This window comes from Narcine bancroftii, chromosome 2 (assembly GCF_036971445.1).
Source record: "Narcine bancroftii isolate sNarBan1 chromosome 2, sNarBan1.hap1, whole genome shotgun sequence".
Lineage (NCBI taxonomy): Eukaryota > Metazoa > Chordata > Chondrichthyes > Torpediniformes > Narcinidae > Narcine > Narcine bancroftii.
The window spans coordinates 363,756,839-363,901,017 of NC_091470.1; the positions used below are offsets into that span (position 1 = coordinate 363,756,839).

Consider the following 144,179-nt stretch of genomic DNA (forward strand, 5'->3'; position numbering starts at 1 on the left):
AATGATTGCACTGGAGAGGAGATTGGTCAGGGCGCTGCCTGAATTGAAGCATTTAAGTACTGAGGAGAGACTGGATGGTCTGAGTTTATTTCCCTTGGAGTGAAGGGAGCTGAGAATGAGGATTGTAGCGAGAAGATTCTGAGGGTGTTTGAGGAAGAATCGCTTGAATTGTTGAAGCATGGAATACACTGCCTGGAGGATGGCGTACAGCCACGCATGATGTTCATGAAGCATTGATACGAACATTCAACACGCCAAAGCGTGCGATGCTGCAGGCCGTGGTCAGGGATGAGCGGAGAGCACACTGGTGGTGGGCTGAATGGTCTGCCTCCATGCTGCAGGATTCTATGATTTGACGACTCAATTCTAGGGATGGAAAGGAGATTTCTTGCGCATTGGATGATATTGTTGTTGGCAACTTATTTCAAGCAATGACCTACATACAGGGTGGGATGTAGATCTTGGCAACCCACACACCGTTGATCTCAGTTTGTTCAGAATGTGTCCATTTAAAGAGGAGAATAAACAGAATGTATGAATAGAGATCTACAACAGCCTCCCCAAATCTTAACAGTCTACTGAAAATGCAGAGAGTGGAGGACAATAGATAGACTTTGCCTCAATGCCACCTGAACGCTTTATTGCAAGATGGCCCAGGTTCAAGTTTCTTGTAGCAATATACCTGGGACAAAGGTGCTGGAGAAACTCAGCAGATCATGCAATGTCTATCGGAGGCAAGGATATGCAATCTACCTTTCGGGCCTGAGCCCTTCATCAACGTATCAGCAAAAATCAGGCAGGCATCAGAATAAAAAGGTGAAGGGAGGAGAAAGGGGTGGGGAGAAGGGACAGGGGGAGGAGCACAGGCCAACAGCCAAGAGTGGATGTGGATAGGAGGGCAAGAGATAAAAGCCGAGAATTGATGGGGGGAGGGTGACTGTGGAACTGGAGGAAAGGAGACAGATGGGTGGGGAAAGAGAGAGAGAGAGAGAGAGGTGGAGACCTGAAAGAAAGGAGTCAGGGGGTGGGAAAAGAGAGAGAGAAAGAAAGAGGTGGACCTGAAGGAAATGAGACAGGGGGTGGGGAAAGAGAGAGAGAAAGAGAAGAGGTGGACCTGAAGGAAATGAGACAGGGGGTGGGGAAAGAGAGAGAGAGAGAGAAGACATGGAGATCTGAAGGAAAGGGTGTCTAACTGAGAAATTGATGTCAGTCATCAGACAAATTATGAGGTGCTGTTCCTGCAAATTTCAGGTGGTCTCGTCTGGCAGAGCATGAGACCATGGACAGGCATGTCAGCATGGGAATGGGGCGGGGAATTGAAATGGGTGGTCTCTGGGAGATCCCCAGTGTTACAGTGGACAGAGTGTAGGTGCTCAACAAAGCGATCTCCCAGTGAGAATGGTTCTTCTGCGAGCAGTCTGGCAAGTCACATGGCCATCCAAGATAGAAGAGCACAATTTCACAATGAATGCACAGCAAGGCCAGCCTGGAAGCCTCAAGAGAAAGGAGGGGAGGGTAGAGGTGAGGGGATGGGGGGGGAGCTGATGGTGTTTCAGTCATGTGCCATCAGTTTTTGGAAGAGAAACTTATTCATGAATGAAAATAAAAACACAATACTGGAGAAACTCAGCAGTCACACAGAGTACTTGATATAGCAAAGATAAAGACATAGTCAATGTTTCGGGCTTGAGTCTTTCATCAAGGTTTGGAAAAATGTCGGCAGGCATCCGAACAAAAAAGGTAAGGGCGGGAGAGGTGGAGGAGCACGGTCCCAAAGGCAGGAGGTATTAGGTGGGGAAGGGAAGGAGAGAGAGCTCAGTGAAATAAGAGGGAAGGAAGTGGAGGCCTGAGGGAAAGAAGACAGGGGGAAGGGAAGGGAGACGGAGAAAGGAGAGCAGGTTAGCAGATATTGGAGAGGTTGATATTAATGCCATTTGGCTGGAGAGGGCCCAAACTGAAAAATACGATGTTGTTCCCCCAATTTATGGGTGGTCTTGGTGGGATAGAACATGAGGCCATGGACAGACTTGTGAGTATGAGAGTGGGACGTAGAACTGAAAATGGTTGACTACTGGGAAGTCCCTGTCACTGATGCGGACAGAGTGAAGGGTGTTCAGTGAAGCAATCTCCCAGTCTGTGCCCAGATGTAGAGGAGGACACAAAGGGAGCACCAGATACAGTAGATCAGTCCCACGGATACACAGGTGAAATTTTGCCTCACTTCAAAGGCCTGTTTGGGGCCCCAGATCTTGGTGAGGGAGGAGGTATGGGTGCAAGTGTGGCACCTCCTGCGGGCACAGGTGAACATGTCGGGGGGGGGATGGGATTAGTGGGGAGGGAGGGGTGAGTACATGAGGGAGTCACGGAAGGAGCAGTCCCTAAGGAGGAGAGGAGAAGATTTGTGCGATAGTGGGGTTAGGAACATAGGAAGTAGGAACAGGAGTAGGCCAAAAATGGCCCATCGAGCCTGCTCCGCCATTCTATACGATCATGGCTGATCTAATTTATGATCTAACTCCACCTACCTGCCTTCTCCCCATATCCCCTAATTTCTCTATCATGTAAAAATTTATCTAACCGAATTTTAAATATGTTTAATGAAGCAGCCTCAACCACTTCCCTGGTCAGAGAATTCCAAACATTCTGTTGTAAATGCCGAAAATACCAGAGGATGACGCGGAGGCTGGTGGGGAGGTAGGTGAGGACAAGGGGAATTTTGTGTTTGTCGTGTCCAGGGGCAGATGAACAGGAAATGGAGGAGGTGCGATTATTGATAACAGGCCTAGCGAAGCCACTGGCTGATTTCTGAAGTGGAATGCACATGGATGGGAATGTAATGCAGAGGCAAAGGGAGGCCTGAACAGAATCGCTGAATGGTCGAAACAGTGAGTCAGGCCATTCACTCTACCCAGGATATAGTGCCCCATTAAAGATAAGCAATCCACTCCAGTCTTTTGTTTAAAAAAATGCCCTGCAAACAACCGGAGTTCAAATATCCCAATTTGGGACATTTGTGAAGTAATCTCTCACCGCTGAGCACTCGAGGCCAGTGAATTAATGCCGGTAACAAGTTTTGACGGCAGGCCCTGAGAAACCAATTTTTAGATGTTTAAAAATCGAGTCTCCAAATGCTTTGCAGGAAATGAGGATTCATCAGGTAACATGTTCAAATTAATATTCGTCTGCAGTTGGACCTGTCAGAGTTAACCACAGGAATGAGCTAATGGAAAAATCATCATGTATATCTGTAACAACACAACACTGGAGAAACTCAGCAGGTCAAATAGTGCCGTTTATGTAGCAAAGATAACGATACATCACCAGTTTTTAGGGTTTGAGCCCTTTGTCAAGGTATGGCTGTATATCTGCACACAGTCTGTCAGGCTTGGAGCTCATAATTGATGCTCCAGTGGATGGAGCTTGAGAATAGCTCTGAAAAAGGTGGCATTGACATGTTTGGCCTTATGGAGGGACATGTGACCCAACTGGCGGGAACCCAATCAGAAGCCACCTATTTGTCAATCAAGGCCAAGACCACCAACAGCAAGTACACGCCTTGCCATCGGAATACATACACCTCGCTACTGCCTCCTTTAGTCACCTGCCCTATAATTGGGCATACCTGAGCCAGCCCCCACTGGTACTTACTACAGGATCTCACCACCAGACACATTTTTCCTTCTCCTCTCAGCCTTCCATAGGATTGCTCCCTCCGTGTCTCCCTCGTGCACTCTTCCCTCCCCACCCATCGCCCCCCTCCCCCACCCCAACCCCAGCACCTTCCACTCTGGTCGTAGGAGGTATAATACCTGCACCCACACCTCCTCCCTCACCACGATCTGAGGTCCCAAACAGACCTTTCAGGTGAAGCAACATTTCACCTGTACCTCCAAAGAACTCATTTGCTGCATCCAGTGGCCTTCTCTACATCAGCGAGACCAGTCGCCAATTAGGAGATCGCTTCGCCAAGCACCTCCTCTCCGTCCGCAACAAAACCGACCTCCCCGTAGCCAATCATTTCAATTCTGAATCACACTCTCAACCTCATATGTCTGTCCATGGCCTTTCACACAATCCCCCCACCCCAACCACCCACAGACTGGAGGAACAACACCTCATTTTTCATCTGGGCACCACATCGAGTTCACTGCATTCCACTTATCATCTTGCTTTTTTCCCCCTTTAACTGGTTATTTCAGTTCCTACTTCCTTTCTCTCTCCACCTAGTCTAAATTCCCCCCCCCCCCAACCTACCATCTCCCACCCTCACCACCCCACTCCCTCCCCCTTGGGACATCTCTCATGTTCCCCCACACCTTGATAATGGGTTCCAGCCCAAAACGTTGGTTCTGAATCTTCACCTTTGCTACATAAAGGCACTGTTTGACCTGCTGAGTTTCTCCACCATTTGTGTGTTTCTTCACTTAACCACGGTGTCAACAGAATCCTTTGTTTTACCTCCACTCCATATTATAGTACGTCTCAAGGAGACCCCCTCTCATTCTCTTAATCTCTGAAGAATATGAGCCTATTGAGATCAGACTTTCCTATCAAATCAATCGTTATCCTATGATGCGGGAGTCTGTGACTAGAGGGCAATACAAAAACGTCCCTTTAGAGAGAGAGAAATGAGAAGGGATTTCTTTGCCCAGATGGTGATGAATATGTGGAATTCATTGCAGCGGATGGTTGGGTATATTTAAGATGGAGGTTGTTAGGTTCTTGATTAGGATGGGAATCTAGGGGAATAGGAAGAAGGCAGGGGAATGGAACTGAAAAGGATAGTAAATCAGCTATGATGGAATGGCCTCATTCTGTTCCTACATCTTCTGGTCTTATTTCAGGCATCACTGCTCAATTGGTCCATAATGTAATGTTGAAAACACAGAAGCCAATTTATACATGACGATGTCCTTTGAGAAGCTGGATGGGTGATCAAATAATATTTTTTTCTCTCAATGATGAGTGAATTAAGTATAATGAATGACACCAAAAAAGGGGCAGCACAGTGGGTAGAACTGCCTGCTCACAGCACCAGAGGCCTGGGTTCAATCCTGACCGCAGATGCTGGCCGTGTGGCGCCTGCACGCTCTCCCCGTGATCACGGGCGTTTCCGCAGGGAGCTCCGGTTTCCACCCCTCCCAAAGACAGTGGGCTGTTGGGCCCCTAGTGAGCAGGTGAAGGGTCCAGTCTGGGGTGAATCGACAATGGGATTATTGAAAGATTATTGTAACTGGACATTTGATGGTCAGCATGGTCTCAGTTGGTCGAAGGGCCTGTACTGCATCTCTCAAAAATTCCACAGCAAAGAATTCCTCCATCTCCAGAGAAAGTTCAGCATTGACAATGGAGAGCATGTAATATTATACAGAGAACCATAGAACCTTACTGTACAGAAACAGGCTCTTCAGCCCGTCCAGTCCATACTGAACTAAAGTTTGCCTTGCACATCAGTTTTAAACCTTCGACTCTTACCTCAAACCTATGCCCACTTGAATTCAACAGTTCCTCCATTGAACACTACAGCACAGAATCAGCCCCTACAGCCCCTCTAGTCTGTGCTAAATTAACATTCTACCTATTTCCATTGGCCTGCATCCAGTCCATAGTCCTCCATACCCCTCCCATCCATATACCTATCAAATTTTCTCTTAAATGGTGAAATCAAACCTGCATTCACCTAAGCTGGTTCATTCCACACTCCCACCACTCTCTGTGTGAAGTTCCCCCGGTTGTTCCCTTTAAACATTCCTCCTTTCACTCTTAACCCGTGTCCTCGAGTTCTTACTCACCAAACCTCAGTGGAAAAAGCCTGTTGTATTTACGCTATGTACACCTCTCATAATTTTATATGCCTCAAATCGCCCCTCATTCTCCAATGCTCCTTGGAATAAATTCCGAACCTATTTGATCTTTCCCTGTAACTCAGATCCTCAAAATACTTATACATTTTCTCTTAACTTTTTCAATCTTATTCATATCTTTCCTGTAGTTAAGTGATTAAAACTGCACATAATATTCCAAATTTTGCTTCATCAATGTCTTGCACAACTTCACTATGACATCCCAACTCCTGAAGCCAATACTTTTTTTATTAAGACCCGATCTACCTGTGTCAAAACATTCAGGGAATTATGTACCTATATTCCATCTCACACCATAGTTCCCTACCATTTACTGTGTATGTCCTATCTTGGTTTGACCTTCCAGTGCATGGAAGGTAATGTTTGATAAACCATAGGGATTTTTTTGAAGTGGTTACCAGGAAAATTTATGAGAGTAAAGTGGTGGAAATTATCTATATGGACTTCAGTAAAGCCTAACACGGAAAGTTAGTTGGAAAGGATCAATTGTTAGGTGTGAATATGGAAGTAGTAAAATGGATTCAAAAGTGGCTGGTTGGGAGATGCCAGAAAGTGGTGGTGGAGAACCGTTAGTTGGGTTGGAGGCCAGTAGCAAGTGGTGTGCCTCAAGGATCTGTTCTGGGTCCATTGTTGTTTGTAATATACATTAATGATCTAGATGATGGGATGGTAAATTGGATTAGTAAATTTGCAGATGATACTAAGATTGATGGTGTTGTGGATAGTGAGGAACGTTTTCAAAGTTTGCGGAGAGATTTGGGCAAGTTAGAAGAGTGGGCTGAAAGTTGGGAAATGGAGTTTAATTCTGACAAGTGTGAGGTGCTACATTTTGGTAGAACTTATCAAAATAGGACATACATGATGAATGGTGGGGCATTAAAGAATGTAATTGAACAGAGGGATCTAGGAATAATGGTGCACAGTTCCCTGAAGATGGAATCTCAGGTGGATGGGGTAGTGAAGAAGATCTTTGGAATTCTGGCCTTTGTAAATCAGAGCATAGAGTATAAGAGTTGGGAGGTAATGTTAAAATTGTACAAAGCAGCGGTGAGGCCCAATTTGGAATATTGTGTTCGGTTCTGGCCACCACATTATAGGAAGGATCTGAACACAATAGAGAGAGAACAGAGAAGATTCACCAGAACGAAACCTGGGTTTCAGCACCTAAATTATAGAAAAAGGTTAAACAAGTTAGGGCTTAAATCCTTGGAGCGTAGGAGGCTGAGGGAGGATTTAATAGAGGTCTTTAAAATGTTGAGGTGAAGAGATAGAGTAGATGTGGACAAACGTTTTTCCACTGATAGGGGAAATTCAAACTAGAGGACATGAACTGAGAGTTAGGGGGCAAAAGTTTAGGTGTAACACAAGGGGAAGCTTCTTTGCTCAGAGAGCAGGGTCTATGTGGAACAAGTTTCCGGTGGAGGCAGGTACAATATTATCTTTTAAGGAAAAATTGGATGGGTATAAAGAGTATGGAGGGTTATGGGCAAAATGCAGATCAGTGGGACTAGGAGAGTATAAATGTTTTGGCATAGACAAGAAGGGCTGAGATGGCCTGTTTCTATCCTGTAACTGTTATATGCTTATAAAGTGCAAAACCTCACAGCTGCCCTCATTAAATCCCTTCTGCTATTTTGCAGCCCACTTTTTCAGCTGATCCAGATCCCTCGGCAAGCTTTGAAAGCCTTCCTCACGGTCCACTCCACCCCCAATCGTAGAATCATCAACAGATCAAGTTGAACATGAAAAAGGAGCATGGTACCCCTACTCAATAAGCAGGGTCGAAAGGGTTCAAGCGATTTATTTTTGCGGCTATGCATTAATACAATCCTCAAGGAGTGGAGGGGAACAAGGACCCGGACATCACACTGCATTAGAACATGACTTACGTACAATTTCAATCACAGTGTTCAACACATTAGTGCAAGGATGCTTGAAATCTATCATTACATTTAAAAGAAGCAAGGAGTAGCATTGCTTAGTTCCATCTCCTCTGTAAAAACACTCTTCATGCAATATGCACAACTTCATCCCAGCTCCACAAGAGCTATTTAGATATGAAATGCAGGCTTCCTCTCACAGAGGTAAATCAATTATCAACCATCATCTTGCTACGCCTGGCCAGTCCCCTGTCTGTCTGTGATGAGACCTTTTAAATTCACATTTATATGCCATATTCTTTGTTAAACCAGTGGCCAGCGAGAGCTGTTCACGATGTCAGATTAGTCATGTCCGGCCTTGCCAATAAATACAGGAAAATCGCTGGTGAAATTATGCAGGATTTAAAAATACCAACCGGAAAAAACCATGAAATTGGATGGTTTGTCAGTCTGCAACCAATTTGAGACGCAGCTCTCAGAGTTCGGAATGGAACCTTTTGACCCATTAGAACCCCATTGGCGGTTCCCAACAGTCCCATCCCAATGTTTCTTTCCCATCACCCTGAAAATTATTTTCCTTCCATCCCTTCTCTGAAAAATGACTAATTCCTGGCAGCCACCCAAGCCAATCCCAATCCAGTCCAAATTGGACCTGTCACTGATGACAGGGGCTTTGCTTTGTTTTGTTTTTTTCATTTCTTTTGAACACATTCAGTCATAATGTCTGACAGCAGGAAAACTGGCCCTTCAGCCCATGCTGCCCATGCTAACCAAGATATCTACCTAAATGTTCCACTTGCCTGTTTCGTCCCCTGTCTCTCTAAACCTTCCCCATATATCTTTAAAATATTAGTACTGCCTCCACCAGGCATCCCACCTATCTAATTTAATGTTTAATTTAATTGAGACTAGTGGTTTTCAAACATTTTCTTTCCACCCACAAACCACTTTAAGTAATCCCTATGCCGTCAGTGCTCTGTAATTAGTAAGGGATTAAGGTGGGATGTGAGTGGGAAGAAAAGTTTGAAAACCACTGTTTTAATCGTACCTCATTGACTCGTTATGTGCAGGGTTTCAGAACTCCAAAGGAAATGGGCCAATGACAATTTTTCTCAAGCAAAATATTTCAGTAGCAATTGGGTCTGGAGCAACAGTAACAGGCCATTTCAGCCCAGGAGTCCGTGCCGCCCAATTTACACCCAATTAATCTAAACCCCTGGAACGTTTAAAATGGTGGGAGGAACCTGGAGCCCCTGGGGAAAATCCATGAGGACACGGAGAGAACGTACAAACAGACGGTGCAGGATTCAAACTCTGGTCCCGATAACTGGCGCTGAAGAGGCGTTGCGCTAACCACTACATCAACCGTGCTGCCCTATCTACATGAAAACAAAATATGTCAAGCCCCTTTAAAATCTTTGCTCTCTTAATTTTTTTCAACAATGCAAGAGGAGAAGGCCCCATGAAACCCATGCCGCCCAATTTCACCTAATTCACCTACAACCCTCAAACGTTTTGAAGGGTGGGAGGAAACCAGAGCACCTGCGCAGACGCCGGGAGAACGTACAAACTCCTTACAGACGGGGTCCGTATTGAACCTGGGTTACTGTTGGGTTCACCACTACCCTAACCGTGGCACTCTAGTTTTACCCTGTAAAATAGTCTGGGACTGTTCACTTTTTCTACTGAGTGAAGTAAGAATATCTGCAGATGCCAGGGTCGAGTTCAATATACAAACGTGCCGGAGAAATTCAGCAGGTCACACAACATCCTTAGGAAGTAAAGGGTAACCAACGTTTCGAGCCTAGGTCTTTCGTCACTTCCTACGGAGGCTATGTGTATCGTTTTGAGTTGTGTGTCAACGGTTTTACTCTCCTCACGAAGTTGCATATTCATTTAGTATAAAGAACTAGACGTGGTGAAATGAGCTACTCAACCATGTGGGAAAATGTTATTGATCAAGTACCAGGACAACACAGTCACAGCTCAGAAATCTGAAGCTGACTGCCGGGCTCCAAACACTTGCCTGTTAAGGCTCACGCTGGGTAGCTGGACTAACCTCGCAAAGAATTGCATTTCATAACCACTCACATTATACAAAAAAAAGCAATTTTCCCACTGGAACTTTTTCCCAATATTTTCAAACTGCAGATACTGATCCCTTAAATCATCCATTCACTGCAACAATATCCATTTTCACAGACTAAACTTTGTCAGAATCGATCAGAGCTTGGGCCCTGAAGGATCTTTAAAACTATTCAAACTTAATCTGGCACAGTATCCTTTAAAAGAGCAAAACAGCAAAAGGAATTTGGCCAGGTTGACAGAAATTTGCAGGAGAAAGCTCTGACGTCTAAAGGCTTGCATTCTTCTAGCCCCTTTCACAAACTCAATATCTTCCTAATGGCCCTTGCCACAAATGAGAGGTTTTTACCATCACAAAATGGGAAGGGTGGTAGCAATGGCACAGAGGGAGCGGGATCAGCTCAGATACAGCAGCCTGTGATGTGCTGAAGGGCCTGCCTCTGTACTATAGGACTCCATAAATCCAAAAACACCACAAAGTGACTCTGGGGGGAACTCTCTTTTGGTTCTCTTTCTCTGACTGTGCAAGACACTTTGCGTCATTGCGGCCGATGGTGAACCTGTCTACCTTACAGCAGGCAAAAGCTATTTTGTGCAATATTGGCATTGTTTTATTACAGGACAATAAATTGAATCTTGATTGATTGCAAAATGATTAAAGGGTGGGGCTAATGCCATGGGCTGAATACCCTATTTCTGCTTCCATGTCTCATGGTTTTATGGAGCCCTGTGTATCAGAATCACCCTGAGCCACACAGTGGAATGCAGAAGGGGAGCCTGCTGGAAAACTAGGAGCTTGTCCAATTCTTCATTCCAGTGCATTACCTCAACTCGAAATCAAACTCCAAGTTTAATCATTGAGTCGACAGCTCACTGACCTCTCCCACGAAGAACATTTGGCCAGGCCTTTCTGTAAAACAACACTGGTTAACCCAACATACCTTTTTCTCCCTGCAGCTCAGTGAATGGGGTGTGCAGCTATAGATATCTACCCATCAAGACAGACGCATCAGCAAGAAACACATAATGTTTTGGCATTGGAAAATGCCATTTGACCCTTTCTTTTATACTAGCTCCCTCAGTGAAACACAAAAGTCTGCAGACGCTGTGATTTAGTAAGAACACAGAAACACTGGAGGAACTCAGCCAGTCTCGCAGTGTCCATAGGAGGTAAAGATATATTACTGATGTTTCAGGCCTGAGCCCTCCTTTTGGCGGCATGCTTGGCATAACAGTTATTATAACGCTTTTACAGCACCGGCGATCAGAACCGGGATTCAAATCCCGCGCTGTCTGTAAGGCGTTTGTAGGTTCTCCCCAGTGTATGCATGGGTTTTCCATGGGGGTTCCGGTTTCCTCCCACCCTTCTAAACCGTTCTGGGGATATAGGTTAATTGGGTAAAAATTGGGCGGAATGGACTCATGAGTTGAGATGGCCTGTTACTGTGCTGTATGCAAAAATGATAATAAGCAAAAACAGAAATGTAACTGAAGACTGAAGACTGGCAGGGGAGGAGACCAAATCAAAAGGGAAGAGACAGAGAGAGAGAGAGAGAGAGAGAGAGAGAGAGAGAGAGAGAGAGAGCTGAGGAAATGCCCACAGGGGAAGAAGGTAGTTGGGGGTTGGGAGTTAACGGAAACCGGAGAAGTCTATGTAAATGGCATCGGTTGGAGGGTGCCCAGGAGGAAGATGAGATGTTATTCCTCCAATTTGCAGGCAGTCCCAGTCTGGCAGTGCATGGGGAATGGGGCAGGGAATTGGAATGGGTGGCCACTGGGAGTTCCACTAACTCCCTCACCACAGTTGCTTGCCTTGATCTCCATCCTACCCTCTGTCCTACCTGACATTATTCTCCTTCAAATTAGAGCGTATCAAGCAGAAATGTCAACCCACAACATCTCTGCCACCCATTATACCTCTCAATAGTAATCCCACTTACTATATCCCGCTATGCACTGCACGTTCAAATACCTCTCCAGCACTTCTCCTAAATGTTGTCACCGTTCCTGTCTCCACCACCTCCTCTGGCAGCTCCAGATACCAACTACTTTGCGTGTTAAACATTTACCCCTCAGATCCTACCTCTTACTTGTAGCCCATACCCTCTAGTCTTAGACACCCCTGACATGGGGAAGATACATGTTCGCTACCCTATCTAGCTTCTTCTCATTTTAGATATCTCTCGCCTGTCATCTGCGCACATCATTGTGTAAGTCGTGCCCTGATTTTACTTCGCAAAATACATCACTTTGCTCTTGTCAGGCTTAAATTTCACCTTCCATTCTCTTGCCCAATTTCCCATTGAAGTGAGAAAGTCTGGAGACGCTGTGCTTGTCTCAATTCTGTTCTGATGTTAGACAACCTTCTTCGCTGCCCATTGTACTACCAACATCGGTGCCACCTGCAACTTTCTGATCAAGCAACCAACATTCCCATCCAAATCATTCATTTCGATGACAAACAATAGAGGTAAAACACGGCAGTCCTCAGACACTGTGGTTGAAGTAAAAACACAATGCTGGAGAAACTCAGCTGGTTGAACAGTGTCCTTTATGTAGCAAAGGTAAAAAAAATACATAAGCAACGTTTCGGGCTTGAGTCCTTCCTTACCTTGCTGAAGGGCTCGAGCCCAAAATGTCGACCTGGCATTAATTCCCACCTTGAAGGTTAACAAGCTCAAACCTATTTGTGTGGGACATTCCTCCATAAAACCATTTACCGCACAGAAATAAGCCAGTTTGGCCCTACTGGTCCATGCTGAAGATCACTCCCACCTAGTCCCACTGACCCGCATTTGACCCATGATCCTCTACACCTCTCCCATCCCATCCATATACCTAACCTTGAATATTAACATTGATCTCGCTTCTCGCACCAGTGCCGGAAGTTCATTCCGTACCCCCACCACCCCTCCACATCTGTCATAATCAGCCAATAATTTTAAAGCCTAGTGTCCAGTGGGTGGGTTAAAATAGACAGGACAACACTCAGCAAGCATTGAGCTAGTTAACATTTCAACTTCTATCCCTTCATCAGAGCTGAGTAAGGGAGAAACAAGTTAGTATCAAAGGCAGATAAAAGTGGGGAGGTCAATGGAACAGAGGGTATTTTTCCGATGGGGTGAACTAATCAGACACCTAAGGGCTGTTGAACTCTGCTAATGTGTTACTAATGTACATGGTCAGAGTTAACAGTGCCTTAACTCTCCTATTAATTGACCTCATCAGAGAAATGTCCTCTGTTTCATCCTGCCACTGATCCCAACTTGTGCACAAGGACAGACTTGGGCTTGTCCCTCTCTAGAGAGCTAAAAGGAGCCTGACAGGGGTATTTAAAATTATGAAGGGATTTGCTCGACATGGAGCTGATTCCATTGCCGGATGATTTTGAATGCGGAGCTGCCGTAGGAAACATCCACAGGGAAGTTCAATGTTTTATTAAAATTTAGATATTCAGCATGATAACAGGCCCGTCTGGCCCACGTCACCCAAATACACCAATGAGCCTACAAGAAAGAAAGGAGGGAACCGGAACACCCGGAGGAAACCCACGCAGGTCACAGGGAGAACATAAAAAATTCCTTATGGAGAATGCCAGGTTCAAACCCGGGCCGCTGGCGCGGCAATAGTGTTGTGTTAACCATGAAGTCCTCATGCAGAGGTAGGTGAGATCACGAAGGATCACATAGGAAGAGACCTGTGTGGAAGCATAAATGGCCATGCTGGGCCCAATAGCCTGTTTCAATGCTGTAAATAATAGGAAATGATGGAAACACTCAGCAAGTTGGCCAGCCCCTTCTCAGACAGAAATGATGATTCAGGCCAATTAACTCATTTCTCTCTCCACAGATGCCGTGTTTATCACCTTTGGATCAGTTCAACTGTCCCGATGGAGACAACAGACTGAGTTGAAGGTGTCCGACAATGGACTCCCATTCCTTACCCCAACACAACTACACACCCCCAATTTTCAGAAGGCATGAGAAAGAGCAGCAAGGTCTGGCTATTTGGTCTCGTTCACTTCCCCACCATTTCCTCTCTGCTCCAAAATCAACACGAGATCTTGCTGTGACTCTGGTTAAATGTTTATTATCTTTAGTTTTGAATTGAAGTGAAGTGAATTGAATGGACTTGTTCATTGTCATGTGTGCCGAGATTCAATGGAAAACTTTGTTTCATGTGACATCCAGGTGAGTCAACCTCACCTTGAGCACAATATGTAATGCAAAATAAATCAAAAGTGCAGTGTGTCATGTTCTGGAGAAAAAAAGTATTCAGTTAAAATGTGCCTGGGCAGCATCGTTTTATAAATGGGTGGTTCATTCAATAGTCGGAAGGTGGAGAAGAATCTGTCCTTGATTCTGGTGGTTTGTGTTTCACATTCATGTAACTTCTACCCAATGGGACAGGGGGGAGAGTGGGACTAAGGCAGAGTTACCTCCTGCCTTTGGGTTGGTGTGCCCTCCCTCCCTTATCTACTTATTACCTCCTGTCTTTGGGACCGTGCTCAACCCCCTGCCCCTCCCACCTCCCCACCATTTTGTTCGGGTGCCTGCTGACATTTTTCATACCCTGATGAAGGGCTCAAGCCCAAACATTGTTATCCATCTTTAGCTTTGCTACGTAAAGTGCACTGTTTGACCTGCTGAGTTTCTCCTGGAGCGTAGAAGATTGAGGGATGATTTGATAGGAGTATTTAAAATTATGAGGGGGGCAGATAGAGTCAATGTGGACAGACTTTTTCCATTGGGAGTGGGGGAGATTCAAACAAGAGGACATGGATTGAGATTGAAGGGGGGAAAGTATAGGGGAAACATAAGGGGGAATTTCTTCACTCAGAGGGTGGCGGGAGTGTGGAATGAGCTCCCGGCCGAAATGGTAGAGGTGGCTTCAATCTACCATTAAGGAAAAGTTGGAAAGATGTATGGACAAGAGAGGTGTGGAGGGTTATGGGCTAGGTGTGGGTCATTGGGACTAGGTGGGAGAAGGTTTTCAGTTTTAATATTAATGGAAAAATTGGATAGGTCTATGGACAAGAGGGGTATGGAAGATTATGGGGTGCATGCGGGTCATTGGGACTAAGTGGAAGAATGTATTTGGCATGGATTAGAAGAGCAGAACTGGCCTGTTTCTGTGCTGTAATTGTTATTTGGTTATATTGTGCTTTGGTTATATTGTGCTGACCACCGCCAGTGGGCTGATATCGCCTCAAACCGTGCATCTTGGCACCTCACAGTTCGGCGGGCAGCAACCTCCTTGGAAGAAGACCGCAGAGCCCACCTCACTGACAAAAGACAAAGGAGGAAAAACCCAACACCCAACCCCAACCAACCAATTTTCCCTTGCAACCGCTGCAACCGTGTCTGCCTGCCCTGCATCGGACTTTTCAGCCACAAACGAGCTTGCAGCTGACGTGGACATTACCCCTCCATAAATCTTCGTCCGCGAAGCCAAGCCAAAGAAGAAGCCAAAGAAGGCAAAGAAGAGTCGGCAAACATTTGTATTTTACCTCTGGGGTGGGGTTGTGTCCTTTCATATGGATGCATTCTCAACTACCCGAGATCGACATTAAAATTACTGACCACCTTATTACAAAAGCCAAGCAGTGTAGAATCCCATGGGGGTGCAGCACCGAATGGAGCCATTCATCCCATCAGCTCTGTTCTCATAAGTAAAACATGGAAATCTGCAGATGCCGCGGTTGAAGTAAAGACACAAAATGCTGGAGAAGCTCAGCAGGTCACACAGTAGCAAAGGTCAAAATACAGAACCGACGTTTCGGGCCTGAGCCCTTCATCAAGGTATGAAAAAATGTTGGCAGGCATCCGAACAAAAGAGTTGGGGAGGGGAGGCAGGAGGTGATAAGTAGAGAAGGGAGGGAGGGCCACCAGTGATCAAGGGGAGGAGGGATGGATTGGTGAAAGGAGGGGGAAGAACTGGGAAGGGGGAGGGGGAAGAAGAGAGCAGGTTAGCAGAGACCGGAAAAGTCAATGTCCATCTGGCTGATGGAAAATCAGGTGTTGTTCCCCCAATGTGCAGGATAATGCAAAAGGCCATGGATAGATATTGATCACTGTTGTCCCCTCCCTCCCTTCTCCACCTAAACCCTCCTGCCTTTACGACCAAACCTCCCCCAACCCCAGTCTCTTGTTCAGAAACCTGCCGACATTTTCCCATACCTTGATGAAGTGATCAAGCCCAATCTGTTGGTTATGTATATTTACCTTTGCTATATAAAGGACACTGCTTGACCAGCTGAGTTCCTCCAGCTGTGTGTTTTTGCTTTAGATCTGTAGTCCTGTAAACTGGAAAACACAAGGAAAGCAACGGTTGATTTTGAAAAACTACAACTCTCGACTGTGCCGGAGAATGTTAATGTCCATCTTATAGTAATGGAGGGTAGGAACATCTTCTAAATTAAGAGAGCGCGGGCCATCAATCTCAGACTTTTATTCTGCTGTCTGGACGTTCAGATTGGGAGCATACCCGGAGCAATGGCCCCTGTAGCAGAAGCAGGCCCTTCAGTCCTTCTACTCTTCACCGTGGTGTTATTCTGCTTGTTCCCACCTACACCAGGACTATATCCCTCCAGTCCCCATCCAATCCAAATTTTCCATAAATATCAAAATTGAGTCTGCATTTACCAATTCAGCTGAACTCCCACCATTCTCTGCTAAAATAAGTTTTCCCTAATGTTCACTTTAAACTTTTCCCCTTTCCCTAGTTTTTATATCATTAACCTCAGTAGAAAAACCTGCTTGCATTCATTCTATCAACTCTCCTCATAACTTTGTTTCTCGATTAAATCTCATCTCATTCTTCTTCCCTCCAGGGAATAAAGTTCTAAGCTGTTCGACCTTTCCCTGCAACTCATTACCTCACATCCCGGCAACATCCTTGTAAATCTGCTCTGCACTCTTGCGATCTTTAAGACCTTAAATTTTCTCCCAAGTGTCCTGTAGGAACCGAGTCAAATCTAGAACATTCCCAAAGGATGGTTGATTTTCAGGTTCTAGAGTCAACATCATCAACTGAAACATGAGGTCTCAGATCTCCTTGTTATTACCAAGCACCACTGAAGGAAGTTGATTCACCACCACCCCCTCCCCCATCAAGACCAGCTCCCAGAGCACTCCCATTCTCCACTAACCTTTTCACCCCACATTCCCATCTATGTTACCCCACTCCTGTGCTGCAAATAGCCCACCAACCCACAGGTTTCTGGGATACGGGAGGAAACTGGAGCACCTGGGAGAAGCCCACGCAGTCACAGGGAGAACCAGCAAAGTTCACGCAGGCTACCCAGGAGGTCTCAGGATTGGGGAGCTAGACCTGTCATACAGTGGTTCTACTATGTACCAATATGAGAGACCCTACCCCTCCCCTCACCTGTACAAAGGCTGAGCTGTCCTGGAGAAATGCCAACAACTCCCCTCTCGATACTGACCACATCAGGTCGACAGTTTATTTGGTCAGCACAACGTTATTACAGTGCCAGTGACGCAGGTTCAAATCTGGCGCTCCCTTCAGGTGTTTGTACATTATCCCCATGTCTGAGTGGGTTTCATCCAGGCACTCTGGTTTCCACCCACATTTCAAAAACATCCTGCCGATTGTAGGTCAATTGGTGTATTGGGGGCATGAGCTCATGAACAAGAAGGGTCTGTATACAGTGCTGTACATCTTTTAAAAAATTCACCATCTCCTGAACCCTCAATAACTGGGGGAACAAGGGAAAATTTTAACAATTTTGCTCAGACATTTGGGAGTGGCCCAAAGTACCTTTGTAAATGATTTTCCCGCACAATGCAGTGGAAGCAGAGGGAGAATCAATTCTCAGCCAAGGAGCTCAAAGAAGGGCAAGCCATGCTGAATGTTAATGAACACTTTCCCAACCAGAACACTTGACTGGAGCAGTGTTGAAAGGCATGTTTATCTGACCAAAGTTTGGGCGAGACTGATAACATTGACAGGTGTCGTGACTCCGTTTGGAAATCACCATTTAGAGAATCCGAACATTTCCTGAAACAAAGGAACCAGCAGGAAATGGAGGAACATAAACCACTTTCAGGCGGATGGGAGGAGTTTAAATTGGCATGGGCAATGTAGGCCAAAATGTCTATGCCTGAGCTGCTCTATGATTGAGAATAAGACCTAGAGGATATCTCTTCATGATTTGTGGGGGTAGATCTACAACAGAGATGAGGAACAACTGCTTTTCCCGCAAAGAAATAAATCTGTTGAATTCTCTGCCCCTGGAATCAGTAGAGGGTGCTATTAAATGTAGTTGGGACACAGTTAGCGAGATTTTTGAGTAATATGGGAAATTAAGGGTTATGAGAGAAGACGGTAACCGCAGCGGTTAGATTATCCATGATCTTACTGCCGGCTCGACGAGCCAGGTGGCTCCAATTTTCTAATGTTCTTATGTTGTGTCTCTCCTTGTTATACCTTTGGAAATTCCACAGATTTTGATCCCAGCTGTTGACAGCTGAGACAGATGCTGTTTGTCAACCTGTACATCTTTGCCTCTTCAGAGAAGGCTGAGGGAGTCTTGCATTTGGGGGCAGGTTTAGCCCAACGGTGGCAATGGACCAACTACAAGCACACCATCCGCTGACAATTATGGCAGGAGCCTGAGGTGACACTTGCGTTTCTCCCATGCCTCCGGATCTAACCTGGGTGATCAATGCCGCAGGAGGGTCAGGTGACCATAGGATGAGTTGCATTTCCTCTTCAACCATCTTCCTCCCACAGGTTTGGCATCCGTCAAAAGATTCCCCATCACCCCTCTTCAATGTCCTTTACATGACAGGACCAGAGAAAACTACAGCATGAAAACAGGCCATTTGGACCATCTAATGACAATCCCATCAGTCTGCTTCCAGATCAAAGACTTCCACACCCCTCCCACCCATGTACCTATCCAAGATGCTCAAATCAAACCTGCATTCATCACCTCCGCTGGCAGCTCATTCCGCAGTCTCACCGCCCTCCGAGTGAAGAAGTCCCCTTTAAAACGATCCCCCTTACACCCTTAACCCATGTCCTCTAGTTTTTGTCTTATCTAATCTCAGTGGAAAAGGTCTGCTTGCATTTATACCCCTCATTATTTTTGTGTACCTCTATTAAATCACCCCTCATTCTCCATCACTCCAGGGAATTAGGTCCTAACTTGTTTAACCTTTCTCTTTCACTCAGGTCCCCAAGTCCTGGCAACATCTTTCAGTCTCATGGATATCTTTCCAGTAAGATCCTGAAAGATTCCTAGTGTTCATAATTTCAGAAATCGTACCTCACAGAGTGAAATTCATTTATTTTGCCCTAGTCTGTTCATATGGAACGTTGGAGAGTTTTAGTGAAGTGCTGAGGAACATTTCTTTGTGGCAGGGCATAGTCATTGAATAGAAAGGAATGGAATGGGCCTTGTGGGTCCTTTTGTCACCTCCATTCAAGAACGTCCAACCACCTGAGCACAACGTTAGGAGTTGGAGTTGGAAGTGAAGTGACTCTCCAGATTCTGTGTTCGTTTCCAAGTATCTCCTTCCACTTCCTGTGCAAACCCCTCAGTTCCCGGGTCCCCCCGAGCTCAGTCAACTTTCTCTCAAATCCACTGCTCCATTGTTGGATCTCCTGACCACTCAGCTTTCAACTGACAAACCTGGAGTATCCCAACTGGCTCATCACTGACCAGCAGATGTTCTCGACCATCCTGATGTCCTGCTGGGACATCCTGTCCCGCCAGACATGGAGGTTACTGGGCAAGACCTCGCCCTCGAATGGGAGGTGGTATAGGTTTGTGGAGGTGGCAAACAGGATCCGGTTCAGCACAGCGGGAGGCAGCGGGAAGCCGAGGAATGCGTAGACCTTCTCGGCCACTTCCCGGGGAAGAGTGACAATGTCTTCGAATTTCAGTAGCTTGTAATTGGCGGATGGCAGCTTCCTGTTGATCCTCATGGCCGCCTTGGTGTTGGCGAGCCAGAGGTGGGCCAAGAGGGCCACGGAGTTCTTGGGCAGGGAGGAGAACTGCCTCCGCAGAGCCTCGTACTCTGAGGCATAGGAGGAGGGGGAGCCGCAGCTCTTGGCAGCGTCCTGGTGGAAGAGGGCAGCTAAACGCTGAGGCACGTTCCTGAGGGAGTACAGGTTGGGTTTGCCGCTGTAGAGCAAGGTGTAGACCCAGGCCCGAGGGTCCCTCACAACAAACACCGTCCTCGTCGAAGCCCCCAGAACCCCCTGTACGAAGGGGAGCTTGAGGGTCCAGGTCCCGCTGCTCAGGTTGAGCACAACGCGGGCATTCGGGTGGGACGCCAGGTGCCTCCTCAGCCCCCTGATGTAGTCTGTGTTCTTCTCTGCGCTCTCCCAGTACTTCTGGTCGGTGAGTGGGGCCTTCCTCCTGGGCTTCCTCTTCCTTTCCTGCCTGGTGGCAGGCCTGTCCATGAGGAGGTCGCCCCCTGAGCCTGGGTGAAGGGGGACATTGAGGAGGTGCAGCTTGGTGCTGTGTACCAGGGACTGGAGCCACCCCTGGACCAGGCGGTGCTGTCCTTGGCGGGCGTCAGACTCCGTCCACTCGCAGGCATCGATGAAGGGATCCAGGTCGAATTCATCCCCCCCTGCCTCCTCGGAGGGCAGCCTGATGTACAGGAAGTCGGTGGTGTTGGCGAAGAGGTGCTTGAGGATCTCGGCCCCTGAGATGGGCAGCGAAGCCACCACCACTGGCGCCATCTTGCCTGAGGCCTGGTCCCAATGGCCGGATTGGTTGGCGGAGCCAGGCTCCCTGTCCCTCCAGCCCAGAGAGCACAGGGTTCTACCACACGTGCTCCAGAGGGCCGCCATCTCGACCAGCCACAAGGAAACAGCCGCCAGCATTGCCAGTCGCAGCAGCCTGCTGTACGAGAGGTGGATCCTGCAACGGGAGGCTGCCAGACCCAGACCCAGGCACAAACCGGCCACCCCCAGCGCCAGGCCGAAGCGGGAGAGAGGGGCGCTGGCCGACTGGCTCCCTGGCAGGGTGGTGACTCCCAAGCCAAACCGGGTGACCTGGTGACCCTCCTCCACCTTGGCATAGCCCCCAAAGCCAAGGTAGGAGTAACGGGCACTGGGATCGGTGTGGCGGGTGGCCACCCACGACACCACCCGGCTGCCATTGATGGTGAGTGCCACCTTCAGCCCTTTGCCACTGTCATCGAGGAAGGCACATTCGGATACGTGAACGTAGGGCCCATGGAAGAGGTAGGCCATCCGGGTGACCGGCCTGCTCAGGTCAAAGGTCACATTGACGAACTGGGTCCACCGCTTCTTAAACTCGGCCGCCTGCTCCGCCTCCTGGATGCGGGCCCGTGGGCTGTGTCCCCGGGGGTCAAACCACACCATCTTGTACTGGGCATCCCACACATCCATCATGGCCCCATTTAACCCACCAGGGGCCACGTAAGGCACGTACTTAAAGTCGATGTCCAGGTTGTGGAAGAAAGCACTGGCCGAGCCCAAGGGGGAGCCTTGCCACTTCTCAATGTGGTCCACCACCAGCAGGGTCTGGGGATTAAGCAGCAGGAGGGCCCGGTAGACACTCCGCAGGCCCATGGTGGCGGAGTAGGCCCCTGCTGCCTCGCCACTGGCGAACACCATGCCACCGTGCTGGCTGGCAGCCACTACCTCCCCCGCTGAGCTGCCTGCTTCGTCGGCCAGCCAGTTCAGCCACTGGCCGCACTCACCCAGCTGTCCTTCCCAGGGCTGGTTGCACTGGCTGCTGGGAGAAGGCCCGAAGACCAGGACGTTGTTGAGATAGCTGTACTTGGGCCCATACAGTGCCTCGGACACGAACACCTGACCCCCGGGGGCAAAGGTGAAGGAGTTTTGGTCCGGGTGCTCATGACCCGGGTTGAAGTTCTTCCAGCCATCGATCCAAGAGTATGGGCTCCCGTGGACGATCTCGTAGACTGCTCGGCCACCCAGCTTCCCCGACTTGAAGGAGACAAAGGTGTTGCCGGGCTGGTGGTCCAAGCCCCCCCCGTAGGTCACCACCCCCCAGTTGGAGAAGACATGCAGCCTCGGGGTGCCATGGAAGGCAGGGGGACGGGGCACAAGTTGGGGGTCGTACCAGATGAACTCGGTGTGCAGGGTGCACCACCTGTGGGCACTCGAGGGTTCCATGGGCCCGTCCTTGGGACGGTGCCTCCGGATCTGCTTGGCCAACCAATTTCCACTGCCGTCCCTTAGCACGAACCTGCAATAGATGGAACAGACACAGAGCTTTAGCCAGAGTGAACGTCAGCGGTACCATTCAATGAAACAAGAAAATCTATAGAAGCTGGGGTCAAGTGCAACGCAAAAACTTGCTGGAGAAACTCAGCATCACCTGAATAACATTTCAGGCCTGAGCCTGTCATTGGGAATCTGGAAAGACAAGAGCAGGAAAGAGGATCACTTGGGTATCCCTTCACCCCTCCCCCCCCCCACCTCCATTGATGTGACGCAAAGTCATTGAGGACCCCTTCCCCCACGCACACAGCAACTTTCAGCTGTTCCTGTCGGGGAAGTGATGCAGGAGGATCAGAGCCAGCCCCACCAGGCTGAGGAACTGCTCACATTGAGACCACTCATATTCACGTAACAATATTTATTTATTCATTTGTATATCTGAATACTTGCCTGCGTATGTGTTGTTTGTCCACAGGCAGGATATCAATAAGAATGAAACAGTGCAGAAGAGATTTACAAGCATGTTGCTGGGATTTGAGGAGTTGAATTACAAGGAAAGGTAAAACAGATTTATTCCCTGGAGCATACAATGAGTGCAGATTTACAAAACTATAATTTGTATGCCAGCAGGATTTTTCCACTGGGTGAAATAAAAATTAGAGGACATGGGTTAAGGGTATAGAAATTGCAGGGGCCCTGGCTGATATATTCAAAATATCCTTAGCCATGGGTGAGGTGAGTAGCTCATGTTGACCCGTTGCTTAAAAAAGACTCCAAAAATAAATCAGGTAAACCTGACGTGAGTAGTAGGTAAATTATTGGAAGGAGTTCTAAGAGATCAGATATATAGGTATTTGGACAGTCATGGGCCGTTAGACTGTGGGTGGTAGGCTATGGTGTGATGTAACTGGGTCCCTAGGAGATGTGCCACTGCTGTCCATAGGTCAGACGTGAACTGTGCCCCCCTGTCCGACGCAAGATTGGAAGGAAGGCCGAAACAGGCTACCCAGTAGGCGATGAGGGAGCAGGATTTCGTGGAAGTGTCTGAAACTGGGTCAGCTTCTGGCCATCTAGTGAACCTCTTCACCATCATGAACAGACACATGGCACCTCTGGACACAAGCAATAGCCCAATGATATCCACGTAAACATGGTCAAATAATCTGTGTGTCGGTGGGAAGGACTGAAGAGGGGCTTTCACGTGCCCCTGCACCTTGGGATGTCTGACAGTGCAGGCAAGTTCTGGCCCAGTGGCCAACTTGTTTATGCAGGCTAAGTCACATGAATCTGTCTGCGACCAGTCGAGTTGTTGCCCAGATGGATGGGTGGGCCAACCTGTTAAAGACAGTCAGCATAGCTTTTTGCGTGGTAGGTCATGTTTAATGAATATTGTAGAGTTCTTTGAGGAGGTTACAAAGGTAGATGAAGGAAAGGCTATGGATGTTGCCTACATGGACATTAATAAAGCTTTTCACAAGGTCCTACATGGGAGGTCAGTTCAGAAGGTTATGACACATAGGATTAATAATACTTAATTCTGTGCACAACATTGTTTAAAGTGGTACAATTTAAAGTGGTACATAGAAAACACATGTCCAAAGTTTGATGATCTCGTTTTTATCCTGATATTGATTCTTCATGTGACAAATGTAAAAATTATGAGCCCTCTCTAATTCATACATTCTGGATTGTCCAGAACTAGAAGAATATTGGGAACAATTCTTTAAAACTCAAACCATTTATTTTTACTGGTTTGTTTGATTATTCTCTAGAAGAGACGATTTCCTTGAATTCAACTCAAAAGAGAGTAGTAGCTTTTACTTCATTGACGGCCAGACCAGCAACTTGGATCAGATGGAATGACAGCAGAGCACCAACTTATACGCAATGGGTACAGGACGTTATGTCTTGCTTGCGTTTGGAGAAAATTAGATCATGTGGCCACTGGAATCACAGTGGACACAAGGAAATAACCACACAAGGCATTTCTAGAGTGAATCAAACGGAGTTACTCATCACCAACGCAACCTTTTAAAAGCCAGAATCACACGCTTGACACATGCTGACGCCATCACGCACTGATGTCACATGGTGGGTTCTATGCCTCCTGGGAGTTGTAGTGCCACCATAGCATTGCGACAATCTAACATTAAGGAGATCAAGTTTGAATTTGACAAGACATGGGGCCCATTCATGGACTATGATCATAATTTGATTACTTAGCCAGGGGTGCTCTGAGGGCTTTCGATCAGATGTCAGAGAGCCGATACTCGATTCTTTACAATTTATTTGCTGGTGACCGTATTTAGTGGAAGGGGTTAGATTAGTTAGTTTTTATTCTTCTTTTTTTCTTTTATCTTTTGTTGTTATTTTTGGGTTTTTTTAATAGCTAGAGAAAAAAAGAAGATTCAGACACTAGGTATCCATTGATGGGTTCTAAACTGGATTTGTAATTATCTGTGTGGGAGAAAACAGAGGATGGTAGTGGATGGTTGCTTCTCTGAGTGGAGGCCTGTGACTCAAGGTGTGCCTCAGGGATTGGTGTTGGGACCATTGTCGTTTGTTGTCTATATCAATGATCTGGATGATAATGTGGGAAATTGGATCAGTGAGTTTTCTGATGACACAAAGACAGGAGGCTTTGTGGACAGCGAGGAAAAATTTCAAAGCTTGCTGAGGGATCTGGACCAACTGGGAGAATGGTCCATAAAATGGCAGATGGAGTTTAATGTCGACAAGTGTGAAATGATGCATTTTGGAAGGGAAAACCACGGTAGGACATACACAGTCCGGAGTGCGGAGGAGCAGAGAGATCTGGGAAAACATTGTTCCCTGAAGGTGGTGTCACAGGTGGACACAGCTGTTAAGAAAGCTTTTGGCATCTTATCCTTTATAAATTAAAGTATTAAGTATAGGAGGTGGGATGTTATGTTCAAGTTGTTTAAGGCATTGGTGAGACCAAATTTGGAATATTGCCTGCAATTCTAGTGACCTAGCACCAGGAAAGATATCACTAAGATTGAAAGAGTACAGAGAAGTTGAGTTACAGGGAAAGGTTAAACAGATTAGGACCTTATTCCATGGAGCAAGGAAGAATGAGAGGAGATTTCACAGAGGTTTCCAAGATTATGAGAAGAATAGACAGAGTGGTTGTAAGTAGGTTTTTTCTTTTTTTTATTATTTTGAATGCTTTATTTATAAATTTGTAAACCACAATAATATTTACATTATATTCAGTTCTAAATTGTTTCAAAAGATATATATGTGATATATATCATCCAACCCCTCCCTCCCACAAACCACCCTCCCATCTCCCATACCACCCCACCCATAAAAGAAAAGAAAGAAAAAATAAAAATTGGAGAAAGCCAAGAAAATAAAACATTTATACATCAAAGTCTATTGGAAGTTACCAAGAAGTGAGGTCTTCGAAGAGTCAATTGTATATGCAGACCAGAATTTTGTAAATATAGATTCCATATTTTTGAAAAAAACATGATATTTATCTCATGAAGTAATTTTCACTAACATATACAACTGTGGTTCTGCAGGCCATCTTTCCATGCCTAAATTTATTTCTGATGATATTGCTATATATATTCCATGATATTGATATACATTACCTAGAAACTTCTAAAGAAATTAACACAAATTCAATTTGATAAATATTTAATTTTAATTTCAGCCTTTTAGCCTTAATATTAATCGATAAATAAAAAAAATGACCCAAGTAGTTCAATCAAAAAAATTACCTACTCCTAACCAAAATTGTCTATCGTTAGGACATTGCCAAGTTGAATGTAAAAATGTCCAATCTCAAATCTACACTTAAAACATAGATCTGATATGGTAGGATTTAATCTATTTAATTTTTATAGACTCAAATATAACTGATGTAAAAAAATGATATTGAACTAAACCAGTGGTTCTCAACCTTTTTCTTTCCACTCACATACCACTTTAAGTAATCCCTCTGCCATCGGTGCTCTGCGGTTAGTAAGGGATTGCTTAAAGTGGAATGTGAGTGGAAAGAAAAAAGGTTGAAAACCACTGTTTTAATCGTACCTCATTGACTCGTTATGTGCACGATTTCATAACTCCAAAGGAAATGGACCAATGACAATTTTTCTCAAACAAAATATATCAGTAACATCTGGGTCTAGAGCAGTGATTCTCAACCTTCCCTTCTCACTCACATTCCATCTTAAGGAATCCCTTACCAATCACAGAGCACTGATTGCATAGGGATTCCTTAAAGTGGTATGTGAGTGGAAAGAAAAAGGTTGAGAATGATTGAACTAACCTATATCTAACATTTATAAGTTTAATCATATTATTCTCACACACATCCATCCAGTCCTTTCACTTATTCAAGTATTTAAATATAGTTCCCATCTTAATCTTGATTTATGTACCCCAATTTTGGGGGCCTTAGTTTGAAGTAAGTTATACATTACTGAAATAAATTTGCTTACAGTAGTATTAAAAATCAATAATTCTAATTCACTTTGATTAGTTAACATCAAAGTAGAACCTATTTTGCCAGATAAAAAAAGATAATAACAAAATAAAGTATTATCAGGTACATTAAATTTTTCCCTCATTCTTTCAAATGTTATAAATCTCCCATCCTCAAAACAAACCTCTTCCTCTTAATACCCTTCCATCTACAAATCATCTTCCTCAATACCCTTCCATCTACAAATCCTCTTCCTCTTATTACCCTTCCATCTACAAATCCTCTTCCTCAATACCCTTCCATCTACAAATCTTCTTCCTCTTAATACCCTTCCATCTACAAATCCTCTTCTTCTTATTACCCTTCCATCTACAAATCCTATTCCTCAATACCCTTCCATCTTCAAATCCTCAAGAACTGGTTATCCATTCAAAAAGTATAAGCCTATTTTGACATAGAGGCATTTTCCTAGATATTAAAACTTTCATACCAACTTCATTATCAATATTGTTCCACAACTCAATCAAATGTTTTAAAATAGAAGATTCCCTACTTCCAAGTAACAATTTAGAATTCCATTTATAAATAAAATCCTGGGAATTCATATCCCCTATTAATTCAACAGAAGTGCAAACTGGAATATTATCTAAACTGAACAATACATTAATAAATTTCATTTGAGCTGCTTTATAATAATTCTTAAAATGAGGAAGATGTAAACCCCTTCTAATTCATAGTTCCAAGTCAGTTTTTACAAAAAGACCATTGGCATTTTATCTTTCCATAATAATTTCCAAACCACTGTATTTAAGTCCTTAAAAATTTTTTGAAGGAATTGGGATGGATAGGAAAAACATTCATTTTGACACAATTAACTCTGCCAACCAAAGTAATAGGTAAATTATTCCACTTTTTAAAATCTGCAACAATTCTATTAAGCAAAGATAAATAATTAAATTTATATAAATATTTCAAATCATTATTAATTCTAATGCCTAAATATTCACTACCTATGTCAGCCCACCTAAATTTTGTGATTATTTTACAATCTGTATAATTACCCATGGCTAAGGGCATAATCTCACTTTTTTTTCCCAGTTAAATTTATATCCAAAAATTTCCCCATATTCTTTCAATCTAATCTGTAATTGGGACAAAGAATTTATCAGTTAAATAAACCAAAACATCAACAACAAATAAATTAATTTTATATTCTTCTTGATTCACTTTAATTACCTTAATCTTAGAATCTTGTCTAATAATTTTAGCTAAAAGCTCAACTACTTATATAAATAAATCTGGGGACAAAGGATAATCTTGATCTAGTTAATGGAAAAGAAGCAGATATTTGTCCATTATAATAACTTTTGCCAAATGATTTTTTATATAAAGCTTTAACACAATTTATAAATGTAGAACCAATGCCAAACTTCTCCAGTACTTTAAACAAAAAATTTTATTCTAATCTATCAAAAGTTTTTTTGTGGATCCAAAGTTTCTGCTACTACAATTCCCTCTTTTTTTGAATTAAATTAATTAAACTAATTAATCTTGCTATATTTTCTACAGAATAGCACTTTTTAATAAATCCTGTTTGATCCATATGAATTAAACCAGGCAACGTTTAGGCTTTTTCCACTTCGATTGGGTGAGATAAATGCAAGAGTTCATCGTTTTAACCTCAAAGGGGAAAGGTTTAGGGGGAACATTAAGGAAAAGTTCTTCACTCAGAGAGTGGTGGGAGTGTGAAATGAGCTGCCATCTAGTGTGGTGAATGCGGGCTCAATCTTGAGTTCTAAGCATAAATTGGATAGGTACATGGATGGGAGATTTCTAGAGGGTTATGGAATGGGAGCAGGTCAATGGGTCTAGTGAAATAATAGTCGGCACAGACTAAAAGGGCCAAATGGCTTGTTTTCTGTTCTGTAGCAGTTTCTATGGTGAAAGGGGAAATGTTTAGGGAAAACATTAGAGGGTACTCCTTCACATAGAGTAGTGGCAAATGTTGGATAGGTACATGGATAGAAGAGGTATGGAGGGTTATGGACTGGGTGTAAATCAGTGGGATGAGGCAGAATAATAGTCTAGCACAGACTAGAAGGGTGGAAGGTCCTATTTCCATTATGTAGTGCTCCATGGTTCTATAGTGGTGTAAGGCAAGGATGAGGCCAAATTTGGAATATTGTGTGCAGTTTTGGTTGCCGAATTATAGGAAAGATAGAAACAGAATAGAGAGAGTGCAGAGGAGATTTACGAAAATGCAGCCTGGGTTTCAGGGTTTGAGTTACAGGGAAAGGTTGAGCAGGCTGGGACTTTATTCCCTGGAGCATAGAAGATTGAGGGGTGATTGATAGAAGTATTTATAATTATGAGGGAGACAGAAAGAGACAATGTGGACAGGCTTTTTCCACTGAGAGTGGGGGAGATTCAAACAAGAGGACATGGATTGAGATTGAAGGCAGAAAGTTTAGGGGAAACTTTCTTCACTCAGAAGGTGGCAGAAGGGTGGAATAAGCATCCAGCTGAAGTAATAGATGGAGGTTTAATTTTAATATTTAAGGAATAGTTGGATGGGTATATGGATGAGGAAGGTGTGGAGGATTATGGGCTGGGTGCTGGTCAATGGGACTAGGTGGGAGAAGGTGTTCAGCACGGACTTGAAGGGCTGAACTGGCCTGCTTCTGTGCTGTAATTGTTATATGGTTATATGGTTATAGTTCACAGACCTTGACAGCACAGGTCCATCACTCCTTGCAACATTCTAAACCTTGCTTAGTGAAAACACCATGCTGGAGAAACTCAGCAAGTCAAAGAGTGTAATTTATACAGCAAAAATAAATATACATAACCAACGTGTCACCCACATCACGATATGAGCAAAATGTAGGCAGGTCCCCGAAGGAAATGGTGAGAGGGATTTGGAGCAGGGAGAGGAGCAAAGTTCTACAGGCAAGAGGTCCCAGGTCGATAAGCACAGAAAATGGGAGTGGGGGATAGCTGTGGGAGTCACCTACTGTATCCAAAGCTCCCTCTACATCAGAAAGACTTTAGACAGACTGGGAGATCACTTCACTGAGCACTTTCGCTCTGCATCAATGATAAGGATCTCCCAGTGGACAAGCATTCAGTTCTGCGCCACCCTCCCACACTGACATGCCAAACTAAGGACATCCATAAATTGGAGGATATTCCGTCTGGGAACCCTCCAACTGGATGGTATTAATATCAACTGTTTCCGTCTCCCTTTCTTCCCCATCCCTCTGCCTTCCCCCTCCCGCTCTCCACCCCTTCGCTCTCTATTCACAGAGCCATCCCTCCTCTTCCTGCTTGCTCGTGTGCCCTCCAGCCCACAATTCCCTCACTAGAAATATATTTAACTCAATAACTTACTTTACTAAGAAATATATATTTTATAACTAATGATTTTAACACAAATGTGTTACATGTGTACCTGGCCAGTGGCGTCACTAGGGTTGGTGTCATCCGGAGGGTAACTCATGGTGTCACCCCTCACCCCACCCCCACCGCCATGGACTGAGTAACTGAGCGGAAGCCCTTTTTTGATTTTTCTCCTTTTTTTCCTTGAATTACGACTTCATTCTCAAAAAAGGTTATTGATTAAGGTTCGCAAATCCTAATTACCACAATATTTTACTAAAACACCAGAAAATACAACTGTAAAAACACCAGCAGCAACAAAAAAATCAGCGCGTGCTGGTAGCGCGGGCAGACGGAACAAACGTGATTCAAAGCGTTATTGTAAATGGGTAACAATGACAGCTCTGACTGGGGCACATTAGAAGGTTCAAAAAGTTAAGGAGCACAGAGTTTTAACCTTGTAGGTGTATTGATACATGTCAGCAGGGCTTACGAAAAATGTTAGAAATAACTACGGGGATACTTTTATAAAAATAATAAATTTCTGCTGGAACACTGCACAAAAATTTTATATTCAGCCCTTCTGGTGTCAACACCTCTGATGGCGTCACCCGGTACGGTCCGCACCCACTGAGAGATGCCGGTGTATGTGGCCATAACTTGAAAATTGTCTCCTTGCTAATTTGGTCAGCGTGGACAAGTTGGGTCGAAGGGCCTGTTCTGCACTGCATGACTCTATAGGTTAACAATACATGTTGTTATATTCCTTGTATATACATGTGCCCATCCCAGTGGTCCTCAACCTTTTTCATTCCACTCACATCCCACTTTAAGTAATTCCTACACCATCGGTGCTCTGAGATTAGTAAGGGATTGCTTAAGGTGGGATGTGGGTGGAAAGGGAAGGTTGAGAATCACTGTTCTAGACCCAGTTATTACTGATATATTTTGCTTGAGAAAAATTGTCATTGGCCCATTTCCTTTGGAGTTCTGAAACCATGCACATAACGAGTCAATGAGGGACGATTAAAACAGTGGTTTTCAACCTTTTTCTTCCCACTCACATCCCACCTTAAGCAATCCCTTACTAAGCAATCCCTATACGATGGCATAGGGAATACTTAAAGTGGTACGTGAATGGAAAGAAAACGGTTGAGAACCACTGCTCTACCCAGAAGCCCCTCAAGCACTAAATTTAAATTTTAAATTTAAATTAAATTTTAAATTTAGACATACAGGATGGTAACAGGCCCTTTCGGCCCTCAAGTCCGTGCTGCTCAATTAACCTACGTTCTGGGTACGTTTCGAACATTGGGAGAAAACCGGAGCCCAAGGAAAGACCCACACAGACATAGGGAGAACGTACAAACTCCTTACAGACAGCCCAGGATTCGAACCCCGGTTCTACGGCTGGTGCTGTAAAGGCATTATGCTAACCGTGACGTAAATCGTGCCACCCCTATCGTATCTGCTTCCTCCATGATTCTGAGCAGACTATGCCTGCAACCCATCACTCCCTGCACCACCTTGACCCCTACCCCAACCCCTCACCCCACCTCTAGCACGTGGCATTTTGTTGCTTTCTACTAACCTCTCTTTGTGCATTCTGAATGGTGCTGGACTTTCTGTGCACCACCTCTAAATATCTTCATGCACGTGGTCAGGAGAAATTCCAAATTCAGAGTTATCTTGAGGCCACTTTATTTAATTTGAACAGTGTTCCAAATTGGTGACCCGTCAGGAAATTTCTTTTTACCTAAAAGCATTCAGCTTGTGACTGTCTCCTGGATTGTGATGAGGGCTTCTGTCTGCATGCCTGTGTAAACTGTGAGTTTCAGACCCCCAACACTCTCTGAATGACAAAAAAAGAGTTTTCGTCTCCTTCTACTCCATTCACCAATAATACTAAACCCTACGCTTTTGTGTATCTGTTACACTCTCATTTGCATATATATCCATATAACCTCTACAGTCCGGAAACAGGCCCTCTCAGCCCCTCTAGTCCGCACTGATTTAAGAGAACTCCACTAGTTCCACCTACCTGCTCCCTGCCCATAACCCTCCAACCCCCTCACATCCATGCACTCATCCACCCTCCTCTTAAATGACAGGATTGACCCTGTTGCAACCACCTCTTCCGGAAGGTCATTCCACTCAGCCACCCCTCTCTGAGTGAAGAAGTTTCCCCTCATGTTACTTCTAAACTTTTTCCCCCTAACCCTTAACTTATGACCCCTCGTTCCAATCCCACCTACCCTCAAGGGGAAGAGCCTATTCACATCTAATCTATCTATTCCCCTCATAATTGTATATACCTCTATCAAATCCCCCCTCAACCTTCTATGCTCCAATGAATAAAGACCCCGTCTACTCAATCTTTCTCCGTATTCTAGATACTGCAATTCCGGCAACATTCTAGTAAATCCTCTCTGCACCCTCTCCACCTTATTGATCCCCTTATTCTTGCACTACCTAATGTCGATATGTAGACTGGCCTGACTGGATAGCACACAGAACCAAACTTTTCGCTGTATTGCTGTACACGTGACAATAAATAATTCAATTCACCACTCTCAGCCCTTGATTATCTGGTCTATGGTCAGAGAAAGAATTTCTTGTTAATGGCATAAGGTAGGAAACAACTTCAACTGGCCATGTTTATATCCGGTTTCATGTCTTATTGATGAATTGACACAATTCCTGGAGACCAGTATGACAATTGATAGGGATAAAAATGAACTCAGACATCATTTCACCTGAAGCATCAAAGGCTTTTGCATGATTTTTCCAAACAGGAGCCTGAGTGGAACTAAATGAGCAAGCCTTTCCTTGAAGAGAGTGTATAGTTTGGGCCCTGAGCACCTGGACTTTCGAGCCTGGGTGTGAACGACCCCTCTGGAATACTCCTGAAATGTTTTCAGCGTTAGACAAAATAGGGATTGGGGGTTTGCCTTCTGTCAGAGCCATACAGGATATTACATTTTTCAATTGATTTTAAAAAATCAAGATATTGGAGGATCTATGGGACAGGATTCTTAAACTGGTGAATACATCTTCAATATGTGCCTGGCATTCATTTATCCAATCCAAAGTGGAGCAACGTGTTCACATGTCCAAAGATAAGATGGCTTATATCTTTTCTAATATTAACCCTACTTGTGACAGATGCAAATCTGGTATTGCTATGTTGACACATGAATTTTGGTCTTGCCCATTCTTAGAAATCCATTGGAAAGAAATTTTTAATATCCTTTCAACTGTATTAGCTACAACCTAATCTAATAACTGCTCATTTCGGGGTTATTGACCCAGACATTGGGAATGTTTCTGTACCTGCACAACAGGTACATTGTTGGCGAAAGAGCCATCTTATTCAAATGGAAAGTCTCCATTTCCATAATGGATCTACAAGAGTGTTTCCATGGTTTAACCATATAACTATATAACAATTACAGTATGGAAACAAGCCATATCGGCCCTTCTAGTCTGCACCGATTTAAGTGAAACTCCACGAGTTCCACCTACCTGCTCCCTGTCCATAACCCTCCAACCCCCTCACATCCATGTACTCATCCAATCTCCTCTTAAATGACGGAATTGACCCTGCTGCAACTATCTCATCCGGAAGGTCATTCCACTCAGCCACCATTTTCTGAGTGAAGAAGCACCCTCTTATGTTACTTCTAAAGTTTTGCCCCCTGACCCTTAATTTCTGACCCCTCGTTCCAATCTCTCCTACCCTCATGGGGAAGAGCCTATTCACATCTAATCTATCTATTCCCCTCATAATTGTATATACCTCTATCAAATCCCCCCTCAACCTTCTATGCTCCAATGAATAAAGACCCCGTCTACTCAATCTTTCTCCGTATTCTAGATACTGCAATCCAGGCAACATTTTAGTAAATCTCTGCACTCTCTCTGCGTTATTGATAACCTTCCTATAATTTAGAGACCAGAACTGCACACATTATTCCAAATTTGGCCTCACCAATGCCTTGAATAGTCTCAACATCACCTCCCAGCTCCTATATTCTATGCTCTGATTTATAAAGGCCAGCATACCAAAAGCCTTCTTCACCACCCTGTCTACACGAGAATGCACTTTCAAAGAACGATGAACCATTATTCCAAGATCCCCCTGTTCCTCTGCATTCCTCAACGCCCTCCCCTTCACTGCATACGTCCTGTTTTGGTTATTCCTCGCAAAATGAAGCACCTCACACTTATCTACATTAAACTCCATCTGCCACCTTTCAGCCCACTCTTCTAAGCAGTCCAACTCCTTCTGCAGTCCACGAAAACCATCCTCACTATCCACAACTCCCCCTATTTTTGTATCATCCGCATATTTACTCATCCAATTTACCATTCCATCATTCAAATCATTAATGTAAATGACAAACAACAAGGGTCCCAACACCGATCCTTGAGGCACACCGCCCATCACTGGCCTCCATCCTGACAGACAGTTGTCCACCATGACTCTCTGGTGCCTATCTTCTAGCCACCGTTGAACCCATCTGACTACCTCAACATCTATCCCTAGTGAGTGAACCTTCCTCACCAACCTTCCATGTGGAACCTTATCCAAAGCCTAACTGAAATCGAAATAAACCACGTCTACTGCTCTACCTTTCCAGTCACTTCCTCAAAAAATTCAACAAGATTTGTCAAGCACGACTTGCCCCTCACAAACCCATGTTGGGTGTCCCTGATCAATCCCTGCCCTTCTAGATACTTATACATACTATCCCTAAGAATACTTTCCATTAGTTTATCCACCACCGAAATCAAACTTACTGGCCGATAATTGCTGGGCCTACACCTTGAGCCCTCTTTAAACAGCGGAACCACGTTTGCGACATGCCAATCCCGTGGATCCACTGTTGAAAAATCACTGTCAGAGCCTCTGCTATTTCCTCCCTGACTTCCCTTAAGGTCCTGGGGAAAATCCCATCGGGACCCGGAGACTTATCTACCTTTATGTACCTCAGAAGTTCTAACACAACTGCTTTCCTAATCCCTATCTTTTCCATAACTACCCCTTTTGCCTCATTTATCCTATACAATTCCATATCCTTTTCCCTAGTGAATACCGACGAGAAGAATTCATTCAATATCTCCCCCATCTCATATGGTTCCTCACACATTCTAAGTTCTTTAAAAAAATTAAATATCATATATTTGATTCACTGGTGAAATTAGAAGATACATGGTGACCTTTTATATCTTATTTTCATTTGATGCAAACGTTTTTTAACGTGATTGGATATAGTCGTACCTTTGTTTTTTGATTCATGAATCGAAAGCTACAAAATATATGTAACCCTCAGGATAAGTTGCTTTTTTTTTAACAGAGTAGGTTAAGTGGAGTTTTTTTAATATTAAAAAAAGATCAAAATCAAAGCACGTTCTGATTAAATGGATAACATTGGGGCAGCTCAGTTAGCCTAGCGGTTAGTGCAATGCTGTTACAGTGCCCATGGGGCTCCTCTGGGTGCTCCGTTGTTCTCCCCCACCCTCTAAAGATGTACGGGGTGACTATGGTTGCATGGGCGGAAAGAAGTAAAACATGAAAGACGCAGACGCCGCGGTTGAAGCAAAACACGACGCTGGAGAAACTCAGCAGGTCGCACAGTGCCATTATGCAGCAAAGATAAAAATACATCACCAACGTTTCGGACGAGTCCTTCATCAATCTTGATCGAAATAAAAATTAAATTTAATTGAATTCAAAGAGAATTAATACATAAAAAAGGTTGATTATAAATATTCACGATAATCCGAGAACAAAATAAAATAGTGCTAAACAGGAAAGTCTCTAGACACCGGGGCCGAGTGCAATATACAAATGCGCCGTAGATTCATCAGGCCACGCAGCAACCATTGGAAGTAAAGGATAACCAATGATTTGAACCTGGGCCCTTCGTCAGGAACGAGCAAAAAAATCTGTATAGAAAGGTGGGGGAAGGGTAGAGAAGAGAAGAGGAGGGAGGAAGGGGCAGAGGAAGGAACGCAGTGTCTAGGTAATATGTCATGTTTAGATATAGGTGGGAGGGCATAGGACATAGAGCATTACAGTACAGTACAAGCCCTTCAGCCCACGATGTGGTGCCGACCTATGCAAAACTACAACGACATAATCCTTCCCTTCCATAACCATATCCCTATATTTTCTTACATCCATGTGGCTATCTAAGAGCTGTTGGAGCTGCCCATATCCAACCTTCGGATTTTCCACGTGACTTCAGACTTTGGATCTGCAATCAGATGGAAGCCAAAAGAGTCTTCATGATGAGTAGTAATTTATTGAACGACAGAGCTGTGAACTGAATGGCCTACTCCGGATCGATTTCTTATACCAATACAGAGGACTCTTTTCCTATAAGGGGTTGGAGAAAATATGTGCAAAAATTCAGACTATTCCTGATCACCACTTTAACGTGACCAACTTCCTCTTCCAGAATTATGAAATTAACTGAATGCAAATTAAACATCTGCCTTTGTGAGTTTGAGGCCGTCACTCGATGACCGATCCAGATAACTGCTGTGGAATCCTCTGTCCAAGGAAGCAGTGGAGGGGGGGGGGGGGTGTCCTCATTTAAAACCTCAGACAGAGAAAGAGAGACAGAAGTTTGAACAATATGGGATTTTTTTTTGGCTGCCTTAGTTAAGGCACAGGCAGGGAAATGTTTGAATAACGGGAATTTAAAGGTAATGGAGAACAAGTGGATTAAGTGGAACTGAATCCATGGCCAGATCAGCCGTGATCTCATTGAATGGTGGAGCAGGCTTGACGGGTCGGATGGCCGACTCCTGCTCCTGTTCTTCATGTTCTTGTGCACCCTTGTGCCAACCATTTGTCCAAGGAATAGTTGGCATTTTCTATGCTCGCTTCATATCCTCCATTGACAATAGCAAACTTCTAAATATTGAAGCTTGCTCTGCAATAAGAAGGTGCAGGTGACAGAAACCCTTTTGAATAGTTCCATAGAATTATAAAACCAGCCCGTGGACCCATCTAGTCCACGCTGAACCATTATTCTGCAAGCCCCATTGATCTGCACCCGGACCACAACCCTCCCATCCAAATTTTTCTCAAATGTCAAAATTGAGCCCTCATTCACCACAATCATTCCAGGCTCTCACCACTCTCTGAATGAAGAAGTAATGATCTCTTCAAATATCTCACCTCTCACCCTGAACCTATGTCCTCTGGTTCCCGTCTCACCTAACATGGGTACGAAAAGCCTGCTTGCATGTACTCTAAGATACGGGTGATGGTGGAGGAGCTGTTAGTGTTGAGGAAACAGGGAGGATGCAGAAGGACTTAGATTAGGAGAAGGGGCAAATGAAATACAATGTTGGAAAAAATAAACAAGCAGTCTATTTTCTAAATGAGGAGAAAATTGAAAATACCCAGATGAAAAGAGACCTGGGAGTCTTCGTACAGGAATGCCTGAAGGTAAACTTGCAGGTGGAGTCAACAGTGAAGTAGGCAAATGCAATGCTGGCCTTCATTCTAAGAGGAATAGAAGAGCAGGGATGTGATGCTAAGGGTTTATAAGACCTCACTTGGAGTATTCATAGCAGGTTTGGACTCATCACGTAAGAAAGAATATGCTGACATTGGAGAGGAGGTTCATAAGGATGATTCCAAGAATGAAAGGGTTATTATATGAGGAGCGTTTGACAGATCTTGGCCTGTACTCACTGGAATTTTGGAGAATGAAGGGGATTCAAAGTGAATCATTTCAAACGTTGAAGGTGATGGACAGAGTAGATGTAGCAAGGTTGTTTCCCACAGTGAGAGAGTCGAGGAGAAGAGAGCAAAGTGTCCTCTTAGAACAGAGATGCAGAGAAATTTCTTTAGCCAGAGGATGGTAAATCTGGTGAATATTTTGCCACAGGCATTTGTGGAGGTCAGGTCATTGGATGTATTTAAGGCAGAGATTGGTAGGTTCTTGATTAATCAGGTCATCAAAGATTATGGGGAGAAGGCCGGGCAGTGGAGCTGAGTGAGAAAATGGATCAGCTCATGATTGAATGGGAGGGCAGACTCGATGGGCTGAATAGCCTATTTCTGCTTCAATGTCTTATGGTCTTATAACATTCATAATTTTGTATACCTCTATCGAATCTCCCCTCATTCTCCAAATCTCCATGGAATATAATCCTAACCTTACATGAATAAATAAAGCTCGCATTACAAAAGAGCGACACAGATTGGTTAACAATGTCTTTGCAGCACCAGCGATCGGGACTGGGGTTCGAATCTCATGCCGTCTGTAAGGCGTTTGTACATTCTCCCCGTGTCTGCATGGGTTTTCTCCAGGGGCTCCAGTTTCATCCCACCATTTGAAACATACAGGGGGTGTAGGTTAATGGGTACAGACTCGTGGGGTGAAATGGCCAGTTACAGTGCTGTAGGTCTAAATTTAAATTTAAATTCCAGTTAAGAAGCACGTCTGTCTGGGACACCTGATTTGCACTCATCATTATCAATGGTTTGGGATCCGTCTAACATTTTTCACGAAGCCTATTTGCTGTCACAGCCATATTAAACCATGGGTTAAGTAAAGACATCAGATATCCTGAGCCTTGCCTTCCTGTAACTGAGCAGGTGAATACTCAGGGCAGGTGTTAATGTAGAAAGATAACTGGAGAATGCCAAAGGGATCTGGAAGTAATTCCAGAATAGTCATGTAGCAATTTTGATTGGAGACTCACAAGGGATGAAAGATGCTGGAGTTTGGCCCAGAAAAAAAGGCAATCTGCTAGAGGAGCTGAACGGAAAAGTCTGCATATAGATCCCATGATTGCAAGTGTTGGTGAAACTCAGCAGGTCACGTAACATCACTAGGAAGCAAGGGCCTGAGCCTTTTGTCAAGGTATGAGTAAAAAGCAGGCAGGTTCCAGAATAAAAAGATGGGGGGGAAGAGAGGAGAGGAGGGAAGGAAGGCAGAGGGAAGAGGGCAGGCTAATAAGCAAGAGGCCATGGGTGGATATGAAGAGACTGTGATCCATCCCCCCCTCAGTGCACTGCTGGAGAGTAAAAGGGGGAAATTACTTACCAGTGTGAGAGAATATAGATATGTTTTTGGAAGATAAATTGGGAAGGTTTTTTTTAGTGTAGGTCACAAACAAACACTTTAAAACAGATCTTATTTGAAATACTGGAGCTCTGCTCATGCTAGACATGTCAGGGCCAACAGCCTTTACAAAAGCTCTGGAGACTGCCCCAGAGATGTCATTAATGGATTGTTGTTTACAAAAGGCAACAGATGAAAGAACTTTCAGAGCCGGAGATTGGTGGGGAACTTGCTGTTATAAGACGGTCATGTGGTTTTGCAGGCAGAGAGAGAGAGAGAGAGAGAGAGAGAGAGAGAGAGAGAGAGAGAGAGAGAGAGAGATCAGTTCTACAGTTTTAAAGTCTCCAGCAGCAGTTGGGACTGGAACAGGACAAGCTGGCAAACTTGTAAATAAAACTCATTTGGAAGGCAGATTGTGAGTGCTTAGTTCAGCCTGTTCAAAGCCCTTGTGGTTCATGCAAGAAGAGAGGGCTGGCTGTCTAATGTTTCACTAGAAATAAGTGAAACAAAAAGGAACTCTGTGGTAACCTGAAAGAACAAGGTCATCATCAGGAGGAACCTGAGGGGGAAAGTTTCTTCGGCAAGTAGCTGATTGAAAATAAATCAGTTGTGGGTGTCCAGCGTACAACAAATGTCTCTCTTAAAACTGACAAGGACCTTCCTGAGCGGTAACCATTTACCTTTCAAGCATCAAAGCCTGGTGAACTTTATAAATGTTAAATTCTGTGCACAGTAGAATTGCCTGCGACCGGTGAACTTGAGGCAATGAGAAGTGAGATTGGACTGTGAACCGAAGAACTCTTCTGAACTTACACACACTTTTCAAAGACATGTGCTAAGAATCAGAAGGGGCTTAAGTTAGGTTAGTTAAGTCAATAGTGATAAGTTAAAGTTTGATCCTGTTTTCATGTTTAAAGATAATTAAAAGCAACTTCTGTTGAAGTCACTATTTGTCTTGGTGAATATCTATTGCTGCTGGGTTTTGGGGTCCTCTGGGCTTGTAACACCAGCAAGTGTCCATGAGCACAGAGCACAGAGGGAAGGGACAAGAAAAGAGAGAGATAGTAATCAGGGGCTCCGTTATCAGAGGGTCTGTCTGAATTTTCTGAGAGCAAGGTTGAGATTCCCGGATGGTATGTGGCTTTCTGGGTGCCTGGATCAGGGACGTCTCAGATCCATCGAGTTCCGAAAGGACAGAGGAAGCAGCCAGATGTCATGGTACACATTGGGCCCTGTTATGGAGTAAAAAATAGGCAGGCATTTTCTGCCCTCAGGTCGCTGAACCTATCTACATAAATCCTCCAAGACACAAAATCCAATCCTTCCTCATACTGGTCACACAGGTGGAGAGGAGCATTACACCTCGCTCTATAAATGTACTACTGCTGTAAGCGGCTGGCTAGGGACAGACTCTCCCCCCCCACACCCCGACATATACACACGATATCATGTTGGCGGGCAGAGCCACGGAACCAGTCGCTCAGCCTCCATCAACTCCGGAGGATGCAACAAGGTGCCGCTCGACATGAAAGCCACGCTAGAAGAAGAATTTTCTCCGCCGATGAAACCGGCCTCAAAGCGGCACCCCCTCCATAAAAACACCCATTGACAGCAATGATGGAGAATGGGATGGGGGGCTTGTAAAATAAATAGAGCAAGATTTAAAAAAAGGTAGTAATAGCTGGATTATTACCAGCGCCACGTGGAAGTGGGAGTCTGAATCAGAGGATTTAACTCATGAACTTGTGGCTTAGCAGTTGGTGCCAGGTTGGGGATGGGGGGGGGGGGGGGTTTAGATTTATGACCAATTGGGTTTTTTTTCTGGGACAGTGATAATCTGTACTAGAGAGATGAGTTACACATGCATTGGAGGGGGAACCAATTTTCTGGAGAGGAATTTTGATAGGTTTACCTGGGTTTTAGGCTGGTCTGGCAGGGATCCAAGATGCATAGAAGGGGCCAAAATGGTTGAGTGACGATGGCAAAATAAGTGCATTGAGGCAGACCAGGATGGTGAAGCATCGAGGTTTGATGGGCAAACCTCAGGGTGTTAATGCAAGAAACCTGTTGGGGAACGTGGATGTGCTTAGGGCCTGGGTTGGTACAGCGCAATGGGATATTGTAGCCATGAAGGAGGACTATGTTCCTGGTTACCATGGATACCGGTGTGATAGAAACAGTGGGATGAGAAGTGGGTGGATGGCAATTTTAGCCAAAGAAGGCGTCACTACCGTGTTTAGAGAGGATATTGCTGGATATCTATTATGTGACGCAGAGTGAGTAGAAATCAGGAACTGCAGTAGTCACCTTGATGGATGCGTACTTTAGGCCACCAGTCACTGGGAGCAAGAGGAACACATATATAGAGAGATTTCTGAGGTCTGTAAAATTAACAAAGGTGTTTCAACTTCCCCAACACTGAGTGGGAATGCCAAATTGCTAACGAGTTGGATGGGTGCATTAAGTGTGTCCAGGAGAATGTTCTACAATAGATGGATAGGCCGACAAGGGAATTGGGCAACACTGGACTTCATACTGGGGAATGAAGCTGGTCAGGTAATTGCGGGAATTTTTTGAGACCAGTGATCACAGTTTTGTTGGCTTTAAGTTTGCTATGGAAATAACTAACACCGGATTGAATCCTGAATTAGGGCAAGACCAATGCTTTGGCAGGAGTTACCCGTCGTTGACTAGAAGTAAATGTTCAAAGGTCAAAGTACGACTGCCGAATGGGAGGGGTTTAGTGTAAGAAGGTCGGTCGGGGACAAACTTGTTTCCAGTCAAATGAAGGAAGGAATGGCAAGATAAAAGAACGCTGGCTAATAAGAGATATAGGGAGTGATTCTTAACCTTCCCTTCCCACTCACGTACCATCTTAAGCAATCCCTTACTAATCACAGAGCACCAATGGCATAGGGATTACATAAAACGGGATGTGAGTGGAAAGAAAAAGGTTGAGAACCACCGATATAGAGGCACAAATCAGAGAGAAAGTGGAGGCAGGGGAGACAAAGAAGATTTACGAGGATGTAGCCAGATCTGGGATCCTGAGCTCTAGGGAGAGGATGAGCAGACTGGGGCTTTATTCCTTGGAGCGCAGGAGGATGAGGGGGTGTACAAGATCGTGAGGGGAATAGATCAGGTGAACTCAAAGAGTAGAGGAATTGGTAACCAGAGGACAGAGGTTTAAGGTGGGGGTGGGGTGGGGAGAGATTGAACAAGAGCCTGACTGATAACCTTTTTATACAGGGAGTGGTGGATTTTTGGAACGGGCTGGAAGCAGAAGTGGTTGAGGCAGATACTATGGCAAATGTATAAGTAAAACATTGGACAGCTGCAAGATGGGTTGAGAGGGATGTGGCCCAAATGCAGGCATTTGGGATCAATGTGTGTGTGGGCAAGGTGAGCCGAAGAGCCTGTTTCCATGCTGTATGACTCCGTGAGACATAGATAGGGTGAAGAGTGAGTCTGTTTCCTCAAGGAGGAGAATCTTAGACAGAAAGACTTACCTTAACATGAAGGGGGTTAGACACTTAAAAGAGATGTGAGGGAACAGTTCTTCACTCAAGAGGTTGGTGGGCACCTGCAACAAGCAGCCATACAAAATAGTGGAGGTAGGCATGTTAGATTCCTTTCAGAAACTCTCAGGTAACTACATGGAAGGGCAGGTGGGACTACAGCAGGAGAGCACGTTGCTCGGCATGGAGCAGTTGGGCCTGTGGGCCTGTTTCTGTGCTGTGAAACTCTATGATGCCATGCTCCAGTTTTCTCCCACATCCCAAAGAGATGGTAATTTAATTGAACAGTGTAAATTGCTCCGAGTGTACGTGAGGGGTCAAACATGGAGAGATTGATCAGAAGGTGGGGAGAAGAGATCAGGGAGAGTACAGGTTCAAAGTTCAAAGTTCAGATTTATTGTCCGAGTACAACATGACATACAACCCTGAGATTCTTTTTTCCTACGGGCCAGGCAGAATTTCTACTGACGGATAGTGCAAAAAAAACTGCACGCAAGAAAAGATACTAAAAAGAGAGAAATGTAAACAAATTGGGCAATACAGAAAATAAATATTCCATAAAGGGCGGCTTGGTTGCCGTCGTGGTTAGCACAACACCTTTACAGAATCAATGATCAGGACCAAGGTTCAAATCCCATGCTGTCTGTAAGTTTGTACATTCTCCCCGTATCTGTGTAGGTTTTCTCCAGGTGCTCCAGATTCCTTTCACCCTTCAAAACGTACCGGGGGTGTAGGTTAATTGGGTATAATTAGGGCAGCATGGGCTTGTAGGCTGAAAGGGCCTGTTACCAGGCTGTATGTCTAAATTTTAAATGTAATAACTAAGGTGCAAAGTGTCCTTAAATGAGTCTTTGATTGAGGAGCCTGATGACGGAGGGGCAGCAACTGTTCCTGGACCACATGGTATGAGTCTTCTGGCACTAATACCAGTGTACCTTGGTATTTGAATGGTCTCACTGTTTCCGGGCCGGACAGCTCAATGACCATCAGAGAAGCGCTTGACTGAATCCTCAGATTAGTGGGAAAATGAGAGCGAGGCAAGGTTATGCCGGAGTTCCTCAGCAATGATACACTTGCCCCACCCCCTACCCACTTCTTGATTACAATCGATTAACATCACAGAACAAAACGCAGGTCTAATCACCACGGATTAATTCAAGATGTTTCACATGCATGGCTCCTCCTGATTTTGTTGAGCGCATTCTTGGTCTCAATGTTAATTGCCCTTAATGAACATCAATGCAACTTTGTTAAATTAAGCGTCAGATCAATAAGGAAGAAAAGACAAGATTAAAGATCTATTCCATCAACCCTTTCGTCTTAATTGGCTAGAACACTGATGCAAGTACATTCCTACTGCAAATGACTATTGATTATCCTGGGGTAATGGAAGAAAGCACTCCCATGGATAATGCAAAAGCAAAGACAATGCGAAGCACATTAAAATGGTATCAAACAAATGGCCTTATTATCCATTGCTTGTTGAAATAGTCAGAATGGTTTGTTTTGAGAGTTGTTTTACAGAAGCACCATTTCATCCAACTACCCAGATGCTGATTCTCTGTGGTTTCCATTCACAGGGACTGCAGGTCTATTTGCTGTGTCCCGAGGACATAGCCCTGCTGTGCAAGGAAGCGTCAAAGGGTGAATGAATTATTAATGTACAACAGTTAGTGCGTCCAGGACCTGCTTTATTCTCGCTGCTGTCATCAGGAAAGAGATAGAGGTGTCACAAGGTGGAAACTCTTGTGATATGGTAACAACCTGAGTCTCAACGTGGACAAGATGAAGGAGCTGATCGTGGCCTCCAGGAGCGACCACCCGCCACTGCACGTCAACAACTCTGTAGTGGAGAGCACCAAGCTGATTTGATTCCACTTCACTAGTGACCTGTTGTGGAGAATATCTCCCCACTTGTCAGGAAGGCGCAACAGAGACCGCATTTCTTGAGAAGAATGAAGCGGGCAAGGCAACCGGCCACCATCATGCCAACCTTCTACAGGAGCTCCATCAAGAGCATCCTGGCCAGCTGCATCACAGCGCGGTACGGTGGCTGCAGAGAAATGGATTGGAGATCAATCCACAAGATCATAACAGTGGCAGAGAGGATCACTGGAACCTCCTCCATCGACGTGATCTACTGGGATCGTCGTCTGAAGAGGGCACACAAAATCATTCCTTCCGCACACAGCATCTTTCGCCTTCTCCCATCAGGGAAGAGATACAGGAGGATCAGAGCCAGCACCTCCAGGCTGAGGAACAGCTTCTTCCCACGGGCAGTGAGAATGCCGAACGACCAAAGGATCTGCTCACACCAGCCATGTGAGACTCTCATATTCATGAAACAACATTTACTTATTTATTTGTATACGTGAATACTTCCCCTGCATATGTATTGTTTGTCTGTATTTGTGTTATATCTGGTTGTGTGTCTGCATGCTTTGCACCGAGTACCAGAGAACCCTGTTTCATCAGTTTGTATTTGTACAATCAGATGATGAATGAGCTTGTGTGGCGACCCACTTACCAGCAAGAAAGCCGGCTCCCAAAATGGCGGATGCACCACTACAAGTGCGGGAAAAGGTCCGCTCACAGGACAGGCTTTTGACCTTGCCGATGACGTCACTTCTGGCCCAAGTGATGGGACCAGAAGTGTATAAAAGTTCAGGGTAAAGGTCTGAATAAATCAGTATGGAACTCAACTCTACAACGTGAACATTGCTTTCTTTCAGAGCCCAGTGAGTAGTACTTCACTACATTGGTGACCCCAAAGGTCCTGACGACATTTGGGCCCGAGGATGGAGAAAGTTTTCTTCACTAAGACTGCCAACATTTTCAGGGGTGGTTTGATCAGGGGTGGGATGAGGAATTGTCGGCTATATTCGAGAATGCTAAAGATGCTTTGGCTAACGCCACACTGCTGGTCCACCAAAGAATGGACGTCCCGATGGCCCTAACAGTGGACGTATCCAATAGAGCGGTCGGGGGAGCACTTGAACAACACATAGAAGGGCATTGGAAGCAGTTGGCTTTCTTCATCAGGCACCTGAGGCCACATGAACTCAAGTACAGCGCGTTTGATCAGGAGTTGTTGGGCCTGTACCTCACCATCCAGCATTTCAGATACTTACTAGAAGGCAGGCATTTCACAGCCTTTACGGACCACAAACCACTAACATTTGCCAGTCGCCTCATCAATAGAGGCATCCGTCATATATTTTGGAAGTAACAACAGCCATTGAGCACACCTCGGGAAGACCAACATCATAGCAGATGCGCTCCCCTGTCCAGACATCCAGTCCATGCAGGCCCTATCCCAAGGGGTGGACTATGATGCACTGCAGGGGGAACAAGCGCAAGATTAAATCTCACGTTACAGGACGGCAGTCTCGGGACTGCATCTGGAAGACATCCCCATGGGCCCAGGGGAGCATAAGCTCCTGGGCAACATATCTACGGGTTGGCCTCGTCCAATCATGCCTGCGGCCTGGAGGCGGCATGTACTTGACACAGAACATGGGTTATATCGTCAATCAGGACGACCATCCAGATGGTGGCCAGCAGGTTCATGTGGGATGGCCTTTGGAAACAGGTCGGCAATTGGGCAAAGTCATGCACACATTGTCAGACGTCCAAGCTCCAACAGCACACAAATGCCCTGCTACAGTCTTTCAAGCCAGCATGTCGGAGGTTTGACCACATATTGGTGCATGTTTTAGGGCCCCTGCTGGTGTCACATGGGGCCCAGTTCCTGCTCACCATGGTGGATTGATTCACAAAGTGGCCAGAGGTGGTTCCGCACGCGGACATAAGTACGAAAACCTGTGCCTGGGCCCTGATTGCTACCTGAGTGGAGAGTTTTGGACTACTGGGACACATCACATCCAACAGGGGTGCTCAATTCACCTCAAGCCTATGCTCAACATTGGCCAGCCTGCTGGGAACCCAGCTACACCACGTGACTGCATACCACCCACAGTCCAACGGGCTGGTGGAAAAGTTCCACAGGCATATGAAGTTGGCCCTTATGGCACACCTGAAAGGACCAAACTGGGTGGACGAGCCGCTTTGGGTCCTGTTGGGAATTTGCACGGTGCCAAGGATGATTTAAATGCTTTCTTGGCGGAAATGGTCTATGGTGCGCCCCTTGTGGTACCAGAAGAATTTATGCCACCTCTACAGGGCCAGGAGGAGGCACCCACAGCAGTCCTAGGGAAACTCCTCAAGAGGCTTGGCATTTTGGCACCTGTGCCAACATCGCAACACAGTCAGACTAGGATCTACATACCCAGGGGCCTGCGAGACTGCAAATTGGTTTTGGTACTGAGGGGAGCGCACTGGCACCTTTGCAGCGACCGTACAAGGGACCTTTGAAAGTGATAAGGCACAGGGGTTCCACATGCATTTTAGACATTGGAGGGAGGGAGGAAGCTTTTACCATAGACTGACTCAAACTGGCCCACTAGGATTTGGATCAGCCAGTCGAGGTTCAGTCACTACAGCGCAGGGGCAGACCGCCCAGAGGCAGATACAGGCTTTGTCCGCCTGCAGCAGGATTACCGGTTCTGAGCTGGGGGGTGGGGGTCATAGGGCAACCCACTTACCAGCTCCCAAACTGGCCGACACACGGGAAAATCCCCACGCACAGGATGGGCTTTTTTCCTATCCGATGAAGTCATTTCCAGCCCGAGATGGGTATAAAAGCACAGGATAAAGGCCTGAGTAAATCAGTTTGGAACTCAGCTCTATAACATGTATGTCTCTTTCTGTCATAGCCCAGTGAGTAGTACTTCACTACACTTGGCTCGCACCACCAGGTTCAGAAACAGCTGCTACCCCTCCACTATCAAACTCAATCAGAGACTCATTTAAGGTCTCTTGCTTTGCACATTATTTATTACTGAATATTTATATTTTTCTCTATTTGCACAGTCAGTTTGTTTACATTTCTTTCTTTTACTTGAGTACAGTTTACACTGCCGATAACTGCCTGACCTGTAGGGTCGTATGTGATGTCAAGTGCTTATGTAAATAAATCTGAACTTGAACTGGAACAGTTACCTTTCTCCTTCTCTAATTAAGGTTAATGAACTGCATTGATTGAACTGTAAGTTTTTTACGCAGATGCCTGGAATACATTGCCAGGGGTGGTGGCAGAGGCTGGTACATTAGGCATGTGGGTGCAAGGAAAATAGAGGGTTATGGGTGTGAGGTAAAGAAAACATAGATTGTTGCCATGCACTGGCAGAGAGAGACCACCCGCAAATTGGAGGAACCACAATTCAAGTTCTGTCAGGGCACCCTCAACACCAACTTTTCTGCACTCCATTAATCAGCCTCCTCCCTTTCCCCTAGCCCTATTTCTCCTTTCCTCTCTCCTTTCCTTCAGCTCGGCATTCACATAGCTACACCCTCACCCCCGTCCTGATCAATTCTCGTCTCTCCTATCTCCTCTCATCCTGTCCATTTCCAATTGTCTGTTGGCCTGTACTCCCCACCACCGCCTCTTCTTTCCTTCTTCCTGATCCCTTAATTCAGGTACCTGCCTGCTTTTTAACTCATGCCTTGAAGAAGGGTTCAGGCCCGAAATGTCGGTGATCTATTTCTACCTCCTATGGACGCTGCGAGTTCCTCCGGCATTTCTGTGCTTTTAACCACAATCCCGGCGGCTCCAGACTCTCTTGGTTCACTCAAAGAAATTTTCTATCTCTGTTCTGAATGGCCAACCACTCATTTTAAGACTGTGACTCCTGGCCAGGAGAAACATCAGCCCCCACATGGACCTCTCCAGCCTCCGAAAAAATGCGCACATACCACTGACTTATCAATGGACAATCACAGAGACTGCTGGAATCTTGAACAAACAATAGGGTGCTGGAGGGACTGAGTAGGTCAGGCAGCACTGATGGGTAGTAAAGGTCAGTCAAACTTTCAGGCCGGGACCCTTTACTGAGACCTCGAAAAAGGGGCCCCATCTGAAACGAAGCCTGAACATTTCGACCCACGGATGCTGACCCATTGAGTCCCTCCAGCACCTCACTGTTTCCACTTTGCTTATCTTTGGAGCTTTAGACCAGACATTCTCAACAGGGGCCACAGCACATTTAAGTAAAACCCTTGTTATTTTGAGACATACAGCAGGCCGTTTTGACCCACGAGCTCGTGCTGCCCAATTAGCCTAATTCCCAGTACGTTTTGAAGGATAGGGGGAAACTGGAGTCCCTGGAGGAAACCCATGCAGGCACAGGGAGTACGTACAGACCGCGCAGGATTCGAACCTCGGTCCTGATCGTTGGCAATGTAAAGGCATTGCACTAACGGTTATGCCAACCGGGCCACCTTAACCATTCTTTTCATGTAACATAAATGCTTTTTACTTAGTTATTAGGAGAGAAGTACGGAAGAAACCAAAATGACTGCTTCCCAAGAGAGGACCATGAACTGAAGAAAGGTTGAGAATGGCTGCTTTAGGCCATTCAATAAAGAAACAGGAAAGAGGAGAGGAAAAAGAAAGTTTGAGCAACAAAGGATGAGAGGTGACCTAACAGAGTTAAGATTGGGAGGGGCTTGGATAGGTTGGACAGCCAGCACCCTTTACCTGGTTTGCCAATAGCAATGCCAGGTGTATTTGAATGGAAAAAAGTTTAGGGGATACATCAGAAATAAGTTTTATGCACAGAGTGGTAGGTGCCTGGAATTCATTGCTGGGGGGAGGGGGGGTGGTGTGATGGAGCAGGTTGGTACAATAGCGACATTATTCTTAGACAGACACGTGGATGCATAGGTCAGCACAGCATTGATGGGCCGAATGGCCTGCACTGTGGTGCAATGTTCCATGCTTTATGTTCTATATTCAATCAAGTATCCTGTACAGGCAAAATGGAATGACTGACCTGCTAAATGAACAGCCTATTAATGTGTCATTAATGTCTCATCGGGGTTATAAATTTTAGTGCAAACACAGCCTTAACTGTTAATTAATATCTTTCACCGCAGGGTATTTAAATGCTCTAAATACACAGTACAAATTGACGGCAATATTTCTAAATTCTGCTAATCCCCACTCTCGCATAATTTTATTTGCAAGTTGACAGACTAGATGCGACACAAAGCATGAGGCTTGACAGCCCTGTCTACCAGCATCAACTAATGGGTCAAATGGCCACCCTACATCATAATATAACCAGCATCCTAAAGGACCGCCAGTGCTCTGGCCACAAATCTCTACCGGCCTTTAGCTCGAAGGTACAGAAGCCTAAAGTCCGGAATCTCTTAGGCTTTTAAACCTCCCCTTGCCACCATATCCCTGACCATGGGCTCCTGCAGGACAGCCAAAACATTTTTTCGCACTTTTGAAACATCACCTTTCCTTTTACACTCACTCAGACTGGAAATATTTATTTATCGATCCTTTTATATTTAATCCCTCTTCCTGACATTTTGTCCCTTGGTGGCAATTTCATTTGTTCTCTTGTAGTTGGTGCAGCTGTGAGCCTGCAGTAAGTGAGAACTTTGGCATAGCTGCACATTGTACTTATCTACCTGATGGCGGACTCAGACTCCAAAAGTTGGATGTATATATTTGCCTCCTCTAGACGCTGTGCAATCTGCAGAGTTTCTCCAGCATGTTTGTGGACTACTTGCCTGGCCATAATCACTCATTACTCAAGATTTAGGGTGAATGATGCCGATTTTTGTACAGAGGTCGATTATCCTTCCATTTCCTGCCGAGCTCTTCCGCCCAGCCCTCTCGGAATTGTTTTCTCCAAAAAAGTAAGAAAGTTCAGATGATTTTCAAAAGCTGGACACAGACACCCTTTGTATCCCCTGCCTTCTACTCTTTCTTTAAAGGATAAACGCTGTTCACTGTTTATTCAATGCCATAGCGGTTATCTTTTGGATGCAGTTTTGCTGTCAAAACAAATGGAAAACGGTGGCATCCACCCACAAGGAGTGACGTGATCCTGAATGCTTCCTTCAAAATCACAAAGCAATAGGTTCACATCTCATTGCACGGCTATTGAGCATGTCCAGACCAGCATTCCAGTGACAATGCTGAGAGTGTACAGTGCTCCTCCACATGCCTTTCTTCAGAGCACAAGAACCTGAAGCGGGATCAGGGGTCGGCCATCTGGCACGCCAAATAAGATCACGGCTGATCTAGCTCTGGACTTGGCTCCACTTCCCCGCATAACCCTTATCATTCAAAAATCTATCTGGGTCTTAAATATATTCGATGAGGACATGGTGCGGAGAATTCCACAGATTTAGTACAGTTTCCCCCCCTCGTCTCCATCTTACATCTACTCTCCCAAAGCTCGAGGCTGTGTTTCCCCCAGTTTTACTCTCCCCTGCCGCTCATGACTTGCCAGCGTTTTTTTCTTCTGCCCTCCCACCCATATCCACCTCTTGCCTGTGGGCCCGCGTTCCTCCCCCCACCATAATATTCAGCCGCCCGCCTGCTTTTTATTCATACCTCGACGAAGGCCTCAGGCCCGAAACATTGGTTATGTATCTTTGTTGCATAAAGAACGTTGCGAGACTTGCTGAGTTTCTCCAGTGATTTTGGGTATTAAACTACAATCACAGCATTTGCGGACTTCCTTGTTTAACTCAATTGTGAATTTACTGCTTTCTCCTGCCCGCCCAGCCACTTTCAAATATTTATGCACACCTGGACCCGTGTTCATTTGCTTCTGCGCCACTTTGCCTTAATTCTCTCTCTTGGTTCTTCGTCTGAATATTGTCTTCCATTCAATGTCTGAAGCGGAATAAAAGTTTGTGCTCCACAGTAGAATAGTGGATCGTTAGAGCATTGAACAAGCCCTTTAGCCCATGATGTCTTATTAACCTATGTAGGCTTACTCCACAACAATCTAATCCTTGGTAAGCACATCGCCTCCACAATCTCCATCAATACAGGGCCACGTTCTGAGCCCCCTGCTCCACTCACTTTACACCTACGACTGTGTGGCTCGGAATGACAATTTCACTTTCAGCATACAGGAGGGAGATGGAAAACTTGGCTGAAATGGTGCACCAATAACCACCCTGCTCTCAACGTCACCGAAACCAAGGAGCTGATTGTTGACTTGAGGAAGGGAAAGCTGGAGGTGTACAATCCAGTGATCATTGGGGCATCAGAGATGGAGAGGGTGAGAAAATTTAAGTTATTGGGAGTCACTAATGTCATCGTGAAGAAAGCACATCAGAGCCTCAACTTCCTCAGGAGTTTGTGGAGGTTTGGTATGACACCAGAAATCCTGGTAAATTTCTACAGAGGTGAGGTGGAAAGTGTGCTGACCGGCTGCATCACGGTCTGGTATGGGGACACCAATACCCCTGAGCGTAGAGCCCTGCAAAAGGTAGTGGATACAGCACAGGACATCACAAGCAAAACCCTCGCCACCATCAAGAACATCTACAGGGAACGCTGCCGTCAGAAAGCAGCAGCGATCATCAAGGATCCACCCCACCCAGCACACGCTCTGTTCTCACTCCTGCCATCAGGAAAGAGGTGTCGGTGCCACAAGACTCACACCATCAGGTTCAGGAACAGCTGCTCCCCCTCCACCATCAGACTCCTCAACGACAAACTCAATGAGGGACTCATCTAAGGACTCTATTACTTTATTGCTATTTTTTCTCTCTTTCTGTATTGCACAGTCTGTTTACATTCATTATTTGTTTACAGTTCTTTATTTGTTTATATGCTTTACGCAGTGTACAGTTTTCTTTTGCACAACCAATATGTGGTGATCCTGATTCGCCCACAGAAAAAAGGATCTGATGTATGTGATGTCATGTATGTACTCTGACAATAAATATGAAATCTGAATCAGTGTTTGGTTCTATATCTTGCACTGGGCCGATATCACAACACAGAAGGAGGCCATTCGAGCCATCAAGTTCATGCTGGATGTAGGCTAGAGAAATCCAGCTACTCCCATTTCCCTATCCGGCTTCCGCCACCCTGAAATGTCATTTCCGTCAAATACCTAACCAGTTCCCATCCCATGGCTCCCCCAACTCTACATTCCATGCCCTAACCACTCACTATGTAAAAATAAAATCCTCCTGTTAGCATTGGTTATTGAGCCACCAGGGAGTTAATTTCAGTCAGCTGGTGATGAGATCCTGCTGTGCAAATCAGTTTTCACGCGTCCTATACCAGTGGTATAATGGCAGCCCTGCCGCTGTATGGACCCGGGAGTGCTGTGGGGGTGGGTACAATTACAGCTTTCGGAGGACAGACACATTAATAAGAAGGGTGTAGACCAAATAAATACAGACAACTGGTCCAGAATACTAACTTGGTCAGCATGGACTAGTTGAGCCGAAGGGCCTGTTCCACGCTGCATGGCTCTATGACTTCAACGATTTACAGTTTTTTGACCCTGCGCAAGAATTGTTTTCCTGTGTGGTGTGTCTCTAATAATCCCCATTTGAAACACAGTTCATAATCCTCCTGACACTGCCCAATAAATCTCTGCTGCTTGTGTCAGGGTTTCGCGCACAACAAGGCAGCGTAAAGAAAATCTTGAAGGAAACTGGATCAGAGAATAAAACTTGGTGCTGCGGTGAACTGTGTGGAGGTCAGTAACAGAATTCGTGGGGATTTAGACAGGAATGTGCAGCGAGACAGCAGAAGGAATTTCATGCTGAGATGTGAAGAGCAGCATTTTGGTTGGAAGAGCGAGAAGGGACAATTTAAAATGACAATTCGAAAGGCCTGCAACAATAAAAAGCATCTGAGCCCACCTGGTTCATCTCAGCTGAAGCAATTCTTCTCATGTACAAATGGCTGAATCCTTACACTGAGACTTTCAGGTTGCTGTTCATTAACTTCAGTTCGGCATTTAATACGGTCATTCCCTAGAGGCTGGTGGAGAAGCTGTCCCAGCTGGGTGGCATGGTTCGCGTGGCTGTTACAGCAACTGAAATCGGGACTGGGGTCCGAATCCTGTGCTGTCTGTCTGTACGTTCTCCCCGTGTCTGCGTGGGTTTTCCCCTCAAAATGTACCGGGGGTCATCTGTCAATTGGGTGCAATTGGGCGGCATGGGCTTGTGGGCTGAAATAACCTGTTAGCATGCTGCCTGTCTAATTTAAAACTTAAATACAACTGTAAATGGATCCCGGACTACTTAACAGAAAGGCCACAGTCTCTCCGGGTTGTTAGCAACCACCTCCACCCTGACCACTGGCGCACCTCAGGGCTGTTTGCTCAGCCCACTCCTGTTCACGCTTGTGACCCACGCCTACATAGTCAGATCCAGCTCCAACAGTCTCAACATGTTTGCAGATGGTATCACAGTCATTGGCCTCAACAGCAATAATGAGTTGCTCTACGGAGAAGAGGTGGAAGACCTTGTGAAATAGTGCGAGAATAATAATCTGAGTCTCCACATAGACAAGTCAAAGGAGATGATCGTGGACTTCAGGACCAGGAACGACCACCCTCCACTACACATCAACAATTCAGTAGTCGAGAGAGTGGAGAGCACCAAGTTCCTTGGGGTTCCCTTAACTAGTGACTCTATCGTGGACATTCAACTTCTCCTCACTTGTTAGGAAGGCGCAACAATTGCACTTCCTGAGAAGCCTGAAGCGGACAAGGTTACTGGCCATCATCATGTCAACCATCTATAGGAGCTCTGTCAAGAACGTCCCGGCTGGCTGCATCACAGTGTGGTACAGTTGCTACAGCGAAATGAATCAAAGGTCAATACACAGGATCACATGAGTGGCAGAAAGAATCCCATTTTAGACTTAACCCAAATTGATGTAGGAGTGTGTGTGTGTGTGTGTGTGTGTGTGTGTGTGTGTGTGTGTGTGTGTGTGTGTGTGTGTGTGTGTGTGTGTGTGTGTGTGTGTGTGTGTGTGTGTGTGTGTGTGTGTACGTACACCAGGCATCTAACTTGAATGTGCCTTCCTTTAGACCTGGAACATTAGATCAACTGTGGGGCATGAAAAGGAAATGGAAATCACCTGAAGTGTGACAGAGAAAGAGAGACAGAGACTGAATAATCAGAATTCGAAAAGCCCACTGCAAATCTTCACACCTGAACCTGCGGTCATTACATAATGCAACATTTTATGTCAGTGTTCATGCTGTTCTTTTTTGACTTCACCAGTAGTATTGACTTCTATCCTTTCAATTGATAAGCTAGGAAAATGGTGTTGAGGAAACGTGGCCTCCCTGTCTGTCTGGAATGTGTGTATTGTGGATGTCATATGTCCTCCTCATCTGAAACTTACTTGGAAGTCACATCACCTGCCAGTCAAGGTTGGACTCCGGCCACCTTGCCGTTGGCTTATTTAAATCACCTAGGGTCATCCTTGGCTGCCAGCACAGATTAGTACTGTATTTAGCACCAGCATGGAGCACATTCGCTCTCTGCCTCATGGTCCAAGCCCTGGACACTGCTCCACGCCAGCTGCTACTGTAGACGTCGCCGGAAGGGTCGCGGGTAAGGTGTGTGCTACACTGAAACTGAGCCGTAGTATTGCGATAGATTGATTCTTGCAGTAGAGCCACACCCCTATTGATCAGGGAACTGGGAGTGTTTTTAAAAAGAGCCCCTGTTTATCGTGTGTGAGGGGATAGAATATAGGTTTACCGTTGACGGAGTCTCAATGATGTCCGAGGTGAATGCCTGTATCATCGTTTAAGCGAGTTAGTAATTGTGTACCATTTAACGTTCTCCCTGTTTGTTTCTCGTGTGTTAATAAAAGTTACGTGTGATTGTAACCCTTGTGTCCATACTCATGTCTCTGTGAACCCACCAAACCTGATACTCTTCCCAACACAACAAATAGGCAGAACATGGTAGATGGAATTGAATCCTGATTAACCACAAAGGTGGGGGATATATTCATCTAGGACAAAGAGGAAGTATTGAGGGACATTGGTGTGCTAGTCCATGGATTCTTGAAGGCAGCAGCACAGGTAGGTAACACGGTGAAGTATTATGGAATACTTGTGTTTATTGATCAGAGCATAGAAAACAAGATCAGGGAAGTTAGAGCTTAAGATCATAAGTAGGACATTGGGCCCATCGACTCTGCTTTTGCCATTCCATCATGAGCTGATCCATTCTCCCACTCAAACCTACTCCCCTGCCGTCTCCACATAACCCTTGATTCTCTGGCTATTCATATACCTATCAATCTTTGCCTTAAATACACCCAACAAACTGACCTCCGCAACCGCCCGTGGTAGCACGTTCCAGAGGTTCCCCACTCTCTGGTTAAAGAAATTCCTCTGCATCTCTGTTTTAAATGGGTGTCCCTCAATGCTGAATTTGTGCCCTCTTGTTCTAGACTCCCCTTCCACAGGAAACACATCACCTCTGCCCAAGACTTGCAACATGCAAAATTCTTCTACGAGGACCCCCCTCGTTTTTCTGATCTCCAAGGTGTACAGACCAAGAGCCATTAAACATTCCTCATATGCTAATCCCTTCATTCCAGGGATCATTCTTGTGAATCATCTCTGAACCCATTTGCAGTCTTTTTTTAAAAAAATACAACGCCCAAATCTGTACCCCATTCTCCAAGTGAAGCCTCAGCAGTACCTTGTAAAGCCTCCACATCAAATCCCTGCTCTTTCACCTATTCCTCCAGAAACAAATGCCAACCTTGCATTCACCTTTTTCACCACTGACTCAAACTGGACGTTAACCTTTGGGGTGTCCTGCACATGGACTCCCAAGTCCCTTTGCATCTCTGAATTTTAAATATTCTCCCCATCGAAATAATGCCCTGCCCTTATAGTCATTCTAATTTTATGGCCACAGCCTGCAGTTCCGGTCACTACATAAAAATTGGAAGGATTGGCGAGGGGGCCAAGGAGGTTCACCAAAATGTTGCTGGGATGGAGACACACAGGAAAGTGCTGATGCTGGAAGCTGAAGCCCCATCACGTTCTAATGGAGGAGCTCAATGGGTCGATCAGCATCAGTGGGAGAGAAGAAAAAATGGGCAACGTTTCAAGTGGAAGCAGAGCTTTCCTTCTCACCCATAGACGCTGCTCGACTCATTGAGATCCTCTGGCAGACCGTGATTGGCTGTGGCTGGGGACGGGATGTTACAGTTGTGAAGATATTGGGTTTGTTTTACCCGAAGCAGAGTAGGGATATTACCTTCTTTATCTGTTGTCCTGTCTCATCGAACGTTGTGGTAATTCCTCATGTTGCTGCAGCTGGTAAGAATTTTGGTAGCTCATTCCAGATAGAGACCACCCTCTGAGTGAAAAAAGTTGCCCTTCAGGTCTCTCTCAATCTCCTCCCCCACTCTCCTACTCCCTGGAGCACTCCATGTAGTTCTGGTTTCCTTACTTGAAGAAGGATCCCCCCTCTCCCCTTGCTCACAGCTGTCCCATCCCTTCCTTCTCCACCTATCACCTCCTGCCTTTGCGACCATAGCTTCCCCGTCCCCACTCTTTTGTTCGGACGCCTGCCGACATTTTCCCGTACCTTGAGGAAGGGCCCAAGCCTGAAACGTTGGTTTTGTATTTGTTTACCTTTGCTACATAAAGGGTACTGCTTGACCTGCTGAGTTTCCACAGCTTTGTGTTTTTACTTCAACCATGGTGTCTGCAGACTTTCAGACTTTACTTCTTGCGGAAGGACATACTGACTTTGGATCTGGTGGAGAGGAGGTTCACCAGGTTGACTCCAGGGCTGAGGAGAGATTGAGTCATCTGGACTGTCCTCACAGGAATTTAGAAAAATGAAAGGGAATCTTAAAGAAACATCTGAAATTATGAAAGGCATAAGATAGAGGTGGGTAAGTTGTTTACATAGTAAGATTTTTACATAGTAAAAGAATTAAGGGAAAAGGTGGAGATCAGCCGTGATCATGTAAAATGGCGGAGCCGGCTCAACAGGCCGAATGGTCTACTCCTGCTCCTCCTTCTTCTGCTCTTATGCTTTTTGGTTCCAGGATCATCTGTCCTGTGAGTGTCCACTTTATCCACTCCCTCCTGATTTTATAAACCTCTCCAAGGTCACTCCTTAGACTCCTTGGCTCTCAGGCAATAAAGGGCCAGCTTATCCGACCTCTCCCTTTCTCTCAAGCCCTGCATTTGAGAAAACCTTTGACTTGAGGAGAGGAGGGTAGCTCACTTTGATCGGCGGGGTGCAGAGGGTCTGTCTGATCAGTGAGCAGGAAACAAAGGGGAGAGTAACTCAGTCAGGAATCCTACCCTCTCGCTCGATGCTCAACTCATCCAGGCAGCATTAACTGTCCTATTTCAGCAATGAGGAGTGGGTAAACATCCTTCCAATTCAGTGGAGACACCAGACAGTGCAAGTGCTGGAATGTGGAGCAAAACAACAAATGCTGGAGGAATTCAGTGGGTAGAGCCACATCTGTTGTGTCTGGGGTGGGGGATTTTCAGGGGTCAAAACACTGCATTAAGATTCCTTTTGTCTCCATAGCTGCTGTTTGGCCTCCTTTGCTACTCCAGCAGTTTGTTCTCTCCCCTTCCTCATTCCCTTTCTCCCTCTCCTTCCCACATTTCTCTTTCTTTCTTCTCTCTATCTTCTTCCCTCCTCTCTCTTGCTCCCCTCCCTCCCTCTTTCTCTCTCTCACTCATTCTCTCCCTCACTCTCTCCTTTGCCTCCTTCCCTTCTCACTTTCTTCCTTTCCCATCTCTCTCTCTGTCTGTCTCTATCTTTCTCCCTCCCTCCTATCTCTCCCTCTTTTTGTCTATTGCTCTTTCCCTTCACCTATCTCTCACTCCTTCCCTCCATCCTTCTTGCCTCTCTCTCCTCTCCTATCACTGACTGTCTTTCCCTTCACCTATCCCTCTGTCTGTTCTCTCTCCTTCCCTCCTTCCTCGCTCTATCTCCTATCTCTGTCTCTTTCCCTTCACCTATCCCTGTCTGTTCTCTCTCTCCTCTCATACCTCTGTCTCTCTTTCCCTTCACCCATCCCTCTGTCTGTTCTCTCTCTCCCTCCCTCTCCTACCTCTGTCTCTCTTTCCCTTCACCCATCCCTCTGTCTGTTCTCTCTCTCCCTCCCTCTCCTACCTCTGTCTCTCTTTCCCTTCACCCATCCCTCTGTCTGTTCTCTCTCCCTCCCTCTCCTACCTCTGTCTCTCTTTCCTTTCACCCATCCCTCTGTCTGTTCTCTCTCCCTCCGTCTCCTACCTCTGTCTCTCTTTCCCTTCACCCATCCCTCTCTCTCCCTCCCTCTGTCTCTCTTTCCCTTCACCCATCCCTCTGTCTGTTCTCTCTCTCCCTCCCTCTCCTACCTTTGTCTCTCTTTCCCTTCACCCATCCCTCTGTCTGTTCTCTCTCTCCCTCCCTCTCCTACCTCTGTCTCTCTTTCCCTTCACCCATCCCTCTGTCTGTTCTCTCTCCCTCCCTCTCCTACCTCTGTCTCTCTTTCCCTTCACCCATCCCTCTGTCTGTTCTCTCTCCCTCCCTCTCCTACCTCTGTCTCTCTTTCCCTTCACCCATCCCTCTCTCTCCCTCCCTTTCCTACCTCTGTCTCTCTTTCCCTTCACCCATCCCTCTGTCTGTTCTCTCTCTCCCTCCCTCTCCTACCTCTGTCTCTCTTTCCCTTCACCCATCCCTCTCTCTCCCTCCCTCTCCTACCTCTGTCTCTCTTTCCCTTCACCCATCCCTCTCTCTCCCTCCCTCTCCTACCTCTGTCTCTCTTTCCCTTCACCCATCCCTCTGTCTGTTCTCTCTCCCTCCCTCTCCTACCTCGGTCTCTCTTTCCCTTCACCCATCCCTCTGTCTGTTCTCTCTCTCCCTCCCTCTCCTACCTCTGTCTCTCTTTCCCTTCACCCATCCCTCTGTCTGTTCTCTCTCCCTCCCTCTCCTACCTCTGTCTCTCTTTCCCTTCACCCATCCCTCTGTCTGTTCTCTCTCTCCCTCCCTCTCCTACCTCTGTCTCTCTTTCCCTTCACCCATCCCTCTCTCTCCCTCCCTCTCCTACCTCTGTCTCTCTTTCCCTTCACCCATCCCTCTCTCTCCCTCCCTCTCCTACCTCTGTCTCTCTTTCCCTTCACCCATCCCTCTGTCTGTTCTCTCTCTCCCTCCCTCTCCTACCTCTGTCTCTCTTTCCCTTCACCCATCCCTCTCTCTCCCTCCCTCTCCTACCTCTGTCTCTCTTTCCCTTCACCCATCCCTCTGTCTGTTCTCTCTCTCCCTCCCTCTCCTACCTCTGTCTCTCTTTCCCTTCACCCATCCCTCTGTCTGTTCTCTCTCCCTCCCTCTCCTACCTCGGTCTCTCTTTCCCTTCACCCATCCCTCTGTCTGTTCTCTCTCTCCCTCCCTCTCCTACCTCTGTCTCTCTTTCCCTTCACCCATCCCTCTGTCTGTTCTCTCTCCCTCCCTCTCCTACCTCTGTCTCTCTTTCCCTTCACCCATCCCCCTGTCTGTTCTCTCTCCCTCCCTCTCCTACCTCTGTCTCTCTTTCCCTTCACCCATCCCTCTCTCTCCCTCCCTCTCCTACCTCTGTCTCTCTTTCCCTTCACCCATCCCTCTCTCTCCCTCCCTCTCCTACCTCGGTCTCTCTTTCCCTTCACCCATCCCCCTGTCTGTTCTCTCTCCCTCCCTCTCCTACCTCTGTCTCTCTTTCCCTTCACCCATCCCCCTGTCTGTTCTCTCTCCCTCCCTCTCCTACCTCTGTCTCTCTTTCCCTTCACCCATCCCTCTCTCTCCCTCCCTCTCCTACCTCTGTCTCTCTTTCCCTTCACCCATCCCCCTCTCTCCCTCCCTCTCCTACCTCGGTCTCTCTTTCCCTTCACCCATCCCCCTGTCTGTTCTCTCTCCCTCCCTCTCCTACCTCTCTCTCTTTCCCTTCACCCATCCCTCTGTCTGTTCTCTCTCCCTCCCTCTCCTACCTCTGTCTCTCTTTCCCTTCACCCATCCCTCTCTCTCCCTCCCTTTCCTACCTCTGTCTCTCTTTCCCTTCACCCATCCCTCTGTCTGTTCTCTCTCTCCCTCCCTCTCCTACCTCTGTCTCTCTTTTCCTTCACCCATCCCTCTCTCTCCCTCCCTCTCCTACCTCTGTCTCTCTTTCCCTTCACCCATCCCTCTCTCTCCCTCCCTCTCCTACCTCTGTCTCTCTTTCCCTTCACCCATCCCTCTGTCTGTTCTCTCTCCCTCCCTCTCCTACCTCGGTCTCTCTTTCCCTTCACCCATCCCTCTGTCTGTTCTCTCTCCCTCCCTCTCCTACCTCGGTCTCTCTTTCCCTTCACCCATCCCTCTGTCTGTTCTCTCTCCCTCCCTCTCCTACCTCGGTCTCTCTTTCCCTTCACCCATCCCCCTGTCTGTTCTCTCTCCCTCCCTCTCCTACCTCTGTCTCTCTTTCCCTTCACCCATCCCTCTCTCTCCCTCCCTCTGTCTCTCTTTCCCTTCACCCATCCCTCTGTCTGTTCTCTCTCTCCCTCCCTCTCCTACCTTTGTCTCTCTTTCCCTTCACCCATCCCTCTGTCTGTTCTCTCTCTCCCTCCCTCTCCTACCTCTGTCTCTCTTTCCCTTCACCCATCCCTCTGTCTGTTCTCTCTCTCCCTCCCTCTCCTACCTCTGTCTCTCTTTCCCTTCACCCATCCCTCTGTCTGTTCTCTCTCCCTCCCTCTCCTACCTCTGTCTCTCTTTCCCTTCACCCATCCCCCTGTCTGTTCTCTCTCTCCCTCCCTCTCCTACCTCGGTCTCTCTTTCCCTTCACCCATCCCTCTGTCTGTTCTCTCTCCCTCCCTCTCCTACCTCTGTCTCTCTTTCCTTTCACCCATCCCTCTGTCTGTTCTCCCTCCTTCCTCTCTCGTTCAGCTGACCCACCCAAGAGCAGCACCAACCTGTCGAGGAACACGAGCTGACTTTCGGGGCCGTAGAACCAATTGTAATTGGAATCGGCGATGCCCACGCTCCGCTGGAAACCGGGCAGCAGGGTGGCATAGTAGAACCAGAAGTGCTCCCTGAGCCACGGGCTGCCCGTGTGGTTCAGGCTGAAGTGCCGCAGGGCCAGGAAGACGTACTGGGTGATGGACTTGGAGGTGTAGCTGCCGTAGGCCACCCCTTCGTCCAGGGAGCCGTCCACGACGTGATCCAGGAGGAAGAGAGCCTTCTCCATCACATCGATGGCGACCTGCTTGCAGAGGAGGGCGGTCTGAGGCTGGTGAGGGGCCAGGACTAAGGCTCCGGTCAACAGGGCGAGGACGTTGGTGGCTTGGTGGTTGTGGAGGAAGTGTTTGCCCCACGCCCGGTACTTGGAGAACTCGTACAGCTCCTGGGTGACGGCGTGCACCTTCTGCAGGTAGGTGCGTCTCCTGCCTTGGTCTAGCGCCGGGTAGAGGAAATCCAAGGCGGTGGCAAAGCCGCTGAGCGAGTGAGCCACGGGCACTTCGTCGTTGGGCGCAGCCCGCACCTGCCAGCGGGGGTAGGAGGCCATTCGGTCCAGGTAGGACAGGGCGAATTCCAGCGCCGCGCCGTCTTCGGGAAACAGCAGGCAGTAGAGGGACAGAACTCCCAGGTTGTTGCCGTAAACTTCGTTCCACTTGGCGGAGAAACTCAGGTAGTCGGCGGGCGGCAGGTAGAGGGTGGGTTTGGCCAGCATGCTCTTCACTGCCCCCCGGATGGCCCGGCTGATGGACGAGTGGCTGCCCCTCGCCTTCTGCCGGAGGCTCCGCACGTCCCGCGGCTGGAAGTACAGCAGTGGGTGAGGGGCCGGGTGGCCGTCGCCGCTGCGCTCCCAGGACGGCTCACCGGCGCTGGCGGTCTGACTGACCACGGCGAGCAGGAGGAGGCGAGTGGCCCAGGCCATGGCTCAGCCGGCTGGGCTGCGGGAGATCCGAGGTGGATGGCTGGGCGCCGGACTGGGTCTGATGCGGGGCAACTCGGGCGGAAGAGCCTCGCAGCCCGTCCCCATCGCCCGGAGCGCCGGCTCCCTGCTCCAGGCGCCCTCTCCACTTCCTCCCTCTGTCTCAGCCGGTCTCCTCGCACCTCCACTCTCTCAGCGTCTCCTCCCTGCTCCAGCGGTGTATCTCTCCGTCTCCTCCTCCCCCTCCCCGTCTCCTCCTCCCCCTCCCCGTCTCCTCCTCCCCCTCCCCGTCTCCTCCTCCCCCTCCCCGTCTCCTCCTCCCCGTCTCCTCCTCTCTCGGCTGACTGCCCTCCTTCTGTCAGTCTGTTCTCTCTCTCTCCTCCCCCTCCCTCCCCCTCTCCTTTTCACTCTCTCTCCCCCTCACTCCGTTTCTCTCTCTCTCTTTCTCCCTGTGTGTGTGCGCCTCCTTCTCTCTACCTGGCTCTCTCTCTAGCCCTGTCTGTGACTGTCTATCAGTCCCTCTCTGTTTTTTTGAGTATGAGACGGTGGGTGCTCTCCCCCCCATCCCTCTCCCCCCATCCCTCTCCCCCCATCCCTCTCCCCCCCCATCCCTCTCCCCCCATCCCTCTCCCCCCCATCCCTCTCCCCCCATCCCTCTCCCCATCCCTCTCAAACCCATCCCTCTCCCCCCATCCCTCTCCCCCCCATCCCTCTCCCCCCCATCCCTCTCCCCATCCCTCTCCCCCCATCCCTCTCCCCCATCCCTCTCCCCGCCCCCCCATCCCTCTCCCCCCCATCCCTCTCCCCCCCCATCCCTCTCCCCCCTATCCCTCTCCCCCCATCCCTCTCCCCCCATCCCTCTCACTTAACCCCAAAACCTCAACCACACCCCAACCCTCCCACACCCCCATCATCACATACCACATCCTACATCATCAACCCCCACCACCCCCCTCCACACCCCTCCCATCACTCCCTCTCCCCCATCCCTCTCCCCGCCCCCCATCCCTCTCCCCGCCCCCATCCCTCTCCCCGCCCCCATCCCTCTCCCCCCATCCCTCTCCCCCCCATCCCTCTCCCCCATCCCTCTCCCCCCATTCCTCTCCCCCATCCCTCTCCCCCCCATCCCTCTCCCCCCATCCCTCTCCCCCCATCCCTCTCCCCCATCCCTCTCCCCCCATCCCTCTCCCCCCATCCCTCTCCCCCATCCCTCTCCCCCATCCCTCTCCCCCATCCCTCTCCCCCCATCCCTCTCCCCCATCCCTCTCCCCCCATCCCTCTCCCCCCCATCCCTCTCCCCCCATCCCTCTCCCCCCATCCCTCTCCCCCCATCCCTCTCCCCCCATCCCTCTCCCCCCATCCCTCTCCCCCCATCCCTCTCCCCCCCATCCCTCTCCCCCCCATCCCTCTCCCCCCCATTCCTCTCCCCCATCCCTCTCCCCACCCCCCATCCCTCTCCCCCCCATCCCTCTCCCCCCCATCCCTCTCCCCCCCATCCCTCTCCCCCCTATCCCTCTCCCCCCATCCCTCTCCCCCATCCATCCCTCTCCCCCCATCCCTCTCCCCCATCCCTCTCCCCATCCCTCTCCCCCCCATTCCTCTCCCCCATCCCTCTCCCCCCCATCCCTCTCCCCCATATCCCTCTCCCCCCCATCCCTCTCCCCCATCCCTCTCCCCCCATCCCTCTCCCCCCATCCCTCTCCCCCCCATCCCTCTCCCCCCATCCCTCTCCCCCCATCCCTCTCCCCCCCATCCCTCTCCCCCCATCCCTCTCCCCCCATCCCTCTCCCCCCCATCCCTCTCCCCCCATCCCTCTCCCCCCCATCCCTCTCCCCCCATCCCTCTCCCCCCATCCCTCTCCCCCATCCATCCCTCTCCCCCCATCCCTCTCCCCCATCCCTCTCCCCCATCCCTCTCCCCCCCATTCCTCTCCCCCCATCCCTCTCTCCCCCATCCCTCTCCCCCCCATCCCTCTCCCCCCCATCCCTCTCCCCCCATCCCTCTCCCCCCCATCCCTCTCCCCCATCCCTCTCCCCCCCATCCCTCTCCCCCCCATCCCTCTCCCCCATCCCTCTCCCCCCATCCCTCTCCCCCCATCCCTCTCCCCCCATCCCTCTCCCCCCATCCCTCTCCCCCCCATCCCTCTCCCCCCATCCCTCTCCCCCCCATCCCTCTCCCCCCATACCTCTCCCCCCATCCCTCTCCCCCCATCCCTCTCCCCCCCATCCCTCTCCCCCTCCCTCCCCCCCCCTCTCTGTCGCTCCTTCGTTACTTTCGCTCTGTTTCTCTCTTCTGCCCTTTCTCTACATTCTCTCTCTCGCTTCTCACTCGCTACCCGACCGACGACTTATCTCCCTCCTTCTCTCGTTCTGATCCCTTCCGCGATGCCCTGTGTGTGTAGGGGGGGGGGGGGGTGTCTGTGCATGTGCGGACCTCCTCTCTCTCTCTCTGTCTCTCTCACACACACTCTCTACTGCCAGGTTGCTTTCTGAGGAGTGCGTCTGTTTCCCCTGTGCTGCCCAATGACAGGTGTGCGCTGAGACTAGCAAGCGGGGGATGATTTGCTTCGATACTGAGGAAGGCATCTCACTGCGCAATGTGCTGGCTGGGAGAGTCCGTTTGGCACTGGGAGTGGTGCGTCGCCCCTCGGAGTGATGTGCGGGCGGTGGGAGTGAGGGTGCGGGCGGTGGGAGTGAGGGTGCGGGCGGTGGGAGTGAGGGTGCGGGCGGTGGGAGTGAGGGTGCGGGCGGTGGGAGTGAGGGTGCGGGCGGTGGGAGTGAGGGCGCGTCGCCCCTCGGAGTGATGTGCGGGCGCTGGGAGTGAGGGTGCGGGCGCTGGGGTGAGGGTGCGGGCGCTGGGGGTGAGGGTGCGGGCGCTGGGGGTGAGGGTGCGGGCGCTGGGGGTGGGGGTGCGGGCGCTGGGGGTGGGGGTGCGGGCGGTGGGAGTGGGGGTGCGGGCGGTGGGAGTGGGGGTGCGGGCGGTGGGAGTGGGGGTGCGGGCGGTGGGAGTGAGGGTGCGGGCGGTGGGAGTGAGGGTGCGGGCGCTGGGAGTGAGGGTGCGGGCGCTGGGAGTGAGGGCGCGTCGCCCCTCGGAGTGAGGGTGCGGGCGCTGGGAGTGAGGGTGCGGGCGCTGGGAGTGAGGGTGCGGGCGCTGGGAGTGAGGGCGCGTCGCCCCTCGGAGTGAGGTGCGGGCGCTGGGAGTGAGGTGCGGGCGCTGGGAGTGAGGTGCGGGCGCTGGGGGTGAGGTGCGGGCGCTGGGGGTGAGGGGGCGGGCGCTGGGGGTGAGGGGGCGGGCGCTGGGAGTGATGTGCGGGCGCTGGGAGTGATGTGCGGGCGCTGGGGGTGAGGGTGCGGGCGCTGGGAGTGATGTGCGGGCGCTGGGAGTGAGGGTGCGTCGCCCCTCGGAGTGATGTGCGGGCGCTGGGAGTGTGGGTGCGGGCGCTGGGAGTGAGGGTGCGGGCGCTGGGAGTGAGGGTGCGGGCGCTGGGAGTGAGGGTGCGGGCGCTGGGAGTGAGGGCGCGGGCGCTGGGAGTGAGGGCGCGTCGCCCCTCGGAGTGAGGTGCGGGCGCTGGGGGTGAGGTGCGGGCGCTGGGGGTGAGGGCGCGTCGCCCCTCGGAGTGAGGTGCGGGCGCTGGGAGTGAGGTGCGGGCGCTGGGGGTGAGGTGCGGGCGCTGGGGGTGAGGGGGCGGGCGCTGGGGGTGAGGGGGCGGGCGCTGGGAGTGATGTGCGGGCGCTGGGAGTGATGTGCGGGCGCTGGGGGTGATGTGCGGGCGCTGGGGGTGAGGGTGCGGGCGCTGGGAGTGATGTGCGGGCGCTGGGAGTGAGGGTGCGTCGCCCCTCGGAGTGATGTGCGGGCGCTGGGAGTGTGGGTGCGGGCGCTGGGAGTGAGGGTGCGGGCGCTGGGAGTGAGGGTGCGGGCGCTGGGAGTGAGGGAGCTGGGAGCCCATGTTCCGAGAGAGTTAAATTCCAGCCCAAGGAAATGGTCTGCGTGATGTGCTGGCTGGTGCCTGTGTTCTGGGTGTGTTGAACTGCGAGCTGGGAATTCAGTCTTGGCACAGCCGAGCTCGCCGTCCCCTCTCACTGAGCGCCGGGTTTGCAATGGTCGAGACGTTTGACGCCACCCAGTTCCAGGGGCTCAGCTCACTCGCTCCAAATGCTACGCTGCCCCAGACAATGAGGACATGGGAAACTTTTTAACCGTTCTCCTGCCCCAAAACCTAGCCACCAAATTGGCCCCAAGGGCGAAAAATGCACCTCGGAAAAATCCAACGTGTGCAACAATTGAAGTAGTTGTTAAAGTAGGTTGCAGGCTGACAAGGAGTTAACAGGAAAGTTTGCAGAGGCTGTAATTGGAGTGATTTTCTCTTGTCCGGGCATGGTCCGGTGGAGAGAGACCGAAGAGGGGGCTGTCCGGAACCCAGAACCAAGCCACACATGCAGGTCCACGATCGGGCCCCACTATTCTCCCTCGTTGCTTCGTCCATACACCGAACCTCTCTTGGCTCATTGAAATTCCAACCACCCAAGCCTGTTCTCGGGTCATAAGCGTTTAAGAGGTTAACTAAGCAGTCCAGCTAGATAGGCAATTCATGCAGAGAGATGGAGATAGGTTAAGTAAATAGGCAAGGGTCTGGCAGAATGGTTCAATATCATTTTCTTCATCCATTGTATTCTACTCCACCAAAGTTAAATGGACTTCATCCTAATTATTCAACTAAGTGTTTTTATGTGCAAAAGAAATAAGGACTTTTTTTTGCATTCAGTGGGGTCTTGTGAAAATGTGGAAAGGTTTTGGAATGAACTGAGTTTATTCTTGGGGCAAATTATGAAGTTAAAGATACCAAAGGATCCAAGAATACTTTTTCTTGGAGATATTTATGAAAAGGATATCAAATTGAAATTGGACGAACACCAAGAAAACTTTTTAAGTCTTGCAAAAGAAACAGCAAAGAAATGTACAGCGACATCATGGAAAGATAGTAGAGAAGTGTCATTAAGTAGATGGTATAATGAGGTGGAAAATTGTACACCTTTGGAAAAAAAATATGTTTAGTTGAAGGAATCGAGTTGAAAATTTTTATAGTATTTGGAAATCTTATAAGGATTTTCTGGATAATTTTCCATCCGCCTCTTCCATCCTATCCACTCCTCTTAATTAGTAATTTTTAACAACAATTAATGATTGTCTATGCTAATATTATTGTATATTAAATGGTAGGTGTTTTTTTTCTTCTTACTTTTGGGTGGGAGGGGGGATGGGGCGAAAATATATAAAAAAAAATTCTTTGGATCATTCGCAATGGATATTTGATTAGTGTTTTATTCATTTTTTTCCTGTAATGATCCAACAATTTTTTTTTAAAAAAAGGGTCCGGCAGATGTTAGCAAATGCAAATTTATACACTTTGTTAGGAGAAATGGAAGATCAGAGTATTATTTAAATGGCAAGTGATTGCAATGTGCTGCCATGCAGAAGGACTTGTGCATGAATCGCAAAAGGTTGCTTTGCAGGTGCCACCGGGCTATCACGAAGGCAAATGGAATGTTGGCCTTCATTGCTAGAGGAATTGAATTCAAAAGCAGGGAGGTCATGCTGAACTGCACAAGGTACTGGTGAGGCCGCGCCTGGAGTGCTGTGTGTAGTTCTGTTCTCCTTACTTGAGGATGTACTGGCCTTGGAGGTTGTGCAGAGGAGGTTCACTGGGTTGAATACAGGGATGAAAAGGTTAGCCAATGTGGAGGTCTGGGACTGTACTCACTGGAGTTTAGAACAATGAGTGGGGATCTTATAGTAACATATCAAATTATGATGGGCATTGATAAGATAGAATTTGGTAAGTTGCTTACATTGGGAACATTGAAAGGGGAGACCAGAACTTGGGGACAATAGCCTCAAAATTCAGGGTTGGAGATTAAGGGTGGAGTGTATCTGTGGAATTTGCTGCCCATTGAAGAAGTGGAGGCAATCTCAATAAATATATTTAAGACTAGGTTGGATACATTTTTACATAGTAAGGGAATTAAGGGAAATGGGAAAAGGCAGGTAGGAGGCCGATCATCAGATCAGCCGTGATCCCATTGAATGGCAGAGCATGTTCGATAGGCTGGATGGCCGACTACTGCTCCTATGTCTTATGTTCTAATGTAAGAAGAAATACGTTGAGGTACAGAATAATGTAGAGAGATCACTCAGTATAGAGCTGGTGTGAGATTCATTCAGGAGTACAACACGAGAGTCTGCAGACACCGTGATTAAAGTAAAAACAAAATGCTGGAGAAACTCAGCAGGTCCGTGATTATGGTGGGAAATAAACTGTCCCTGAATCTTGTGATCTCCCACTTCTACCTGACAGAGGGAGGGGTGTCGAGAGCTTTTCTAAGGCAGCGGGCATGATAGATGGAGGGGAAGGAAGTGTGTGTGTGATGTTCACAACTGCAGCTTCTTGTTGTCTGAGAGTAGCCCGTAGAACAATCCAGGATTAGGGCCTCTCACCCCATCTCAGTTCTGATTCATTTAACCTGGTGGTTTTCAACCTTGGTCTTTTCACTCACATCACACCTTAAGTAACCCCTATGCCATCGGTGCTCTGTAAGGGATTACTTAAAATAATATGTGGGTGGAAAGAAAAAGTTTGAAAACTACTGTTTTAATTGTCTCTCATTGACTCGTTATGTGCACGGTTTCAGAACTCCAACGGAAATGGGCCAATTACCATTTTTCTCAAGCAAAAAATTTCAGTAACAATTGAGCCCAGAGCAGTGATTCTCAACCTTCCTTTCCCACTCACATCCCACCTTCAGTAATCCCTTACTCATCACAGAGCACTGATGGCATCAGGGATTACTGAAAGTGGGATGTGAGTGGGAAGGAAAAGGTTGAAATCCACTGATTTAAATTAATCCCCTCTGCCTTTATATGCTCCATATCCCTCTATTCAATATCTCAGCATGTGTCTAAATACCACTTAGAAGCTGCCCTTGTTTCTGCCTCACCCCTTCCCTGGCCGGGTTCCAGTCACCAATTGAAAGAGCTTCCCTCATTCATCTCCTTCAAGTTTGCAGATGCAGTGGTCAAGTGCAATGCACAAAAGTACTGGAGAAACACAGTGTCTACAGGAAACAAAGGGGCTCAAGGTGCCCCTCCTTTTAGGCTCAAGCTTCCTTTTACTGCTATGCAAGAGTACATAAATGTGTAAGTAAAATATACATGATATATTTCAGTAAAAACCACAAAGCTGGAGAAACTCATCAGGACAAGCAGTGTCCTTTATACAGTAAAGGTTAATCTACATGACCGATGTTTCGGACTTGAGCCCTTCATCAAGGTGTGGAAAAATGTCAGCAGGCGTCCTAACAAAAGAGTAGGGGGAAACATGGTTGCAAAGGCAGGAGGTGATAGGCAGAGAAGGGAGGGGAGCACAGCAGGGGGAGGAGGGATGGCTGGGTGAATAGAGAGGGAAGGGGGTGGTGAGCTGGAAGGGTGGGAAAAGAGGAGATCAGGTCAGCAGAAACCGGAAGAGTCAAAGTTAATGCCATTTTAGCGCTATCAATTAGACCAGACAGGCCAGAAGTCGAGATTAACAGGCTTTAATCATTATAAACTCACTGTCATATCTTACATGATGCTGGCCCGATTCCAAGGCAGTACTGAGGGAGAGGAGTGGGTGGTACCACCTTTACTAGGAATCCTAGTGGGGGAGGAGTTACAGTATCGGAGGTGGGCCAACCTGTACAATGACTGCAATACAGTGCACCACCACACCCATCGGGCTGAAGAGTGCCCAGTCAGAAAATCAGGTGCTGTGGGTGGTCTGGGTGGGAGAGTACATCAAGGCAGATATGTGTACATAGGAGGGTGGTGGGAGACAGGGCACAGCTTTTGTCTGCCATAAGGAAAACAAAGAGTCACCATGAGCATTGCCTCAAGAGAAACAGAAGCAAAAAGAGAGTCCCTTCAGAGTCACTGACAGTCCGTGGATTCATCTCCAGCCCTCCTGTAGCCTCCGCAGCTGCACTGACCACGGTTGAAGGCATCAGCAGCTCGATGACCTGATCGGGAAGCCACCAGCATCCGAGACCCTTCAGGAGCTCCCGGAGTACACGGGGAGAATGTATAAACTCCTTACAGACAGTGTGAACGAACAGGTATAGACCCTGGGATTGAGAATGGGGTTAGTTTAAACTGGTGTCATGCTCTGAGAAGATACGATGGACAAAAGAGCCTGTTTCTGAACTATATTGTTCTATGACAGAGGAACTGAAGGCTAAGATCAAGTTCATTTATTATCTTATTGTACAAGTACTACCTGACGAAACAGCGTTCTTCGATCCACGGTGCAACCCACGATGCATAGAGACAAACAGTACATATGTACAGAACGTATATACAAATATTTAAAAAATTTTTTTAATCATTGTCATAAATAGGAGAGTCACGGAGGATTTGTATGAGCAGTTCATCTGTTGTTCAGTAGTCTCACTGCCCATGGGGTGATGCTGTTTCTCAGCCTGGTGGTTCTGGCTGTGCTACTCTTGAATGTCTTCTGCGACGAGAGTGGCTGGAAGATGCTGTGTGCAGGGTGGCAGGTGTCCTCACTGATTTTGCGAGCCCCCTTTAGATAATAAATCACATCTATGGGGTGTGGTGGGGGGGGGGGGGGGAGGTGGAGGTGTTCCTCTCTGTCAATCCTGTGGATTGACTTCCAAAATAGACTAACCGGGCCACACTGTGATGCTCCTGTCGAGACCTGTCAGGATAGTGGCCCTTGTCTTCCTCAGCCATCTCAGGAGGTGGTGTCACTGTTTCACCTCCCTGAAGTGTGAGGAGATGTTTTGTGTCTTAAGTAAGGGACTTTAGTAGAGAGCTCAGCCACGATCATGCAGGTTGGTGGAGCAGTGTTCAGGCCTTATTTTGCTCTGATTTCCCTTGATCTTGTCTTAACTAGAACTGAGCTACAGGGAAACGCTTAACCGGTTAGGACTTTTTTGTTGGAGTGTCGGAGAATGAGGGGAGGCACACCAAACGATGTGGAATACAGAAAGGGTAAATGCAAGCTGGCTTTTTCCACTGGGGCTGGGCGAGAAGGTGGAGGACATGGGTGAGAAGGGAAATGTTTAAGGGCAACATTCGGGGAACTTCAACTCAGGGTGGTGAGAGTTTGGAAGGAGCTTCCAGCAGAGGTACTGGATGGGGTTTGATTTTAGCACTTAAGTGAAACTTGGATAGGCACATGGATGGGAGGGATATGCAGGGCTGTGCTCCGAGATCAGGTCAATGGGACTGGGTGGAATAAAGAATTCCAAATACATACAGCAGTGGTTCTCAACCTTTTCCTTCCCACTCACATCCCACTTTAAGTCATCTCTATGCCATCGGCGCTCTGTGATTAGTAAGGGATGGCTTAAGGTGGGATGTGAGTGGGAAGGGAAGGTTGAGAACCACTGCTCTAGACCCAAATATTTTGCTTGAGAAAAATTGTCATTGGCGCATTTCCTTTGGAGTTATGAAACCGGGCACATAACGAGTCAATTAAGAATGATTAAAACAGTTTTTTTCAACCTTTTTTTCCACTCACATCCCATCTTAAGCAATCCCATACTAATCACAGAACACTTAGGGTATAGGGAATACTTAAAGTGGTATGTGAGTGGATCAAAAAAGGTTGAGAACCACTGATCTACAGGGTTAGACTATTAATTTGTTACATGGGTGTATTTGGGCAGTCTTTGGCTGAAACGCTTGTATCTCTACAATTAAAATTTAATAATTCAGCATGGACAAGATGGATCGAAGGGCCCGTTTCTATGCTCTAGCATTTTATGGTTCTATCCAAGACCCTTTATGAATGTATGGGATGTGTCCTCAAACCATGTTCCTGAAAAACTGCTGTCCTTCAAGTGAAGCTTTGCAGAGGTTACCCCACAATGTTGTTGGGAAAGAGCCACAGTAGATGCAGGGAGATGTCAGGAACCAGATTCCAGTCTGAAGTAACAGCTGCCAATGGGGTCGCAATTAAAATCAAAGCAGAAGAGCGGGGCTGGAGCTGGATTCAGAGATAAGGTTGGGGGTGGAGACGTGAAGCACAAAAGTCCGCCTGCACTGAGATTCTTGTTAAAAACAGAGGCACTCAGCCAGTCTCACAGCGTCCATATTACTGACTTTTCGGGCTCACTAAAGTCCATGAAGACAAAATCCACAGCCTTTCCTTCATCAACTTTTCTGGTAACCTCTTTGATAAACTCTATAAGATTGGTTAAACATGACCTACCACACACAAAGCCATGTTGACTGTCCCTAATCAGTCCCTGGCTATTCAAATACTTACATATCTGATCTCTTTGGACACCTTCCAATAACATATCCACTACTGATGTCGGACTCACTGGCATATAGTGGGACTTTTTAAAATAACTGAATAATAACAGTTACCCTCCGATCCTCCGTGGCTAAGGACATTTTAAATATATCTGCCAGGGCCCCTGCAATTTCTACACCAGCCTCCCTCAAGGTCCAAGGGAAAATCTTGCCAGGGCCTGGGGATTTATCCACCCTTATTTGCTTTAAGACAGCAAGGACTTCCACCACTTTAATCTGTACGGGAGCCATGACCCCACTGCTTGTTTTCCCTACTTCCTCCAATTCTCTGCCTTCTTCAATGTGTGAGCAAAAAGCAAGCCGGTGTCTAAATTAAAGACCAGTTATCAAGGGGGAAGAATGGGAGTGGGGAGGAGTCCAGACCAACAGACAAATGATGAGGAAAGGTGAGAATTGATATTGGCTCCATGAAAGGAGCTAGGGAAAAAAAGAAGAGAGATAGATCTAGAGGGCGAGAGAGAGGTAGAGATCTGCTGAGTGAGAATTTCAAAGTAAATGAGCTCCAGGGCATGGAAAATCAAACTGAGCAGTGTACTCATGTTCGTAATATTAAGATAATCCTTACCTTCTGTTTCACCAAATATCTCATTAAACAATCATTTCTGCTGTATCCGGAGTTGAGACAGTCTTAGGACTTCATCCAAAGGATATGTTTTGCTCTTCAGAAGGTGCGCTTAACTATTACTTCCCCCTTCCTGACCTATTTTTTTATTTACTCTGTTATTAGTTAAAAGTTCCTCAATTCTGTCTAACCTTCAGGGAGAAGATTTCATCAATTATTCATCTGCATTGTGAGCGGAAGACGATTTTGAGTGGGTGGGATGGTGAATTAAGGCTCCAAGAAATCATATAAAACATTGAACAGGGGCGGGAAAGGCTATTCAGCCCATCAATCATGGCGGAGTGGATTCCCGCTTCCTCTTCATGCTCCCTTCCGCCATTAAGGCCAACTACATGGCCGACTACTCTGATTAAGATGACCAATTTTGTCCCATACTATCCCTTTACTTTTCTTATATCTGTAGAAGCCCTAGTATCTTTCCTTCTCCTTGTCTGCCAAAGCAACTTCATGTCTTCTTTTAGCCATCCTGATTTCCCTCTCCAGTTTTTTCCTATATTTTCTATATGCCACAACTACCTCATTTGCTCCTTGTAGCATCTACCTGCTGATCTTCTGGTCGAGGCGTCATGAGCTCTGATGGGCGGGCAGCCGGGGTGGGAGTTCTTCACGTCCCAACATCATCCTTATAAATGTTCTAACTTTATAGGTGTACCGTGGAGAGCATTCTGGCTGGTTGCATCACTCTCTGGTCCGGAGGGGCACAGGACAAGGAAAGAAACTCCAGAGGGTTGTTACCGCGGCCCATTACATCACAAGCATCAGTCTTCACTCCATCGAGGACATCTACAAGAGGCGGGGTCTTAAGAAAGCAGCCTCTGTATATGAATGTTATATAAAGGTTTGCACTGTGACGATGCCGCAAAATAACGAACTTCATGACATGTTCATGATGATAAATTCTGAATCTGGAATCTATGTACTCTTTCATTCTTATTGATTCAAGCAGTTAGGTGACCAAAACTCCACACAATACTCCAAATTTGGCCTCACCAATGTCTTATACAACTTCACATGAATAACCCAACTCCTGTACTCAATGCTTGGATTTATGAAGGCCAATGTGCCAAAGGTTCCTTTTATGACCACTTTCAGGGAATTCTGATTCTGATTCTCAGGTCCCTCTATTCTATCATTTACCGTGTATGTCCTACCTTGATTTGTCCTTCCAAAGTATAACATCTTACATTTTCCTGCATTAAATTCTAGCTTTGTGTGTGGCCTGATCCAATGAACCACATTATCATCCAGATAATTGATGTAGATGAGAAATAACAATGGACCCAGCACTGATGCTTGAAGCGCACCACGAGTCACAGGCCTCCAGTGAGAGAGGCAATCATCCACTACTACACCATGGCTTCTCCCATAAAGCCAATATTAAATCCAGTTCACTATCTCACCAAGAAGACCTAGCGTCTGAACCTTCCTGACTAACCTCCCATGTGGGACCTTGTCAAACATTTCACTAAAGTCCATGAAGACAAAATCCACAGCCTTTCCTTCATCAACTTTTCTGGTAACCTCTTTGATAAACTCTATAAGATTGGTTAAACATGACCTACCACACACAAAGCCATGTTGACTGTCCCTAAACAGTCCCTGGCTATTCAAATACTTACATATCTGATCTCTTTGGACACCTTCCAATAACATATCCACTACTGATGTCGGACTCACTGGCATATAGTGGGACTTTTTAAAATAACTGAATAATAACAGTTACCCTCCGATCCTCCGTGGCTAAGGACATTTTAAATATATCTGCCAGGGCCCCTGCAATTTCTACACCAGCCTCCCTCAAGGTCCAAGGGAAAATCTTGCCAGGGCCTGGGGATTTATCCACCCTTATTTGCTTTAAGACAGCAAGGACTTCCACCACTTTAATCTGTACGGGAGCCATGACCCCACTGCTTGTTTTCCCTACTTCCTCCAATTCTCTGCCAGTTTCCTGAGTATATACAGATGCAAAAGAACCATTTAAGATCTCCCTCATTCCTTCTGCCTCCATACATGGCCGACTATTCTGATTATGATGACTAATTTTGTCCCTTACTATCCCTTTACTCTTCTTGTATCTGTAGAAGTCCTGATATTTTTCCTTCTCCTTGTCTGCCAAAGCAACCTCATGTCTTCTTTTAGCCATCCTGATTTCCTTCTCCAGTTTTTTCCAACATTTTCTATATGCCACAGGTACCTCGTTTGCTCCTTGTAGCGTCTACCTGCTGATCACCTCTTTCTTCTTCTTCACCAGATCTCCAATATCCTCAAAAACCAAGGTTCATTATTCCTGCTAACTTTGCCTTTAATCCTGACAGGAACGTACAAACTCTGTACTCTCAAAATGTCACCTTAGAAAGTTCTCCAACTACCTCGCACATCCTTGCCCCAAAACAACTTGTCCCAATCCACACTTTCTCATTTCGTCAAAATTGGCCTTTCTCCAATTTAGAATCTCAACCCAAGACCCAGACCTATCCTTCTCCATAATTAACTTGAAACTAAGGATCATTGGACCCAAAATGTTCCCCTGCATATACTTCTGTCACCTGTCTTGTTCCCTAATAGAAGATCCAGCATTACACACTCTGTTTGATATCTTGATATATTAATGTAGTAAACATTCCTGAACACATTTGACATACTCCAAGCCATCCAACCCCTTCACAGTTTGAGAGACCCAGTCAATATGTGGAAAGTTAAAATCACCTTGCACCTCCATCCCAGCATCTGCTCGCCGAAGCCTCAAAGTCCCTCTCCCCACTTTATCTCCCCTCCTCTTTATTGGTTACAATAATTAGCTCTTGCCGCTTTTTAAATGCTCCTCTTCTCATTCCAAGACCCGGTCTCTCAGCTCCCAGCCATGGAGCCATCCATGGTGGACAAGAAAAGGATTGTGGAATTTGTTGCTGAAGACCGATGTGGAGGTCAAGTCATTGAGTATATTTAAGGTAGATAGGTTCTTGACTAGGATGGGAATCAAGGGTTACAGGGAGAAGGCAGGAGAATGGCGTTGAAAAGGATAGTAAATCACCTATGATAGAATGGCAGGGCAGACTCAATGGGCCAAATGGTTTAATTCTGCTCTTATATATTAGGTCTCCTGAACCGTCCAAAATCACTCTCTAAAGGTGAATATAACCACACCACAAAGTAAATTAAGGATGGACAATAAATGCTGGTGAATTCCCCTTGTCCTCATCCACCACCCGACCAGCGTCCACATCCACAATTTCCGTCGCCTTCAACATGATCCCACCACCAAACGCATCTTCCCCACTCCTCCCCTCTCCTTCCGTAGGGACCGCTCCCTCCGTGACTCCCTCATCCACTCATCCCTTCCCACTAATCATCCCCTTGGCACCTTCCCCCACGGCCGCAGTATGTGCCACACTTGGGGCCCACACCCCGTCCCTCATCACTACTGAGGGCCCCAAAAATCCCTTACAAGGGAAGCAACACTTCACTTGTGAATCTGCGGGAGTTAGCTACTGAATCTGATTCACAGACTAGAGGGGTCGAATGGCCTGTTTTCTGTGCTGCAGTGTTCTTATAGTTCACCAGTTGTGGCCTTCTCTATACCAGAGAGACTGGATGGATGCAGACTGGGAGATTGCTTCACTGAGCAATCCTTTTGATCAATGTCAGGGATCTCTCATTTAATTTCTCATGTGGACATGTCTGTTCATGGCCTCCTGCTCTGCCAAGGCTACCCGTAAATTGGAGGAGCAACACGTAATATTCCATCTGGGACCCTGTGGTGGAACACGGGACTGCGGGCATGTCCGGGCATGTCCTCACTGGCCTAGGCAGGTTGGCCCACCTGCTCTACCTATAGCCCCTCCACATAAGATCCCCTAATAAAAGCTGTGTACTGATATGTTTTCCTCCATTGTATAGACCCTATCGTCTACTGTACATATAAGGTTGGCCCGCCCACTAATGTCTCATCCCCTAACTCTCCTCCCCTTTTGTCCTGGCCAAAAAAGTCGAGTTACTTCCCCCTTTCAGGCCTTCCTGTACCTGGATCCGAGCCAGGCAAAGTCTTGTGTGTATTAAAACCTATTGTTCCTTCAGTCCATGACTCTGTGGTTATTGATAGAGCCTATCAGGCCGAGAGCCCTAGTCTCCTCCCACTTATCTGCCTTGGACATGAGCCAGCAGCACGTAGAGGCACGTCTGGGTCTTCTGATCAATAAAGCCTTTGACTCTTGCTTTGTGTCTGCGAGTGGTCATTGATCGCACTGCAATTTATTGATCGGAATTTTAAAGTGCCATGGTCAAGGCGATTAGACTGGAGAAACTGGAGGTCGACCCAAAGGCCTCCGTAAAGTTTGATATGTGGCTACACTGAAGGCCTACCTGAGGCGCCTCGAAATCACAGCCGACGATGATCGGCACGACCTGCTCATCACAGCTGTGGGCCACCGAGCGTACCAATTAATTTGCGACTGCACTGAATACAAAGAGGTGATGGCCCCACTCTGACAGCAGTATGGAGCCCCGAAGAACATGATGTACGCACGCTCCAGCTTGGCTCCTGATGCCAGGGTCCAGGTGAGTCAATCAACAATTTCATGAGAGAGCTGGGACAAGACTGCGGGTGCCAGGACGTGACTGTGGCGACCTACAAGGAGGAGCTCATCCGTGACGAGCTAGTTGCTGGATTCCACTCCCATCACAAACAGGAACGACTCCTGGTGAAAGGCGATTGGTCCCTACATGAAGTGGTGCAGATGGCCTGAGTGATGGGGACTGCGCAAATGAATGCGGAGGCCTACCCAGCGGGCCACACGGCCACCAGGTGGGGGGATCAGCGGCCCCATCTTGGGACTCAAGGCCTGAATGCCGCTGTCCCCGCCAAGCACACGAGGTGAAACTACTGAGGCCAAAGCAAACACCCGCGAAAGTACTGCCTGGCCCGTAGCACAACCTGCTCGAAATGCTGGTGGAAAGGGTACTATGCCATGGTATGTCGTTCTAAGCCCCTCTCTAGCAGTGCTGAGTGTGGACCGCGACCCGCATCACCATCAACCTCCATCGCCATTTCTGGTTGCGGAGAACTGAACTTTCGGGCCGAGGGCACGGTGACATGGAGGGACGCCACATCCGGCTTCACTTCCGGACTCTACTGATTGCCATCCAAGGGGGTTGCCATCATCACAATCTCCTGGGCGGCTATCTTGGCACAACCAACCCAACCACATGGCAGCAGCGATTCGGATAGAGACCTAACGTTGGCTTCCATTGTGCTGGACCAGAGTGGACCTCACCAGCTGAGATGATCGATGATGGACATTGAGGTAAACGGTCACACCACTGGCTGCCTGTTTGACACGGCCAAACATTTTTCCCTGACCATGTCCCCAGTCAAGTGTAAGATAGCACTAGTCTCCAAATCCCTCTCTTTGGAAATCCACGGAGGATGCGCTGTGACCCTAACCGTGGGGGGTGGGGGGGTGGTCACCAAATATAAGAACTTTAGATTGCTGCCCCGATACCCCCACGTCTGTGCTCCCATCATATTGGGGCTGGATTTACAGTGCCAGCTTAAGGGTGTGCTGATGCAGTTTGACAGCCACTCCCCTCTCCCCCCCTCACCGTCAGTAACAACCAATTCCAGGAGGTCCCTCCCCTCCCCCTGAAGAGGCCTAATCACTCACCTGAATGCCAAGCTGGGCTCACAACCTGCAGACTGGCCACCCTCCGGGTCCCTCCTCCTTCGGTGTTCCAAAACCTCACCCCAGACTGCAAACGTGTGGCTACTAAGGGCAGGCGATACAGCCCCGAGGACAGGGAATTCATTAAGATGGAGGTGGAGCAGCTGCTGGGGGAGGGCATAATAGAACCGAGTAACAGTCCTTGGAGGGTGCAAGTAGTGGTGGTGAGCAGTGGGGAGAAATACTTGATGATGATAGACCACAGTCAGACCATCAACCGGTTCACCTACTGGACGTCTACCCTTTGCCCCGCATAGCTGATATCTTGAATGAGATAGCCAAGAATAGTATCCTCTCTACCATAGATTGTAAATTGGCATATCACCAAATCCCGATTCGCCCAAAAGACCAGCCTTACACGGGGTTTGAGGCCAATGGCCGACTCTACTATTTTCTACGGATCTCATTCAGCCTCACGAATGGGGTGTCGGTGTTTCAAAGGGAAATGGACCGCATGGTGGAGGACAATGAACTAAAGGCTACTTATCCATATCTAGACAATGCCACCATCTGCGGCCATAACCAGAAGAAACACGACGAGAACCTGCAGAGGTTCCTGGCCACCACAAAGGCCCTCAATCTCACATATAATTAGAAAAAGTGCATGTACAGCACCAAGCGGCTGGCAATCCTGGGGTACATGGTGGAGCAGGTGTCATCATCCCTGACCCTGAGTGCACACAGCCCCTTCTAGAATGACCTCTGCCAGAGAACCCAAAGCCTTTATAAAGGTGCCTGGGGCTTTTCTCGTATTATGCCCAATGAGTGCCCAGCTATGCCGACAAGGCCCAACCCCTGGTGAAAACCACAACCTCTTCCCCATCGGCGGAAGCCCATAAGGCTTTTGAGGGCGTCAGGGATGAGATTGCCAAGGCAGAGATGCACTCCATTGATGAATCAGTCTCATTCCAAGTGGAAAGTGATGTCTCTGACTTCACTCTGGCCGCCACTCTGAACCAAGCAGGCAGGTCAGTGGCATTTTTCCCACCCCCTCCAAGGCCCTGATCGCAAGCACTCCACCATTGAAAAGGAGGCACAAGCTATAATGGAGGCTGTGCACCACTGAAGGCACTACTTGGCTGGAAGACCATTGTTACGATCCCATAGGACCCCAAAACCCAGCAGCAATAGATATTCACCACAACAAGTAGTTACTTTTTTTTTTTAAATTTTTTATTTTTCACACCATAAATCACAATAGTCATGATATACACTTTTTCTTTAACAAGTAGTTACTTAAACAGAAGTTGTTTTTTAATTTTCTTTAAACATGAAAACAGAATCAAACTTTAACTTACCTCAATTAATTTAACTAACCCAACTTAAACCCCTTTTAATTCTAAGCTCAGATGTTTGTAATGAGTGTGTAAATTTCATAAAAGTTCTTTGGTTTACAGTTCAATCTCACTTCTCCTTCTTCCAAGTTCACTGGTTGTAGGCAATTCTTATACTGTGCACAGAATTTAACATGTATAAAGTTCACCAGGCTTTGTTGCTTGAAAGGTAAATGGTTACAACTCAGGAAGTTTCTTGTAGGTTTGCAGAGAGAGATGTGCTGTTCCAGGATTTCCACAACTGAGGTCCCACCATTAGTCACTTCAATGTCTTGCTGATTAAACTTGCCCCATCAGGGTTCTCCAGATGGTAACCTCTTTCTTTCAGCCTATCACAGTGTTCCTTTCTGTTCCACTTATTCCAAGAGAAACATCAGACAGATAGCACTTCCAGCCATCCACCACTCTGAAGCTTCTGTTTTAGTTCCAATGAGCTTCTCCTGGCTTGTTACAGCTTTTTGTCACACACAGTCAAAGACTCCCTTCTGTCTCTCTCTCTATCTGAGATTCAAAACTGCCAGGCAACATGTGGTTATCTCTCTCACTTGCAAAACCCCTGACCTTCTCCAGCAAACAACAGGAGTTCATCTTTTTGTCCATCTGTTGTTTTATGTAAACAATAACCTCTCAATGACATCTGAGTGAGCACTTTGCAGAGAGATCAAAAGCCCTGCAAAAATGTCCAAAGCAGACAACCTGGCTCTGGTTATTCTTCCAAGATAATAGTCCATTCATTTCATGACATCATTTCAATTAGCAACTACTTGTGAAATGTGCATAGCATTCTCCATAGTTTCTGTAAAGTCACTGAACATGAATTCTTCAGTATTTCAAATAAGATCTGTTTTAAAGTGTGTGTATGTAATGTACTCTAATTTTTTCCAATTTATCTCCCAAAAAACATTCTCAAATATCCCATCACACCATCCACCCTGCTGACAGACCAGAGAGCCGTCGCTTTTATGTTTAACAATAAAGAGAGGTGTAAATTCAAAAATAACAAGATCATTAGGTGGAGAATTGAGCGTCCACCTACAATTATGAGATCTTCTACCAGCTGGGCAAGATCAATGAGCCACCCAATGCCCTGTCCAGGGGAACCTGTGCAGAGTGCGTTGATCTCCTCCATGCCCTCCACGATAGCCTCTGCCACCTCGGGGTCACAAAGCTCTACCATTTTGTGAGGGCCCGTAACCTATCCTACTCAGTGGAGGAAGTCAGGGAGTTCACTTGCAATTGCCCAGTCAGTATGGAATGCAAGCCGAAATTTTACAGACCAGAGAGAGCCCAACTCATCAAGGCCACTCGCCCCTTTGAACGTTCCAGCATGTACTTCAAAGGGCTCCTCCCATCCACGAATCGAAACATCTACCTCCTGACCATTGTGGACGAGTACTCACTTTTCCCATTTGCCATCCTCTGACCTGACATGACCACATCCATGGTCATTAAAGCACTCTACACAGTATTCACTCTGTTCAGGTAGCCCAGTTATGTTCAGAGCGACCAGGGATCCACCTACATGAGTGAGGAGTTGCGGCAATACTTCCTTGCCAGGGGCATAGCTATGAGCAGAACCATCAGCTACAGCCCCTGCGGGAACAGGCAGGAGGAGAGGGAGAATGATATGATGTGGAAGGCAGTCCTTTTGACCCTCAGGTTGAAAGGGATGCCCGTATCCTAGTGGCAAGAAGTCCTTCCAGAAGTGCTGCATGCTACCAAATCCCTACTTTGCATGGCAACTAATGCAGCGCCCCATGAAAAATCATTCGCCTTCCCGAGGGGGCCAGCATCAGGAACCACGCTGCTGGTCTGGCTGTTGACCCCAGGACTGGTGGTTCTCCCGAAGCATGTTAGAATGCACAAGGCAGACCCAGGGGTCGAGGAAGTGAACCTGCTGCCTGGGAACCAGTATGCACTGGTAAGGTACCCGGACAATCGGAACAATACAGTGTCTATCTGGGACCTGGCACAACAGGGGCCCCAGCCTGGGACGTGCACTCGATACCCTCTAGCAGTGACCAGTTTCCCCCATGAGTCACCCTGACAGACCAAGTAATGATCCCACCCCCTACAGACCTGGTAGACATCGACACTGTTCAGCCCTCCCACACCCAGGTGAGTGAACAATCCAGTGTTCCACTGGAACCAATACAACCAGCAGTACTTCGGAGGACTCAGCGCAGAATAAAACCGCCAGAGTAGCTGAACCTTTGAACTGTATCGATTACAAGACTTGCGCCGATGGGTGTTGCCCTGCGTCACCCCGCCGGACTTCATTCAAAAAAAAGAAGGGTAAATGTGGTGGGACACGGTACTGCGGGCATGTCCTCACAGGGCTGGGCAGGATGGCCCGCCTTTGGTACCTGCAGCTCCTCCCCCTAAGATCCCCCAATAAAGGCCGAGAGCCCTTGTCTCTTCCCTTATACCTGCCTTGGTCGTGAACCAGCAGCCCGTAGAGGCACGTCTGGGTCTTCCGATCAGTAAAGCCTTTGACTCTTGCTTCATGTCTGCGAGTGGTCATTGATCACGCCACAGCTCCCTCCAGCTGGATGGCATTAACAATGGCTTCCCCGTCGCCTCTCTTCCCTCTCCTTCTGTCTCCTTTCCTCCAGCTCTCCACCCCTTTCCCTCTCCATTCATGGAGCCCCCCCCCCCTATTTGCTGCTACATGATCCCTCGGTTATCCACTTACTACTTCTTGTCTGTGCTCCTCTCCCAGCCCCTCCTCCTGCCCCCCCCCATTTAATTGAGACACCTGCCGGCATTTTGCACATTCCTTGATGAAGGGCTCAAGCCCAAAGCGTTGATTATGTATCTTTATCTTTAGCCTTCCGTGTTTTACCTCTTGAATTTCTCCTGCATTGTGTTGTGACTTCAGTCACGGCGTCTGCAGACTTTCGTATTTTACTACTCCTTTACTCAATGCAATGTACTGGACTCGATGGGCTGAATGGCCTAATTCAGCTTTGGAACTCTAAATGGTGATATTAAGGCATTGTCGCTGGTCAGGTTGAGATCTTGACAGGAAAGACTGGGGATCTGAGATTTATTTCCAGTTGAAGCAAATGCTTTTAATAGAATTAGTTACCCAGCAGCGTATAAATGTTGGAGGCATTTCTAATGTCCTTCATTGCTTCACTTCATGCCTCAAAGCCAAGAAAATATTGAGGGTGTTGCAGAGTGAAGGCAAGACGCCAGAATCTTTATGTCAGCAGGTTGGACTTCCAATCCCGTCCACTTCAGCTGGGAATTTAAAAATCACATAATTATATAAATATGTAATTTAAAAGGAGCCAATTTCAGTGAAATGAAACTACTGCTCTATAGCTTGAGGTCCAAGCACTTCATAACACAAGAGAGGCTGTAAAGAATCATTCAATAGCGCTGGGCAATTAAGATTTTGCTTCCTGAACACTTTTGGGTATAGTTTATGGTTTTGGGACAGCTGATCAGAAAAATCACCTTCAAACTTTCCTATCAGAACATGACATGACATATTTTTGAAATTTTCCTGTCATATTTTAAGTCCACGCATGCAAAACCATGTCATTGAAAATTCATTTTCTGTATTCGCACTTGGACTTCTTCCCTGCTGATCTTGGTGCAGTCAGTGGCGAACAGAGTGAAGGATTTCACTGGGACATTGCAACTGTGGAGAAGCAGTATCAGGCCAATTGGAATCCATGACCGCTGGCCGACTTATGTTGGACACTGACACAGAGGCGTGGGATGCTGAGTATAACGGAAAATCAAAGCAGTTTTGGGTCTGTTGAACTAATGCATTGTGTCAACATTCATTGTGCTAATTTCAATAAAAGTTATTTTAATGTTTCTCCAACTTTCTACGCGATACAGAAAATCTGAAATGACCTTTGTCTTCAATTTTAAGATGTCTATCTTGCACGAAGCAAACCTTTTGAAAGATTTTGTTGTCCAGTGAATCTGCCTGCCCTTAGACATTTGACCCATATCTGTGATATGGGATTTGTCGCCGTAGGCTATTGTGGAGGCCAGGTCATTGGGTATATTGAAAGCAAAGTGCCCTAGGTTCTTGATCAGCCAGGGTGTCAAAGGTTATGCGGAGAAGGCCAGACAGTGGGAGTGAGTGGGGAAATGGATCTATATTTTAAATTTAGTCATGTAACCATGTAACAATTACAATACAGAAACAGGCCATCTCGGCTCCTTCTAGTCCACACTGATTTAAGTGAACTCCACTAGTTCCACCAACCCGCTGCCTGTCCATAACCCTCCAACCCCCTCCCATCCATGCACTCATCCAACCTTCTCTTGAATGACAAAATTGACCCTGCTTCAACCACCTCTTCTGGAAGGTCATTCCACTCAGCCACCACTGTCTGAGTGACGAAGTTTCCCTCATGTTACTTCTAAACTTTTTCCCCCTAACCCTTAACTTATGACCCCTAATTCTAATCTCACATACCCTCAAGGGGAAGAGCCTATTCACATCTACTCTGTCTATTCCCCTCATAATTTTATATACCTCTATCAAATCACCCTTATGCTCCAATGAATAAAGATCTTTCTCCATATTCTCGATACTGCAATCCAGGCAACATTTTAATAAATCTTCTCTGCACCCTCTCTACCTTATTGGTATCCTTCCTATAATTTGGAGACCAGAACTGCACACAATACTAATAACTTGGCCTCACCAATCCCTTGAACAGTCTCAACATCACCTCCCAGCTATTATATTCTATGCTATGATTTATAAAGGCCAGCGTACCAAAATCCCTATCTACACGAGAATCCACTTTCAAAGAATGATGAACCGTTATTCCAAGATCTCTCTGTTCCTCTGCATTCTTCAATGCCCTCCCCTTCACTACATATGTCCTGTTTTGATTATTCTTCCAAAAATGAAGCACTTAACGATATTAAACTCCATGCAGCACGGTAACAAATCATTTCAGCCCACGAGCCTGTGCCGCCCAATTATACCCAATTAACCTACAACCCCCCAGTACGTTTTGAATTGTGGAAGGAAATCGGAGCCACCGGGGAAAACCCAGGCAAACACAGAGAAGATGTACTAAATTCGTGACAGGCAGTGTGGGACTCAAGGATCGCTGGCGCTGTCACAGCATTGCTCCAACTGCTACACTACCCATGCTGCCCATGATTAAACGGGAGTGCAGACTCAATGGACCGAATGGCCTATTTCAGCTCCTATGTCTTATGGTCTTATGCAATGATGAACATGGACAGAGGTGCCAAACACTGTAAACAAGCTGCTGAAGGAGCTCCTTTGACGCAGGCTCTTGAGCTGAAGTGCCCGCATTCCCTTTCCCTCCACAGACGCTGCCTGTTCCTCCAAGCAACTTGTATTTTTACTCAAGATTCCAACATCTGTGGTCGCTATTTTTCTTGAAGGTACAGCATGGCAACAGGCCCTTCCAGCCCATGCTGCCCAATTACACCCACGTGGCCAATTACCCTCTAACCCTGTACATCTTTGGAGTGTGAGAGAGGTCCGGAGCACCCGAATGATATCCATGCGAACACTTGAGAGATTGTATAAACTCTTTACAGGTAGCTGGGGATTCGAACCCAGGTCGCTGGTGCAGTAATAGTAATGTGCTAAGCTCTATGCTTACAATGCTGTCCCTCGTGTCTCCAGTCGCTGCACGAGCTCCATCCGTGCCCTGAAAAGCTGATCTCAAATATTTTCATTTTAGTCCCACACCTGGTCTGCATTGCCGTTGGGCTTGTCGACTGGACCAAGTTCATGCGAGCTGATTGTCACAGGTGCGGTAAGAAAGTTTGTTTTGTGAGTGGTCCAGTGCAGAATTAAATGATTAAAATGTGGACATACATCACGGTAACAGGTCATTTCAGCCCACGAGCCCGAGCTGCCCAAGTTACACCCATTTGATCCCTGATACATTTCGAATGGTGAGAAGAAACTGAAGCCCCCGGGGACAACCCCACACAGATGTGCAAACTCTTTAGAGGATTCGAACCCCTGCAGTCTAACTGCTACACCTACCCTGCTGTCACAGAGAGATCTTGTGGAGACACGTTCAAAGCAGTGAGATTTATTCATGGGCCTGAATGTCGCAGGAGAGAAAATGTCCTTGAATCTGGTGTGTACTTTTTTCCTGAAAGGACGGGGGTGTAGCAAGTGGGCTGGGGTGGGATGGTCTTTGTATATGTTGGTTGCTTTAACTGAGCAGCGAGGGCAAGGAATGGGGAAGGGTCCAATCCTCACTGCCTCTGCACCAGAACTGTTCAATCCTCTGTGTTGCACAGATAATGTCTGTGTTCGTGCGAGTCTGGGGGCTGAGCTCAATAACTTCATTCCAAAGCAGGTGAGAGAATGGCCTTACTCTTCACATGCTCAATGCATCTGCATCAGCAGGTCCTTGCTGCGCAACACGACTCGCTAGTGATAAAGATCCAGCAGCTGACCTTGAAAATCGCTCGGCAGAGTCGGTAAGACAATGACTATTTATCTCATTTTTACCCCTCGTGATTTGATTAACCTCAACCACCTCACCCTTCATCCTCCTACGCTCCAGGAAGATGAGTCCTAGCCTGTTCAGCCTCTCCTCAAAAGCATACAGGAGGGAGATAGATCAGCTCATTGAGTGGTGTCACACCAACAAACTTGCACTTAATGTCAGCAAAACCAAGGAGATGATTGTCTACTTCAGAGGAAATCAAGAGAACACAAAAAGATCCTCACCAAGGGATCAGTGGTGGAAAGGGTCAAAACTTCTCATTCCTGGGTGTCAACGACTCCGTGGATCTGTCCTGGAGCCGCCATGCCGACGCAATCTCGAAGAAGACTCGCCAGTGAGGTGTTTGCGGAGATTCAGAAAGTCAGCAAACACTCTTACATGTTTTACCGTGAAGAGAATTCTGGCTGGTTGCATCACTGTCTGGTACAGAGGTGAAAAAACTCCAGAGTTTCCAGCAATGGGACCGGGGTTCGAATCCTCTAAGGAGTTTGCACATCTGTGTGGGGTTGTCCCCGGGGGCTTCAGTTTCTTCTCACCATTCGAAACATATCAGGGATCAAATGGGTGTAACTTGGCCTGCAACATCAAGGGAACCAGTCGTCACTCCATGGAGGATATCTGAAAGAGGCGGTGACTCAAGGACTCCCACCACCCAGGCCATGGCCTCTTCATTCAGCTGCCATCGGGAAAAAGGTACAGGAGCCTGAAGATGAGCGGCACAAGAACAGCTTCTTCCCCTCTGTCGTCAGATTCCTGAATGATCAATGAACCACAGATACTGCCTCACTTTGATTTTTTCTTGCACTATTTTAATTTATTTTTGTGAGGTGGTTTATATAAACGTTTGCACTCTGATGTTGCTGCAAAACAATGAATTCTGTGACATGCTCGAGGCAATAAATCAGTGGTTCTCAACCTTTTTATTTCCATTTACACACCACTTTAAGTATTCCCTATGCCGTCAGTGCTCTGTGATGAGTAAGGGGTTGCTTATGGTGGGATGTGGGTGGAAAGAAAAAGTTTGAGAACCACTGTTTTAATCGTCCCTCATTGACTCGTTATGTGCATGGTTTCAGAACTCCAAAGGAAATGGGCCAATGACCATTTTTCTCAAGCAAAACATTTCAGTAACAACTGGGTCTGGAGCAGTGATTCTCAACCTTCCCTTCCCACTCACATCCCATCTTAAGTAATCCCTTACTCATCACAGAGCACCGATGGCATAGGGGTTACTTAAAGTGGGATGTGAGTGGAACGAAAAAGGTTGAGAACCTCTGCAATAAATGCTAATTCAGATTATGAAGTACCAAATCAGCCCTTTGGTGTCTGGCGTTAGCACAGGCAAATGCAGCTGAGCTAGTCACAAGGGGCTGAACGGCCTCCTGTAGCTGCCAGTCATGAGATGATTTCAGCATTAGACAGCATGATCTCAGCCTTTAAATAAGGGTGCAGAAGCTGCGATCAGACACACAGAGTAACAACAGAGAAAGGCATCATGAGAATAAATCATGAGAGGGTGGGGGATGGGGGATGAGCATCTAATACACAGCTCTTTGTCTTTTGAGAAAAAGCTTTTACTGAACTACTTGGATTGCCCTTTGATGCTCTTGTGGAATTTATTCACATTATCCATAGGTCATGAAACTAATGAACAGTGAATAACGAACGTGCCAAATCAGGTTTAATCACGAGATCAAAATGTTGAGGTGTGCAGTCCTTTGATTTATGATTGAAACATCTCACCTACCTAGAGGGCAGTGCACCAGCTGTAGGCTGAATGAGATGATTTCCAGACACAAAAGGTCATTCGAAGTGATAGAATTTGTTGGATTGCGAGCTGTGCCAGTGGGAAAGAGATGAAAAGTGTCACATTTCAGGCAGTGAATTTTATAAATTCAGATGGACTAGAATTGTTGAATAAGTGTAGGGAATGTTTGAAACCGTCCGTAGGTCAGGCAGACTGTGAGACAGTCAGAGTTCAAATGCAATACACAGAGACAATATGTAGATATTTTTTTAGGAGATAAATTGGGGCCTGTTTGTTAGTGTAGGTCACATACAAACACTTTAAAACAGATCTTATTTAAAAGAGCTCTGCTAATGCCAGACATATCGGCCCCTGAGCCTTTGCAGAAGCTTTGGAGAGTGCCCAAGCAACTTCGCTAATGGATTGTTGTTTACAAAAAGGCAACAGATGAAAGATCTTGTTGGAGCTGCAGGCTGTCTGGAGTGGAACCTGCTGTTCCAGGAGGGTCATGTGGTTTTGCAAGCAGAGAGAGTAAAACAGGCTTTATTTTTGTGAGAGAGAGAAAGAGAGAGAGAGAGAGAGAGAGAAAGAGAGAGAGAGAGAGAGAGAGAGAGAGAGAGAGAGAGAGAGAGAGAGAGAGAGAGAGATCAGTTCTGCAGTTTTACAGACCAGCAGCAGCAGCTGGGAATGGAAAAGGACAAGCTGGCAAACTTGTGGAAAACCCCATTTGGAAGACAGATTGTGTGTGCTTGGTTCAGCCTGGTTAAAGCCCTTGTGGTTCATGCAAGAGGAGACGACTGGCTGCCTAATGTTTCACTTGAAATAAGAAAAACAAAAAGGAACTCTGTGGTGACCTGAAAGAAATTTTGGATAACTGAGGGTTCGGAGAATCCGATTTCGGATAATCAGTTGTACTGAATGTACTTCCTAGAAACTGCTAAAGGAATGCATATAAATTCAATTTGATATTTAATTCAGGTCTTATAACCCTAATATTACCCAACAAAAATACCATCGATCCTGCGGAAATGTGACCCCTATTATTTGTTCTGAAAAATTACCAACTTCCTCCCAGAAGTATTTAACTTTAGGACACTGCCAAGTAGAATGCAGAAATGATCCAATCTCTTGTCCACATCTAAAACACAAATCTAATAATGTAGGGTTCAATATTTTTTTAAATTTTTGAGGAGTCAGATATAATGAATGCAAAAATTTATATTGAGCCAGCCTATCTCTAACATTAATGACCTTTGTCATATTAACTCTACATAATTCCATCCACTTGTCTTATTTAAATCCACTTCCCATCTTAATCTCAATTTACGCACCGCTATTTTGGGGGCTTTCTTTTGAAGTAAATGATACATTTCCAGAATCATGAATCAGTAATTCCCATTCACTCCGGCTTGGTAGCATCAAACTCGGACCTATCTTATCAGTCCAAAGAGCCTTAACTTTATCATTGTAAAGGTTAAAACCTTGTGTTTTTGATTCTTAGTTAATTTTGTGCCTGTCTCTTGAAGAAAGACTATTGTCTGTAGGGTTACCACAGTGACTATGTCGTAATATCCGTGCAGACTAAGAGCTTGTATCTCATTCGTCAAAGGACGATGAAGGAGACGTGAGCTCTAGATAATTTTCTTTGAATTCATCTTATTTTGTCCTCTTCCTTTTGTAATCTTTTTAATGTTGATCATCGATATATCTTAAAATATAGCCAAATGCCAAGTTATGCAAAATGTTTATCTGTTTTACCAACAAATTAAAGCTACATAAAGTTGCATCTACAAACTTTGGTTTATTGGATGAATAAGATTGAAATTCGGAATATCGTCCCCACCTTTCCTTAAAGATGACACATTTTGAAAATAGGAAACACTAGAACCTGGAAAGTGTCATCTATAATAATAGCAAAGGAATGTATTATTAGGCACATTAAATTTATACTTGTTATAAATCTTCCAGCTTCAAAACAATCCTCTATCTCCCTAATATCCATCCGCATCCAAGTCCTCAAAAATTGATTATCCATAGAAAATGGATTGTCTATTTTGACATAAAGCCATTTTTCTCAAAAATAAACATCTTGTGTCTATTTCACAACCAATTTTATTCCATAATTCAATCAAATCAGGTGTATCCCTGCTTCCTCCCCGCAATTTAGAATTCAATTTACAAATAAAATCCAGTAAATTTATTTTTCCTATTTTACCAAGTTCTGCATGTGATGGGTTTTTAACCTGCACCTAGGGAAGGAGCTGGCCCAGGTAGGCCTATGTGATTTTGGGTGAGGACGAGGACCAATTGGAATGTGGGTGGATCTGATCTTGATTGACAGAGGGAGATGACTTTTGACCTGCCTCCTCCCTAGCTGCTCAGATGACCCTCCAGAGGCAAGCCCTCGGAAACTCTTTTGGTCTGGCCAGCTTCCTGTCCAATCCGTTGGCTAATCCTCCAGTCACACAGATGTATTGGGGCAGCACTGGCTCGTGGGCTGGTAGGGCCTGTAACTGCGATGTGACTTTAAAATTTAAAAAATTAATTAAGATGGGAGTGGAGGTTATATAAAGATGGTGATGCACCATCAATGACTGGAGTTGTGAAGCTGATCAATTATGGACTGGAACAGCCATCAACCTCATTGACTGATTGAGGCAGAGTGGAATGGAGAGCATGCAAATGGCTATGGGTAAGATTGGTCTCGGGAGGCGGGTCCAGCCAGCACCAGCCAATCGTAGCGTAACAGTAGTTTACCACAGATGGGAAAATGTATGTCCCTGCAGTTAGGTTTCAGGCTGTTGAGGAGGAATATGTGTTGTTCCTCAAGTTTATGTCTGGCTTCGCCCCAACAATGGATGAGGCTGAGGATGGACATCTCATTGTGGGAATGATTGGTGGAGCTAAAATGGCTTCTACACGAAGTTTAAGCTGAGACCCACAAAGAGAATGTTGGAATTTGGTGAAGTAGTCACTGACGTGACTTTAAATTTACGCGTAACCTTATTTTCATGAACTAAGCTAAATGGGAAAATTCTTGGGAATATGGTCATGGGCGAATCATGCGTGCTCGAGTGGGCTGGAAGGGCTGAGTAGTCTCCCCTGAATCTCTGCTCACATTTACTTCATCGGTTAAGCACGAATTATATTAATCAGCTTTGGAGTGTCTGAGCAGGAAACTATGGATGAGTAACTGATGTGGAAGTGTGAGGAGAGCTCCAAATGTATCACATGACCTTGCACTCTCTACCTTGAGGTCACCAGGTCAGGGAGGCCTCATGAGTGTCTGGACAATAACACTGTAGCCCAACTCACCAACATTACCTTCCATTGAGATAGCCGTCCTTCAAGAGCTGGATCACACTCACCTGCTGCTTGATCTTCTTTAATATGAGAAGACCTTCATTTTAATGTGGATTGAAGATTAAGGTTCCTTTGTGACATGTACTAATGCACAAAATGTCATAATGCACTTCCTGCACGGTTGGCGTAACAGTTAGTGCAATGTCAACTATCAGGACTGGGGTTCGTATCCCATGCTGTCTGTAAGGAGTTTGTACGTTCTCCTCATATCTGTGTGGGTTGTCCCCAATGGGGTCCAGTTTCATCACACTGCTCAATATGCACTGGGGGTTGTTGGTTAATAGCACGTAAATTTGGAGGCAAGGACTGGTGGGCCCAAATGGCCTGTTATTATCTTCTTCATTTTCTTTCTTTAGCTTGGCTTCGCGGACGAAGATTTATGGAGGGGTAATGTCCAGGTCAGCTGTAGGCTCGTTTGTGGCTGACAAGTCCGATGTGGGACGGGCAGGCACGGTTGCAGCAGTTGAAAGGGAAAATTGGTTGGTTGGGGTTGGGTGTTGGGTTTTTCCTCCTTTGTCTTTTGTCAGTGAGGTGGGCTCTGCAGTCTTCTTCAAAGGAGGTTGCTGCCCGCCGAACTGTGAAGCGCCAAGATCTACGGTTTGAGGCGATATCAGCCCACTGGCGGTGGTCAATGTGGCAGGCACCAAGCTATTTCTTTAGGCAGTCCTTGTACCTCTTCTTTGGTGCACCTCTGTCTCGGTGGCCAGTGGAGAGCTCGCCATATAACACGATCTTGGGAAGGCGATGGTCCTCCATTCTGGAGACGTGACCTACCCAGCGCAGTTGGATCTTCAGCAGCGTGGATACGATGCTGTCAGCCTCTGCCATCTCGAGTACTTCGATGTTGATGATGAAGTCGCTCCAATGAATGTTGAGGATGGAGCGGAGACAACGCTGGTGGAAGCGTTCTAGGAGCCGTAGGTGATGCCGGTAGAGCTCCAAGAAAAGTGCAGAGAACAAAACAAAGGACTCTACATCACCTTTGTTGACCTCACCAAAGCCTTCGACACCGTGAGCAGGAAAGGGCTTTGGCAAATACTAGAGCGCCTCTGATGCCCCCCCAAAGTTCCTCAACATGGTTATCCAACTGCACGAAAACCAACAAGGTCGGGTCAGATACAGCAATGAGCTCTCTGAACCCTTCTCCATTAATAATGGCGTGAAGCAAGGCTGCGTTCTCGCACCAACCCTCTTTTCAATCTTCTTCAGCATGATGCTGAAACAAGCCATGAAAGACCTCAACAATGAAGACGCTGTTTACATCCTGTTACTGTACTGTATGTCTAAATACATAAATTAAAAATAAGACCATATAGGAGCAGAAACAGACTATTCAGCCCATCGAGTCTGTCCTGCCATTTAATCACCATTTGATCCATTTTCCCACTCAGCCCCACTGCCCGGCCTTCTTCGCATGACCTTTGTTACCCTGGCTTATCAAGAACCTAGCAATCTTTGCCTTAAATACTGGGCTCCACAACTGCCCGTGGCAGCAGATTCCATAGATTCATCACCCTCTGGCTCAAGAATTGTCTCCATATTGCTGTTCTAAACAGACGCCCTTCAACCCTGAAGTTGTGCCCTCTCATCCAAGCCTCTCCCACCATGGGAAACCACCTCGCTACATCTACTCTGACAACGCCTTTCAAATGTCGAGGCCCACAGCAGAATAGCCTGCCCCTCACCCTCTTCCACGCAACAATGAGGAAAAGAAACAAAAGAGAGTCCTTTCAGTGACGCTGGGTGACCTTGGTTTCGCCCCCCCCACCCCCCCCAACCTCTGCAGCCGCAAGTCCTCCTGTTTGATCCATTGGGGAACCCGAGCTCCCAGATCTAAGCCGTTGGCACAATCAGGAAACTTTCAGAGTCCAAGGCCCCTTCAGGACTCCCTTTATGCCCTCGATTCCTGTTCCCCATACCTGGTTCCCACGGATTGACTGCCGCCCTCACTGACCGTGAGGGTGATGTCTACCGGCCTGCTCAATTATTGCCTCATTGATAAACATGGGAGAAAGTGTAATTTCATTGTCAAACCATGAACATAGGAGCAGAATTAGGCCTTTCAGTCCATCAAGTCTGCTCCACCATTCGATTAATGGCTGAGGTACTTTTCTTTTCAACACTCTTTTCCTGCCTTTCCCCATAACCTTCTAATCAAGAAACAATCAACCTCCACTTGAAAGACAGTATACCCAAACATCGTGCTAAAACTCAAAGCAAAACACCTTTCATTGCCTAAAGATATAAACGTTCTTTTATTTACTATTGATCTTTTTGAGTGTATTTTATGTATTTTGGGCTTCTGATCATGTAAAATCACCATGTAACATTCATATCTTTTAGGTAAAACCCATTTGTGTGATTTCCTGTCATATTTTTTGAAAATTCATTTCCTGCATTCACACTTGGACCTCTTCCCTGCTGATCCTGGTGCAGCCAATGACAAACATGGTGAACAGTTTCACAGGGACATTACAACCATGGAAAAGCAGCATCAGGGTAACTGGAACCCTTCAATGCTGCCCAAGTATTGTTGAACAATATTGTTGAGAGGCATCAGATGCTGAGTACAAATGAAAATCGGAGGAAAAATACTTTAGCTCAGTTGAACGAATACAATGTGTCATAATGCAAATTAACATGCGAGATTCAATAAAATATAGTTTAACGTTTCTCTAACTTCATACGTGATACGGCAAATCTGAAATGATCTTTGCGTTCATCTTGAGGTTGTCAATCATAATCCCAATTTTTTTTCAAGAAGCGAACCTGTCATATTCATGAGTACAACACACAATGCATCAAACTTCTTCCTTGCTACTGCCATGCAGGTGGATAAGATACTACAATGGTATAAATGACCTTGTGCTCAACGTCAGCAAAACCAAGGAGATGGTTGTGGACTTCAGGAGGAAGTCAGGGGAACACAACCTAGTCCTCAGTGGAGGGGGAATCAACAACTTCAAATTCCTGGTTCTCAACAGCTCTGAGGATCTGTCCTGGAGCTTCCACAAAGAAGGCTCGCCGGCAGCTATACTTTGTGAGGTGTTTGAGGAGATTCGTTATGTCATCAAAGACTCTCGTAAACTTCTACAGGTGGACCGTGGAGAACATTCTGGGTGGTTGCATCACTGCCTGGTACGGAGGCGCCAACTCTCAGGACAAGAATAAACTCCAGAGGGTTGTTAACTCGGCCTGCGACATCACATGGAACCAGACTTCCCTCCCTTGAGGACATCGACATGAGGCGGTGTCTTAAAAAAAGCAGCCTCTATCCTCAAAGACCCCCAGCACCAGGCCACACCCTCTTCACTCTGCTACCATCAGGGAAAAGGTACAGGGGCCTAAAGACAAGCACCCAGCGGCACAAGGACAGCTTCTTCCCCGCTGCCATCAGATTCCTGAATCATCAATGATCCAAAGACACGGCCTGACTTTTTAAGCACAATTATTGTTATTTTTATTTTATTTTTTTAATAATAATGTCATAAGATGGTTATAATCTGCATGTTTGCCTGTGATTCTGCCACCAAACATCAAATTTTATGGCTTGTACATGACAATAAATCCTGATTCTGATTCTGAATTAAATAGCCACAATATTCCAAGGCAGAAAAATATATGAGAAATGTAAACGGATATATTAATATTCAGTTGCAATTTATTCAATTAAAGTAGTGCATTTCAGTAGTGCAGAGAGCATCATGTCCAACAGCAATACACCTGTGATCTAGGGATCACGTCAGTGGATTGGACCTGGAGCTTGGGTTGCCGATGGAGTCTGTGTGGCTGCAAGGATGCTGGAGGTGAATCCACGGACACTCAGTGTCTTCTGAAGGGACCCCCTCTTTCTCCCTTACAGCAAGAGGCACCGGGCAAGGGGGATGGAGACTTTTTGCTGGCCTTACGACAGGGAGGTGACAATTTCGTGACGTATTACTTGTCCTGTACTGGTTCGCAACAATAAAAGGAATCTTGAATCTGTAGCAATAGAAAATCCCAAAATTTATTGGGATATCAGCAATCAATGATATGAATTTGAATCCCACAGTGACAAGTGCAGAATTTAAATTCAGTTAATTAACTAATTAAAGGGAAATGTGAGGGGCAAATATTTTACACAGAGAGCGATGGGTGTCTGGAGCAGGCTGCCTGGGGTAATGGTGGAAGGATATACAACAGTAACGTTTGAGGCTTCTAGATGGACCGGAACCATAAAGGCAGTGAAGGGGTGCCTATCAGGTGCAAGTAGCATAGTTTTATAGGCACATGGGCTGAAGGGTCTCTTCCTGTGTCCTTTATATGTTCTGTTACCCCTTCCCTTCCCTTCTCTTTCCCCTGTCCGTCACGAACCTCCTTCTTCCAGCTCCCCACCCACTTTCCTTCCTCTCCCCTATCCTCTGTCCCTTCCCTATCACCTTCCCCCTCCCACCTGTATCGAATTTTCTAATTTTTTTTCATTTATTGTTGTAAGGTGGTTTATATTAATCTTTGCTCTGTGAGGCTCTGCAAATCCCAGAGGGCGTCTCTTTGCTTTTGACATGTTGGCTTCTATAAATCATTGAATTAGGACAGTGGTTTTCAAACTTATTCTTTCCACTCACATACTGCTTTAAGAAAATCGTCTGCCATAAGTGTTTTGTGATTAGGAAGGGATTGCTTAAGGTGGGACGTGGGTGGGAAGAGAAAGTTTGAAAACCACTGTTTTAATTGTACCTCATTATGTGCAGGGTTTCAGAACTCCAAAGGAAATGGGCCAATGGCAATTTTTCTCAAGCAAAGTATTTCAGTAACAATTGGGTCTAGAGCGGTGGTTCTCAACCTTCCCTTCCCACTCACATCCCACGGAATTTTGTGATTTGTTCATGACTATAACATTCTGATTCTGACAAGTCTTCCCACCTTCCCCCCTCCCCCACCCCCCCTTATTTGGGTGCATGCCTGATTTTTGGCACAGCTGGAGAAGGCCCCAAGCCCTAAACAGCGACTGCCTCTTGCTTCTTGCAGGCGCTGTGTGACCTGCTGAGTTCCTCCCTCGCTTTTGCACTGCTCTGGCTCAGGAAGGGTCAGCACGGGAGAGCTGGGCCGAAGACCCCCATTCCCCTCTTGCTGCTGCTCTGCTGCTCTGAATTCAGCTCATATCTGTTTCTACTGCACAAAGAACGTTCAGTTCAGTCGTTGACTGAATTTCTTCTTCAGGAGGTTTCTATTAAAAGGCTAATGTCCGAATGATGGTCATAAAACTGTTGAGCTGTTGTAAATAAATCACTGGGTTCCTTTAAGACCATTATGAAGGGGGTTTTGCCATCTTTATTCAGTCTGACCTGTATGTGACTCCAAGCACAGAATATTGGAATTGCTTCTCAAAGCTATTAAACAAAAGAAGATAAATTGTTCACTTTGCTGGTGACTCCCTCATTCAATTATATGTAAAAATAAAACTGTTGTCCATATATTTAGTTTATTTTATGACTCTCTGGATTTTTGAAAATTGGATCCAGTCACAGAAGAAGCTTTCTTTGTATGTAGCTAGAAATTGGGATTTGTTCATGGGGACCAGGCTCTGCAATCTGTTTGGCAGACTCTTATTTAGCTCAGACACATCAATCTATTAGACCATGAGGAGTCGTGATGGGTGGGCATGGGGAGAACGGTGAATAAAATAGCAAATCCCAGAGGACCTCTCTTTGGTTTTGACATGTTGGCTTCCATAAATCATTGAGTTAGGACAGTGGTTTTCAATTTTTTCTTTCCACTCACATACCGCCATAAGCAATTCCTCTGCCATTGGTGCTCTGTGATTAGTAAGGGATTGTTTAAGTTGGGACATGGATGGAAAGAAAAAGTTTGAAAACCCCTGTTTTAATCCTACCTCATTGACTCATTATGTGCATGGTTTCATAACTCCAAAGGACAATTTTTCTCAAGCAAAATATTTCAGTAACAATTGGGTCTGGAGCAGCGATTCTCAACCTTCCCTTCCCACTCACATCCCACCTTAAGCAATCCCTTTCTAATCACAGAGCACCGATGGCATAGAGATTACTTAAGGTGGGATGTGAATGGAAAGAAAATGTTTGAAAACCACTGAGATTGGAGTATGGTAAAGTTGTTTAAGACATTGATGAGGCCAAATTTGGAGTATTATGTGCAGTTTGGATCACATAATTACAGGAAAGATATCAATAAGATTAAGCTCCACTATTAAAGCATATAATTACAATATGGTCAAATTGGGGATGGGGGGATCTTTCATCTAAAATACCCCTGTCTCAAAATATGTTAATTCCATTAACAAATGATAATAAAATCCTGGACACTTGGTCCCAGCGAGGGGTCAAGTGCATTGAGGATTGTTATGAACAGGGACAATTTATGACAAATTAGGAATAAATATGGAGTTTTAAAGACATCTTTTTTTCTGCTATCTTCAGTTCTGATCTTATTTAAGGGACAAATTAAGTCTAGCACTAACCTTGCCACAGTATAGAAAAATAGAAATTCTGGTTCGAAAGGGGAGTACAAAAAAATTAATTTCAAAAATGTATTCCTTACTTCAGGCAGGAACCCCTAATCAAGGGCTTGATAGTTCAAGATAAAGGTGGGAATCAGATTGGGATGTAGAAATTGATCCATTTTACTGGTCGGACTTATGTCAGGACAGCGTGATTAATACGATTAATGTAAGGTATCGGCTGGTGGAATATAACTTCTTGCATCAGCTCTACCTTATTCCACCAAAGTTACATAAATGTCAAGGAATGTCTACTTTCTTGCATTCGATCTGGTCGTGCCCTAAAGTGAGGCATTTCTACGAAGATTTGGATAATCTGGAGAAAAAAATTACTGATTTCGATACCCTCAGGCAACAGAATTATTTTTATTGAGGAATTTAGAAGACGTAAGACCTAAAATGAGGCTGTTGAAATATCAATTATAATTTGTTAGGCTTGCTTTAGCAGTGGCCAGGAAATGCATAGCGGTTACTTGGAAATCTGTTGCCCACTGGAAGATAGAAATAAATAATTGTGTTTCCCTGGAGATGATCACCTATAAGAAGATAGATTAAATGCAAGCAGGCTTTTAACCACGGATGTTGGGTGAGACAAGAACAAGAGGACATGGGTGAAGGGTGAAAGGTGAAATGTTTTGGGGGCAATGTTAAGGGGAATTTCTTCACGCAGAGACCGATGAGTGTGAGAAATGAGCTGCCAGCTGAAGTGGTGAATGCAGGCTCAATGTAGTCATTTAAGAAAAAAATTGGATAACTATATGGGTAGGCTATGGTCCAGGTGCAGATCATTGGGGCAAGGCAGAAGAATAGTTCAGCACAGACTAGATAGGTCAAATGGCTTGTTTTTGTGCTGTAGTGTTCTGCAGTTCTATGGTTGAGTTGAGTAAAGTTTAGGGGAGATATATGTTTTTTACTCAGATCGGTGCCTGGAATTCATCGCCAAGGGTCGTAGTGGAGGCTGGTAGAGTAGGGATATTTAAAAGGCTCTTAGGTGCACGGATGTAAGGAAGATAGAGGGTCCTGTGTGTGGCATAAGGAAAGATTAGATTGCTGCGGAGTAGATTTACATAGGTTGGCTCAACATCACGAGCTGAAGGCCCTGTACTGTGGAAAATTACAAGTTGTGCCACCATTTAGTAAAAGCCAGCTCAATTGAAAAGGAGGTGGTTGGGCAGACTCTTTGTATATTGGTAAAGCAGAGATAAATAGGTTCTTTCCTGCTAAATTTGATTTTTTTTAAAATTTACACTTACAGAACAGTTACAAGTAATTTTGGCCCACAAGCCCGTGCTCCCCATTTTACACCCAATTTACCTCAACCCCTGGTACGTTTTGAACGGTGGGAGGAATCCGGAGCCCTCGTGGTAAACCACTCAAACATGGGGAGAACATACAAACTCCTCGCAGTCAGTGCAGGATTTGAACCCAGGTCCCGAGGCGTTGCCTTTTAGCCCATAATGTCTGTGCTAGCCGTGAAACTGATTCCATTTTCCTGCACATGATCTGCATCTCTACATCCCTTACGTGTTCATGAGTCACTCAAAATGTCATCACTGTCTCTGCTTCACCTTTAGCATATTCCAGGTACACTTTCACAAATATTTTTAACATTTGCCTGTGTGTATTCAACTGCTGCTTGACATCCCAGCAAATTTAGACTAAAGCAGCTGCCTGGGTGGGGTTTGTACATCCTCCCGGTGACCACATGGGTTTCCCCTGGGTGCTCCCAATTCCTTCCAGATCCCCGTTGGTAGGTTAAGTGGCCACTGTTAATTGCCCCTCAAGTGTGGGTGAGTGGTAGAAGCAGAAGCTAGTTCACGAGGAGGAGGGGAGAATAACAAAAAGGGAATTAACGTGGGGTTTGGTGGCATAGGGCCTGGTGGAACGAAGGGCCTATTTTGGTACACACTGAGTGTATGAGTGAGTGTGTATATGTGTGTGAATGTTTGTGTTTGTGTGCATGTGTCTGTGTATGTGTATGTGTGTTTGTGTGTGTGTGTATGTGTTTGTGTGTATGTGTGTGTATGCATGTATGCGTGTGTGTGTATGTGTGAATGTGTGTGTGCATGTGTGTGTGTTTGTGTGTGTGTATGTGTGTTTGTGTGTGCGTGTCTGTGTATGAGTGAGTGTGTATATGTGTGTGTATGTTTGTGTTTGTGTGCGTGTGTCTGTGTATGTGTATGTGTGTTTGTGTGTGTGTGTATGTGTTTGTGTGTATGTGTGTGTATGCATGTATGTGTGTGTGTATGTGTGTATGTGTGTGTGTGCATGTGTGTGCGTATGAGTGAGTGTGTATATGTGTGTGTATGCTTGTGTTTGTGTGTGCGTGTCTGTATGTGTATGTGTGTTTGTGTGTGTGTTTGTGTGTGTATGTGTTTGTGTGTCTATGTGTGTGTATGCGTGTATGTGTGTGTTTGTGTATGTGCTTGTGTGTGTATGTGTCTGTGTGTGTGTATGTGTTTGTGTGTGTGTGTGTATGCGTGTATGTGTGTGATTGTGTGTGTATGCGTGTATGCATGTGTGTGTGTGTGTGTGCGTGTGTGTGTGTGTGTGTGTGTGTGTGTGTGTGTGTGTGTGTGTGTGTGTGTGTGTGTGCACATGCATGGTGGGGAGAGTAGTTGGGGTGAAGAGGACCTTTTGTACATTGTACCTGAGTGCTGTAGATTGGTCGAGAGTCCCTGGAGTGATTCAGGTTGTTCTATTGTAGCTTGATCTGTTTATTCAAGCAACAAGACAAAATAATTTGTCAACCCTCAATTGCTTAGGGTGAATGCTGAACAAGCATTGGCAAGGCCACCTTGGGGATCTCCCGTGTTGGTTTTCAAAGCAGGAGTTTCTGGGCACACCTGAAAGGGTAGGCTAGGCAGTGCCAGGTGAGGTTGACTCAAATAATTTGCCTTTTCCTATTTTCTGACAACACTCAGTCAATGAAAATTAATGATGCTTGACATGTAACTCCGACCTGCATGTTTGCTGAACATTTCTGAGCAAAGCATATTGAATTATTGAAGTCGAGTTAGTGCACTGAGATGTGACTGAGTTTTTAAGGAATTGTCAGAGACTGAATCATTTCTGACCTGTCTTGTTGTCTTCTTCCGAAACAACATGAAATTGAGTTTTGCTTTCACGTTGGCTGTCCCTGATTTAAGATGATCTCTCTTCCAATATGGCACTAAAGCTGAATGCTAATTGTTGCGGCAAGCCCAATACCAAAGAATCGTTCAGTTTTCCAGCATGGCAAAAGGCCCTTCAGCCCAACCTATCAATACTGACCAAGTTATCCACCCAAGTTAGAGTGAAACACGGAAGTCTGCAGATGCTGTGATGGTAGTAAAAGCACACAGAAATGCTGGAGGAACTCAGCCGGGAGGGTCGCAACTTCCAGAGGAGGTAAAGGTATGTTACCGACATTTCGGGCCTAAGCTCTTTTCTTCTTCAAGGTATAAGCCAGTGGTTCTCAACCTCTTCTCTTTAAGTAATCCCTATGCCATAGGTTCTCTGTGATTAGTAAGGGATTATTTAAGGTGGAATTTGGGAGGAAAGAAAAAGGTTTGAATACCACTGTTTTAATCGTACCTCATTAACTCGTTATGTGCACGGTTTCATAATTCCAAAGGAAATGGGCCAATGACAAATTTTCTCAAGCAAAATATTTCAGAAACAATTGGGTCTAGAGCAGTGATTCTCAACCTTCCCTTCCCACTCACATCCCACCTTAAACAACCCCTTACTATTCACAGAGCACCAATGGCATAGGAATTAATTAAAGTGGGATGTGAGTGGAAAGAAAAGGTTGAGAACAACTGGTATAAACAAAGAACAGGAAGGCCTCAGAATAAAGCCCGAAGACTGACAGGGGGAGGAGTCCAGACCAAGAAAAGGTGTTAATTGGATATGGTAAGAGGTGAGGTTAGAGTTCTCCACCTTTAAAGGGCTAAGGCTCAACATGTCGGTTATATATCTTTACCTCCTATGTACTGCACCAGACCTCTAGCATTTCCAGAGTCTGGAAAAACAACCAACTGACAAACCTCACAAAGATAAGCGTATACAGAGCCGTTGTCATACCCACACTCCTGTTCAGCTCCGAATCATGGGTCCTCTACCGGCATCACCTACGGCTCCTAGAACGCTTCCACCAGCGTTGTCTCCGCTCCATCCTCAACATCCATTGGAGCACTTTCATCCCTAACGTCGAAGTACTCGAGATGGCAGAGGTCGACAGCATCGAGTCCACGCTGCTGAAGATCCAGCTGCGCTGGGTGGGTCACGTCTCCAGAATGGAGGACCATCGCCTTCCCAAGATCGTGTTATATGGCGAGCTCTCCACTGGCCACCGTGACAGAGGTGCACCAAAGAAAAGGTACAAGGACTGCCTAAAGAAATCTCTTGGTGCCTGCCACATTGACCACCGCCAGTGGGCTGATATCACCTCAAACCGTGCATCTTGGCGCCTCACAGTTCGGCGGGCAGCAACCTCCTTTGAAGAAGGCCGCAGAGCCCACCTCACTGACAAAAGGCAAAGGAGGAAAAACCCAACACCAAACCCCAACCAACCAATTTTCCCCTGCAGCCGCTGAAACCGTATCTGCCTGTCCCGCATCGGACTTGTCAGCCACAAACGAGCCTGCAGCTGACGTGGACTTTTACCCCCTCCATAAATCTTCGTCCGTGAAGCCAAGCCAAAGAAAACAGGTGCTCCCCTACTTATGATGCTCCGAGTTACGGTTTTTCAAAATTACAATGGTTCAAATCCAGACTCTCAATTGTGAATTCCAATCTATTCCCGCACATGCGAGATGCGGTACGCTACGCTCTCACATCCCCGCAATCCAGCAATTAATTTTAGTCCAATGTTTCAAACATTCTTCATGCCCAGTGTACTTTCAGCTGTGCATGTGTGTGTGTGTGTGTGTGTGTGTGTGTGTGTGTGTGTGTGTGTGTGTGTGTGTGTGTGTGTGTGTGTGTGTGTGTGTGTGTGTGTGTGTGTGTATGTGTGTGTGTGTGTGAGTGAGTGTGTCTGTATATGTATTTTTTAATAATTTACTTGACAATCTCACAGCCCATTACAGTAAGAAGGAAGAGAAGCAAAAGTCAATCCCTTCAGAGTCATTGAGTGTCCGTGGATTCGCTTCCAGGGCTCCCACATCTGTAGCAGCATAGACTCTTATTCATTTCCTTGGCAACCTGAGCTCTAGACCCAAACCCCCCCTCCACCCCCGACAGGATCAGGAAGCCTTCAGCACCCAAGGTCCTTCGGTTTCTTCTTGCCCTCAGCATCTCTCATATCCCAGCTCCAATACCTGGCTCCCATGAGCCAGTGTGCAGCAGCCCAAAGCCCGTGCAGGTACCCCCCCCCCTGCAAATCACCCACAGCCTGTGCAGGTACTCCCCCGACTGCGTCGCCTGCAGCCATGCCGGTATGCCCCTCCACTTCAAGTCGACCGCAGCCCCTGCAGATACCCCCCCCACTGCGTCGCCTACAGTCGTGCAGGTACCTCCCCCCCCCCTCACTGCAAGTCGACTGCAGCCCATGCAGGAACCCCCCAACCCCAGTGCAAGTTGCCCGCAGCCCGTGCAAGTACACCCCCCCCCACTACAAGTTACCCGCAGCCTGTGCAGGTACCCCACCACTGCAAGTCGCCTGCAGCCCGTGTGGCTTCCTGAGCCACTGAGCCCTTCAGGCAGAGAGTGGGCGCATCCAGAGGAGGTGGTGCAATCAGAAACAATTCTGACATTTAAGAAGCATTTCAACAGACACTTAAAGAGGCAAGTCACGGATGGATATGGTCCCAACGCACGCCAATGGGATGAGTGAAAATGAACCTAAAGATCAGCATTGTTAGCCAAAGGGCCTGTTTCAATTCCATAGATCTTAATAAGAGCAGTCAGATGATTGCTCGATGACGTGTTGGCTGAAAGAGAAAGATTGCTTTGCGTAGCAGGGATAACTTTTTTTCATTATCGTGCAATGATACTTGTTAAGTGAATAGATGGAGTTTGGTCGGGGATTTCATTTGGAAGATAGATTCTCCAGCAGTGCGAAACTGCTTCTAAATGTCAGTCGAACTCTTTGTGCTCGAGCCTTATGGAGTTGGAAGCAATGAGATTGGAGAGTGCTAAGTGCTAGCATCCACAGCTGGCACCTGCCATTGTTTAGGAGGGGCATGCAGGGCATTGGAGGAAGGGCGCACTAACACGATGCAGGGCAGGGAGATGCAGGAGGATGTAAAGCGTGCCTGCTGGAAACTGAAGATGAACTTATTGGCCAACAAGTCTAAATCCCATCACGGCAGATGGGTAATTTAAACCGAGTGGCGTAAAATCGCGGAGTCATATACAGCATGGAGCCAGATGTTGATCAGGGAGAACTGGAGGTGGGGGGATAATGGTTAGCATGACTTTTACAGCACCAGTGATCCGATTCGAATCTGTCGGGAATGAGTTTCTACCCTGTGTCCACGTGGGTTTTCTACGGGGGCTCCAGTTTCCTCCCACTGTCAAAAACATACATACGGGGGTTGTAGGTTATTTGGGTGTAATTGGGCGGCGTGGGCTCGTGGGCCGGAAGGGCCTGTTACCGTGCTGTTTGTCTAAATGTAACATTTAAATTTAAAGTCTTGACATGACGCCTTGAGAATATTGGTGAGCAACAATACAGGTAAAAAGCACCATCTGGTTTCCCTTGGTGAATGCCCACAGCGTATGCCCACAGTGTAAGGTCGTGGAACCGTGATAAAATCAATGCTCTCTGGGTCAAGTGGGAGAGATGTAAATGATGCTGCGCACAAAATATAATGTACAGTCCTGTAATTCACCTTTTCATGCACATTTTTCACTATTTCCTTCTTCCCCTTTATTGAAACAGTAAGTTGTTTAATGTTGATAACAGTTGGTGTCGCGGTTGGCACATCACCATTCCAGTGCCAGCGATCAGGACCAGGGTTCGAATCCCGTGCTGTCTGTAAGGAGTTTGTACGTTCTCTCTGAGTCTACATGGGCTTCTCCTGGGGGCTCCGGTTTTCTCCCACCCTTCAAAAACGTATAGGTTAATTGGTGGCACTGGCTTGTGGGCCGAAGTGGCCTATTAAATTTAAAAATTCTCTGAAGAGGTAATGTTGTTGGTATAAATTACTGAATATACTCATGTAAAAGTTGAATTTTGTCAACCGTTTTTTAATGTTAAATTTATGGGCTCGACTATTACATGGATACTACTTTTGAGGGGTTGAAATTCATACAAGAATTTCAATGCCATTGGAACTAGTTGGTTGATTTGTGAAGAAACATGGGCTTCTTGGAGCGCAACATCACGTATCCATTAAATAATTATGTGTCTTTGCTCGGTGGAAAATGGAACTAAGTCCATCATTCTCAACCTTGAGGGATAGCCACGACGACGACGGTTTCTTCATCCAAACAAGTTTGTAACTGCAGCGCAACTATTTAGCAGATTTCTCCCTGGGATGCAAGCTTGTTGTAGGAGCATTGAGAGAATTGGCAGAGAAAATGGGAGAGGCGGAATCATTGGGAACATTTAAAAGGCATTTAGATAGGGAACGCGGCAGATGGGGCAAGCTCGATCAGCATGGATAATTGGACTGAAAGGCCTGTTGCTGTGTTGTAAAAACAACATTGTATCTTTGTCGATTAGATCTGTAATCTGGTAAACAGGAAAATATGCAAATGCTGGGGGCTAGTGCAATTCACAAGCACGCAGGAGAAACTCAGCAGGTCACACAGCATCTATAAGGAGTCCAAGGCAACAAACGTTTTGGGCCAGGGCCCTTCATTGGCACAAGAAAAACCAGAGATCTGAGAAAAGGAGGCAGACATGGTTTTGGCGTGAAACACTGATCACCCTTCACTTCCTGTGGTGCTGAGTAACCCACTGGGGTTTTCAAGCTCATCTGTATAGCATTCAACCCCAGCATAGGTGGGTGTGGGTGTGGGTGTAGGTGGGTGTGGGTGTGAGGGTGAGTGTGGGTGTGGGTGTGTGTGTAGGTGGATGTGAGTGTGTGTGTGTGCGTGTGTGTGTGCGCGTGTGTGTGCGCGTGTGTGTGTGCGTGTGTGCGCGCGCGTGTGTGTGTGCGTGTGTGTGCGCGTGTGTGTGCGCGTGTGTGTGCGTGTGTGCGTGCGTGCGTGTGAGCGTGTGTGTGCGTGTGCGAGTGTGTGTGCATGTGTGCGTGTGTGTGTGCGTGTGTGTGTGTGTGTGCGTGCGTGTGTGTGTGTGTGTGTGTGTGTGTGTGCGTGCGTGTGTGTGTGTGTGTGTGTGTGTGTGTGTGTGTGTGTGTGTGTGTGTGTGTGTGTGTGTGTGTGTGTGTGCGCGCGTAAATTGTAGCATGGAATTAGATTGGACAAGAGTCAAAAACAGTTCCCAATGATAGAGCTGTCATTTTCCTGCTTTTGCTGACCTCCTTGCAAACAGATTTGTTCCTGGGATTAAACAAGAACATTTTTCACTGGGGTTGAATGCCATACAGATGAGCTTGAAAGCCCACACACACCCACACACCCACACACACACACATACCCACACTCACACACATACCCACACCTACATATACACACACACCCACACACACACACACACACACACCCACACCTACATATACACACACACCCACACACACATACCCACACCTACATATACACACACACCCACACAAACACATACACACACACACACGTACCCACACACACACACACCCACATACCCACACCTACATACACACACACACCCACACACACACACATACCCACACCTACATATACACACACACCCACACACACCCACACACACACACACACACCCACACCTACATATACACACACACCCACACACACATACCCACACCTACATATACACACACACCCACACAAACACATACACACACACACACGTACCCACACACACACACACCCACATACCCACACCTACATATACACACACACCCACACACACATACCCACACACACATACCCACAGCTACACACACACACACACACACACACATACCCACACACACACACACACATACCCACACCTACATATATAAACACACACCCACACACACACACATACCCACACCCACACACACATACCCACACCTACAAATACACACACACCCACACACACACACACATACCCACACACACACACACACATACCCACACAAACACACACACATACCCACACCTACATATACACACACACACCCACACACACACACATACCCACACCTACATATACACACACACCCACACACACACATACCTACACACACACATATACCCACACCTACATATACACACACACCCACACACACACATACCTACACACACACACATATACCCACACCGACGTATACACACACACCCACACACGCACGCACCCACACACACACATACCCACGCCTACATATACACACACACCCACACACACACACATACCCATACCTACATATACACACACACCCACACACACATACCCACACACACACATACCCACAGCTACACACACACCCACACACACACACATACCCACACCTACATATACACATACACACGCACACACACACACATACCTACACACACACACATATACCCACACCTACATATACACACACACACACATACCCACACCTACATATACATACACACACGCACACACACACACACACATACCTACACACACACACATATACCCACACCTACATATACACACACACCCACACACACACACCCACACACACACACACATACCCACACCTACATATACATACACACACATATACCCACACCTACATATACACACACACCCACACGCACATACCCACACACACACACACACACACACACACACACACACACCTACAGATACCTACACACAAACACAGGATTTTTTCTGGAAATAAGCAGATTCGGCGATCAACCAATGGCTTCTTTTTCAGTTTCTGGGAATAAATGGAGTTAACGAGGGAGCAAGTGTTGCTCTGCTATTGGGTTGAATTACTGGAAGTGATTGGATTTTATCAAAAAAGCACTTCCGATTTAACTCTACCTTCCCTTTCATTTTTAAGCCAGGCTCATGTGTGAGAGTTGTTTGGAGCAGAGAGTAATAAAACAAGCAACTACTTCAATAGATTTCAATCCAGAGAACCGTGCAACATTATATCACAGTAAACAGGGTCTTCAACCCTTCTAGCCTGTGCCATACTATTAACCTGCCTAGTCCCACTGACCTGTACCCAATCAGTAGCCCTCCATATCCTTCCCATCCATGTATCTGGCCAAATTTTTCCTAAATATTAAATTTAAGCCCACATTCACTACTTCAGCTGGCAGCTTGTTCCACACCTCCACCTCTCTCTGTGTGATGTTTCCCCTTATGTTCCCCTTAAACTTCTCCCCTTTCACTCTTAACTCATCTCCTCTGGTTTGTATCTCATCTACCCTCTCACATTTACTCTGTCTTCTTGCATTTACCTTCATAATTTTGTAAACCTCCATCAAACCTTTCCTTGTTCTTCTATGCTCCAGGGAATAAAGTCCTAACCCATTTAACCTTTCCCTGTAACTCAGTTCCCCATGTTCTCAATCGTTTTCCCATAATTGCTTCAAAGCAAGTGTAAAGGATTCCGCTATCCATGTTCCAACCCAACAACAAGGTGGTCGTGCTCCCTGATGTGGTCAGTCTCCTCCCCCTCAATAATACACTCCACGATGCAACTTTGTTTGCTGATGGTTCCCCATGACATGACTCCTGAAGAATAGGCCCTTCAGGTCTTCGTGCCTATTCCACGGGGTCACCTGAACATTCCTAGTAATGACCATAGCTTGTGTCCCCTGAGGAACCCTCGAAGACCCTGGATTTTCCAAGCAAAAGGAAGAATCATGAAATTCTGCAGCACGGAAATAGGCCTTTCGTGTATTTCACTGACCGCATGTCGTCCATTTACAGTCATCCTACAGTAAAACCCCCAGTACCTGGCACCTATAGGGATTGGTAGTTTGCTGAATAATTGAATTTTCTAGTTACTTGAGATTGCGTGTTGCGTGATTAGCGAACTAACTGCTAGGGGCCACCAATTTTAAACTTTCGTATTTTTTACCTATTTATTTTTTGCCATTTTTTTTGCCGGTTGCTTGAGGTTGGCGGTCACTTGAGGCTGTCGGTTGCTTGAGGCTGTCAATTACTTAAATTCCAGATAATGAGGATTTTACTTTGCCATTATTTATTCTTCCAGTGTTGTCATCAGCTTCCTCCAGATTCTACCGCTCACCTACTCTTCAGGGGTTACAGAGCAATCAATTAACCTTCCGACCCACATGTATTTTTGTGAAGAAGGAAGAAACTGGAGCAACTGAAGGGAACCCATACACCATAATGGGGTGAACATGCAAACTCCGCATAGATAGCACCCGAGATCAGGATTAAACATGCATCTATAGTGCTTGGAGCAGTGACTCCACTAGTTGCTCTATTGTACAGAGGGTCTTGCAGAATCATGCCTGTCCATTGTCCTCCTTTCCTCCCCCCACAATCGTAGTCAGAGTCTGATATCCTTTCTGATTGCTAAGTCCTTCCCATTCCCTTCAAGTGAAAGGTAAACATAGAAACATAGAAGATAGGTGCAGGAGTAGGTCATTCGGCCCTTCGAGCCTGCTCCACTATTCAACGAGATCATGGCTGATCTTAAAGTTCAGTACCCTGTCCCTGCCTTCTCTCCGTAACCCCTAATTCCCTTATACTGAAGAAATATATCTAATTCCCTCTTAAATATATTCAATGAACCTGCCTCTGCTGTCCTCTGTAGCAATGAATTCCACAGATTCACCACCCTCCGGGTAAAGAAATTCCTCCTCATCTCGGTCCTAAATGGTTTGCCTATTATCCTCGAACCATGGCCTCAGGTTCTGGACTCCCCCACCATTGGAAACATCCCTTCCACATCCATTCTGTCCAGTCCTGCCAGAATTTTATAGGTCTCTATGAGATCCCCTCTCAATCTTCTAAACTCCAGCGAGTACAATCCTAAATTGCGCAATCTTTCCTCATAAGTCATTCCTGCCATTCCAGGTATCAGCCTGGTGAATCGCCTCTGCACTCCCTCCATTGCAAGAACATCCTTCCTTAGATAAGGTGACCAAAACTGCACACAATACTCCAGGTGGGGTCTCACCAAGGCCCTGTACAGCTGCAGTAAGGTATCCTTGTTCCTAGACTCAAACCCTCTTGATATGAAGGCCAACATACCATTTGCCTTTTTAACCGCCTGCTGTACCTGCATGCTCGCCTTCAGTGACTGGTGCACAAGAACCCCTAGGTCTCTCTGCACTTCCCCATCTCCCAATCTATTGCCATTCAAATAGTAATCTGCCCTCCGGTTTGTATGACCAAAGTGGATAACCTCACATTTATCCACATTGTAGTGCATTTGCCATGTATCTGCCCAGTTCCCCAATTTATCCAAATCACATTGAAGCTTCCTGACCCCCTCTTCCGTGCACACAACCCCTCGTAGCTTAGTGTCGTCTGCAAATTTGGAGATATCACATCCAATCCCCTCATCTAGATCATTAATGTAAATTGTGAACAGCTGGGGTCCCAGTACAGATCCCTGTGGCGCCCCACTGGTCACCGGCTGCCACTCAGAAAATGAGCCATTTATCCCAACTCTCTGTCTTCTACCTGCCAGCCAGTTCTCAATCCACATTAATACCTTGCCCCCAATCCCATGAGCCTTGATTTTGCATGCCAGTCATTTATATGGGACCTTATCGAAGGCCTTTTGGCCTTCCACTGGCTCTCCCCCATCTATGTTACCTGTCACCATCTCAAAGAATTCCAATAGATATGTCAAGCACGATTTACCTTTTGTAAATCCATGTTGACTCTGTCCGATCCCTTCTCTGCTAGTCATATGCTCCGCTATTACATCCTTAATAATGGATTCCATCATTTTGCCCACTACTGATGTAAGGTTCACCGGCCTATAATTCCCTGCTTTTTCTCTACCCCCCTTTTTAAATAGTGGGGTAACATTAGCTACCCTCCAATCCATGGGTACTGATCCTGAGTCTATCAAGTTCTGGAAAGTAATTCTTAAAGCATCTGCTATCTGAATGTCCACTTCCTTAAGTACCCTAGGATGTAGATTATCAAGCCCTTGGAATTTATCGGCCTTCAATCCCTTCAATTTCCCCAAGACCATGTCCTTAGAGATACTGATTTCTTTCAGCTCCTCTCTTGCATTAGTCTCTATGTTTCCCTGGGAGGTTATTTGTATCCTCTCTCGTGAAAACAGAACTAAACTAAGAATTTAATTGGTCAGTTATTTCCTTATTCCCCGTTATATATTCCCCTGATTCTGACTGCAAGGGACCTACTCTGGATTTCACCAATATTTGACATATTTATAAAAGCTTTTGCAGTTGGTTTTTATGTTTGCCGCAAGCTTACTTTCGTAATTTATTTTTGCCCTCTTGATTAATCCCTTTGTCGTCCTTTGGTGCATCTTGAACTTTTCCCAGTCTTCGGATTTGGTACTTTTTTTGGCCAATTGATATGCTCTCTCTTTGGACCTAATGCTGTCTCTAATTTCCCTTGTTATCCACGCTTGAGTCACCTTTTTTGGTTTATTTTTATGCCAAACCAGTATAAACGATTTTTGCAATTTCTCCATTAGATCTGTGAACGCTTTCCATTGTCGATCCACCGTCAACCCCCCCCATAAACACCACCCAATCAATCTTACTCAACTCCCGTCTCATACCATCATAATTCCCTTTATTTAAATCCAGGACCTTAGTCTCGGTTTTAATTTCATCACTCTCCATGTCGAGTGAGAATTCGATCATATTGTGATCGCTCCTACCCAAAGGGCCTCGTACAACAAGATTGTTGATTAGCCCCTTATCATTACATAATACCCAGTCTAAAATGGCCTGCTCCCGAGTTGGTTCCTCGACATATTGGTCTAGATAACCGTCCCGTAAACATTCAAGGAATTCCTCCTCCTCAGTATTTTTACTAATTTGGCTAGTCCAATCTATATGCAAATTAAAGTCTCCCATGATGACAGCTGTTCCCTTATTGCACGCTTTTCTAATTTCTCTTTTAATGCCTTCCCTCACCTCTACACTACTATTTGGAGGCCTATATGCCACCCCCACTAATGTTTTCCACCCCTTGCTATTCCTCAGTTCTACCCATATAGATTTTGCATCTTCTGAGTTAATATCCTTCCTGTCAATCGTGTCGGTCCCTTCTCTCACCATCAATGCTACCCCACCCCCTTTTCTTTCTTGCCGATCCCTCCTAAATATTGTATACCCCGGGATGTTAAGTTCCCAGGCTTGCCCACCTTGCAGCCATGTTTCTGTAATCCCAATCAAATCGTATTTGTTTGTCTCAATTTCCACAGCCAATTCATCTACCTTGTTCCGAATGCTTCTTGCATTAAGATATAAAGCCTTCAGATTTGCTTTTTTCACCTTCCTTGCTCTTTCTGATTTTCGCTGCCAAACCTAATTTTTCCTGTTTTATCTTTTCTGCCCTTTGCCCTATCATACAGGTTCCCACCCCCCTGCCAAATTAGTTTAAACTGCATCCAATGTCTGTACCAAACCTAGCTGCCGATATATTGACCCCTTTTGGGTTTAGGTGTAACCCATCCTTCTTGTAAAGATCATGCCTTCCCCAAAAGAGATCCCAATGGTCCAAGAAGCCAAAACCCTATCTTTTACACCAGCCCCTCAGCCACACATTCATTTGTCTTAACCTTCCATTTTTGTCCTCAGTTGCACTTGGCACAGGTAGCAATCCAGAGATCACCACCCTGGCGGTCGTGTTTCTTAGCTTCTGTCCTAGCTCACTGTAATCCTTTTTCAGTACCTCCTCCCTCTTTTTATCTATATCATTAGTACCCACATGTACCAAGCCATCAGGCTGCTCGCCCTCTCCTTTTAGAATACTCTGGACCCAAATTGAGATATCCCATACCCTTGCACCAGGGAGGCAGCACCCCATGCGGGTATACCTATCTGGCTCACAGAATCTCTTGTCTGTACCTCTGACAATGGAGTCCCCAATGACCACTGCATTCCTCCTGACCTTTTGTACCATCATGCCAGGCTCAGTGCCAGTGACATGATCACTGCGGGCAGCTTCTGTCAGGTGATCTCCCTCAACAGCATCCAACACAATATACCTGTTGCTGAGAGGGGTAGTCACAGGTGTGCTCTCCATTTTCCAGGCATTTTTCTTCCCTCCCTTTACAGTTACCCACTTACCTGACACATCTGGTCTCGGGGCAACTATCTTCCTTAAAGTTGAATCTATTAACTCCTCACTCTCCCTTACCAGCCGCAGGTCCTCAAGCTGCAGCTCCAGATCCCCAACTTGGTCCTTAAGGAATTGCATCTCGATGCACCTGACACAGATGTGGTTATTTGGGAGGGTGGAACTCACCCATGGTTCCCACATCTGACACCCAGTACAAAGCACTAACCCCATAGGCATGACTGAGTTAAAATAATGCCACTTACCTTTCTCCTCGCCTGCTTTCGCCTAAGCCTGTTGAGCCAAAGCCTGGAAGTCCCACTCCTTCGCCGCGCCGCTCGCTCGCCGGGCTGCTCACCTCTGCTCGCCCGAACCATCCTCCTTGTTGAGGCAACAGTCAGAATCTTTCTCCCACCATAAAAAATTTCACAAACCAGAGCACATGCATTTCAAGAATGGGGAAAGGAGGGGAGTATTTAAAGGGGCATGTATATTCCACAGAGAGCGGTGGGTTCCTGGAACGAGCTGCCAGGAGAACGATTTATTTATTTATGTAGTTATTTAGACATACAGCACAGTAACAAGCCTTTTCAGCCCACGAGTCCATGGCGCCCAATTGACCTACAACCCCTGAAATGGTGGGAGAAAAGAAGAAACCCACACAGACACAGGGAGAACGTAAAAACTCCTTACATTCAGTGCAGGTTTTGAATCCCGAGCCCAGTTGCAGACGCCACAGCGTTGCGCTAACCATGCTGCCCCGAGCAGATGCAATGGTAGAACTGAAGAATATGCAGGAATCATGTACAAGGAGCAGAGTGTTAGTTTAATGTGGGCATCATGAGCAGTGCAGACATTGTGGAGCAAAGGGTCTGTTCCTGGGCTGTACTGTTCCATGTCCTATCATCTAGATCCACTGAACAATCAGCAATTTTAATTCAGTTCAAGCTTCCATTATTCCTGCCTCCCAACGTAGAACATGGAAATCAACAGCACTGTACAGGCCCTTCGGCCCACAGTTTTGTGCTGCCTAGAATTTCCCTACTGCATGACCCTCCATTTTTCTTAGTTCCATATACAGGTCATACCTCTTTAATCCGGCCACGTTGGACCTGGCCATTGCCCGTCCACAGAAAATGGCAAAATCAGAAAGGGAACATTTATTTGAACTTTGGCCTCAGCTCACTATCATTTTGGACTGAACTCAAATCTTCCTCCACCATTCCGGTTTCCTCAATGCCAAGATCTCGGAATGGATTGATCACCCAGTCTGGTTTTTAAGCCCCCCCAAAAAATTGGTGATATCTGTCAGGCATGTCTCTACGTAGCCGATCCAGGTCTGCACAATACACTTGAAGGTTATCGTCTGATATGCTCTTCTTCTTCAGTTCAAAGAGGCTTGGAAACTGGAAGAGCAAATGACGGGCTATGCTACGTTAACTTGGACAGAAACATGGAGAGGGCTGATTTGGCTTTCTTCTGGTTAACCTCATTTCCCTGCAGTCGCAACTTAACTTTGTGAATACATCTGACAAGGAAACAACGTCATGCTTGATATTTCTTAGTTCGTCGCAGAGGTCGGAATTGGAGCCTTGGAAGAATTCAACAACTGTTTTAAACAATGAATAAACATCTTGGGCAGTTTCTCTTTGACAGCCAAGCGTTCAAAATCTTCATCTTTCTCAGTGCAGAGCTGTCGGAACAGTTGGGAACTGAGAGCATGTGCCTTGATTTTATTGATGGCTGTGAATAACAGTACTTAATGATATGTGAAGTCGACCACTAAGGTTTTGTGCGACCAGATGTTGCCCGTGGATTGCATCGAAAAACACACCAGGTACAGCTTTCTTCAAGAGACTGATGAAGCCACGCTGACGGCCTGTCGTCGAAGGTGCCCCATTTGTTGCCCAAGGAAGAACGAAACAATTCTCAGCCACAAAAAAAACTGAACCCCCCCCACTTTTCTATCTGTCTTGCAAATAACAGCTCTTGAACCAAATTTTCATCTCAGACGAAACCAACATGAGCAAAAAGCCAAGATTCATTGGCTGGCAGAGTGGACTCATCTCACTGGAAGCCAAATGCTGTTGGCCTAAGCAGGTTGCACAATGTCTTCAGCCATTTCATCCCCTCTACTTTGGAACAGTTAACACTGCAAGGAATGGCTTTAATAATTTGTTCAGGTGACTCGTGTAAAACTGTGTGCAGCACTTCACTCACTGCTGTCGGAATATGCTCTTCTCCAATTGTCCGGGGCTTACCAGATCTAGCAATGGGATGTTGAATGGTGCGCGAAAACCATCGCTGGATTGTTGTGAAGTGCTAGCAGACATATTTCCATTCAGTTCCCATTTCTTGAAGTTGTCTCGAAGTGACAGAAAATATGTTAAGTTTTCATCTGCTTTATCGGAGAGCGTGTTCTTCAAAAGGGAAGGTTTTCTCGCTTCTTTTGAAAAGACTCTTTCACACAGCAGGGTTTCTGTTGGTTTGTTGGTAATATTTCCAATATTCCACACTACACTGCCGACACTTCTTTTGTTTGATGTGCTGTGGCCATATTTTATTCTGCAAGAAAAAAATATAGTATAAATCTGATTATTCGAAACCAGATTCTCTGAAATCCTCAGTTATCTGAATTTTATTTTTTTTAATTTGGATCAACGAGGATATCTGAAATCCTTATTTATCCAAGATTTATTCAGAGCTGAACAGACTGGGGATGTCGGGCTCCCGGTTCCAGCAGTAGCAGATCTCTGGCCCCTGGAATCGGCAGCAGCGGGCCTTGGGCCCCCGGCATTAGCAGCAGTGGGCCTCAGGCCCCCGGTGCTGGGAGTAGCGGACCTCTGGCCCCTGGTGTTGGCAGCAGCAGACTTCAGGTCCTCGGTGCTGGGACCAGCGGACCTCAGGCTCCCGTCAATGGCAGCGGAGACCTCCCAGGCAAGAGTGGGAGCCTCGGGCTCCTGGCACGAGCAGGGTCCTCAGTGGGGAGGTGTCGGTGATCAGCAATTTTTTTTGGTGAGAATTCAACTTTATTTTGCTTAAAATGCCATCCCTTGTTGTTTGAACACTGTAACAAATGATTTGCTGTTGCTACTGGGCTATTTTTAAACAAAATGACCAGTTCTCCAATAAAAAGCAGTTTACCCGACATGAGCTCGGTCCCAACCATTTTGGATAATCGGAGATGAACCGTAGTTCTTTGTAAAAATCACACCAATCACCACAAATTGAAGCAGAAAGAAAGAGAAGGAAATATAATAGCAATGCAAAAATATTCAAAAAAGAAATCCCAGAAAGTTCCTGAAAGCTCCATTTTATATAACCAATCACACAAAGTAGCCTCCATATGTATTTGTGGAATATAAATAAACGCTGCCGGATGTTACATAAATATAAATAAAATATCATGTGCCACTACAGAGGAGAATGACAAAACAAAACATTTCTGGCAAAAAAACCCCACGTAATTCACTGCAAAACACAGCAGATAAACATAAGGAAACATTGTGTGGTCCCACAATCATGTTCGGGCCATCAGTAGCTCGGATGGGGGCCACCAGAACGAGAATCTGTGATTGGGCCGTCGGTAGCTCGGATGGTCGGGTAGCTGGATCGATGGCACGGAGTCGGGGCTTCGGGCGCTCGGATGGGTGGGCAGCTGGGGCCAAAAATATGGGGGTCAACTTTTACACGACTATTACTTACACGGTAATTTAAATGTACATGACCAGACTGAAGATCATTTGCAATACTTACAAGTCTAGAGTTTGGCCCTTGAAGACCTGAAAATAGGATGATCATCAGTCCCCACGGCGTCTGCTATCTGATCTGGCCTCCATATGGCACATGTCCTGTCCAGAGACTCCAGATACAAACAAACATTGTGACCCCTCCCTTTTTCCTCACCCCTCTCCACCCCTTGGAACCTTCCACCACCCCCAGAGGAGTAGTGCCACTCTCTATGGGAATCACTAGGTTAGCGCAACGCTATTACAGCACCAGGGTCCCGGGTTCGAATCCGGCACTGTCTGTAAGGTATTTGTACATTCTTTCCATGTATGCTTGAGTTTCTACTGGGTACTCCAGATTACACCCAACCTTCAAAAAGTGTACAGGGTTGGGAGGTTAATTGGGTGTAATTGGGCCAGCAGAGGCTCATGGGCTGGATTAACCATTAAGCAAAATGAGCATGTGATTAGGGCCCCGGGGAAGAAGGGAACTACAGAGTTTGTTCCAGTGCCGGATTTACCGTGGTGGCAGCTGAACCATGGCCTCACAAAATGGGGGCCCCCACAATAAATGAAAAAAAAAATGTATATATATACAGGTTCTATTTAATATCGTTGTAGGGTTTAGTCTGGAAGAAAACTGAATTTTTAATCTATTATTTCACATTCAGCACTTTATTGAGTCTTAATGTCTTGTCCATTAGACAATGGATGGGTCGAGGGGGAACCATTGTTGGGCTGTGCTTAGGGCATCAGTTGGACTTAGTCCAGCCCTGGCTGGAAAGACCTGTTACTGTGCTGTATGTCTTCATTTAAATTTAATTCCATTTTCTAACTCTTTCAAAGTTTCCAATGGTAAAAGCAGGAAATACTGTATTTCTTCCATTTCACTTAAAGGTTTGGTGCAAGATAATGTAAGTTTGTCAGATCAGAAATCAGGTTATCTTTCAATCATTTGAATTTGCGAGAAAAGCTTTCGTTTTTAACATTTGATCTAGATGCAAGATTCCTCGTGGGATTTTCATCTGCTGGCTGCATTTGTGGTTTGAAGTTTGGGTGCTTTCATCTTTTTTAATTAAACCCTCCACTCAGACATGTTCTGATCCTTAGAAAGCAAGAGCCATAATCCCTCCTGATCTTTCTCACGAAACACAGAATTCATCAGCTATCTGTAATGTCTTTGTAAATGTATTGAGACACAGCATGCACGTCTGTGTATCTGTGAATACAGGTTGAATCTCTCTGCTCTGTAATCTGACAACTCCCGTGGTCTAGCACGTTTTGAATCTACCACCGTTAGTACAAACTCCTCACAGACCGTTGGGAATCAAACCCCGGTCCCGATTGCTGGCATTGCGCTAACCAGGATTTGATATGTTTGATCATTTTAGGTCAGAAAATGGGTCTGATCAAGGCACCTTTGACAGCTATTTTCTGTTCATTTCCTATTTTCTGTGGTCCGGCAATAGCCAGGTCCCAACATCCCTGGACTAAAGACGATCAACCTGTATTACATACACATCCACAAGAGCCTACAGAAGAATTTCACGCTTGAGTGCAAGTCCAGATTTATTGCCTGAGCACATACATGTCTTCACATACAACCCTGAGATTCTTTTTCCTGTGGGCCAGGCAGAATTCTGAATTATCGTTACTGTAAACTGTACTCAAGAAGAAAGATGTAGATATATATATATACAAACTAATATCCATGTAAACAAACTGACTGTGTAAATACAGAGGAATAAATATTCAATAATAAGCAATGAGCAAAGTAAGACACCTGAATGAGACACTGACTGAGTTTGTCATTGAGGAGTCTGATGGTGGAGGGGGACCAGCTGTTCCTGAACCTGGTGGCAGCAGTAAGGACAGTGTATGTCCTGGGTGGTATCCATCCTTGATGATTGCTGCTGATCTCTCATGGTATCCTTCCATGACGATGTTCCCGATGGTGGGAAGAATTTCGCCTGTGATGTCCTGGGCTGTGTCCATTACCTTTTGCAGAGTTTTCTGCTCAGAGGAGTTGGCTCCCCCCCACCCCCGCCACACCAGGCCGTGATGCAGCCAGTCAGCAGACCTTTCACTACACACCTGTAGAGGTTTGCCGGGGTTTCTGATGTCATGCTGAACCTCCGCAAAATCCTGAGGAAGTAGGTGAAAATTATCCCTATCATATTAGCTTCCAGGTCTTCAAAATTAAAGACTTCAAAAAGCTCCTAACCTGTAAATAATGAAAGAAGTGATGTTGAGGCATTGTAAATTTGGTGGATAATTGTTCAAAAGAGGTAAGATTTTGGTCAGTAAAAAATATCTAAAAAAGACTGGATACCTAAATTTGTCCAATGCTGGACTAATTAATAAGAATCTATAGTACCCAAAATGTTCCCTAAATTGAAACCAGATTCTCAATGGATGTCTAGCAACAATATTGTCAGTCAGTTTGGACACCAGAAAAGGTAAGGTATCGAAAGAAGAGAAAAGTATTTTGGTAGATTTAATTTCTAAATTAATCCAGCATGAAGCACCTAAATTTCCCTTGTGATGAATCCAAAGAGTAATGTATCTAATATTAGCTTCTCCATAATAAAACCTAAACTTAGGGAATGCTAAGCCCCTGTTATTTTTAGGATTTTGAAGGGGAACTTTTTTTGAGTTGGGGTGCTTGTGCTAAAAGAAGACGTTTAGCTTCAAAATTTTATATTGTATATAGATATGTCTTAAAGGAGATAGATTGTAGGGTTTTTAGTTAGGTCACACATAGATACAAACACTTCAAAACAGATCTTATTTAAAATGCCAGAGTTCTGCTCAAGTCAGACAGTCCAGGCTCTGGGTGCCTTTGCAAAAACTTTGAAGGATGCCTATAAGGGCTTCACAATTATGTGTTAATTGGACATACTATTAATGGATTATTGTTTTGGAAAGCAATGGATGAACAGTCCAGAAGATTATGTCCAGAGCTGCAGTCTGTCTGAGTGCAGTTGACTGTTCTGAGAGGGCCATGTGGTTTCTGAGAAAGGGAGAGAGAGAGAGAGAGAGACAGAGAGAGAGAGAGAGAGAGACAGAGAGAGAGAGAGAGAGAGAGAAGTTAGCTCTGTAGTGGCTTTTGGAGACTACAACATAGCCAGCTGGCAGCTTGTTGAAAATTGCATTTTGAAGATGGGTTGTGAGTTCCGAGTTCAGCCTGTTCAAAAGCCCTGTAGTCCTCACAAGAGGAAATGGTTGGCTAGAGTGCTAATTCTGAAATAAGGGAAACAAGAGGAACTCTGTGGTGACCTGGAAGAAGAGGTTATCATTTGGAAAACTCTGATGGGGCAAGTTTCTTCAGAAAGACACTGAAATGGCTGATCAGAGGAAATCTCTGTGTGTGTGTGTCCAACGAGCAATAAATCTCTCTCTGAAACCAATGAGAACCTTCCTGAGTGGTAACTATTTACCTTTAAGCACCAGAGCCTGGTGAAAATTCATAAATGTTAAATTCTGTGCACAGTACAAGAATTGCCTGATACCAGTGAACTTGGGGGAGTGAGAAGTGAGATTGGACTGTGAACCAAAGAACTTTTCTGAACTTACACCCACCTTACATACACGTGTGCTAAGAATTAGAAGGGGGTTAAGTTAGGTTAAGTTAATATAATAAGTTAAATTTGATCCTGTTTTTATGTTTAAAGAAAATTAAAAGCAACTTTTGTTTAGCCATTTGTCTTGGTGAATTTCTATTTATGCTGGGTTTTGAGGTCCTCTGGACTCATGACAATATGTTTGTTTGTGCACATCCATTGGCCATCTGTTCCTGTGGCTCCTCCCACAGGCTCCAGAATGTTCCACAGCCCCCTGCCCAGTGCACAACAGTTGAGCAGCATGGATGTGCTTTTGTTCCAAAGCTCATAAAAGCCTAATCAGTTCAATCAACTTCAGTCTTTTGGAATTTATGATGGTGCATCACAGCACCGGATTTGATCCCAAGCCACTGGCACTGTAATAGCATTGCTCTAACCGTTCCTCCAATCCAATCCAATCCAGGCAAAGACCTGGTAAATCTTCTCTGCACTGTCCACAAAGCATTTACATCCTTCTTGTAATGAGCCAACCAGAACTGAATGCAATGCTCCAAGGGCATCTATGCAGAGTTTTATAGAGCAGCATTCAAAACCTTCAAGTGTCTCAGTGTAATTTTGATGCTCTAATTGTATCTGTCTTCCCCACTTCGTCTGGGATCTCATTCCAGGTAGCCACTGCCCTCTATGTGATAAAGGAGTCCCTTCCAGTTCTCCTTCATTTGGAGCATCTGGAGACATTGGAATTATCCCCCTTCCCCCTTTCCCCCTTTTATTGGGACATCTCTCATGTTCCCCCATACCTTGATGAAGGGCTCGAGCCCGTAACGTTGATGATGTAGCTTTACCTTTGCTACATAGAGGCACTGTTTGACCTGTGGAGTTTCTCCAGCATTTGTGTATTTTTTCCACTTAACCACAGCGTCAACAGACTCCTGTGTTTTACCCCTGGCATAGTCGTCACCTAAATTGTTTTCTCAGATTTCAGAGTTAAATTCATTTATAAATGAATTTGATTTTCACTGAGAACAACTAAGGATGAATTATCCTCCAACTCTGTCAATCCAAAGGGAAATGTAAATGCCATGTGACAGGCATTCAATTAAAAAACATGGGGTTTTCTTCACAACGTAAATAAGCTCCCAAGACTTCACTGCTTTTAATATTTCAAAACCTACATTAATATTTATCACCGTAGCACAACATAGATCAAACCCATACACCACTGCTCTGTAAATTCGTCTCATCAGTTTCTCACCTGCTTGGACATGAAGCATTCACGTTAAACCTGCCTTTTTTTTCTCTCCAGCTGGCTTCATAACAGAGCAGTGATGTGCATTGAAGGTGAGGACATGGAAGGTGGGGGTGGGGGGACGACGGCAAATGTTTATAAACCGAACCTGGAATGGGCTTCTAGGAGTAGTTGTAGAAACCAGCGTCAAAGTGTCACACAATCGAGGACAAGTGATTAGATTAGAGTTAATTTTATTGTCATCGTGCAAAATAAAATACAAAGCCAATTAAAAACAATTAGGATCCAACGAGAAGATAAAAACAGGCTACGTACAAAAACTACATGCAAATGAAAACAAATGTGTTCAGCAAGCTGTTACGAGCCAAGAGAACCCCAAAACCCAGCAGCAATAGAAATTCACGAAGACAAACAAAAGTCGCTTTTAATGATCTTTAAACATGAAAACTTTAACTTATTACTATTAACTTAACTTACCCCCCCCCTTCTAATTCTAAGCGCACGTGTATGAAATGTGTGTGTAAGTTCAGAAAAGTTCTTTAGTTCACAGTCCAATCTCACTTCCCACTTCTCCAAGCTCACTGGTCACAGGCAATTCTTATACTGTGCACAGAATTTAACATTTATAAAATTCACCAGGCTTTGCTGCTTGAAAGGTAAATGGTTCCCGCTCAGGAAGATTCTTGTCAGTTTTCAGAGAGAGGTGTTTGTTCCAGGACATCCACAACTGATTCCTTCTAATCAGCCACTTCAGTGTCTTGCCGAAGAAACTTGCCCCCTCATGGTTCTCCAGATGATAACCTCTTTCTTTCAGGTCACCACAGAGTGCCTCTTTGTTTCTCTTATTTCAAGTGAATCATCATCTTGTCTGTACCACAAAGGCTTTGAACAGGCTGAACTAAGAGGTGCAAATAGCAGAGTTTTAGTTTGACTTGGAATTTGTGTTCAGTCCCTGTTCCTTTACTGTCCGTAATATACAACCAGACAATATCTCCAGGCAATAGTGCACATGTGTAACGCACATCACATAGTAATCACATACCTACATACTGATCTAATTTAAAATAAATAAATATAATTATTTACTCAGATACAGGATATCATTCATCAATCTCACATCCTGTAAGTTATTTCCCAACCTGGCGGTCCTGATTTTGATGCTCCTTCATTTCCTTTGAGATGGTAGTGGGTCAAAGATACGGTGTGCTGAATGGAAAGTGCTTTGAGCCCTATTTAACCAACACTCCCAGTGAATGCAACCAATAGAGGAAAAAAAATGACCCAGTATCAGCTTCACAAGTGTTTGTTATCATCCAACCTTCCGGCAGACCCCATGTTATGACAGCGTTCAATTGCTAAAGTCCGTTCATACCCCGAAGCATGGGTGAATCGGACGTGAACCACAGCTGTGACTGGATCAGAGTCAGGAAGAGCAGCCAACCTCCCGGATCCATTGATCGGCACCCTCAGGCCCCAGTGTTCCACGTGGGAGGGGGGAATTGGGGGAGATAAGGAGGGAAACAGCCACTCAGCCCAACACCCACATAACTCTGTGGTGCAGAGAGGGTAAGAACGGCTGCTGGAGAAAATGATTGAAGCAGGTACTATTACAATAGTTAAGAAAAACATGGACAGATGCATGGATAGGATGGACTTAGGATGGGCCAAATTCAGGCAGGTGGGACGAGTGCGGCTGAAGCATTGTGGTCAGCATTGCCGATTTGGGCCGAAGGGTCTTTTCAACCCCTATGACTCAATTAATAAGAGTGTCAAAGGAAAAACACAATGCTGGAGAAACTCAGCAGGAACAAACAGTGTCCTCTATAGAGCCAAGATAAAAATCCATAACTAACGTTTTCATACCTTCACCAAGGTGTGGGAAAATGTCGGTAGGTGTCCGAATGAAAAAAGGAATCGAAGGCCATGGGAAGACGTAAAACTCCGTAGATGCTGGAGAACCCCAGCCGGTCTCGTAGTGAATACAGGAGGTAAAGATACATTTCCGACGTTTCGGACTTTAGCCCTTCAAGTTCATTATCATCCAATTGCTCAAGTACAACCTGACGAAACAGCATTCTCCTGTCCTCAGTACAAAAGACGCAGATGCAGAATCAGATATAAAACACATACAGACAAACAATACATATGCAGGGCAGATATTCTTATATACAACAAAATAAATATTGTTTCATAATATGAAAATCTCAGATGGTTAGTGTGAGTAGTTCCTTTGGTCTTTCAGCATTCTCTTGCCCATGGGAAGAAGGTGTTCCTCAGCCTGGTGGGGCTGGTTCTGATCCTCCTGTATCTCTTCCCTGACGGGAGCCGCTGGAAGAGGCTGTGTGCAGGGTGGGAGGAGTCCTCAATGATTTTGTGCGCCCTCTTCAGACAACAATCCCTGTAGATCACATCGATGAGGGTGGGGTGGGGGAAGGTGGGGAGGGAGACTCTATTGACCCTCTCTGCCACACATATGTTCCTGTGGATTGACCTCCGATCCTTTTGTCTGCAGCAACCGTACCATGCTGTGATGCTGATGGCCAGGATGGTCTCGATAGAGCTCCTGTAGAAGGTTGCCCACTTCACTCTTCTCAGGAAATGTAATTGCTTTTGTGCCTTCCTGATGAGTGAGGAGATATTGATGGAAATGCATGAATAGGACACAATGGATATGAAAACACTTTCAACGGTTTCCTTTTTTTTGTAAATAATTTATTGTGAATCAAGTTTATTTTTGGTTTAAAGAAAAGCTCTCTGTTGTTTCTTGTGGTCCTGGGCAGTTCTGAGTGATCCCCAGACAAGTAAAATAACTTTCCCGTTGCTCAGAACTAAATGGACTCTCTCGGCAACTACGCTTCCTTGTTGAGCTTCACTTACCGCAGGCTGTATTTGCTGCATACCTCTTAGATAGGGACATGAATGTCGTGGACGGCAAGTATTCTGCCTGGCAGGTCAGTGACTAGTGGAGTTCTGCAGGGATCTGTGTTCTGGGACCCCAGCACTTTGTGAATTTTACCTGGACGAAGAAGTAGAGGGATGGGGCAGGAAGTTTGCAGATGATATGAAGTTGTGGTTGTGTTGAAGGCTGTCGTAGGTTACAACAGAATTTAGACAAAGTTGGGAGGTCGGTAAAAACTAGATGGAAACTAGGTTTCCATTGGTGGACTGAAGGGTCGAGCAGTCGTGTTCTATGTTCTTGGAATGAGCTACTCATCTAAATCCTCCAAGACTACTATTTATTAAGTTTTAGTTATTTTTATATGTGTGCAGTAAAACCCCTGTTATCTGGAATTCAAGGAGTTAGGAGCCTCAAGCAACCGCCAAAAAACTAAATCACAGAAAACAAATAGGTAAAAATACGGAAGTTTAAAATTGGTGCACCTCACTGTCAGTTCGCCAATCAAGCAAAATGCAATCTCAAACAAAGAGAAAATTCACTTACCCGGCACCTATCAATCAATCCCCAATGGTGCCAGATACCAGGAGTTTTAACTGAATATACTGCATGTACAGAATATATATATTATACGTGTGTGTGTGTGTGTGTGTGTGTGTGTGTGTGTGTGTGTGTGTGTGTGTGTGTGTGTGTGTGTGTGTGTGTGTGTGTGTGTGTGATTTTTTTTCGGTTGTCTGGGTGTACACTTGCATGTTTTTGCATTGAGTACTGGAAAATACTGTTTGATCGGATTCTATTTATACAATCTGATGATAATAAACTGAAATGAATTTGAACTTGATAAGGGAGGGATAGTAGACAGATAGGAACAGTGATTTATGGGATACGGTGGGAAGGATGCATAGGCGACGGGCTGAGGGAACGCTGAGGGAAGAGAAAGGAACTGATAAAAGGGGTTTGAGAGAAGGGTGTGTGCGTGCGCGTGTGTGTGTGTGTGTGTGTGTGTGTGTGTGTGTGTGTGTGTGTGTGTGTGTGTGTGTGTGTGTGTGTGTGTGTGTGTGTGTGTGTGTGTGTGTGTGTGTGTGTGAGAGCACCTCGGTGGATGAGAAGGAGAGGAAAGGACTGGGGTAGTGGAGGTTTCTTGAAACTGGAGAATTCTGTTGTCCATTTCCTGCATCCCTGGAAGATAGTAAACTTCAATGAAGTAATTTGGGACAGCATGGTTAGTCCAAAGCTATTACAGGGCCAGCGATCGGGACCGCACAGTCTGCAAGGAGTTGGTGCGTTCTCGCCGTGTCTGTGTGGGTTTTACCCGGGGGCTTCAGATTCCTCCCACCTTTCAAACATACTGGGGATTGTAGGCCCAGTGGATGTAATTGAGCGCATGGGCCGAAAGATCCTGTTTCCATGCTGTATGTCTAAATTTAAGAATTTTAAAAATTTTTAAATAAATTTTAAAAATTGAAAAAATTGAAGTGTGTTCTCCATACCTGAAACTGACATATTTTATTTTGTTTTCAGAGACACAGCATGGGAACAGGCCCTGCCAGCTCATGAGCCCATGCCGCCCAAATACACCAATTAACACACAAACCCCGTACAACGCACCTGGAGGAAACCCATCCAGGGCTCGAGGAGAACATGTGCAAACTCCTTAGGAACAGTGCCAGTTCTGAACCCCAGTCGCCGGCCCTGTAATAGTGTACAGTAACTTTGAAGCTAACCTTGCAGAGGTCCAGACCCTGCGTTGTGGGCCGAATGGCCTGCTCCTCTGCCGTGTTCTTCTCATTCAGCTCATTGATTGCCAACACGGCTGCTGCCGGATGAAAAAAGCAAACTAATTAGTAAATGTCATGTCTGCCCTTGGGGAGAAATTTAATGTTTAATGGTGCATGTTTTGTATTTGTTTTGTCATTAGTGCCATATCTGAAAAAAAAGAAAATACCTTTAAGGTTAATTTTATTCACAGTGAATAGGCACAACATCTACTGTCCAGAACACTCATTCTCTCCATCAGAGCATCCATGTGCATGGCTACAAAAGACACTGGTTGACTGTGACAGTACTTTCATAACCCCAGATCCTGCACCAGGAAAAGGATGGGAGCAGCAGATGGAAAGGAAGACCATTAGAAGATGTTACTCTCACACTCTGACTTGAACATTGCAGCGCAGAAAACAGGCCCTTTGGCCCTTCTAGTCTGTGCTGAACTATGCACCTGCCTCGACCCACTGAAATGCACCCAGTCCATCCCTCTCGTATCTATGTACCGGTCCAAATTTTTCTTGAATGTTAAATGCCATCCTTTCAGCTGGCTGCTCGTTCCACACTCCCTCTATCTGTGTGCAGAATTTTCCCCTCATGTTCCCCCCTAAATGATTCCCTTTACACCTTTAACCCATGTCCCCTGGTTTGTATCTCAACTACCCTCAGTTGGAAAAGCCTACTTGCATTTACTCTGTCTATATTAGTAGGCAGTCTTCTGTCGCAGAAGACAATGGTAGCATCATGGATAGGCAGCTGGTTTTAGAACAGTGTCTGGAATGGCTCATAAGGCCCACTCTGGCATGACGGTGTCTGCCACACTTGCTGCAGATGAAGTCAGAAAGATGAGTTGTGATCTGTTCCCTCTGCTTCCTCCGTGTCCTATTGTCCTCCAGCTGGCGTGTCCACATTTCCCCACCGCTCTTCACGCCCTTCCTGACAGTGCTTCTCCAGTGGCCGTGGTCATCAGATGAGCACATCGATGTGAGCGAGTTTCGGATCATGTTTGCAGGCATCCTTGAACTACACCTATGGCCGATCCTTCAGCCAGAAAACCGTACAGGCAGGTCTTCTAGCCACCGAAGTCGTGCTGAGGGATCCAGCTTTAACTGGAACCTCGGTGTTGGTGACTCTGTCCTCCCAAGATATGTCCAGGATGCGTCAAAGGCATCGGAGATGGAAGCTCTCAAGAGATGCAGAGGGATGTCTTTTCCAGTCCATGATTCGCTGCCATAAAGCAGGGTGCTGACAACTCTGTCTATAAACCTCATAATTTTGTACCGATATCCAATCTCCCCACATTCTTCTATGCTCCAGGGAACTCGTTTAACCTTTCCCTGTAACTCAGTTCCTGAAGTCCAGGCAACATCTTCTCTGCACTCTTTCTATCTTATTGAAATCTTTTCTGCAATAATACTTCACACAATATCTCCAATTTGGCCTCATCTATGTCTTATACACCCCAACTCCTGTACTCAATAGTTTGATTTGCGACGGCCAATCTGCCAAAAGCTCTCTCAACCCTATCTACCTGTGACACCACTTTCAAAGATCTATGCAGTGTATTCCTAGATCCCTCTGTTCTATCACACTCTTTAACACCCTATCATTTACTGTAAATGTCCTACCCTAGTTTGTCCTTCCAAAATGCAACTCCTCGCACATTTAAGATCTCCCCCATCTCTTCTGGCTCCTTATGTAGCTGACTACTCTTAATATACTTGTAGAAATCTTCATGCCTTCTTTCAGCCCTCCTGATTTCCTTCTTAAGTTTTTCTTGCATTTTGTATGCTCCACAAGTCACGTTGCCCATACCTGATCTACACATCTCTCTTCTTCCGAACCAGGTCCCCAATAGCCCTTTAAGACCAACATTGCCTCTGCCTGTTAACTTTGCCTTTAATCCTGGCAGGAACGTAGAGATCCGTACTCTCAAAATGTGTCCTTTCAAGGCCTTCCACTTACCAAACACATCCTTGCCAGAAAATAAAACATTCTCCTTGCACTCCATTGTCGCTGGAACTCCCAACCCAATAACAGACCAGGAGCATGTTTAACCTTCAGGTTTATTGGCGGTAAGGAAGTTTGTTTGGCGAGCAGTCCCGTGAACAGTAAGTCACAGCACAGAAGTGCAGAGTTGCAGGGGGAGCTCAGTCAGTTCAGAGCAAATGCAACATTAATCCACTAGTGTGAGAGGAATAATTTGGTTGAACACAGGTATATTTTATTCCAGAGTATAATCAAGTCACGAGAGGATGTGAGTTTAAGGTAGTGTTGGGGGGGGGGGGGGGGTGTGGAATATTTAACAGGAAGCTATGCAGAGTGTGGTGGGTTTATAGAATGGGCTGCAGGAGGCAGGTATTGTAATGTTTAAGATGAAAGTAGAGCGCTACATACATAGGATGTGTTTAATATAGACCAAACTCAAGCAGATGGGTGTCATGTGGGTGGGACATTTTGGGCAAGTTGGGCCTCTTTCCACACCCTATGGCTCTATGGCAATACCGTAAACAGTGCACGCATTGGCTCTTTGGGCTTGTATGCCTCAGCTTTCTGTAGGGTTTTGAGATTTTATAAGGCACTGGCTAGGCCTCACTTGCTCCTTATTTAAGAAAGGATGAACTCTTATTGGAGACGGTGCAGAGAAGATTTACAAGAATAATTCCTAGATTGAAGGGATCACATATGAGGAATGTTGACGGCTCTTGGACTGTAATTGGAGATCAGAAGAGTGAGGAGGGACCTCGTAGAAGCATTTTGAATATTGAAAGGCCTAGAGAGAGTAGATGTTGTTTCCCTTGGGTGAGGAGTCAAGATCAAGATGGCACAACTTCAGGATTGAAGGGTATCTCTTGAAAGAGATGCAGAGGGATGTCTTTAGCCTGAGGGTAATGAACCTCTGGAATTTGCTGCCACAGGTGGCTGTGGATGCCAGGTCACTGGGTGTATTTAAGCCAGAGTTTGACAGGTATCTCTGTGGTAAACCACTGGCTCGTATAATTATCTGGTCAAACACACCTATTAGCCGGTTGTACCTGTGGCCCTTCCCCACAGCCCCCTGCAACTCAGTGCAGGACAACCGAACAGTAAGGATACACCATGTTCTCAAGTGAATTAAAGCCTATTTATTTCTCAACTGTCATCTTTCAAGTGATTGATGGGGCATCAGTTTTATTCACTTAATTTTTTTTTACAATGGAGCCAGGAAAGCTGGAGATCGATTCTCAACGGCTTGAGGTGTCCACCAACTTTGAGCCCTGGCTGTGCTGTTTTGAAACATTCCTGTAGGGCTCCTCTGCCATTGTGCGATCAGAGACTGACAAGCTACAAGTGTTGCACTCTCTGGTCGGCACCCTGGTGCCCTCCATGAACAGGGACGCTACATCATATCAGGAGGCCATTAGCATCCTCAAAGGACAATACCTGTCCAAAATCACCGTTGTCTCTGCTAGACACCTTCTAGTGACTTAAAAACAACAACCCCGTGAGGCAAACGCCAAATATCTTCTGGCACTGCGACCCTGCGAATGCAAAGCCGTGTCCACTGTTTTATCTTGTATTTGTATGTGTGAGTTCTTAGACAACACGTGGATGAAGGAAAAGGTTCTTTACTTTAAAGTTGTTGTAAACAGCACCATGAGGCTCCAAGTCTCCATAATAGCTCTGCATTCTGTGCGTCAGGCCCTGGTGACAGCCAAGTCTAATCAAACAGTAAGACATTGCCAGTTGCTTGCAACCACGATTGCTATCATTATGTCTGCCACAGAATGCACAGAGGACCTGATCTAGGATGCCTACGTCGTGGGGATCAGGTCAAACTACATACAATAGAGACTTTTGGAGCAAGTGGAACTCAGTCTGAGGAGAGCAGTCAAGCTGGCAGGTGTCTTTCCAGAACATGGAAGCCTACTCGACCGTCAACATGGCCGCCTCATTGTTACCCCAGTCACAGCCATTCTGGGACTCGCCACCACCTCCACGCTCCACTAACAACCAGACTACAGCAGCAGTGCTCCACAAAAGCCTCCTGACGCTCTCAACCAGCTCTGGTAATGGACCGACCACAGCCGCGGTATTCTGGGACACCCCCCCCCCATCAGAGGAAACGCTACCCAGCAAAGGATTTGATCTGCTCCAGCTGTGGGAAGAAGGGCCACTATGCCAAAGCCCACACCCCTTCAACATGCAGACCGTAGTGGGGGGGCAACTTCTGCAACACCGCCATTGCCCAGGGCCAGCAGTGCCATGTGCAATTGGTTGGGGCCACCATTTAGGATGCCATTTTCGAGACCCCAGCTGCAGCACGTGTGGGCCACGGATGCCACCATCTTGGACGCCACCACCTTCTACTGCGGCGATGTGCAGTAAACCCGACTCTGGCCTCCATCACTCTCAACGAGGACAGTGCGCACCAACTTGCCAGGTTGATGACGGACATCAGGGAGCATGGAGAGTTTTATACATCCGGACACAGTGCGGCACCTCTCCATCACAGTACTGCCGGTGAACCAGAAGGTCTCCTTGGCATCCAAGTTGTTTACAGTGGACTTTCAGGGTTTCTGTATTGTGACTTTAATGGTGCGGGGTACTGTACATGACAACTTTAGATATGGTAATGTCCCAGCTCTGCGCAGCTGTACTGTTGGGGCTTGATTTTCAATGTCACCTTAAAAGCATGACGATGACGTTTGATGGGCCCCATCCACTCCTTACCATTCGTAATCAACAATTTGATAGCCAACCCCATCCTCCCCGCCCCCCCCCCCCCCCCGCTGCACACGTCCATCAATCTAACCACTCACCATACATGACTTGCAGGTGGTCTTAAATCCCCCCTCCATCGCTATTCACCCTTGACTGCAAACCTTTCGCCATTAAAAGCAGACGGTACAGCGCCGGGGAAGGGCCTTCATCCGGGCAGAGGTACAGCACTTACTTAAGGAAGGGGTTATTGAAACCAGCAATAGCCCTTGGAGAACTTGGAAAAGAATAGAGTGGTCATCGACTACATAAAATTATACCCTCAATTGGAAGCATACCCCTTTCTGCGAATCGCCGACATGGTCAACCAAATTGCTCAGTTCCGGGTCTTTTCAGCCATCAACCTTAAGTAGGCATATCATCAGTTATCCATCTGCCCAGATGACTGCCAGTATACGGCATTCGAGGTGGATGGCCGCCTCTACCACTTCCTGCATCACGAACAGCATCTAGGTCTTCCAGCAGGAGATGGACCAAATGGTGGATCAGTATGAGTTGCAGGCCACTTTCCCATACCTCAATAACATCACCATTCACGGCCATGACCTGCAGGACCATGACGCCAATCTCCAGAAATTTCTCGAGACAGCCAAGCTCCTTAACAAGGCTAAGTGCGTGTTCCAGACCACCCGCCTGGCCATCTTTGGCTGTGTTGTGGAGAATAGCATCATTAGCCCGGACCCCGATCACATGCAACCACTCCTGGAGCTTCCTCTTCCATACAGCCTCAAAGCCCTGAAGAGGTGCCCTCGGTTTTTCTCCTATTATGCTCAGTCCAACTATGCGGACAAAGCCCACCCTCTTATCAAATCTACATCCTTCCTCCAGCAGAGCAGCCTTCAACCACATCAAGTCCGACATCGCCAAGGCCACGATGCATGCTATGGACAAATCCACCCCTTTTCAGGTGGAAAGCGACACATCAGAATTTACCTTACCCTTAATCAGACTGGCGGACTAGTCGCATTTTTCTCACAACCCTGCAAGGCCCCGAGTTTCGACTCTCCTCATTCGAGAAAGAGCCCCAAGCCATTGTTGAGGCACGTGGCACCTTGCCAGTAAGAGATTCACTTTAATGACCGCTCAACGTGCTGTCGTGTTCATGTTCAACAATCAGCAGCGGGGCAAAATCAAAAATGATAAAATACTGTGGTGGAGAATAGATTTATCCACTTATAACTATAGCATCCTGTACCACCCGGAGAAACTTAACAAGCAACCAGAAGTCCCGTGGGTCTTGTGCCAGTGCCCAGATCGACTGACTGCAAATTCTCCATAATGATCTCTGTCACCCCAGAGTCGCCAGGTTCTTTCATGCAACCTGCCGTACACCATCGTTGAGATCAGGACCATGAGAAAGAACTGCCAGGTTTGCGCTGAGTGCAAGCTGCACTTCTCCCAGCCAGACAGGGCACAACTTATTAAAGCCAGTTGCCCCTTTGAGTGACTCGGTGCCAAATTTAAAGGACCCCTGCCCTCCACCGACCGTGACATATACTTCCTTAACATCATCGACGAATAATTCTACTTTCTGTTTGACATCCCCTGCTCGGACATGATCTGCTGCCGCAATCATCAAGGCCCTGTGCAGCTTCTTCACTCTGTTTGGCTCCCCCAGTTATATCCACAGTGAGCGGGGTCCCTCCTTTATGGGTGATGAGCTGTGCCAGTACCTGTTGGCCAGGGGCATTGGCATGAACAGGACCACCAGTTAACAGGCAAGTGTAGAGGGAGGATGCTACGGTCTGGAAGGCAGTCCTCCTGCCCTTGCGGTCCAAGGGCCTCCTGGTCTCTCGCTGGAAGGAGATTCTCCTGGAGCCCCTCCATTCTACCAGGACCCTGATGTGCACCACCACTAATGATACAATACATGAACATGTTTTCCTTCCCCAGGAAATTGCGACTGAGACCAAGCTACCAGTGCAGCTGACGTCCCCAGGGTCTGTCCTGCTCTGGAAGCTTGTGAGGAGCCATAGGTCTGACCCCTTGGTCGAAAAGGTCCACCTCCTCCATACCAACCCCCAATATGGCTACGTGTCATATCCGGACGGACAGGAGGACACCGCTTCCATCACCCCACACCCTCCTCACTGTTGAACGCACATGATGTACCTGACCTCTGGTATCCTGCGCCCACTCACCAGAACAATACTGATGGATACAAACAGGTGCACCGCAGCCACAACCAGTGATCGACCAGACCACTGATGGCCTGAACTTACGGCTTTTGAATTTGTAACCTTGTATGTTCAACTTCAACCCACAGAACTCTTTTTTTAAATCAACCACTGTAATGTATCTGGTCAAGCATGCCTATTGGCCAATTGTACCTGTTGCCCCTCCTCACAGGCTCCTGTATAAAGGTAACTGATCGACATCGCTCTGCAGCTCGGTGCAGGACAGCCGAACAGTAGGGATATGCTAAGTTCTCAAGCGAATTAAAGCCTGTTGGTTTCTCCACAATAGTCTTTCGAGTTCATCCATCTGAGGTATGAGAAGAAGGCAGGGGAGTGGGACTGAGTGGGAAAATGGATTGCAGAGCGGACTTGGTCTTTACAAATTTTTAACTTGTTCATCAGGAGATTTTTCTGAACCACCTTGCGTTGAATGAGAGCAATCATAAAATATACTGTTATGAGCCCAGAGGACCCATAAACCCAGCAGCAATAGATATTCACCAAGGTTACTTAAAAAATGTTCCTTTTAATTATCTTTAAACGTGAAAACGGAATCACACTTTAACTTGCCACTATTGACTTAACTAACCTAACTTAACCGCCTTCTAATTCTAATCGTAATGTGTGTGTGAGTTCAGAAAAGTTCTTTAGTTCACAGTCCAATCTCACTTCTCATTCCTCCAAGTTCACTGGTTGCAGGCAATTCTTATACTGTGCACAGAATTTAACACTTATAAAGTTAACCAGGGTTTTGGTGTGGTGCTTGAAAGGTAAATAGTTACCGCTCAGGAAGGTACTTGTCAGTTTTCAGAGAGAGATGTGTTGTATGTTTACTTCCATCAGCCACTTCAGTGTCTTGCTGAAGAAACTTGCCCCGTCAGGATTTTCCAGATGATAATCTCTTTCTTTCAGGTCACCATTGATTTCCTTCTTGTTTCTCTTATTCCAAGTGAAACATTAGACAACCAGTCCTCTCCTCTTGCATGAACCACAAGGGCTTTGACCAGGCAGAACAAAGCACTTACAACCCGTCTTCTAACTGGGGTTTTCCACAGGCTTGCCAGCTTGTCCTGGTTCAGTCCCAGCTGCTGTTGTTGACTGTAAAACTGTAGAACTGATCTCTGTCTCTCTCTCACACAGAGAAAGCCTGTTTTACTCTCTTTGCTTGAAAAACCACATGACCCTCAGAGCAGCTCCAGGCAATCTGTGGCGCTCACAAGGTCTTTCATCTATTGCCTTTTTGTAAACAACAATCCATTAGTGAAGTCTCCTGGGAACTCTCCAAAGCTCTTGCAAAGGCTGTGAGGCCGATATGTCTAGCATTAGCAGAGCTCCAGTATTTCAATTAAGATCTGTTTTAAAGGGTTTGTATGTGACCTACACTAACAAACCTTTCCCAATTTACCTCCCAAAAACATATCTATATACTCTGTCACAGTACGTTTTATTGATGAAAAAAAGCAATCGGACAAATATTGAAATCTGGTATTGTTAAATTTTAGAATGTGGATCATTTATTACCATTCAAACTATGCTGGGTAAGTTATTCTCATCAGCCAGTATGAATTTCATTAGTTAGTTTCAGGATGCTTTGGAAGGCAATGTTTACTTTACAGAAGCTTTTGTTCTCAATCCCCAGTGGACCACTACACCCATGGCATTTTAATTTATCTTCTGAATAAAGCTACCATGACTCTTAAGTAAGCAAGGTTTTTATTAAAGAAGGATCAAGGATTGGGAGGCAGGTCAGTCTTTTGATCCCGTTCCATAAGCCTCTTGGATCGCATTCTGATCCCATTCAAGTTCAGGTTCATTATCACCTCATTGTACTACAACCTGATGAAACAGTGTCTTTCCAGACCATGGAGCATGCACAAAAGCACAAATGACACAGTGCACAATGATCTTGTAAATGATCAAAATAAATATTTGGGATGTATTTCACGGCTACAGAACACTGTTCATCAATCTCACAGCCTGCAGGAAGAAACTATTCCCCAGCCTGGCAGTCCTGATTTTGTACCTCCTTCCTGAAGGTAATGGGTTGAAGATTCAAGATTCAATTTATTTTCATCGTAATAAAAGTGTCTATTACATGAAATTTCTTTTTGCCTGCTGCAAGGCAGACAGATTTGCCATTTGCAGGAATTGCCCAACCTCTTCCAGTCACATTTACAGTCAAAGAAAGAGAAGCAAAAGAGTCCCCCCCCCCCACCCAGAGTCACCGCGTGTCCGTAGATTTGCATCCAGCACTTCTGCGCCCACCTCAGCCACACAGAGTCCAGTCCAAACCATTGGCAAACTGAGCTCCAGATCCGAACCTCTGACAAGGCCAAGGTCAGGGATCCTTCAGCGCCCTTGGCACCTCTTCACATCCCAGTTCTGATACCTGGTTCTCTTCCAGCCAGACAGGAGTCTCCAGCATCCCGCAGTTCCCATGCATTCCCGCCTCAGAGCCTCCACAATGGTCTATGTCCGTGGTCACAATGCTGTGGGTCGTCTCTTCTGCTTCTCCTTCTCCGACGGGGGGGGGGGGGTGGGGTGGGCGTTATCTTCCCGTCCTCTGGTTCCCTGCTCCAGTCCTCTGCTTCCCCGGAGTCTGCAGCCCTTCGTAGCTGCTGCCGATCAATAGGCGCCGCATTCTTGGGCGCAGACCCAAGGTCGCCAGATCTCAAATAAAATCAGTCACACCCCCCCCCCCTCAACGGGCCATTCCAAGCCATTGTGGAGCTGATGGCAGTCGACTTTCGGCTGGACTCCGGGAGGGGCACTGCATCTCCGCTCCCTCACAATCCGTGGGTCCGCACCAGCAACAGCGCTGCTGCTACGGTGGCTCCATCAGTGCCGCCATCTTTAGATAGTGTGTGCTGGACGGAAAGGGTCTTCTCTAATTCCTTGAGCCCAATTTAGACAGCTCTCTCAGTAAATATCGTCAATAGAGGAGAAGGGAGACCCCAGTGATTCTCTCGGCTGTTTCACGGCACCATATTGACCTTCAATTGTGATCCTGTAATTGGTTATCAAGATGGAGACCGGTAGCCCTGCCAATCCTGCACAGATATTTTCAACTGGAAGTCAAGCCCCTTGTGTGTTTTTGATTGAACTGTTCTTTTTTTTTTACTGATGGTGGTTTTTATTTGAAACCAAATGAGAAGATTATCTCTTTGAGGAGAGGATGAGTGTGTGGGCATGGTGCAGTGGTGCAGTTCGTACAGCACCAACAATGCACGCTTCATCCTGACATCCAGGGCACTCTGGCCAACAGGTCTGTCCATGGTCTCACCCACTGTCTGACTGAGACCACCTGCAAACTGGAGGAACAACACCTCATCTTCTGATTGGGCACCCTCCAACCGGATAGCATCAATATTGACTTCTCTGGCTTTTGTTAAATCCCCACGCCCCTCCCCCTCCTCCATTGCCTTCCCCTAGGTCTATCCCTCCCTTTTCCCTCTCTCCTTTCACGCAGACATAATCAATTCTCACCGCTCCCTTTATCATATCCAATTTGTGGTCTGGACTCCTCCCCGAGCCAATACTGTCCCTACTCTGAGATTTCCTCGATTTTTTCTTTTGCTTATTCTACTTGGTCTTTGGTTATTCCTTGAAAAAGGGCTCAGGTCTGAAACTTTGGCAATATACGTCAATCTCCTCCGGACGCTGAAAGACTGGCCGAGTTCCTCTGACATTCTGGTGTGTTTTGTCACATTTTTTTCACTCCTTGCATTCAGCAGATGTCTGAGCAGGTTTTATAAAGTGGGGATCAAATAGCGCCTTTGGAAGACTACACAAAAGAGTCTGGAAAAACAACCAACTGAAAAACCTCACAAAGATAAGCGTATACAGAGCCGTTGTCATACCCACACTCCTGCTCGGCTCCGAATCATAGGTCCTCTACCGGCATCACCTACGGCTCTAGAACGCTTCCACCAGCGTTGTCTCCGCTCCATCCTCAACATTCATTGGAGCGCTTTCATCCCTAACGTCGAAGTACTCGAGATGGCAGAGGTCGACAGCATCGAGTCCACATTGCTGAAGATCCAGCTGCGCTGGGTGGGTCTCGTCTCCAGAATGGAGGACCATCGCCTTCCCAAGATCGTGCTATATGGCGAGCTCTCCACTGGCCACCGTGACAGAGGTGCACCAAAGAAAAGGTACAAGGACTGCCTAAAGAAATCTCTTGGTGCCTGCCACATTGACCACCGCCAGTGGGCTGATATCGCCTCAAACCGTGCATCTTGGCGCCTCACTGTTCGGCGGGCAGCAACCTCCTTTGAAGAAGACCGCAGAGCCCACCTCACTGACAAAAGGCAAAGGAGGAAAAACCCAACACCCAACCCCAACCAACCAATTTTCCCCTGCAACCGCTGCAACCGTGTCTGCCTGTCCCGCATCGGACTTGCCAGCCACAAATGAGCCTGCAGCCGACGTGGACATTTACCCCCTCCTTAAATCTTCGTCCGCGAAGCCAAGCCAAAGAAACCCCAACTAATGAAGTCTAGTGTCTTGTATGCCTTGCTCATCCCATTGGCGACAGCTCAAAAGATCAAATTTCAAAGTTCACAATTTTTAAACTTCTTGTCGGAGTACAAGATCACAAGATCGCAAGACAAATGAACAAAAGCAGGCCACTAGGCCCATCGAGTCTGTTCCATAAATCTACACTAAGCTACTCTACACTAGTTCCAACCGGCGTTTTCCCCATATCCCTTGATGCCCTCACTAATGAGATACTTGTCTATTTCTTGTTTAAAAATTCCCAGTGATCTGGCTTCCACTGCTGTCTGCGGCAGTGAGTTCCACAGATCCACAACCTTCTGGCTAAACAAGTTCTTCCTAATCTCGGTTTTATATGGATAGCCTCTAATTTTCAGACTATGACCCCTTATCCTTGATTCACCCACCGGGGAAACATCTTACCCGCATCCACCCTATCTCAACCTTTCAATATAAGTTTGCCTCTATGAGATCTCCTCTCATTCTCCAATACTCCAATGAATACAACCCAAGTGCTGCCAAACGCTCCTCGTATGTTAGCCCTTGCATTCCAGGAATCATCCTAGTAAATCTCCTCTGCACCCTCTCCAACAACATCACATCCTTTCTAAGATAAGGGGCCCAAAACTGCACTCAGTTACTCCAAATGGGATCTCAGCAGTGCCCCGTAGAGCCACATCGACATCTCTTTACATGAATCACGAACAACCCTGAGATCCTTTTCTTATGAATATCAAACAGAAAAGTAGTTCTCAAAGAAAGAATGAACTGTTAAAAATTTGACTGTGCAACTGCAGATGTAGATGTAAATATAAGGAGATAAATATTGAGCAAAATATGGCTCCTTTAAATGAGTCTCTGATTGAGTCCGTTGTTCAGGAGTCTGATAGTTGAGGGTAGTTCTAATCTCCTTACTAGAGGAAGGACATACTGGCTTTGGAACCGGTGCAGAGGAGATTCACCAGGTTGATTCTAGAGATGAGAGGGTTGGTCTATGAGGAGAGATTAAGTCATCTAGAACGGTACTCACCAGAAATTAAAAGAATGAGAAGGGATCTTATAGGACAGGGATGGGAAACCTACAGCCCGTAATCCAAATTTATCCAGCCCACAACCCAATGCCCGTTAGTGCTCACGTGCACTGCTGCCAAGCAACAGGGCACCTACTGTCTGGCAGGGGGACGAGCAGTGGAATGGACAGGCAGGTGGCCACCGCGGCTCCGGCGAGCGGCAATGCGGGCTGTCCGAGCCCAGCTCTGGCGGCGCTGGAGAAAAATTGCAGCGGAAAACCACTGCGGGCCTGGCATGTGCACCGTGCCAGGGATTTCGCACTTCATGCAGCAGGAGTGGATGCATTTCGAGTTGGAGAAAGCATGGTGGGAGGCAGGAAAAGTCGAGCTGCAAGTGAGCGGAGGGAGGGGAGGGATGGTGGTCTTTGAAAAGAAACTGCCCTGGTACACCCTGGCTTATTCCTTACCTCACAGAGGATCGATTGCTGAGGTAAAGCAAGTTTTAAAAAGTATTTTATGTAGAAGAATCGCAGCAGTATTTTATTTACCTTCCACTGCTGCGGAGGGTCAGTGCTGCACCGCCATCTTGAATTTAAAGATGGCTTCCCCGGTTATTTCATGAGCTAAGAGACACCTGGTAAGAAATAATTGAAATTACTGGTAGCATCAAATTCCTGAATAATCAATGAAACAAAGACTTACTTTTCGTGCACTTTATTTTAATGTCGTAAGATGGTTAATAATGTGAATATTTGCACTATGAAGTTGCTGCAAAAAAACATCGAATTTTGCGACTTGTTCTTGACAATAAATCCTGATTTCTGATCGCGATCCTGATCAATGCAGCCCACCCTCCGACTCGTGCATGGTCAAAGGTTGCCCACCCCCGTTATAGAAAGAAATAACATTATGAAAGGCATAGATAAGATAGAGGTAGGTAAGGTAGGTAATTAATAGGTGGGACTAGAACTGGGGGAATAGCCTCAAGGTTCAGGGTAGTAGATTTAGGATGGAGAAGAAGAGGAACTGCTTTTCCCAGAGGGTGATGAATCTATGGAATTGAAGCAGTGGAGGTGACCTCAGTGAATATATTGTACTGCCTGTTCTTCTTTGTTCAGGTTGGCCAGCCTGGATAGGATGTAAAACAAAGTTTTTCACTACAGCTCAATATGTGACAATTATATAGTCAGGATAATGTGAATTAACTTGTACCCCTTCTAACTGCAGTGCACCACTGTGCAGTGTATCTGTATGTATATGAGTGAGTGTGAACAGTTTCTTGAGATGGTGGAAGGCATCAGTAAGTAAAGTCTCTTTTGTTATTTTAATCTTCCACTCTTAAGTTATTTAAGAAGCCTCCTAAGTAACTCAATGACATAACATACTGGCAGCGGTGGAATCCAAACCCATGCCATTGAAATAACTGGAAACATAAAGCAACCCTGCGAAGCAAAATACACCCTCCAGAAGACCAAGAGGACGCCAGAAGAAGACTGGCTGACGCGCAAGAAGAAGGACGCCAGTATCACCTCAAATTTGCAAGAAGCCTCCTAAGTAATTCCAAGACATGAAAAACACTTCTGTTCAGCTAAGTACAGAAATGTGCTGGAGAAACTCAGCAGGTCACGCAGCACCCATAGGAACTAAAGAATAACCAGCGTTTAGGGCCTGCCTCCCTGATTCCTGATGAAGGGCTCAGGCCCGCAGTGTTGGCTACCCTTCATCTCCTACGGATGTTACATGACCTACTGAGTTTCTCCAGCATGTTTGTGCATTGCTTTCGCCTCAGTGTCTGCGAACCTCAGTCCCCTCCCCACCGTAAGATAACACCTCAGAAGATGCAGAAAACCCCTCTGCCTTTCCACTGGAAGCTGCAGCCTAGATTTTTTGTGTTGGATTGAGGAATACAGCCTGAATTCACAGCGATCCAACTGACAGAATATTATTGAACGAGTAGAGTCCGAGAGCAATGAGAACAACACAAACCAATTAATGGCTCAGCATTCTGATAATTCATGCATTCAGGGCAATATATTCTCACCACATAATTGGAATACTTCACAAGTAACAGTAATATAATAAATAACTACCCTTGTGTGCCAAGCCATTCCTTAGTTGTGACTTATTGATCTAACCTTGCTGCCAGTTGCGAGTCGTTGCCACATCCGCTTGTCCTCCTTGACTAGTTGCTCTGGGAATAATTGTCAAAGATGTATTGTAATGTACATTCTGTTTTCAATTGGAATCAGTCTCAGGAAGTCTTTAATGGCCAAAGATTCCAAATGGTACCTTTTATTGCCATGTAACAACACATAAAAATGCAGTAAACATGAAATACTTCAACTTTTGCCTGCTGGAAGGAAAACAGCAAGCCGCCGCGAGGGTTGCCCGGCGCCCCTAACCAGAGGAGAAAGAGAAGCAAATGAGAGTCCCTTCAGAGACACTGAGTGTCCATGGATTTGCCTCTAGTGGACCCGTAGCCTCTGCAGCCGTACAGACCCCCGTTCAAATCACTGGCAGTCTGAGCCCCAGGTCCAACTCTCCTGCAGTGAACTGCAATTCACTGTCTGCGTGTTGTTCCACCCTCACCTACCCCAATATAAACCCTGGTTCTCCCGCCTTACCTCAGATTCACCCGACGACTATTGTATCTACCAGCCTTTGATTGTAAGCTATTAAAAGCGTGTTCATGCTCCTCACCTGTCTCTGAGTGCCATCAGTCGCATCATACCTCTGATACGATCAGGAAGTCTTCAGCACCCTTCGGGAGCCCCAACCCTCTGCAAAGTGAATGGTCAAATATTAAGCCAAGGAGTTTTTTTTTCCATTTTAATAATTAAGGGCGGCATGGTTAGATTAGCGGCTAGTGCCATGCTATTACAGCGCCAGCAATCGCACTTGTGCTCCGGCGCTGTCTACGAGGGTTTCCACTGGGCTCTCCAGTTTTCTCCCACTCTTCAAAACATACAGTGGTTATTGGATAATGGGGGTATTTGGTGGGGGGGCCATGCACCCTCAAGCTGTTCCTCCTGATTGCAGACCTTCAAGGTGAAGTTTGAGGTCCTTTGTCTGTCCTGTAGATGAAACAAGAGCTTCCTCCACCCCATAGAATCATAGAACGGTAACTGAGGCTTCTCTTTCCTTGCTTGGGTCAGGAGCTTAATACCTGGCAGGGCCTTATCCACATGGGCCGTCAAGCTTATGAAGCAAGGCGCAGTGGTGAAGCACAATATAAAAGCGAGCTGCGCAAGCCCAGAGCCACCAACCCTACACAAGTCTACCCAACATGTGCCAGAACATTCCATGCCAGTGTGACAGAATATAGATATGTTTTTGGGAGATATATTGGGGCAGGTTTGTTAGTGTCAGTCACATACCAACACTCTAAACCAGATATCATTTGAAATACTGGGGCTCTTCTCATGCTAGACATGTGAGTAGGAAGGTTGAGAATCACTGCTCTAGAGCCAATTGTTACTGAAATATTTTGTTCGAGAAAAATTGTCATTGGCCCATTTCCTTTGGAGTTCTGAAACCATGCACATAACGAGTCAATGAGGGATGATTAAAACAGTGGTTTTCCAATGTTTTCATTCCACCCACATCCCACCTTAAGCAATCCCTTACTCATCACAGAGCACCGATGGTACAGGGAATACTTAAAGTGGGATGTGAGTGGAAAGAAAACATTTGAAAACCACTGGTTTAAAGGGAGATGTCAGAGGTAAGGTTTTATTTTTACACAGGGTGCTGGGTGCCTGGAATGTGTTACCAGGGTGATGGTGAAGTCTGGTGCATAAAGGACATTCAAAAGACTTGGGGATGTGGGAAAAATCGAGGTTATTCGTGTGAGGTCAGGAAGGGTTCGATTGTTGAGGAGTTGGTTTCCAGAGGTTATCACATCATTGTATGCTGAAGGACTTTTACGGTGCTGTAACATTCTAGATTTTATATCGTCCACCTCTGTCAAATCTCTTCTTAGCCTCTTTAGTCCAAGGAGAACAACTCTACTCCAGCCTAACCATGTAGCCAAAAATTTCCAATCCTTGGAATCCATTCTGAATACTTTCTTCTACTGATGACCTTTTCGGAGGGTGTTGCTTAAATAGGCATGGATTCTTTCCATCCAACAAGCAGAATCTTTGACCAACTGCCATCAAGAAGGAGGTACAGGAGCATCAATATCAAAATAAGGCTGGGAAATAACTCCTTCCTGCAGGCTGTGTGATAAGCTGTTAGCGCAACGCCTTTACAGCATCAGAGATCAGGACTGGGGTTCGAATCTTGCGCTGTCTGTAAGGAGTTTGTACGTTCTCCCCATGTCTGTGTGGGTTTTCTCCGGGGGCTCCAGTTTCCTCCCACTGTTCCTATCGGGAATGTAAGTTAATTGGATGTAAATTGGGCAGCACAGATTCGTGGGCCGAAATGGCCTGTTACCATGCTGTAGGTCTACATTTAATTTAAGAAAGAAATCCGTTCTATTGGGAGTCCATCCTCTCCCGGCGTTTTATTGTTCGGTAGTTTTTTCAATATATCCTGTATTTCCTCTATTTCAAATGGTTTTATTAATTTCTTTTGCTCCTCTGCTTGCAATTTTGGTAGTTCAATTTTAGCTAGAAACTCATCTATTTTGTCTTCTTTCCCTTCATTCTCAGTTTGATATAATTGCTCATAGAATTCCTTGAAGTTTTCATTGATCTCCGTTGGGTTATATGTAATTTGTCCTTTTTCCTTGATGCCAATACCGTTCTTTTAGTTTGTTCTGTCTTAAGCTGCCATGCTAGTATTTTGTGTGTTTTTTCTCCTAGCTCATAATAGTTCTGTTTTGT

The 144,179-nt window shown here is 46.3% G+C and overlaps 1 protein-coding gene and 1 long non-coding RNA gene across 2 annotated transcripts; one reads left to right on the forward strand and one right to left on the reverse strand.

Moving 5' to 3' along the window:
* Positions 1-19,128: 19,128 nt before the first annotated feature.
* On the reverse strand, positions 19,129-62,476 carry LOC138755823 (dermatan-sulfate epimerase-like protein). Its single transcript, XM_069922501.1, has 2 exons — positions 61,296-62,476; positions 19,129-22,052 (listed from the first exon to the last, which is right to left on the reverse strand). The coding sequence occupies exons 1-2, from the start codon at positions 62,258-62,260 to the stop codon at positions 19,478-19,480; spliced, it is 3,540 nt and encodes a 1,179-aa protein (XP_069778602.1). The 5' UTR covers positions 62,261-62,476; the 3' UTR covers positions 19,129-19,477.
* LOC138755824 (uncharacterized) lies at positions 61,004-74,164 on the forward strand. The gene is made up of 2 exons (XR_011352574.1): positions 61,004-61,753; positions 73,900-74,164. It is a non-coding gene; the product is annotated as an uncharacterized lncRNA (long non-coding RNA).
* The last annotated feature ends 70,015 nt before the right edge of the window (positions 74,165-144,179 follow it).

Excerpts from the sequence above, each read along its gene's own strand:
- LOC138755823 (XM_069922501.1), bottom strand. The coding sequence starts at position 62,260 with ATGGCCTGGGCCACTCGCCTCCTCCTGCTCGCCGTGGTCAGTCAGACC. Across the intron at positions 22,053-61,295 it reads CAGCTCGTGTTCCTCGACAG|GTTCGTGCTAAGGGACGGCA; the intron begins GTTGGTGCTGCT and ends CATCTATTGCAG.